Raw genomic sequence first — 139135 nt, 5'->3', positions numbered from 1 at the left:
GCTTCTCATACATCCCAGACAGGGCTTCCATTAGTCTTGCAGTGGATCTTTCTTTTGTAACATTGTGAGCAACTCTTCTTGATAAAGATAACCGGATAATACCCAAAACTTGTCTATCAAGAAGCAACCAATCTTCTTCTGGCATATTTTCTGGTTTGCTCCCCAACAGAGGAAGATGAAGTTTCTTCCCATATAAATAGTCTTCAATTTGCATTTTCCAATATCCAAAATCTGATCCATCAAATTTTTCAATTCCCGCAGCCTTTATTTCATCTGCCATTTTTACTGTTTCTCCGATTCGAATTTGTCAAATCTGACCTTACAGATGTGTCCGGAACGGCCAAAACTATTGGAAACGACACTGAGATCACCCCAATCGGACTTCGGATGGCTCCGATTTTAACAATCAAAGTTTTGGATCAACGGACGGTGCAGATGAAGCCGCGTGCCAGGCCAGAATAGTGTCTGCGAAGCACTGGATCAAAACTCACTGTTGCTGACGTGTCAAGATGACGTGTCATCCACGTAGGCCAACTGGGACCCACGTTTGCTGACGTGGCAAAAGCACGCGTAATTTCGGCTGACGTGGCAGTTGATGACGTGTCTGCTGACTGGACGGATGACGTGGCTGATGACTGTGCAGGGTTGCTGCGTGGCTGCTGACTGGCTACTTGCGTGGCGGGTCAACCCGGTTCAGTTGCAGACAATCGGGTGAAGACGACGCGTGGAGAGCGTGGCGCGAGTGGTCGCGCGTGGGCAGTGCTGTCGTCGACGCGTGTTGGCGCGTGCGGGCATGCAGGACGTCGATTCTTCGCCGGGTTCTCACCAGTGAATTCGTCTCTTCTTCCTCTACGCTATGGTAATGTCAAAAACACGTTTTGAGAACTTTGATTTTTGAGTTTGGATCAAACACCCTCTTTTTCAAGAACAAGCTCTGATACCAGTTGTTGGGAAATTCCAGAACTCAAACACACATCAATTTACATGGTTCGGCAACTTGCCTACTCCACGGAGCTACTGGTTTGTATTAATCACTTCAAAGAAACAATACAAACAAAGGAGGAGGAGAAAAAACTCTTCTTAACTCAACTCTACTCACTCAAGCTCTCTCTGCTGTTCTCACTTTTCTTCTGTTCTCTCTGTATTTTTCACACACACACACAGCTCTTCACTGAGCTTATATATATATACAAGATGGGAGTGAAGGGGCATAAATCATGCCTTGATTTATGCCCACCGTTTGTGTCCTCCACCATGTGCCAAGTGGGAGATTAGGTATTCCCACTTGCATATGGTGGGACATTGTTTGTCTTCCACTTGCTAACAATAGTAACAAATATTCACCAGTAAGTCAGCTACGGGGAGAGCTGAGTTAGAACATTCAGCGACAATTTTTTGTGAAGATAATAGAGTGGAGAGGAGTGTGGCATAAGAAATGGAACTTTACTGTGAGAATAACCGAGACTACAATCAGGAGAAGAATAAAGCATACGAGACATGGGCAGAGAGCTACCACACGTTTGCTCTCCCCGCCCTCGTTTCCCACTTTCTCCTCATCTTCCTTGTCTTTGATCCACTGCGAGTAGCTCCGTGGCAAAGCATCACTACCATTAAGACTTGCCCATTGAAAATGGGTGTGATCTGATTGAATTCAAGCGGCGACTAACAAAATAAGATCTAAATTTTAGCTGACGAAGCCAGTAGTGGTGTGGTGGCTAGCTAGATTGGTGGCTGTCTTTTGAGTAAAGAAATCGCAATAAATGGCAAGGCTACAGGTTTGTCTGTTTAACGAAAGGATGGACCCTTTCTCCGGGCCTGATCAACTAGCGACTTTGCTTTATTTTTTGCTTTGCATAGAATATTGTCTGACTGTAATGAAAAGAAAATATCATTCATGTGGATTTAATCAAAGTGATTAGGCATTTAAATAGCTAGAAATAAATCTATTAATCAATAACTCATTTTTTCTTTATTTTTCCATTTCTAAACATCATTATTAACATGCATGGTTGAGAACTAATTAGTGGTGAGACTAGAGTAAAGGCTTGATATTACTATAAATAATAGTAAGATAAGAGAGAGAATGTTGGCCATAATTTCTATTTCTGTTTTTTAAAAATATTTTTAATTTAAAAAGGCATTAAATAAATATTTTTTAGTATTTTCTAATAATTTTAATATACTAATTTTAAAAATATATTTTCAAATAAAAATCTATTTTAAAAAATATTCTCAGTGCAGGGAACAGAGTAAGTCAATGATCTCCCAAATTCCCGCCAATTAACGAAGATCGAGAACACTTGCCGGGAATTTTATTAAGTTCCCGCCAGCGACATTCCAAATTATTATTATTGTAGTAATATCTGGAAGTCTAAGTTAAAAAACCATCTCCACTCTCCACCTTTTTCATTCTTCATCTTCCCAATCCCTCTCATTTATTTTGCTCGCTCTCTGTGTTCAGTCTCTATCTCTCTCGAAGCCGCAAAAAATAAAATAAAGATTGAAAAAATGGCACCGTCGCGTAAACAGAGCAACGGTAGATCACCAATAGTAAATCCACAGCGCCAAATAACTGCCTTCTTCTCCAAGACGACGACTCCTTCTCCATCTCCTTCTCCCACGCTCTCTAAAAAACAAATCCCTAAATCCCATACTAAACCTAACCCTAACCCTAGCTCTCGAACCCAAAGCCCTAGTTCTAGCCCAACTACTCCTTCGCCAGTCCAATCTAAGCCTAAAAAACCCCTACTAGTTATTGGACAAACTCCTTCACCGTCTCCTTCAAAAGTTGGAGTGTATGGCAAAGAGGCGGTGGAGAGGAGGGTTAGGGTTTACTGGCCCCTGGATAAGAGCTGGTACGAGGGTCTTGTCAAATCTTACGATGATGAGTCGAAGAAGCATTTGATACAATATGATGATTCTGAAGAGGAATTGTTGGATTTGAGCAATGAGAAGATTGAGTGGGTTGAGCCATGTGTTAAGAAATTTAAGAGGTTGCGCAGGGGTTCTTTGGGTTTTAGGAAGATTGTGCTTGAAGATGATGAGATGGAGAATGTCGAGGGCGATAATGGCGGTGCTGGTGGTGGTAGTGGTGGTAGTGGTGGTGACGACTCGAGTGATGAAGATTGGGGAAAGAATGCGGAGAAGGATGTTAGCGAGGAGGAGGACGTTGATTTGATGGATGAGGAAGAAGCGGAGGATGGCAAGAAAGGAAAGAGAGGTGGGAAGGATTCGAGGAAAAGGAAAGCGAGTGGAGAAGGTGGAAAGTTGGATTTGGGAAAGAAGGGAAAGAGTGGTGGGGATGCGAGTACGGGAGGAGTCAGGGTTTCAGTTGTGGAGCCTGTAAAGAACAAGGAGAGTAAGTAATGTTTTTCCTTCTCTATTTGTTTGGGATAAGGAGGGTTGTTGGAAGAGATTTATGACATGGATTCATCACATTTTGTTTAGAAAAGCCTAAAAAGACATACTGAAGTCAATAACAAAATGGGTATTGTTGGACAGGCTGGAAATACTGACTTGTTAGACATTACATGAGAGTTTCTTTATGATTCAAAGGGCTTCCTTTTATTTGTAGTTTCTATCTGGAAATGTTTGTCTCTGCAATAGCATCTTCATTTATGCTATGATCACGGTTACTGCCCCAGGATAATTATTTGGCCACAGTAAATGTATGCTTCTATAAAATTTTTGAATAAAAGGAGCTAGAACAAGGTTTTACATTCCCATAAAAAGGGAAAAAATAACAATTAGGTCACGTATCACTGTTGTTGAATTTGTGCATGTTTTACTGCAGATGGGGTTTTTAATGGCTTTGATAATGCCTTGATGACTGATGCATCAGAAAGATTTAGCACGCGTGAAGCTGAAAAGTTTCCATTTCTTGGACGGTAAGTTCTTAGTGCAACAATGTGGTCCATATGCTCTAGTCTTCATTCATACCTATGATCGTACATCATTTTGAAGAGAATGGAGAAACCATTCACTTTTCTCAGTACATTGTCTGCCTGCGTTATTTTCATTTTTAACCCTTCTCACGCATGTGAATCTCATGTTTTAGGCCCACTGATGTACATGATGTAGTGAGGTCAACCCAGCAAAATAATTAAGTAAATAAATAAAGAACACAGTAAATAGTTGATGAAGCTTCAACTGTTTGTTGTTTTGAATGAAGCATCACCCTTGATTGCTACTTGCCTTGATTCTGAAACAGAGAACGCAGGGATGCAAAGAGAAGGCGTCCTGGAGATGTAGATTATGATCCCAGGACTCTATACTTGCCCGCTGAGTTTGCAAAGAGTTTAACAGGGGGCCAGGTAGGGGCTTTCATGCACTGATTGGTTTGAAACTATTTAAGGAGTTGTCTTCTTGAATTTCATTGTTTGTTATGTGCAGAGACAATGGTGGGAGTTTAAGTCAAAGCACATGGATAAGGTTTTGTTTTTCAAGGTATGTATACAAGTCAGATGGATTTCATACATTCATCAAATCTCTCTTTACTGGGTTCTGCCAAATAATAATTATATCATTCATGCTGGTGCAGATGGGCAAATTTTATGAGCTCTTTGAAATGGATGCCCATGTAGGAGCTAAAGAACTAGATTTGCAATACATGAAGGTAGGATTCATTAAGTGCTAACGATCATGAATACTATCTTTTGGACTCTGCTGTCTTTTTTTACTCTTTCTCAATGCAATCATTTAATCAAAAGGCATCAAAATTCCCCTGAGGGATTTGTCTTCTATTCTTGGTTACATACGTTGGAATTTATTTGTTTCTTTGGATTTTGACTCAAGTTATTATATGATTCCTTCTTGGATGCTTAGGGAGAACAACCTCACTGTGGCTTTCCAGAGAAGAACTTCTCTTTGAATGTGGAGAAATTGGCTAGAAAGGTTGGCCTGTACTTATTTTCTCCTTTTTTTTAGTTAGCCTCATTTTTTTCTCCAATGAAATTTAACAAGCTGCCTTGAAGAGCAGGGTTATCGAGTTCTTGTTGTAGAGCAGACAGAAACACCTGGACAGTTAGAGCTTCGTCGCAAAGAGAAAGGTTCTAAAGACAAGGTCTGAATTTATTTCACGTCCCTGAAATGATTTTAATTTTTACCTGCAGTCATTTTAGGACCATGTTTAAATCAGATTCAGAAATCACTTGAAACTTAGGATAGATGTTAACATTAATCACTTGTTGGATTACTTGTCTTAATAATTTTTTTATTATGTTCTAGGCATTCTCTTTGTTAGTTTCTTTCATCTCAAGTTTTGGCAATTATTTCCCATTTGTTTAGGTTGTAAAACGTGAAATATGTGCGGTGATTACAAAAGGAACACTAACTGAGGGGGAGTTTCTTTCTGCAAATCCTGATGCTTCTTATTTAATGGCACTGACTGAAAGTAGCCAGAGTTTGGCAAACCAAGGTCTTGAGCGGATTTTTGGTGTTTGTGTTGTTGATGTCACTACTAGCAGAATCATTCTTGGACAGGTTTGTTGATTTTTATCAGATTCTATTGTGTATTAGTTGATGAGATTGTTTTTTGAGGCTTTGTTGATCATTCCATTGAGTGTCATCTGTTTTGCTAAAATCTTTTATTGTCAATTCCCTTTTCAAGTTTGGAGATGATGCTGAATGCAGTTCATTGTGCTGTCTATTATCTGAGCTGAGGCCGGTAGAAATTGTAAAACCTGCTAAAATGCTTAGCTCCGAAACTGAGAGAGTAATGCTGAGACATACTAGAAATCCCTTGGTCAATGAGTTGGCTCCCCTCTCAGAATTCTGGGATGCGGAGAGAACTGTTCAGGAAGTCAAAACTATCTACAAGCGTATTGGTGATCTTTCAGCTTCTGGACCCTTAAATAAAACAGATTTGGATACAACTAACCTTAATGTTGGAGAATATAGGCCAAGCTGCCTGCCCAGCATTTTGTCAGAGTTTGTCAATAAAGGAGAAAATGGAAGCCTTGCTCTCTCAGCTCTTGGAGGCGCTCTCTATTATCTAAAACAGGCATTTTTGGATGAGACATTGCTTAGATTTGCAAAATTTGAATCCCTTCCTTGCTCTGATTTCTGTGAGGTTGCTAAGAAACCATACATGATTCTCGATGCTGCTGCCCTGGAGAACCTTGAGATTTTTGAGAACAGCAGAAATGGAGACACTTCAGGGTAAGGGTGTCATATGCTCTTAAATATGCCAATCTGTTTTTTTTCTCCTGATAATTGTTTGAGGTATTTTGTTATCTATGAAGGACACTGTATGCGCAATTGAATCATTGTGTGACAGCATTTGGAAAGAGGTTGCTGAAAACATGGCTAGCAAGACCATTATACCATTTGGAATCAATTAAAGAACGCCAGGATGCTGTAGCAGGTCTGCGGGTAAGTTTCCAGTAGGTATTCATTTTCTAGCATGAGATGTTTTGCTGGGTGAACTTTATATATATATAATTGGAATTTTAGACCTTGGTGAAAAATTCCAAAGCCTCTAATGCTTGAACTAAAAGTTACAGTTTATGGATTGATGATTTATTTTGGGAAAAGTGTCAATTAGCTATCACATGCCAGTTTTTCCATTTAAAAAATCAACGGGCTGTGTATTAATGTAAAACCTAAAACAGTATTACTGTTTTGATTCCCAAATAAATATGGGGCTCCTATCATTGGTATGGTTCATTGCCTTTTCTCTTTCCATTTTCCTGTTCCAAGTTTTTCAAAAAATTGGATTTCTTAAGGCTTTTTTTGTTGTTTGCAAAACTTTAAATCTTGGGCTTGCAGCTATGATGTTGCAGGTTCAAGGCTTGAGAGCAGCCACTTCTAGCAAAATTGCTGAAGGGCAGGACTATTTCCAAAAGGTCCCTTCAAAGTTTAAACTTTGATGGGACCATAAATATCTTTTGGTTTTCAAAGTCCAAGTATAGATTCTGCTTTTCTCCATATGATTAAGTGCTCTCATAATTTTTCAAGTTTAATTTTTGAGCTGAATTTTTGATATCTTCAATTTTCTGCCTGATAGTTGCATTTCTTTTATATTTTTCGTTCTCTAACCAGCCAATTGCTGTTTGAGTTTGCATTCTGATATCATAGCTAACTTTCAGGGGGTAAATCAACCCATGATGCTTGAATTTCAAAAGGTGTTGTCCGGGCTTCCAGACATTGAGCGGCTGCTTGCACGCATATTGTCTACCAGGTAAGGATAAGAAGGAAGTAAGCATGCATCAATGTATTTTTCTAGCATTATGCAAGTACTGAGCTTCATGTAAATTTGTTTCTTGTGCATTATTTTTATTGAAAAACAGCGAAGCCAATGGAAGAAATGCAAATAAAGTAGTTTTATATGAGGATGCAGCGAAGAAGCAGCTTCAGGAGTTTATATCCACTCTACGCAGCTGTGAATTAGTGGCCCAAGCATGTTCTTCGCTTGCTGTCATTTTGGAAAATGTGGAGTCCGGACGGTTGCATCATTTATTAACACCTGGTACTTTTCAGTTTGTTGTTCTTTTAATGTTTTTATTAGATTGTAGTTTGGCATCTTATTTTGTTATGTTATTGTAGGTAAAGGTCTTCCTGACATCCTTCCAATTCTTAAACATTTTAAGAGTGCCTTTGATTGGGTAGAAGCCAACAATTCTGGACGTATAATACCTCATGAAGGTGTCGATGTGGAGTATGACTCTGCTTGTGAAAAAGTTAAAGAGGTTGAATCTAGGTTGGCTAGACACCTGAAGGAACAACAGAAATTACTAGGGGACAAATCAGTAAGATCCTGTCCAGAAATATTAGTCTTCTCTTAATTTGTTTAAGTAAATAACATGTACTCTCATTACATGACCTATTTTACAGATTACTTATGTCACAGTTGGAAAAGAGGCATACCTGTTAGAAGTTCCTGAACATCTGCGTGGTAGTATTCCTCAAGATTATGAGCTGCGTTCATCCAAAAAGGTAAGTGATGCATATTGAATGTTTGGTCTCTGACACTTCCTTGAAAAAATAGCAAGTGTTTGGCCAATTAATCAATGTGACAGGTGTAACATCATCTAATTTGTTGATTCTATTGTTAAAAACATTTGAAAAGTTATCGCCATCTCTGTCATGTGGTGATGCAAATACTGTTGTGGTAGTATGCGTTAACAAACATTGTGAACACATAAGCAAATGAATTGTGTTTCTTGCTCGTTTAGCTTCCTTAAGAATTTCTTGTCATTGTGCCATGGAATTGCAACAAAAGTAACTTGGAATTTAAGTCATTTATACTGCTTTTGCCTAATTTTTACCATGGTCGTATGAAATATTTAAAGTAAAGGCCGTGTAAACATTTTTTTAGAATATAAATAGATAGGGTCAGTATCAGCTAGCATGCCCATAAAAGCTGGCAGGTTCCAAATATGTGATTAGGTGTCAAAGAGTGTGAATGAGAATGATGGTGTATGCATGTATAATAACGAACTGATTTTACATTTATTTATTACCAACTACAATCTATGTTAACTGGGTCCCTTTTTTGTCGGACAAGGAAACATTTTGGTTGGGATCTTAACTTTGGCCATAGCAAATAGCTTACTGGTCTTGGGAAATTTGGTTTTCCTTGTCGCTATCTTGTTTGAATTCTTTTCTACATGCTGCCTGGGACATGCAGGGCTTCTACAGGTATTGGACTCCAAGTATTAAGAAGTTCTTAAGAGAGCTCTCACAGGCTGAATCTGAAAAGGAGTCGGCGTTGAAGAGCATTTTGCAGAGGTTAATTGTGCGTTTTTGCAAGTACCATGACAAGTGGAGACAGTTAGTTTCTGCAACTGCAGGTTTGTGCACCAACTTTATTCATGTAGAATAGGATCTTGATTATGAATATGCATCTCTCTCTACACTAGCATTTCTGTAGAAAGCTAACAAGAACAAAATGTATTTCAAGTAGAATCCAAATTTTCTCTTTCGAACAGGCAGGGGCTCCCACTCCTTTTCGGGACAGAACCATGGTCATGGTATGATTTCAATTCATTTTTTTCGACTGAAACTGGTCACTCATAATGCAGAACTGGATGTTTTGATCAGTCTGGCAATTGCTAGTGACTTTTATGAAGGACCTGCATGTTGTCCAACCATCGTAGGTTCATCATTGTCAAGTGAAGTGCCATGCCTTTCTGCAAAAAAATTAGGACACCCTGTTCTCAGGAGCGATTCTTTGGGAAAGGGTGCATTTGTCCCAAATGACATTAGTATTGGGGGTTCTGATCGTGCCAGCTTTATCCTTCTCACTGGTCCTAACATGGGTGGAAAATCTACTCTTCTTCGGCAAGTTTGTTTGGCTGTGATTCTGGCCCAGGTAAATTATCTATCCTTCAAAATATATGTTTTGCCTGGTAACCATCCACATTTTCCATCTTTGATTTTTTTTTTCCCACAGATTGGAGCTGATGTCCCTGCTGAAAGCTTTGAGTTGTCTCCTGTTGACCGCATCTTTGTCAGAATGGGTGCAAAAGATCATATTATGGCAGGCCAGAGTACATTTTTGACAGAGCTCTCAGAAACTGCATTGATGCTGGTGAGTTTTCTTGGTAATTTTGAAGCATTTCATTTAAGATAAAGGGCCATGGTCCCTATGACTGTCCCAGTTTATAGATGTGGCTGAAATGGTGATGTATAGGAGGATGTTTGTGATTGTGAGTAAAGTGCCAAAGTCTATGCAGCTTTTCCAGTCAAATTAAATTTCTGTAATGCAGAAGTTATTAATTCTTTTGATGTTTAGGTTCCAAATCCTTGCAAACTGTAACAGTAGCACAACTAGTACAGTTCTAATTGGTTTCAGGCTTTCAGCATTTTCTTGCCTAACCTTTTTATGGATGCTTATACAGTCATCGGCAACTAGTAATTCATTGGTGGCGTTGGATGAACTTGGACGTGGCACATCAACTTCAGATGGACAAGCAATAGCGTAAGAATATATCTGAGATTTTATTTTTCGATGTCATGGATTGTCTCTCAGAACTTTGCATGTTTTTTAAGGCTCTGTTTGACAGTATACTGGTTAGTCAATCTTGTTTCTTTTCTATGCTTTTCAGCGAATCAGTTCTTGAACATTTTGTCCACAAGGTACAGTGTCGAGGAATGTTTTCAACTCACTATCACCGATTAGCTGTAGATTATCAGAAAGATTCAAAGGTATGCTTATATTTCTGGAATTTGTTGATGTTTGTTTCAACTGAAGCCCTTTAAACTCAGACTAGGACAATTTGATTGATGTGCTAGTACTTCTGTGATGTGAAGCTCTAGGACAATTCACCTATATCGAGATATTGTAAGCTATTTAATTCGCTGGACCTTTTCATAACTATTTTTGAGTGAATTATTATTTTCTTGTGTCTACTACAGGTCTCACTGTACCATATGTCATGTCAAGTTGGAAATGGAGTTGGAGTGGAAGAAGTTACATTTCTTTATAGGTTGAGACCTGGTGCCTGCCCTAAGAGTTATGGTGTCAATGTTGCAAGACTGGCTGGTAATGCTTTTGCTACTTTACTGCCCTTTTTGTCTGGATTTTGGACAAGATTTACATGTGAGCAGAATAGATTGGGAGGCTGAAACTGAATAATTCATGACTAATTTCCAATGAATAGAACAATCATGTGTGTTGATCCTTATCAGAAAATTTAAAGATACATGTTGAGTGCACCTTTTTCTATCAATAGATTAGAACTTCTATGTTCGTCACTGGACCCCTTTGAACTTTCTGCCATATGGTGTTTGTCATTGTCGAGTGTAACTTTTGCTAACAGTATATTACATCTTTTATGTCCGTCACTGGACTGCATTGAACATTCTGCCATATGTCCCAATAAAACGTTTGAAATCATTAACCAATTTCTTGACCACCGTTTCCATTGAATCAGATAACAAATTCCAATCCTTTAATTATTTCAGGACTTCCAGACTCGATACTTCATAATGCTGCTGCCAAGTCTAGGGAATTTGAGGCTGTATATGATCGACACAGAAAGGGATCTGAAGGAAAGTTGGCCATTCAAAGTTGTGAGAAGATGGTAGTATTAATCCGAAGTCTGATCAATGCCACGACAAGCTTGAGTGGCCATAAGTCTGCTGGGATCGATATCAGCTCAGTGACCAAACTTCAGGATAAAGCTAGGATATTTTTGCAGTAAAATTGAAGTGACCGAATCTTCTGCTGTTGGACACTTCAGCATTTCGCCATCTACCAGACTAATTTTACACCAACCAAGATACTCAGGGAGCTTCTCTCCTTCAAGTCATTGGAGCATCTGGTATTTCTGTTGGCCTGTCCCTTCAAATTTTGTGATTTGACTGTACAGGATATAACTTATAGCTGTGATTGATAGATACTTGACAGAGCATGCGGTGTAAATTTAATTCAAAGTTGTGTCTCGGGTCAGATTGAATTTGTATCGGTCATTTTCTCTAAGATGCCTAATTTTTTGTATAGTGGTTGTATCGGTGATGGAATATTGAAGGAATGTTGTCCCTGTCTCTTATCCCCCCGTCTCTTATCCAGAAAGGGATAGTGCTCCCAGTGTGTGGTTGTAATGTCCAAGAGGTGGGTTCAACGAACAAAGGCAGAGGTTGTTCATAATGTGACTTGCTTTCGAAGCGATACATGTTTTGGTCAGGCTGGTGGCTCAACCCTACCGATTGGTGTTGCTATTGCATTTTTCAACTTTTTAGTTATTGGGTGGGGTTTTAGTAATGTGAAATTTCACACTAACCCTGGATGTGACAGATTTCTAAAACCTGTTCGTGTAACTTGTGCCCTCAAAATGTGGAAGAATGTTGTCGACAATATGAGCATTGATGGAATGCTCTCATACAAAATACAAAAAAATAAAAAAATCATAAATTATTTTAGGATCATGCCTATACTAAATGATGGTGCTCATCTTCTTGATCCTCGCCCTCATCTCCGTCAGAGTTTGAGGTGTAGTCTTCGTCATCCTCAGAATCCTGACACGCAAAGAATGAAAACACTCTTGTTAGCTTGCAAATAAATCAATTGAACTGTGCTGCGCTCTTTGCAGCGGCAATCTTGTGATCAGCATGATCAGGTGTGCTCACCTGATATTGAGACCGGATGCTTTTATGAACTGCTGCAATTGTCCGAAAAACTATGTACATTGGGAATAAAATTCCACAAGCTCTTAAGATGAGCAACTGCAAAATATAACAAGAGGAGAATCAATAAAATGACACAGAAACTGATTCAATTTAGAAAGGACAAAGTTAGGTTGAATTGTGAGCACTGTACGGAAATCAAACGCTTACAGTAACAAGTGTAAATGGGTAATCTTCTGTTCCACCGGTGAGAGTGGCAAAAAGATGTCTCAAGAGCATAAGGACCGTAAACTGCAAAAACGAACAAAACAGGCTACATTGTAAAATATCCCCTGAATTTTTCAATCCCCTTCTCTAAGTTTTCAATGAAAGTTTGGGTAAAAAAAAATCCCTAAAAATCCTGCCCTCCCCTCCCCCTCCCCCTCCCCCTCGCTCTTGCTCCGCTGTAATGAATAAAAATACGAGAAAAACATGAGAAAGGAGACAGAGAGGGATGGGGGTAGAGAGTGTAGGTGGGACAGAATAGATGCTTTTAATTATTTTTTGTATACTTTTCTTTTTCTTTTTTTTTTAAAAAAAAATAATACACTAAAAATAAATTATTTGAAACAAAACTAGAATAACAAATCTCCTCTCTGTTTTTTTTTTACCCGAGCATCGTCACCAACAACCACGGTCTAGATCAAATTTCATGCCAAACCAACAATCAAACAGGAAAATTGATCCTTAAATCACAACCCCGTAAACATAATCATCATTCAAACAAAAACCCAAAAGAAAAAAACACAGAACAATCATTCTTACAAATTGTAATCATATCACCTAGAAAAAACCACTAAGCATTTACCCAGAAAACACCAATGGATTTATCCATTTCCATTTCCAATTCGAATTCAAATTGGAAATGATAGCTAATTGTAATCATATTTACAATAAATAGTTGTTCAATCCGTGAATACTAATTATTATTCCTAGATAAATAGTTGTTTTTTTAGAGTTTTTTTTTATCATTATCATCATTGTAAAGTGAGGATTTTTTTAGAAAGTTTTTCATCAATTTTCTAATCCAATAAATACTCAAATTGATATATATCTTAATTTAATAAATCATAAATAAGGTATAAATTGAGTGTTAACTTCGATATCAATTATCATCCTTAAATATTATTTTTATAGCTTTTTTTAACTATTATTATTATTGCAAAATGTGGATTTGTAGGGATTTTCATCGATTTTCTAATAAAACTTTAATTAAGGGCAGTAATAAAAAATTAAAAAAAACATATTGTTCAGGGAAGAAAAATAGAAGATTTTAATTAGTTGAAGGATATTTATTTTTTCCGTCAAAATTCAGAGAGTGTTTTACAATTTAGCGAAAGAGGAACTGCCATCAATATTAAACTCCAGCTTCTTTATTTATGAATGAATTTACTTGATTTTTTTTTTCTTCAAATAATTAGAGACGTGTATTGCTTGTGGGACGGCAACAATAGGGGCAACTCGTCCACGTTTTCCTCACATGACCTAACCGTGGGATTCTAGCCCGCATGATGGTTCCCAAACGACTGTTCTTCACCTTCAATTTGACTCCCTCCTGGTCCTGGGTAGTTTTGAATGCTAAGCAATCCCACCGAATTTTTAAATGTTAAAGTTCCAGTTCAACTCACTCGGTCAACCAAAGCACACAATACAATAGTAATTCCCCATCAATACACCGAGTCAATAGCTAAGCTACCGTTCTCTTTTGTTTTTTTTTTTTTTATCACAATCCTCTTAAACTAAGTGTTAAGATTATGAATTACGTTCAAGCATCGTATGATGAACAGGAACTTACCGTTAGAGCCAAAAACCGGCAGCAAGAGGCGCTTCTGTCCGCGGCAGATGAGCAATGTGAGTACTCCTCAGCACCAGCGGTGGCTCTTTCAGCTATGCCTCCTAATTCTTGGTTTTCCGGATCATGTTCTCTTCTTGGGATTTCCAAACTATCTCTGCCATGACCATTCATGATTTCAGTACATTACAGTTTTGATACAATCGTAATCATAATAGCAAGATAATCTATTTGTATGTAATAAAAAAAAAAACCCCAAGAGACTGAAAAGACTTGAAAATGACAGAGTAGTCGACGTTCATGGACCCAGCAAGTAGCAAACAATTGTTCAGCGTCAGCTGTGACATTTTCGGTATTGTATAAAGCAGCTTTCAATTCGATTAGTATATTTTATATATTACTTATCTGAGGAAGTTTGCAAATCAAGGGAAGGGAACGCCAATATTCTAAAACGCGCATGAACAGTTGGAGGATAATGCCACGCGTTCTCTTCTTATCTATAATTTTTTGAAGGGAATAAGAATGTACCTAATCGTCATTGGCTCGATCATCTCACACTTTCTTGAAGGTGCCGAGTATCCTGGTTCATAATTCTGCAAGATAAATAAATCAAATTTCATTCTAATTACTCACCTGACATCCTTGAATTTAAAAGAAGACTAAACCCATGTAGGATCAAATTATGAGTTTCCTCGAAAAAAAATCTTCGGAAAGTTTTTTAATACAGAAATTTAAGTTCGGTGTTGTTGGGGAGAAACAAAAGTACAGTAGGTATCAATAGAATAGGTCAGTGTTCATCAAGACAAGATCGCAGACTCCAAAATTCAAAACCGAAAACAAAACTGAAAACGGGTCATGTGAGAAATATGAAATTAAACTCAAATTCGAAGTAAAACAGGAACAAATATTTGATTCATAGAACCAAAAGTCTACTAGCAGAGAAGGGGGGGAAAGAAAAAAGACAAATCAGGAAAAGGAAACAAGGAAGCATAGAACCCAGAAAAGAAAATCAAGATTTTAATATATAAATCGTAAGAGTCTCAAACCTGGAGACATATTTCACACGTTGTGTTTCCCTTCTCGTTACACCATCTCTGTATGCAATCTCTGTGCGCAAACTGAAACAGATTCCATTTTTTTTAAAAGAAAAAATCATAAACAGAAGATGAAAATCAAAACTACAAGGTAGCAGCCAGAAGAGCATGAGGTTTATTGATTCTGTTAGTTTACCTTGACAGTTCCAGAGCAAGCACAAGGAGCTTCCAAGCTCTTGCAGCTTTCAAATTCTGCTTCATGGCAAATCCTACAGTGTGGTATTGCACAACTTGTCTGCAAATCATCCACGAGCAATACAATATCTCCCATTTTTGTGTTATTTTCCCTTCCTTCCTTCCTTTCTATCTTGCTAGTTTTCAAAAATACTTCTCTCTGGTCTCCTCTCTGTTTTTCGAAACGAACTTTTCCTCCCTGTCTTCTTGTACTCACCCGGCTTTAAAAAGAACAGGAAGTGGCTTCAAATCCCAAAACTACCCTTATTAAAATAGATAACTTGAAACATAACCGTAACTCCATTCCCTTTTGTTTCACTCTTGCATATCAATAACTTACGACGAGTTTTTTATTCTGAAAAAAAAAACTTTATTTCAGAAGAAAATACTAAAGTATTGTATAAGAATGGAAAATATTAAAGAATTTCTCGAAAAAACAAAAGAAAGTACCTAGCGAGTAAGAATGAAAACCTGCAGGTGTTCGTTCCTTAAAAAAAACAAAAAGAATGAATGATTAATTTTAAAAAAAAGTGTGCATTATCATATATCCATTCACGTTCGTTTATTTTAATACTCAAGTTGACAACAATTGGGAATATTCTCCGAGTTTTTTCTTTTTGTTAAATCCAGTTTAAAATAAAATAAAATTAGAAGAACATGAACCACGAAAGTGTTTCATATGATAGTAGTTTCTGTTTTTATCCAATTACAAAGAAAAAACAGTTTAATTAGTCAAATAATTTCTATTTTTTTCACCTAACCTCACATGTAATTGCATTTTAAATCTTAATTTTATAAAATTTAAAATATTATATTTTTTTACATATAAAATTCTCATGACAATTTTAACTACGTGTATCTTTTAAATCTATTTTCTTCAACGCAGCATTAAACACCCACTACGGCAAGAGACGCGGTTGAGTAGAGCTGGAACGTGAAGCTTCGTTTCTTGACTTGCACAGGGAGATGCGAAACCTCTGTTTCTTTGTCAAACAGCCTGCGAATTGTAATATACGTACAGAAAAGCAGCAAGATACTTTTCCTTGGGTTCTAGAGCGTGTACTTTGGGACCATACAATTTTATTCTGCCCGTGAAATTCTTTGCTTGTCTGTCTGTGTCTGTAGGTTTCTTTCCTTCCAGCTAAACAAAACATTTTGTGTTTCCATTAGTTAAATAATGGTGATTGGATTGCAAAATCAAGGGTAGAAGAATTTTTTATATATAATATATTGGATGTTAATTATCCATTTAAATTCCTGCTTATTGCGGTTTAGTTTAAATGCATCAAAACTATATAAAAACACTTAAAAAATGAAATTATATGTTCATTTTTTCTTTTCAAAACCATTTTAAAAAAAAATTAATTTTTGTTTAAAAACGTTTCTAAACGCAGATCAACGAGCTCATGGTTTTATTCGACTTTCTATTTAAATGGTTTCAAAAGTAGATGGTTTTTTTACTGTGGATAAAAAATTAAAAAAAATAAATCTTGTTACGGTAGGTATGCCTGCAGAGATTTTTTATCTATTAAAATGATTGTGAAAAGACAGAGGGGCAGTCCCGTAATCTACTTATTCCACGAGAGACAATCCGAAATAAGAGTACTGATGAATAAAAACAGAAAAAAGACCGATTGCAAGACACACTTTGTTTCTATTTAGGAGGTTTGAATGTAAAGCCTTGGATCTGCTATTAACTAACGGCTCTCTGGCTACCTGAAATTTAAAAATACTGGCCCCCACCTCATCCCACCTTTGAAATTTAAGAAGCAAAAATTACGAAATTCCAAACGCGCTTTACGAGAAAACACCAAAATTTATAGCTGTGATTCACTGGGCCCTCACTCCGCTCTCCATGAAAATATTCGATCACCTATCTACCTGGGAAATGAGGAATAGTGGGTGGCATCTTTTATTTTAAGTTCTTCGTCTTTATTAATAATTTTTGCCCTACTGGAGTATAATTGTTGGTAAGTGTTGTTTTTTAAAATATTTTTTATTTGAAAATAATTTAAAAACATTAATTTTTTTTATTTTAAAGCATGAAAAAAATTTAGATTCTTGCCAAAGAAGTTTCGGACAGCAAAAACAAATATAGGGTACTGGGATGCTGACATCTGTGCTTATCCCCTCATCGATCTTATCTCTTTCTCTTTCTCGCTTACAATTTGGATGTTTCTAATTAATTGGCTAAGAAGAGACTTTGCAAGATTTTTCAAAACATTTGAGCAAATGCAGCAAGTCGGCAAGTTGTGCCTTGTGGGGACATGTGGGCAAAGGACATTACTTGCTCACCATATTACGTTGATCTTGCACCTCCATCCGTGTAGGAAGGTGATGCTGTCCACGTCTTGTGTAATGAGTTAAGATAGGGTTCGTCGCGTATATTTCTATAGGCTATGTTAAGTATCTCCATTCAATCCTTCTCTGATTCATGCTCTTGACAAATTTACATTTTGTGTTCGTTGAACCAATGATTTTTCTTCCTAGGAGGGAAATCGGTGTTTAAATTCGATTGGCCATGGCATATTGGAGATGATAGCATTCATTTGTTAGGGTTCTCATTTATGGGTTTAGGCGGACCTAACTCTAAGTAGCTAGGAGACTTAACTTGACAAATACCCAATCAGGACTTAGGAGGCCAATTTGGCTAGGTGACGGGCAAAGTGCAAAAAGGCCATACGTATTCGAATTGAGCAAGTTTGTCAAGATCAATCACGACAGGATGCTAAATTGTGCAGTCAAGATCAGCCAAAACAATTCATCATGTGATTAGGAGAGGATGGCTGTTGAAGCAATCTTTGCCTTGAAGTTCCTTTTTTAAAAAAAAATTGGTGTGGGTGTCCGGATCAGCTTGTGTGTACCTCGACTGATTCCACGGATCATGAAAATCTCCAGTAATTCTGAGATTTATAAAATAAAAAGTGATAATTTTTTAAAAATAAATTTAATATCTAAGAGTTAAAATAATCTTTTTACCTTTAAATTCTTGGGACAATGGTGGTCTCGAAATGAGTTGGGTTTAGATTACTTGCACAAGGACTCAGCCCATATTCAGCAAATATTCACCGACAGGGCCAAGCCACCTGCCAGACCAAGTGAAAGGGCGAGAACTGAGTCTTGTCTGCCGCATAAGGCCCAGGCAACCTAGGCCTTGGTTTTATACTCTAGCTTAGCTACAGAAGCTACGGTGAAAAGTTTCACCCATGCGACATTTCTTTTTAACCTCGAGCCCAAGGGCACTGATTTAATGAGAGATTTTGGTGAATTGAAGTTTCTTTTAAGCTACATGAGCATTCTGTTCATGAAAGGTTGAGGATTATTGGAAACCATGCATTCTGATCATTTCAACATGAATTAAAATGAATTTCAAAGTTAAAAAAATCATTCTCTTCTATCAGCCGCATGTACTGGAAATCCATTTTTATATCTTATGAACTTGTAGATTGTTTTTTTGGACAGAAATCATTCGTGATATAAAATTGAATTTTAAATATTTAATTTGATTATTTGCAGTTAGATTTGATGTCTGGTGAGACTTGCTGGTGGATTGAATTTTGAAGTCCCCATATCCCAATCCAATTTGCAACATGATAATCTACTTTTTTTTGTTTTTTTCCCCAACAGTAGATCTTTTCATTGATAAGACTGAATTCAAAACCATGAAAAATTCAAAACCCAATTACGAATCATAAAGAGACTGTCTGATATCATTTCCATTTTCTACCTTCTGTTTTTAAAGATTAAATTTGAAAATAGAAACAGAAAACTTGCTTTACTTTTCAAAATCCACCAACCAATTTTTAAAAATCTTTAAAACCAAACAAAATGGTTTTAAATTTTCTATACATTTCAAAGACGAAAACCCCAAGCATACCGAACCTCACCGGAATAATTGAAGAAACAATTTGAAATGCCCCAACCCCCCAACCACCCCCGTCCAGCATGTGCATCGCATTAAAAGCATATTAATCTGGGAAGATAAACCTCTAACGAATGAAAAGATAGAGGTTGCTAATTGGCTACTGAAGCAACCCCACAGGATGCCAGGTGGTCTCCAACTTGCTCAAGCAATAGCTACAGATTTGGACTGAAAACAAGACCTGGGCAAAGGAATCTTTCGTGGGGTTTGGGATTTTGCTGGAATATTAGTTTGATGGAACTTCATGAAGCAGCCTTTTTGGATCATTGGTGAACTCATCGATCAACCAAAGCAAGCCTTTCTACGTAATGCTGATAAATATCTTCGTGGTTTGTGGATAGCTTTTGATTGCAACGCTTTTGGTGTTCTGGGGCTCCCTGCTTATTCGGCTGTTAGATAATTTTAGGTCTGTGATTGCAGTCATAATCAATTATTGTCCTCGATTTATTATGAAAAACAAAATATAAAAAGGGTATTTGGTATGGGGATCGGCTGTGACGAGAACCATGCATGTCCATGGAAGGTGACAAGCAGGGGGGAGCTGGAATTATATAATAAAGCAAGCCAAAACTCAAAATATAATTTATTATTAGAAAATTTATCTATTTAAAATAAAAATATATTATATTATCCTATATTTAAACACTAAAAATTTAAAATATTTTGCAGGGCCAGAGCCCTGCCCGCCTCCTCCTGGTTCCATCCCTGGTGCCAAGCAGAGGTCAACCGTTGAGATTGGCAGACCTTATTTTTCACAGTCTTCAAATGCCAGTGTTACCAGACCGATTTATATATTAATTTAATTTAATTTTTTTTAATACAATCTCAAATATGTATTTTTGATTGATCATTAAAAATTAATAAATTTTAATTGATAATGTTAAAAAGAAACTTTAAAAATACACAAAGATCATAAAATAAGTAAAACTCATAAACCTCACATTAAAATACAAATTAATGAATCACAATTTAATTTTTTTTTCCTTGTAGTCTAAAGTGTCACTTTTCATTCTTTCTATATATATATATATATAAATATCATGCAAAGTAACTGAAAAGTCAAAGTGATATTGCCGCTTCCTCTTTAATATCAATACTTTATTCGGAAGCAGTCCCTTTTCATTTCGAAAGCCTCATTCAATTATCTATACACAGATAGAATTAATCCAGTAAGCTCAAAACCAGCGCAGAAAAACCATTACCGCCTATAAATAGAACTACCGATTAGGCTTTTTTCGTTATCAACATTTTGAGGCCAGCATTTCTCTTAGAGCTGTGTACGAAAATCAATTACGAGTAAGAAAAGAAAACAGATCATCAAGCTTAGAATTATGGAAGGAATGAGTGTGGAGAACATGCACAAGATAGTGGTGGCAGTGGATGAGAGTGAGGAGAGTATGCATGCTCTTTCATGGTGTCTCAGCAACCTTATTTCTCACAACTCCACCGCCACGTTAGTCCTCCTCTATGTTAAGCCCCCGCCAGCCATGTACTCTTCCTTTGACGTTGCAGGTTTCTAATAATTTCTTGCTCTTTTTTAGAGCTTTACTTCCTTGTTTAACTAGAATCTATAGTAATCTCTGAAGAAAAATATTTGATTGTAGTGCAAATGTTCTCGACTGATGTGATTACTGCTGTGGAAAAATATGGAACCGACTTGGTGAACTCAGTTATGCAACGAGCAGAAACCGTCTACAGGAACTTCAACAAAAGAGTAAAGTACCAAACTCTCTCCTTTCGTGCGTTTGATCTGTTTGCTAGCTTTCTTCCCTTTATGTCTGCTTAACGACGGAAGCCCTGCGCAGGTAAACGTGGAGAGAGTTATTGGGAGTGGAGAGGCAAAGGATGTGATCTGTAATACAGTAGAGAAACTTAAACCTGACACTTTGGTCATGGGAAGCCACGGCTATGGTTTCTTGAGAAAGTAATGAGTGACTTTCACTGGCTTATTAAATTGTTTTAACTAAATCACAAAGATAATTCATCTGCTATGGACATAAGGATCTTATTCTCTAATTCATTGTTACAGGGCTCTCCTCGGAAGTGTGAGTGAACATTGTGCCAAGCGTGTCAAGTGTCCGGTTGTTATCGTGAAGCATCCTCATGACAAATGAATACGTTTCCCGACCAATTAACTCTTTCCTAAAGCATATATGATGAAGGATTCTGGCTTTCTTCCGGCAACCCTCTAATAGTACATGTTACCACCAAGAAGGGGAAGAAGGCTTGTAGAAATGATAAATCTACATTACATGTCGACCTAGTGTTCGCTTGCATCATTTCATGTAATCACCATGTGTTCGCTTGCATCATTTCATGTAATCACCATGTGTTCATCACCGTGTGTTCGCTTGCATCATTTCATGTAGTCACGAGTTTGAAATATATGGGACCGTCGACCGGGTTAGCTTATTAGGTTCTTTTTACAATTGATTTTTGATGATATTTTTCTTTCTGTATGCCTAATTAACCTAATTTTATCTGTCAGGTTAAATATTTTATGAGTTAACTCAACTTTATAATATTTTTTTAATTTATTTTTTGTTGTTGTTACTTTATTTTTTATTATATTCTCAAATTAATCAAGGTTTATCTCAATTATCAAAATTTCTCTTACTTTTTAAAAACATAGACATCTTCTAAATTTTTTTTAATTGAAAAAAAACTTAGTTTGACCCGCAGCGTTGGGGGCTACCAATCTAGTTTTATCTATTTATTTTATTAGTAAGATTCTTCTATCTACCTACTTAACGAAACCAATGGTAAGTGGTTTTTAATTTTATAGACTTTAATTTTTCCTATTGATAATGAAGAATGTATATATTGAATTATTTTGTTCTTTTATTTATTTAAGTTATAGTATATACTATGTATAGGCCCACACTAAGTTGCGTGTTGAATAAATTTGTTTTTAATATAACAAAAAATGTTCATGTTTGAGATAATTATTTGATACTATTATTAAACCTAACCTAACAGATCAATTTTGAAATCTCCTAACTTGATTTTTTATGTTGTTTAAATTTAAAATTAAATTGTGTGAGAATTTTTTTTACAGGACCCAATTAATTTGACATATTTAAAGGCAACTTGGACATCAGATAAGAAAAAAATTAAGAAAAAAATGACTAGATTGAATGAAAAAAAAACCTTTTGACTTAACTTATTGTGTAACCCACAAATTCCCATCTAGATGTTGTTGGTTCTTCTTATGGAAATGAGTACAATAAAGTGGTTTGAGCCTTGAATAATGTTGAAGAAGTACATTGAAATATAGAAAGTTGAAATATAAAAAGAGTGCTTCAATTCGATTTTAAGTTTTTAGACTAATTATGTGTTCTGAGTTTGGCAATGGGATTATGGAGATTTTTAGAATGTATTTTTTTGTGTTTTTAGATAAAATCAAATAAAAAAATTAAATTTCTTATGTAAAAAACTTGGCTCCTGAATCCCTAATCATTGGAGGCAACCAAAAACCATTGGGTCAAAACATTGTTTATTGGATGATATGTCATCCATTAATTTTATTTTTTTTTTCAGGTAAGAGGCACAAGCCTAACCTTTCAAGGAGAGGCATACCTTGTGTTTTTTTTTAAAAAAAAAAATCAGAGTTGGAGGCCTAGCCTTCAAGGCCATGTCTGCCTTATCTTTTATTTAAAGGCTAGGCACACGGGTGACCATCGAAGCGCAGGCACATGCTTAGCCTATCTTTTGAAGCCCAGCGTGGCAAAGCTTGACTTTCTTGATCTTTTCTCGGTCTTTTAATTATTTTATTTTTATATTATAAAATAGTTTTTTAAAAAATAATTAAATTGATATTTTAAGAATCACACAATTATACCATATTTTTCATATAGCATTACAACTTTGTTATGGTAGTGTTAGTAATTACTTTATTAATAATTATATATGAATAAAAAATTTCTCATGAATATTAAATGAGAATAAATATTTATTTATAATTATTTTTTTAATTATAAAAATTTTATAAAATTCTCTCAAATTAATTATTTTTTTATTTTCACATACAATCACATAAAAAACTTAATATCAATATATAATTGTTTGCTTTTTCTTAAAACTTATTCTTCAAGTCATGATCATAAGCTTCTATTCAAAACAATAAGGAGGGAAATGCAAAAAAAAACCCTGAACATTAGTTAAAAAAGTTTAAAATTTAATAGTAATTAAATTATTTTATTATGTTTGAAACCATGAAAAATTGAAGCTAGTTTAATATTTTTGTTACTTCTAAGAATAAGAAGTTAATTATTTTACTATAAAAAAATCTATCATCCCATTGTCTTTGTTGATTAGGAAAAAATCATTATTTTACCATTACAATCCCAAATAAAAACACAAAGTCAATCATCTAATGGTCTAGTGGTAAAGCTTGAAATTAAAAAATTTACTTTTAATGTGGTCTCATGTTCGAGTTATATGATTGATCGATAATATGATGGCCACTAGAAATTTACATGATCATTAATTTTCGAGGCCATGGAATTAGTTGAGGTATGCACAAATTAACCTAAACACCCCAAATACTTGCGTTAATTAAAAAAAAATACATAGCTACAGTATTTTACACTGTTTAAAACCACCATTCCGTTTTAGTGTTTTCTTTTTTATCTTATTAAGCTTAATAACATTGGGGCTCACAATGGGTTCAAAGAGTCCAGAAGAAAGCCGAAGAAATTTATTGGAGCGATGTAATCCTCTTCTGGTCCTTCAACTGCTTTAATTTGTCTCTTTTTCTTATCTTTTCTTTTCTTTATTACAATTAATTAGTCCTATTTTTTACTGTTTAATTTATTTCTTTCCCCCAACTTCTCCCACCGTACGTATTACAAAACACAGAAATTTGGTTGTTGACTAGTCACCGGTCATGACTATGACATTGGTTAATATTATTCTATATCAGTTTTGTCAGTCTCCCTTTATTTCATCCTCTCCCCAAATTGAATCCATCGGTTTACATATACTAATAAACAGAAACCACTGAAAGGGCTTCTCCTAACCGAAGGGTTGGTGAAAGAAAACAACGTGTTCAACCAATTCAATAACAGACTAATCATCATCTATCCATCTCCCTCCCCCTGTAATTGGCGTTGAATGCTTTCTCTCGGCACTCAAAACGCTCACTGAATTATAATTCTCAGCCAAATGTCCTTAATTACCTGGTGTTCTGGTGTGTTTTCTTGGATCGAAATATGGGAGGCTTGTACAGTGTTACAGTGATTATCATATGGAAAAGAAGGAATGAAGGAAAGGAATTGAAAAAAAAAAACAAGTAATGTTGATGTTTAGTTAAACAAAAATTATTAATTCTTAATTAATTAACAAGAGGATATAAATTTATTTTGCGTTAATAGACACAAACATGCACATCTCATCATCCCTTCATTGCGTTTCAACAATTGAAATTAAAATACTAACAGCACAAATCTCAAATTAATTATATATAGAACCTAAATTGATTAAATTAATTAGCCCTTCTTTCACTAGAAGAAGATCAACCCTTCAAAACAACCAGCGAGGGATCTTTTTCTCTACCCTTTTCTCATTGATAGTGCCCAAGCTAGGCTTCCACGTCCCTTTACCTGAAAGCTGCCTACTCAGATATTCAGGCCTACTCTCAAAAATCTCTGTTAGCTCAGAATCATATTTCTGATCCGCAGCTGGCTTCTCCTCTACATAACATTCCTTCTTTCGCATAACAAGCTTTTGTTCCTCTCCAACTCCAGCAGGGCACATCATAGCAAATAAAGGGAGAAACCTCGATGATGATAAAGAAGACCGTGATCTTAAAACCGAGTTCGCACTCAAAAGAACACGTCTCGCTTCTTCTGATGATAATGATGCTGGTTTCCCTGGCTTCATAGGCAGCATTAGGTACAACTTCATTTCTAGCTTCTTGTCAGCGGGCAATGGTGGTGGCCTCTTTTCAGTCAAATATGAGTGAAACTCGACCACAACTTGTTGTGGGTATTCTAGCATCAGCTCAGCCACCGTTAGCGGTTTATCAAACTCACAAACCCTACCATCCGATAGAATCACTCTCCCAGCAGAATTTGATGAATTGTGGTATGTGATGCAGTTTCCCATTTCAGAAAAAAGAAGGAAAAAAACTTCATGCAAATCAATTAGCTAGCTAGGAAGGGTTAGTTTTGAGGGATTTTATAGAGGTGCGTATGGCGAATGTGAGAGGTGTTTGTTAAACCGCTCCATCTCGTGACGGATGCAGGGGTGGGCTCGCTAGCAAACAAAAGATTAGTTCTAGGTGGTGTTCGAGGTCTGTTTAGTCCAAATTGTTTGACCTGAGCACGTATGTTAGGCTCGATCCAATCCTGGTGGATTTTATTAGACGTCGACCTGTCTGTGGGGTCACGTTAAAGTTTTTGTACCAAACGGGTAGAGGAAGTCAAAGGAACGGTTCAACTATAACTACATTAACTAATGTCTTTGAATTTAGATGATGTTACTGGCTATGTATACAGTGCTACGTTTTAGATCAAGTAAAAAAGAAATGTCCACGTAATGATAGTGTTTCTGAATGAGTAAGAACAATCTTTAACCGAATTATTCGTTCGAAAGAATTTAATAAGATATGTTAATTTAATAATATAATTATATATAAAAAAATTACAATTTAATAAGTTATTTTAATTTAATAATATGACTATAAAAAAATTATAATGACTAATAAAAAATAATTTTTTATAGTGTAAGGATACTCTTTAAATATATTTAAAATATCTAGACAATCTTATTTGATAATAAAGTAAGAACTGAATGAAAACGGAATAATTTCATAAATAAAAAAATAAAAAAAATTTGAAACTCAATTAACAGCAAATAAAAAGCTGAATGATGAACTGCAAAAAATAATTTTAAAAAAGGGCAAACAATCCTGACTTGAGTCAACATGTCAAATTTACGAACCGGTCATGAGACCATGATAATTTCATACAAAAGATATTGAATAAAACAATAGATGTCAACTTTCAAGCAAATTAAATAATAAAAGGTGAAAATAAAAAAAATCATAAACAACCCAAGTCAACCTCGGTTAACTCAGCTAACCCAAGATATAGAACATGAGATTAGGATAACCCAATAAAAAGAAGTGGAAAAAATAATGAAGTTTAAGGTCCAATAATCTAGTGTCGAATAATGAAATTTTTTAAAAAATCAATTTAAAAAAGAGATCTGAAAAAATAATTAAAGTCAAATCGGGCTAATCTTTGAAACATGTTACCCCGATTAGGAGACTGAAATTACCCCATGGAATAAAAACAAGGTAAAATCACAAGGTAAAATTGCCAATCATCCAAATATTGATTGATGAAATTGAAGAAAAAAATCAATCAAGAAAATAATTAAAAAATAGCAATAAACAAATAATGACCAAATCTGGTATAAAAACTAAATAAAATAAAATAATGAGATGAAATTGAAAAATAAAAAAATCAAGAAAAGATTAAAAAAATAGCGATAAAAAAAATAAGAATCAAATTGGATACAAATATTAAACAAAATCAAATGTTAATGAACAAAATTGAAAAATAAAATCAACTTAAAAAAGTATTAAAAACAAAACAAATAACAATAAAAAAATAAAGATCAAAATCAATACAAATACTAACAGGACACATTTAATTTTTGGAATGACACATCAGAATATGAAAACATGAGACAAGGAGAGGGAAGAGGGAAAGAATATGAAAAATAATCCATCAGAATCACACCGTTAGTCATTTGCCGACACACGCCCCACCACCTGGAAGAGCTTGGTGTGCCGCTCCCAACACCATTGCAAAAAGCTGATGTTTGGCTGTTAAGAGGCGCCTCATGCACCATCCAAAGACGGTAAAAGCTCTCTACACATTGGCACATGTGTTGTTGTATTCGTCAACTACTTTTGATTTTTTAATTATTTTTATACTTATTAAAATACTAAATCGTCTCTTAGTCAACTTGACTACCAGTAAAAATACCTTGATGAAAAAAAACACCTTGAATGATAACTTTAAAAATTTTATTTTTAAGAATAATTTAATTATTTCAATGTATTTAAAAAAAAGTAAAAAACCATTTATGTTTACAATCAATCTAATAATAATTAATAAATCTTTTAAAAAACTCATGCACCGTATTAACCCATTATATTTTAAATATGTATATAGCATGAAACACTAAACTCTTTTAATTTTAGCTATATACCTTCTCAAAGTTATCAATGCCTGTGATGTGATTTCTATCCTGCAAATGCTGTACTGCACAATTTAGCCCCGAGTTGCACAAATATAATGTAACAATTGGTTTGCTTTAAATCTGCGTGCTCTACTCCTTTGGGTTTGCTTGAAATCTTGGATTTTCATTGATGTGAGATATTTATGCAATTAATTATACTTGCTTTAGGAACTTGATGTTAGGTCCATTGCTTTATTTGTCAAAGCCCTTCCACTTTTCCGAGTCCACAAAATAATCTATAAATAGCTGCTATGTTATTGTTTCTGTACCAAATTAATTTTCGAATTAAAAGAAAAATAATTAATATTGTTAATTCAATCTTTTTTCATATGTATTCTAAACAATATAATTGAATTCAATGATATAATTTGGTATTTTATTTCAAGTATAAAAATTATAATAGGTTATTGATTGAATTTAAATTATATGTTGAATTGAACTTAATTTTATATGTGATTTGATTCTAAATATACTGGAAGGAGAAACTCGTATGAAATTTCTTTCTTAACCGAAGAAAAAATAGAGCATTAAATTTCCTTGATAAGGCGGTTTGTTCTTGACTTGTGACTTGTGACTTGTGAGCGCCAACAAAACAACGTTCCGTTTCCATTTCCACCTACAGTTTGGTCCTCGATGGTTTTTTTAGCAGAAGAAAGGTTAATTTTGTGATGGTCCAATCTGGTATATCCGCACTGGAAAATGGCAACTGGCAACTTGACCACCCAGGCCAGCGCGGTGGCTGTTTCGGCCACTGGCTCCACACTCTTAGTTCGGTCTTGGCCCATTTCATACCGGGCTGGACTCTCGAGCATTTCAGTTTTAGCCATAGCCCACGTGTCTGGTTATCCACCGATCGCTGAACCATCTCCGAAAATCGGGCCTCTTTGCCGACCATTTCTTCTCGTTTATTTATTTTCTCTAAGGTCATGGACGTCGTAAAACTAATTTATGTATAAATTGAAATTAAATTATTTTTTCACATGATTTTAAGGATGTAAAGTTTTGTATTGATTTGATATGTTTAAAGAAATAAATTTCTCTAATATTGATGAATTCAAGCAAGTGAATAAATATTTTTTATCATCAGATTTATTCTTAGAGTTTACCGGCAACTTATAAACTCATTGTTTTGCACTTCTTTCTCGAAGAAAAAGCCTTAAAATCATTTTTTATTCGCAAAACACATCTCGACCTCATTTTATTCCGATTCACGCTGAGACAACAAGTAGTTTTATAATTTTACATTTGGATTGAAGGGATCTAGAAAAGTCAACCCTTAACAATGACACGAACTTCTTTCGAGTGGCTTCATAACCTATAACCGATGATCCACTTTATCATCCTCGTTTTTTTTGTCATTTATTTTGTTTTGAAAAATAGTATACGAGAAATTTTGGTATTGTGCTATTCTCGAATTAAAAGCATTATTGATAGGTCATGATTTCTATAAGTCAATCCTATTTAAAATCCAACACATGAAAATTACAATCCAAGATGAAATTATATTTTCTCTGCACCCAACTCTAAATTGGGTAGGAGCATGAATGCGTCAAATTCCATGTTGAGAAAGGGCATGTTCGCTCCCAACCCCACGTTGGACCTGGACGCGTCCGCGCCCAACCCCACGTTGGGTCAGGGTGCGTCAGCGTCCAATTCCATGTTGAGCCTAGACATGTCAGCCTCGAACCCCATGTTGGGTTAAGGATGCGACCATACCCAACTCCATATTAGGCTATGGCACGACCATCCCTGACCATTCTTGGGTACAGTCACATGTTGAACCCGACTCCTCCTAGGCTCAGGGTGTGAGTTGAACCCAACGTCCCTCAGTTTGAGTACACGACTGAAGGGTCACTCTACATTGAGCCTCCTATACCTTCAGTTTGAGTTAATAATTATGATGCCCATCATAATCCTATTAAATACGAACAAGCAGTCCATACTTACATTAATTAGATGCAATGGTACGAGCAATAAGATAATAATATCTTACTCATACGAGATTATTTTTCTATCCCTCCTACATTGCATGAGGCAGTTTAAATCAGGTAATATATATAAAAGAAAATATAAATATATAGAAGAAAGAGAGATATACTCGGAGACATAAACATATTCTCAGCTTCTTCCCCCACGCATCTACATCTTCTTCCCCAACTTTTTCTCTACTTTCATAAAAGCTCATAAATATCTTCATTAAAATTGTTTTTACATAAATATTCCTAGTCCTGACTTGATCTTCAAAGAACCCCCATCAATATTCCCATGAGATTTTGTGCAGGCATTTATTTTAGAAGAATTTCATACCCCCGGAAAAGATTTGTCAAAGGAGAAGTCAGCGTGGTCTTGAAGTGGGGGTTATATAATTCACCGTAAATGTTGTATAAAAATTTCAAGAAATAATTCATCCTAGAATATTCCCTGTAATTTTTGCAGCCTTATCAATTATAATTCATGGAATTAAATTACATCAAACTATTAATTTGAGATATATAGTTATTGAATGTTACTATTTCTGATAAACTCTTGTAACTAAATCATAATAGAATGTATTTTTTTCATCATTCATCTATTTTAGTTTTTTCCCGAGAACGGTTTCCCTTACTTTATTTTGATGGATAAATCTGAAATTCGGGGCAACGACCAAATGGATAATATAAAACAATAGAATTACTCTGGTGTCAATGAAAAGATAAATGAAATATGATGGTGATATAACCGCTTATCCATCATCTATTTAGACCCCACGTTCATGATACTACAAATGAAGCACCTTCCTTCTTTCTCAACTTCCCTGGAGTGTTTTCCAACGCCTTTAATGATTCCGTTTGGTACAGCATCTGGTACAGCTTGGCTTTGTTATTGCCCTAGCACCTCATCATCGTCCTAACCACCGTTGCCTCCCTCTCTCTTTCTCCAGCTGTGGGCGAGTTTCAAAGGGTTTTATTTAAAAATATATTCAAATATTTTATTTTTAGAAACTTATTTTCGATATGAATACTTTAAAAAATACTCCTGCACCGAAAAAATAAACAGTGCCCAGCACCTGCCAGGTAATCTTAACATGTTTAAAAATCTGAAAGTTTTGCTGTTTCTCATGAGAAAATCTGGAATTTTTCTTAACCTCTAGACAGACGACTTCGATCGTAAGCGCCACGTTAGATCATATAAAACAAGAAGGCCCGCATCATTCTGGACGAAGGTGGGTTCCGTGGGGGGCAAAGGGGTTGGTTACAAGCAAATTGTCAAAGGTTTATATAAAGGGTTCGGCTGCTCTTTAATACTCTTGTAGGTTGGTTATAAAGAGAGACGATGAAACATGAATGTTTTGGATGAAGATGTCTCCAAGAAAGGTCCACATGATGCGCTGTACTTGATGGGTTGTGAGCTGGGTAGCAAATCCTCCCCCGTCTTAATTAATTAGCATTATAATAATAATAATAATAATTGCGACTGAATCATGTTCCTTCCGTAATTTAGATGGCTCTTACTATCGAGTTGTCCTCGAGGAAACAGTTTTACAGATTGATGAGCTGCTTTATGAAGTTTTACGTCATTTTTGCTGGTTTTTCCTTGATTTCCCTCGTCCTTCTTATAAGTCATGTGGAATTTAAAAAGAAAAAAGGAAAAGGAATGAGATTATGAATGACTGGATGTAGTTAGTGTAGTTGGAACAGGGAATATGAGATAATCTTGGTAATTTTCTCTTGCCATTTTTATCTTGGTAAGATTTCTCTTTGCATCTTTGTCTTGGAAACTTTCTTGTTATAGCTAGGTAATGACATCCCATTGTCATTTCTTTAATCATTGTCCACTGATGAAAATGATAGATCTTTCACACATTGCTTAAGAAAGGAATATTAAAGAAATGACAATGAGCTTAAAACATGATTAAGGATTTCTTAAGCAATTATGTAAAAGATTTATCATCTCATTTTCATCTCGTTATAGCTTAAACATGGCTAATCTAAGCCATTTTTTTTGTCTAGTAGTTGCTGCCACATTCTTCATCATAACTCTTTAGTCATTATCCATCTTCTCTTTACGAAGATCTCTTTTTTCTCTTTCCATATTTGAACTTTCTCCCGTGCAAAGAGTTGTTAGCTTGCACCAAGCCTTTCTTAATTAAGCATCTTCTATTATTTTCTTGTTGGGATCTATCATCTTGCATCTTTATATATTTATGTATTGATTATACTTGATGAAACAGATGTATGACATCTGAGTTATTCGAAGATTTTGCTAGCTTATTTTTAAAAGATGGTAGATGTAATAAGGGTAATACTAAAAATATTAGTTAACAATATTAAGCGCAAAATTAATTTTTCAAATTAATAAAAAAAATTGTCAATGAAGCAATAGATTAAGGATGTTTTTTGTACTAGTTAATATCTATATTTCAATTAACATGTTCATTGAATTGGAAAAGTAGGTTTCCCAAGTCATAATATTTTGGATTTCAATTTACAATTTGTACTCTCAATCTACCGCTCATTCTCTTAGCATATCCCTTCTCTTCAATTTTAATTTGTTGGGCGTAAAAGACTTTTCATTCCGTCCTAGCTTGTTCCCAGAAATTAACATGCATCATGTGTATCGAGGCGGGATGGGTTACAAAAGGGTGTATGCATTGTGCACACAAGGTCGAGCTAGGGAGTTACAAATATATTAATTCCTTAACATTTAATCATTTTTTATGCAAACCCAACTTGTAATAAGTTTCGGTTTAAATTATATATAGTTGACTCGCACTAAGTTGTGAATTAAATTATTTTTTTTTAATGTAAAAAACAAAATATTGAGGTGTTGCTAATACTTTTTTAACAAAAAAATTAAACAATTTAGGGTTAACTTGATCAATTTGATAAGTCCAAAAATAACTTGGACAATACAATATTTAAAACTCAATTCTCAATCAATCTAAAAAAATTATTATAAAATGACTTAAGTCTATCCAATTTCACCTGAAAAAATAGTAACTCGTATTATTAGACTAAGATAACCTCATATAAAATAATATAAAGCTAATCATAAAGTCTAATTCTTAATCAACTCAACGTTAAAAAATAAAATTAAAAAGAATATAAATTAAAAAAACTTGAGACCGGGTTAACCTGCGACCCAAGTCATGAGATTGAAATAATCATATAAAAAAATAAACTAGAACAAATAATAAAATCTAATTTTCAATAAACCAAATATCTTTTAAAAAAATATAGAAATGAATTGTGTTTTGTGAGTTGGTGCATGATAAAAACACCATTAATTCTTTTAGTGTTTTTTTTTTTGGTTAATCTTTATCCATAATTAATACTTGATTCTTCAATTTTTAACTTTACACAGCCTAAATTGATAATAAATGAGATTGGAAAACTAGACAGAAAAAAAAAACAATTAAACAGTGGTCAAGAACTCATGAAAAACAAAGTTATATAGAATACCTGAATTCAATATTGGAAATCTTAAACTAAATTAATTAACTATATATATGTGTGTGTGTGGATTAAATAATAAGCTTTATTCTACCAAAAGCTAACAAATACGAAAAGAAAGGAAAGCAGGAAAAAAAAAAGACAAAACTTCTGCTACACAACTTGAATTAGGGGTGAGAAAAAAAATCAAAAAATTAATTAAATTGGAAAAACTAAAAAAAATAACTAAAAAAACAAACTATGAAAAAAACTCGATTAAATCGATTAGAATTTTAAAAAAATCAACCAGTTCGATTTTGATTTTACAAGTCTGAAATTAAAAAAACTGAACCGAACGAACCCGAACTGAAAAAACCAAGCCAAACCGGTTTAAACTGATTTTTGTTCTAAAAACCAAACCAAAATTGGTCAGTTTAAACCGATTTCAGTTCAATTTTAAATTTTTTAAAAAATCATTCAGTTTAAATAAAAATCAAATCAAACTGAAAATAATAATATTGTTTACGGGATTCAGCATTCCCAATAATGCAATAACAGAAACAGACCATAAAGAAATGGGCACTGGCCCCTTTTTTATTATTATTATTTATATAACCACCCAATCCACAGCATTCTTGCAAACTCGAAATAAGCATGGTGCTATATTAAAGATAACATTTTTTAAACGAAGTCGTTTTCTAGATACCTTTGTCGATAACCCCAACCGCCCAACTGAACCAATCGGTTGCTTTCATGGAGAAAATTGAAAAATCAGATTGATGATTTAAGATTTATAAATAAAATAATGCACTGCTCAAACGTGAAATAGATTCTCAGTGGATGATCATGGTTTCAAAAATCAGCTATGGAAATCTGTGCTTAGATTTTCTCAGATCTCCAATCTCTTATCTCAGTTGAATATCCCATCGTCATTTAATTAGTTGAAAGGAGATTTTCCTTGGTGAGCCAAGCTAGCTGAATACATAGAACTAGTCATGGGTGGGATAATTTTCTTGGAAAAAAAAATGCAAGTTTTTAAAATGTATGTTTTTTAAAATTTAAATATAAATCAAAAGTTCTTTGTATGTATTGAATTAAATATATAAAAAAAATATTTGTTTTAATAAATACAAAAAACAAAGTGTTAAAATGTTTATTCAACTCGCCTCGCTGTAGGTCGAATAATTTTCTTTTTAACTTAAAAAAATTAATATGTAGATGTTATTAATGAGTTTTTTAATATTGAGTAAAAAATATAACCGTGAATCAAAAAGTCAATACTTATATATAATAAAATATCATAAAGATCATATGCGTTAATGAAAGATGAAAGATTTCAAACTAATTTTTTAACGTAGCAGAAGAATGAAACAATGTTGCAATTGCTACAGTTCAACACTATTTCCTTAATCTTTGTATAATAATTTTTCAAAAAAAATGTAAAGAAAAAAATAAATTACAAAAGAATAAGATAAGAACAAATTAAAAGAATGGTATAAATAGGCCAAGGGTAGAATGATAAATATTTAAAGTGTAAGAAATAAAAAATAATATTTTTTTCCAAAACAAAATTTAAAGAAAAGAAGGAAAAACTAAAAAAATTGCAAAAAATAAAGATAAAAAAAGTGATAAATAAACTAATTATAAAATGATAAAAATATCAAATATAAGAAAAATATATTTTTTATTAAAAATTTATAATTTTGTCACTGCTACTATAGGAAATTGATAAAATTTATAATTATGTGATTTTTTCATGAAAACAATATGTATAATAATTTTAAGTTTCATATTTAATTAGTTTTAGGTTTGTTGGATGAAAAGGTTGTTTTAGTTCTTATGTGATTGGTTGGTTTAAAAGGGAATAATTTAAATTATTTCGTATCCAAGAAAATAAAGAAAGTGTAATGCTTTTTATTCCATCTGGCAATGCAATAATTTGAGTTCACCGTCCAGTAAGGGTTAAGCTGATTAGTTCCTGAGTTCTCTTCCAAGCGAAGCTAGAGCTGCCAGCAACCTGCAACTGACCGACCAAGTTGAACGTGGTGACAGCCCTCTGATTATTAACTGCCCTGCTCTAGATGTTAATACAGTGTGTGCGCGTTTGTGTAGTCTTTGCAAGGATGATTTCTGCTCAAGAAATATCAATTTGCATTCGAATCTTTTACTATGATTTTGACAATTTTATATTTTTAAAATAATATTTTTTAAAAAATATTATTTTTAATATTAGAAATTCAAAACAACTTAAAAACATTAAAAATTTTAATTTATATATATATATATATATATATATATAAAGACATAATTGGACCACACTCCCATGTATACCATTAAACGTCAATTGGATGATCCAACTCCCACCTGATCAGCTCATTCTAATGATGCCCAAATTTTGGACCAAAAATTCATGGATTCCGAACCACCAATACAAACAAGCCACGTGTAATCTTACACAAAATACCCCACTCCAAGCTTCAAAATGGCAGGTAAATTCACTTATGATTTGTGTTTGCAACCACCTTGTACTGTCCGGCGCACCACAAAAAAAGAAATAAATTAAAAGCCTCACTTAGTCTTTAAAACAGTTAAAAGTACTCTTATCGTCGAAGTAGTTCTCCTACGTCATCACTCCCCTTCCTATCACGAACTTGTAATTCACCTCAGCTATATATATACTCTACACATTCACTTCCCTTGCTCTCCATCCCCATTGAAAAACGTTTCCATATCTCTCCAAAGTGGATTACACCGCCATGCCCACATCCTTCATAATTACTCTCTCGGTTCTTTTCTTGGGTGTTTCTTTGCAAACCAGCAAAGCCCTGGACCCTTTTGCTTGCGACCCAAAAGATGGAACCAAGAGAGATTTGCCGTTTTGCCAAGTGAAGTTGCCAATACAAACGAGAGTTAATGACCTTATTGGAAGAATGACATTGCAGGAGAAGGTTGGGTTGCTAGTGAACAATGCTGCGGCAGTTCCACGGCTGGGGATTAAAGGGTATGAGTGGTGGTCTGAGGCTCTTCATGGAGTTTCCAATGTGGGTCCAGGGACCAAGTTTGGTGGAGCCTTCCCTGTGGCCACTAGCTTCCCTCAAGTCATCACTACCGCTGCTTCTTTCAATGCAACTTTGTGGGAGGCTATTGGACAGGTGAGATTTTTTAATCTTGATTAGATTTTATTAAATCATTAATTAGACTATATATATATCAAAGTAAGACGGATACTTAAAGCCATAACAGGGATTCTATCCATAGAGAGAACCTTCTGTTTCTTTTTGTTTACCTTGCACATATGAGCTGAATAGAACAGTCCTATGGAAAGGCAGCCCATATAGCATGCAAACCTCACCAAGATTTGCAACCATGCACATCATGTGTCAGCTCTGCTATACAATTTGCTCGGGAGCCCATACAAATAATGCAGGGACGCGTCTTACATGAACCAATGTACACAAACTGCTTTTATATGTGTCTCTCTCTGAGCGTGTGTTAGTTGAAAAAAATAAAAACTCTCCACAAAATTCAATGATGTAGCCACCTCTCTTTATTGCATCTCGTCAATAGCTACTGTGCCGCATTAAAGATTAACAAAAGCAAAGATACTTTTTTTCCTTTTCTCTTTCTTTTTTTTATCGAACAAAAACAAAGATATATAATATTACTGTCTTTTAAAAAAGTAGTAGCAAAAAATTATTAATTTTAATTATCTTAATTTGTGGATTCATTCTTTACCAAATGCGTATAATGCCAGGCAAGTTGCCCCCCCCCCCCCTTTTTTTTTTGAAGAAAAAACCACAGCCAATATAGTACTGTATAAATTTTATAAATATAAAAACAAACCCGTTTACCGTGCAGGTTGTGTCTGATGAAGCAAGAGCAATGTTCAATGGAGGGGTAGCTGGGCTCACCTATTGGAGTCCAAACGTGAACATATTCAGAGACCCGAGGTGGGGTCGTGGACAGGAGACTCCCGGTGAAGATCCGGTTGTAGTTGGTAAATATGCTGCAAGCTACGTTAGAGGTTTACAGGGAAGTGACGGTAACCGGCTAAAGGTCGCTGCTTGTTGTAAGCACTTCACGGCTTACGACCTCGATAACTGGAACGGGGTTGATCGGTTCCACTTTAACGCTGAGGTACAGTAAATTAATGTTTGATCTCTACGTGTATTTGCTGCTGCTATCCATCATGAGTCCTTACACGCGATATGATTGTTCATCCATTTTCTTGACTTTAATGGCAGTGATTGTTTTCACGGTTGTACCGTGTTTTAAAAAACAATGTTTTTTTTTAATTTATTATTCATTATTAAAAGAAGAAGTAGGAAATACCACCGAAGTATTGGGTAAGACATTGATTTACTGTAACAGTCGGTAGCAATAATGGAGAGGTGAGGATCAGCCTGGTTTGGCTGTCTACTTCTGCATAATTTGGGATAGGAGGGTGGTGCCGTGGTATCATCACCGGGGGATCATCAACTTGTTGATTTTGCTAATTTATTGAAGAATAAATAGTTTTAGCTTAAGGTTTCTACAATGTTGAGATAATATATATATAATCTTGAGATTGTATAATTTACAATGTTGATCATCGCTTGGAAAGCGGAAGGTGAAGTTTTTTTTTTTTTTTTTTTTTTTACACACTTGAATAAATAAATAGTTTCGTATATATATTAAATAAATTGAATTAGAATATATCTGAACCAAATTGGCCAGCACGAGCTGCAAGGCTGCAAATCCAGACCCTATGGTAATTGCTCGTCCCAATGTTACGTATTCTGTACTTTTTCCTCAAGTTATTCTCTTTGCTTAAGACAACATTGAAGAAGTCGAGCAAAGGCAGTGGAGAGAAGTTATTCCAACTTTTCAGTTTGTCTTTGTTCATTTGTCATCCTGATCATTGCTTTGGTCTCCAACATGTTTGATATTGTATAAGTTTTTGAGATTATGATTTTAATAAATAAATAAATAAATAAATGTAGTTTTTTATAACTAAAGTTTTAAGAAAAAAAATAGTGTAACATATGCAAAACTATAACGTGTATTAATTGGCTAAATTAAATATAGTTTCGTCGTCCATATTTTATCACACTACTTAATAGATCATTAATCATACACGGAGCGGAAAAAATACCACCGGTAATTCTCGCTGCTGATCACGTGCTATATGCTACCTTTCTTCATCTCACGTGGGGGAGGGGTTAATTATCAGGTAAGCAAGCAAGACATGGAGGATACATTTGATGTGCCATTCAGGATGTGTGTGAAGGAAGGCAAAGTGGCAAGTGTTATGTGCTCTTACAATCAGGTGAATGGGATCCCCACGTGTGCTGACCCAAATCTGCTAAAGAAAACTGTACGTGGTCAGTGGAGACTTGATGGGTATGATCAAATTCAAAATGCCATGCTGTTTATATATATATATATATTGATGACTTTAATCACATGATCATGTAATATACAATTAACTCTTGCAATCTACCTGCAATTACCATCCACAGGTACATTGTTTCAGACTGTGACTCTGTTGGAGTTTATTATGGGCAGCAACACTATACTTCAACCCCGGAAGAAGCAGCCTCGGATGCTATTAAAGCAGGCAAGTAGCCTTTGTTTCGTTACTCGAGTCCAATATGAACATGGAAATACCAAAAAAAAAAAAAAACCCTTTGTCAAAGAAAATATGTTGGACTTAGTGATTAAGCTCGGGCTTAGATTAATTAGTAGTAATGTGTAAACATTAGTGTTCTGGTGAAAAAAACTATAGTTACAAGTCAATGTTAATATATATCTTGCAGGTTTAGATTTGGACTGTGGACCATTCCTGGGTCAACACACGGAGGATGCTGTAAAAAAGGGCTTGCTGAATGAGGCTGAAATAAATAACGCATTGCTTAATACACTAACTGTCCAGATGAGGCTGGGGATGTTCGATGGTGAGGCATCATCACAGCTATATGGGAACCTAGGTCCGAACGATGTGTGCACCCCAGCTCACCAAGAGCTTGCCCTTGAAGCGGCTAGACAAGGCATTGTTCTTCTCAAGAATCATGGTCCTTCATTGCCTTTATCTACTCGCCGGCATCTCTCCGTTGCCATCGTTGGCCCTAATTCGAATGTCACTACTACTATGATTGGCAATTATGCTGGTAAGCGTTATTGAGCCTGGTTGAGAGAATTATTTAGACCATCTACATGCATTGATAATTAACACTTTTACTCCTGGTGTATACACTAGGTTTGGCGTGTGGATACACAACACCCCTACAAGGGATACAGAGATATGCCCAGACAATTCACCGGCAAGGTTGTGCAGATGTTGCCTGTGTTGGTGACCAGCAATTCAGCGCTGCAATTGACGCAGCCCGGCAAGCGGATGCAACGGTTCTAGTAATGGGGGTTGACCAATCTATTGAGGCAGAATTCAGAGATAGGACTGGGCTTCTTCTACCTGGACGCCAGCAAGAGCTCGTATCCAAGGTCGCCGCAGCCTCGAAGGGCCCGACTATATTGGTCTTAATGTCTGGTGGGCCTATTGATGTGTCTTTCGCTGAGAATGATCCAAAAATTGGGAGCATCGTATGGGCTGGCTATCCAGGCCAAGCTGGAGGAGCAGCCATTTCTGATGTCTTGTTTGGAATTACAAACCCAGGTTTGCTTTTAGTACAGCTTCTGCGGATTTCATATGGGGTTCATTTCATCGGGAACGTAACAGAGAATTTTTTTTTTTTTTTTTTCAGGAGGCAAGCTTCCTATGACATGGTACCCACAAGATTATATCACAAATCTGCCAATGACAAACATGGCCATGCGATCAAGCAAATCAAAGGGCTATCCTGGAAGAACCTATAGATTCTACAAAGGTAAAGTGGTGTACCCATTTGGTCATGGAATAAGCTACACAAATTTTGTTCATACCATAGCAAGTGCACCGACGATGGTTTCGGTACCCCTGGATGGCCACCGCCATGGCTCCGGAAACGCAACCATTTCAGGGAAGGCAATCAGAGTTACACGTGCTAGATGTAATAGGCTCTCTTTAGGAATGCAAGTAGATGTGAAAAACATTGGCTCCATGGATGGGACTCACACATTGCTAGTCTACTCTAGACCACCAGCAAGACATTGGGCTCCTCACAAACAGTTAGTGGCCTTCGAAAAAGTGCATGTTGCAGCAGGGACACAGCAAAGAGTGGGAATTAACATTCATGTTTGCAAATCCCTGAGTGTTGTCGACGGATCTGGAATTCGAAGAATTCCAATGGGAGAACATAGTCTTCATATTGGTGATGTTAAGCACTCGGTGTCACTTCAAGCCTCTATTCTGGGGGTGGTCGAGTCTTAAAATGTCTTGTTTCTGGTAATTATCAGTTGTACGTGGCATATTCTTCTGCATGAAAATCGCAGGCTTATGGCAATATTTTATACATTATTGTTATCCGTTGATGACGGTCCACATTAAGGGACATCTGTAGTGGGATTTTTCTGAAAGAAATGAAGGTGTGGAAACAGAACATGCCTTTCTTTTCTTTTATTTCGATGAATGACGAAGATAATATATGTCTTTTCATGGTTGGGAGTCGTAAAGAAAAGAGTATACACCAATGTACCCTCACATTTTTTTTATTTTTTTATTACTGTTAATTTAATATGTTTAAAAATATTTGAAATTATGGAAGCGTACTTTTTAAAAAGTTTTTTGTTTGAAAATGTATTAAAATAATATTTATTTATTTATTAAAATAATTTTTAATATCAACGTATCAAATAATTTAAAAATATTTAAAAAAAATCAGAACTTAGAAAAACACCATTTATGGGTTTACTGGACTTTTCTATTTATGAATCAGGTGGCTCCTTGGGCCTCATGGACTTTTCTTCGATGTAGCTAGCGACATTTTTTTTCTTCCTTGGTGATAAATTGTAGTCTGGAGAAACTTCTTCGGTTTTTTTATCGACCCGACCCGCCCATGCAAGCCCCTAGTATTTTTATTTTTTTTTCAAAGGCGAGCTACTTTTGACCCGACACAACGTCCAGGACTTCCTTTTTCCCTGGTGTACTGCTAAAAAAAATAATCAGAATGAGTCATTTCTATCAGATCCAGCAAGAACTAATCCACAACGAGGACCTAGAAAACTTCCAGACCAGGGGACTGGCCTTTCTTATTTGACCATGCAGCGGTATGGTTAGATCAGGTATAAGTTGGAGTTTGTTTTTGCATTCAAAAAGAGTTTATGAGAATATTTTTAATTTTCTCTTTTGTTTTAAATTCAATTATTTTATAATTTTATATTGTTTTGAGAGGTGTATTAAAAATAAATTTTAAAATATACAAACAATATTATTTTAATAAATTTACAATTAAATATAATTTAAAACTATTACTGACTAGCGTCCCATGTTGTTTTTCTAGCTAGGATGACATGTACAAAAACAAATAAATCATGCGTGGAAAACTATACCGAAGGCAATCTATGATGTCATTTTTTTTTTTGGCTTGTTAGAATATAAAAATAATTATTTTTTAAAGTATTTTTTATTTGAAAATACATTAAAATAATTTTAAAATATAAAAAAAAATAATTTTAAATTTGTTTTCTAAATTCACCAAACCCTGTTTACAGGGCAATATCATACATGACGAAGAACATGGGCTGTGCATTTATTAAACACAGGTGTCATTCTATACGAGTTGTGCATCAGCCATTAAACAAAAGCTTCGATTTTTCGTGCACGCGGGAAAATCCCAGCATTCGCAAATTATTAATCAACATTTTCTAAATGGGTAGCAGTGACAAGAGAGGAAGGAGTCAATTGTATACATCCTGGCTGGGCTCTTCCTGTGGGATTTACATTCATGTTCCATGTGCCTCTCTGCCTTGTCCACACAACGACCACAATCTAATAACCGAGCCTGGCATGTGCAAGGGACAGGAAGGAAAAAGAAAAGGACATTCCAGAAGCAGTATGGCGCTGGTTTTGACATGTAAATATGTGACGCAATGTGATGGTTGCTGGCTTCCTTCCAAGAACTCTGCCAGATATCAGGATCCAGTTTCTAAAGCCTCTCATCTTTAGTGACCATGCCCAAAGTACCACTTGCTAGAACATACATCCACGTGTCAGGTTGACTCATCTTCTTTCTACATCTGACACGAAGCTTTCAGGCCTATCATGGTATCATCTCATGCAATTCCATTAAAAAAAAAGTCTAGCTTCCGTATTCCATGCATAGAAAGAAGATGACCTGCATTACCTGAAAACACTACAGAACCGTGTGGCATAGAATATAGCTATAATATTTTGCTTTGATGGAAGTTTGCTTTAAATTTCTCAATTTTAAGTCTCAATTTTATTTTTATTTTTAATTATATTTATTCGGACCAGTTTACACGTATCTTAACTAAACTCTTAATATCATTAAATTAACGACTAGATAAATCTCTAATAATTTTAAAATTTATAACAATCAAATTAGTGATTTTCAAAAATAAATTCAAGATCCGACTAGTTGAGTTGCACCCTAAAGAGGCCAAGTAGCTAAAGATCTCTTGGATAGCCAAGGAAATGAACGAGGTAAACTGTCTCTCGAACAAGCCCTGTGGAAATCAATCATCACTTTGTTTTTCACCTCAAAAGATTAGCAGATCAAGATTGCATTTCAGGGACTAAAACAAAACATCGACAGATTGGCTGGATGAAAACTAGAAAAGCAACAGTGCAAGAAGGACGCTCCTTGCAACTCTCAATATGTTAAATTAAATTAAAAAATGACTATACCTGGAAAGAATTTTCTGTTCCTTTTTTTCACTTTAATCTGATTGATATCATATATGGATAAAGCCTTAACAAAGGCTGACTTCAGTGGGGATGGCTCGAAAAGATTCTCAAGACTCGGAGAGTACCCAAGGAGCCCATGGCTTCTCAAAGCTCCATGAACACCTTTTCACATTCTTCCAGGTCTCCATAATTGCAAAAGTCTGTACTTTTACCTTTAGATTTGTTTTCACTTTATCGGTCAAGGCCTAATATTGAGTGCATTTATGAAATGGTACTATTATGTGTTTTTTTTTTTTTGTCCAGAAACGGTCAACTCTAAGCCATTGTAAAAAATTTCTTGCTCGAGAAAAAATATAAGTTGGCAAGCCAAATTAATGAAAAATTAAAGTTGACACTTCGAGATTTTGAATGCAATATTGATCAAAGATGTTGAATAGTGTTGCTATTGCATGCGCATGCCGCCGCGGTACAAAAGTTTTGTCAATGGCTCAAGAGTCAGAGTTGGCTACGGACAAACTAAGGAGCCTTGACCTTGAGCGTAGCGAGGAGGCTGGTGAATGTTCTGCAACTTCGTTAAAGTTTTCAACTCATCTAGGAGATCATTTGATCGGTTTTTTTATCAAATTAGGGAATGAATTTTTTTTGAAAAGGAATTGATAAAATGGTATAATTTAACCTTGTTATACTTTAAAAACACGATATGAAGATAATTTTAATTGATGTTATGATTTTGTAACAAGATATTTATTTAAATGTTGTGATTGTGAAACATAATATAATATTTTAATTGATGTCGTGGTTCATGTCCTTAATATTAATTAAATTTTAAAATAATTTTATATTTTATTGTCTGAAACCTAGTTGTATAGAAAATAAAAAGTCGAGCTATCTCATGAAGTTAAGGATTTTAAAATAATTTCATCCTTCGATGTTAAGAATAATAACTTAATCTGAACTTGATAGATATCAATCTGAATGAGTCAATATTTTTGTATTTTTAACTTATCCACTTTTTGCCCAAAAAAAAAGGGAAAGTGTGTGGGGGTTTGCAAGAATAGTCTTGTGTGCTTAGCTCCTTTTTTTTATGTTAAAAGATATCAAGCGATATATTGTTTGCTGGTTTAAATTTTACCACCGGTTATGGCTTAAAAGTCAGGTTTTCATTTGTCACCGATTAAAAAACTCATTTTAATTTTTTTTTATTTGAAAACTCCTGAAAAACATTTTAAATACCTCAATAAATCCATTTTCAATCCCAAATCATCATTTAATCAACTAAAAACTAAAAAATCAACATGTACAAAAAAATTTATTGAGACTCGACCTATGTTTTCTAACAATAAAACAGCGAAAAAAACCTCAGTGAAATTTTTTTCATCAAATGAAACATGTCGATACCAAAATTGTTTTTTTTATTGTTGGAATATGAAAAACAAATAAATTTTCTCTCTCTTCTCTAGTTTTCCGAAGACCTTCTCTCTCAAACCATGTAATAAAAAATTTAAAAAAGAATGAAATTTGGATGTAAACTGAGAAGAGAATCAAAAGAAAGTAGGTGGACCAAAATGTATTTTTTTCTGCCACGTTGTAATTAGCCACATGGTTGTCCTTTTTTATTTAATTGCATCTCACAGCTAGAAAATTTAAAATCTATCTCCTTAAATTTGCCTCCAATCAATGTTAAAATCTGGAAAAAACAGCCAGATACAAAACACATAAAATATCAAACAAAATGATGCAATCGAGGAGGAAAAAAGTTTGATAAAAAAATAAATCATTGCTTAAATCTATAATGACAGGTGGCATAGCGCACAGGCAGATGTGATATGCAAAAACCTTAATTTATTTTGTTATTTCTTATAACTTATAATATAATTTAACATGGACATAATTAAGTACGCGGATATATTCTCCCACGATACAATATGATTAGCCGTATTTGCTTTTCAAGGGTTCTGAATGCTGTTTTTTGTCAAACGTACAAATCGCCGCCCAGAGTTTCTGTTGTCTAATTGCGTTGTCCTAATTTCGCAACGAGGGGTTTGTAATTTATTTATTTATTGTTTTAAATTATTTTTTTTAAGTATTTTAAATACAATGATATTAAAAATAAATTTAAAAAAATAAAATAAAAATCATTTTAATCATTTAAAAAAACCATTTTCAAAAACAATTTATTTGTGGTTTAATTCTCTTCAGCCACACACAGCCAAAATCAATTAGGGGGAGACAGGTTGTTTGGCCGTTAGATGCATGCATTAATTATATGCAATTTGATATTAAATATCGGAATGCCCACAATATGTATTTTTAATTTAACCACGTTTTTATTCTGTCCTTACGAGATATTTTCAGACACTTGATTCTTCGAACCAAGCAGTTATGCTAATTAATTTCAACTGTACTGCCATTGTACCATTCTTTTTTCTTTTGTTTTTTCACAAAGGTTCCCACCAATGGTAGAACGTTATTGTAATAGAATTATTAGAAGATTTTCATCATTTGGGCAATCAACATGTAGTGTCATAAACAAATGGAAGATATTTCAAAAAAAAACTGAGCCTGAAAATTGAGATAAATATACTATTAAAACATATGGTCAGAACTCTTCAAATTTTCTATATTTAATTTTAAAAATAATTAAATTATGTCTAGTAATTTTATAATTTAACAGAGTTGTACATGACACTTACGACTCGCGAATCATAAATGTCATTTGTGATTTTCTAAGCTTTATTATTTTTCTAATTATTTTTTACATTGTATTATTTTATTAATTTTTTAACTATGTTAGAGTCCTAAAAAAAACTCCATAATTCTATGCCAATAAATTTTGAGCAAGGTAGAAGCAGGACACCCCGGCTAGGCTGGCTTTGTTGGCCATTTTAAGGCTCACAAACTCACCACTAATGATTAAACTAATCACCCCCGGCCATGATCACATGGGTCACCATCTCCACGTAAAATTTGATCCACAGACGCGAGCCACCCCACGGAGCTTTTCTCTGAGTTCTGCAGAGAGAAGCATGTTCACAAGCTTTTGAAAAGAGTGTCGCTGCGCGCGCATTGGTTGAATCATCAGCTCAACGAACATGATTGGTAAAAAACACAATATACAATAAGCCAAAATTATGCCGTCAAATTAAAAAGAGAAGCTTATGTATATGCTCAGATGTCAATATTAATTATTCAAGAACCTTATCTTAGCGTGTGTTCTTTCTTTTATCAAGAATCTTTAGGAATTCCCGTAAAAATTTTGCCTCCTTGCATGCAAACATGTCTAGAGAATGGGAGCGTCTCCCACAATTAAGAATAATTTTTAATCAATAAATTTTTAATTATTATTAGTTTACATAGACTAAGATTGGCACAGGGGAGAATCCCACGATGCTGATTCCTCACCCTTTAAAAAAGGACCTTGCTGTAAGCATTAGTTATTCTTGCAATTAATTGGGTAGGTAATGGGTATACTTGCATGATTTCCATTTTTATTTCTTAAGTCGCCACGTTCTTTACCTATCCCTTAATTATTGAGCTATTCCCTTTTTGTTTATTCCGGTGGGACTTGGAGTTTTGATTCTGAATTTGATTGGATTTCAAGAGACTAGGTTGTTAGGAATTGATATAATTGTGATGGCAAATAGCTTGTTTGTGTTAAAAAAAACCAATTTAATTCAAAAGTATAAATTATTAAGTGAGGTCTAAAGATATGATTTATATTATTCTTTAATATATCTTCTCAAGTGAAAGCTTTTTAAACTTGAAACTTACACAGAATCATATTACATTATACTTAATTTTTATCAAATAAATAAGGGTGATGAAATTTGAACTTGTGACCACTTGATCATTAAAATTTTGATATCATATTAAAATATAAATTTAACTTAAAAATTTATATTATTAAATAAAATTTTATAATTTATATTATTATTTATTGATATTTCATAATGATAGCAACTGCTAAGAGAATGACTTGACTTATTTTTATTTTTTGAGAAAAAGAAACACGAGAGAGGCACCTAATTAAATTGCTGATGATTGTACGTAGAACTGTTAGATTATCCAGGTGAGTGCCCATGATTGTCATAGCTGTGAGTCCCAGTCTTGAAATCAAGGCTTTGCCGCATTATTTATCCGATATTTATAAATAAAAATGACAGGACAAAAAATTAGGTCAGGTGTTATAAGAACTCGCTAGGAAAAAAAAATTAAAACCTTGATCAACAACTAATTTCTAGATGTCTTGAATTATTAATCTCATAAACTCTGCTGAATTCTGTTCAACTCGCCTAATACGTGTGGCACAACCAGAACATTATTCAGGTATATTTAATCAATGCTTGTAGAATAACATCACAAAAAAATATTAACATTTAAATGTTAAAAAATAATATAAATTATATCTTGAGATTTTACCTAATAGTTTAAGCTATTGAGTTGATATGACTCTTCGATATAGTATCAGAGCCTTAATGATCAAGCGGTCATGAGTTCGAATCTCATTATCATTATTTATTTAATAAAAAAAATAATTACGCACAAGGTAATGTGAGTCTATACAAGTTTCAAGTCCAAATGACTTTCACTTAAGGGGATGCTTTAGAGAATAATATAAATCATATTTTGGGATCTTACCTAACCGCTTAAGCTATTGGTTGGGATGATTGTTTGATAGTAAAAATATATTTTTGATGTTTTTATATCGTTTTAATATGTTGATATCAAAAATCAATTTTTAAAAATAAAAAAATTATTTTAACATATTTCTAAATAAAAAATAATTCAAAAAATAATTGCTACTAGAATACCAAACCAGCTCTTAATTGGTGGGAAGGTGCTCAACTCTCCCTTGGCAATAACCCTTCTAATTAATTAGTTTGGTTAGCAGTGACCAAAAGAAGAAGAAGGTTTAAACCAAGTGATGGATTCTTTCAATTAATCGAACCTCCCAATTATACGAAGAAAATAAATATAAACATAATAAGAACTATGATCTGTTAGTTGTTGATACTGTTTTCGCTATCTAAACATTAACAACTATTATATGCAAATAAATTAATAACTGCCAATTATAAGGAATGACAGCCTGTGGTGGTTATGCGTGGTGGAGTCGAAAGAATTTAGAGAAGAAAACAGGACCAGCAGTTATACAAGTAAGTTTAATGCCCTATATATGTACGGACCCATATAATTTATACGTGGCAGTTCCATTTTGAATGATGATGGAGACACAGCATGTGTTCACGTGCTTTACACGTATGCTCTTCAAGTTGAATCTGTAGCGGACAGCCAATCCCATCAGTTTTAGCTATTCCTGGCCCCTTTTCTTTCAAAATAAAAACAAGCATGGACTCCAGTCCTCAGAAGACACCTGCCCTGGCCGGGAAAAATAATAAATAATAAAAAGAAATGATCGGAAGAAAATGAGTTTAGATGGAATGGAATTGATCCTGAACTGGACTGGCGGCTAAATTGTTTTTTTTAAAAAAAAAATTAATTTGTTTTTTTTTAATTATTCTTTTTAATATTTTCACATTGTTTTAAAATGATGATATTAAAAATAATTTTTTTAAAAAATATTTTTTATATATATTTACAAATAAAAAAACATTTTTAAACACGTATTTTTTTGCCACCTTATTGATTATCTCCTCCACCTAGAATTTGGATAATCTTCATTCAGAATAATAAGTTCCCCAAGCTCTCCAACCTGGAATCCTTAGCTGTATAAGAGCTGCAATATCAACGTTGATGGAAAAAACCAAGCCTTGTAGACCCCGACAGAACACCGGGTGTCCCCATTAACGTTTGTAGGTCCTAAATGACACGAGAGGAGAATAGCATTTCTTTTTTCGGCTGTTGTTCTTACATAGATTATTAGAATGTTTTTGATAGACATTAAAATTGTATATTTTGAGTTTTTTTTTTTTTGGTACTTTGATATACACATAAATAGCAAGTGACGTGTTACTTGTCCTGACTAGAGATTGATAAAAGGCAAGCTGTAATGTTTTAGATGAAGAACAAATGCATTTTTTAATTATATTTTTATCCAATAAACTAAAAAAAATATAAAAACCTTATAAAATATATTTATGATCTCAGACCATTAATAAATTGACCCAAAAACTCAGAATCAAAACTATTGTTAGGCTCAGGTCTACTAAATTGGGAAAGGTCAAGGAAAAAATACATAGGATAAACTCTATCTATTAAAATGAACTTATTGATATCAAAATTATTTTTTTTTGTTATTAAAATAAGTGTAAACAACTATTTTCTCTCTCTACTACCATAATTAAAAAAAAATATTTACCCCATTTTCTTGTAGTTGGTTATTAGAAACGAATAAATTATATTAAAAGGCTCGGAGTGTTACAAAATTTTTCCGGTCCTTTTTTTTTAACTTTGTCTCTCCTTCACAAATGTTGACAAGTGTATCATGAAATTAGGTATAGAATGCTGCCATTGAAAAAAGAAAATAAATTGGGGTAAAAGAATTAATTATCATGAATTGCTACAGGGAAATACCTAGCGATTTAGTATATGTTATAGTGTAATGTAATTATAATCATATTTAGAGGCTTGTATGTCTTTTATTATTTTTAGTTAGATAGGGTTTTTTTTTCTAACATGTTTAAAAGTTTATATAGCCTCAAATACACCTCAAATAAGTTTCCTTGCAAAAACATAAAGTTGTTAAAATAAAATTGAATAAAAAAACCAATCAACAAATAACAAGTAATCAAACGGACTTGCTAGTAGAAATCAACAAATTAGAAAAAAAAAACTAATATAGATGGGAAAAAAAAACAATAAACATGAGCACAAAATTATGTTGAAAAAAAGATTTCTTGGAAACCCCAATTCAAAACTTTTCTATTGAATATTTTCTTTTTAGGTGGTTTACCTCTACACAAGGGTCACAATCTTTTAACATGTTATCTAAACCAATTCTTTATTGTAATTAAATTTAATTATAATATTTAATTTGAATTCAATTAATAAATAAATTAAATTTAAATATTTAAAAACAATAAAATTCAATTCATTTTTATTTTATATTACCATCATCACACTAATCAATTAATTTAGTTTATTTGGTTTTGTGCCTTCAACACTAGTTACACGCTCTAATTTTATGAAAAACTTCGTTAAAAAAATTTAACCATTAAATTTATGGACTCGGGAGGGAGACTCTGTCATATGGATGATTTCTCGTAAAAATAAACCCAAGTATAATAATTCTTGTCACTAGCTATTACGGGTGAGAAAAAAAATAAAAAATCGAGAAAATTAGAAAAAAATAATTAAAAAAATTGAACAATAAAAAAAATTAATTAAAATTTTAAAAAAACTGGTCAGTTGGGTTCGGGTTTGGTTTTATAAGCCTAAAACCAAACCGAACCAAACTAAATTCAAATTGAAAAAAATCGAGTCAAACCAGAAAAAACAAAGCCAAACCGGTTTGAACTGGTTTTTATTCTAAAAAACCGAACTAAACCGAAACTAATTGGTTTGAATAAATTTTATTTTTAATTTAATTAATTTTTTTAATAAAAATCAAATCAAACTAAAAATATCCAGCTGCAATAGTCTCGTACTTGGCAAGGACCCCTCTTTCTATATATATATATATATATATATATATATATATATATATATATATAAAAGCTCTCGTGTTACGGCCTGCGAGTCAGCTAGATTGGAAGCAGATTCTCAAATTTATTAGATTGAGGTTGCAAAGCATGTTCTTCTTGAAAATCATCATAACTCAACTGACTCCAAGGTTTATGGCGAATCCCCCCCTATGCTTTACCATCTCTCTCTCTCTCTCTCTAACATTGAAGATAGGAATTGGAGGGCTGTCCTATGAAACTTGATTGAAAGATTATGATGATGGAAGTAAAATATAATTTTAATTCTATTCTATAATAGATTTCTAAACAATCAAGGGACGGCTCAACGTTGGATCCATTTTTTCTTGCCTTTTGTTTTATTTTTTTGGTATTGATCTTTGAAAACAAAAAAAGCTGATATATCAAGTGCACCTTAGGGCACGGGCCCTCAAGTCTCCATTGGTTCGAATTGACACAACTAATATAAATTTTCACTCAAACTCTGTCCTCTGGGTAAATAAAGTGCGTTTTTCTGTTTAAATTTGTTGGTGTTTCAACAAGAGTTTCACCAAAATTTGATTTTTTATATATTTTAAAATTGTTTTAATATGTTTATATTAAAAATAATATTTTTAAATAAAAACACAAAAAATAATTTTTATTGATATCCGTATATTCCATGATTTTGAATAATTCGAGGTCTCGAAAGCAAAAGTGCAGGACAATGTCATTTGTCTGCAACATCTAGCTGAATCTGGAAAATGAAGGCGTCCACTTGCTAGGTGGGACCTGACATCAAGGCAAGCCACGTGGAGACAGGCGGCGAATCATGGTGACGTGGCACGAGAATTGGGGTAGGCGCCAAGCTTGTAGGAACTGTCCTCCACCAGGAGGGATTGCGGGCCTGATGCGGCGGGGTCCAAGGGAAGGAGCCTTTAGGACAAACCCATCTGGCTGCTATCCATATTCATGTGCATTCATTAATCAATGTGAGTGAAATAAAAAGCAAAGCGAAGCCCCTCAAGAAAAGCATTATTCCCGTGCCTTGCGAGAGAAGAGTCAGTCACCTTCTCCTCCTTACAAGGACGCTTCAGCAGCACCACTAGTTCCTCCTCGCTCTTCAAATAATTGCCATCAAACACCTGCCATCTTTCTAATCCCCCCTCAGTTAGTGCGATCCCGTTTGCAAACAAGACAGATTATTTATTTTTTTAACTTCAGTAAATTAAAACTATTTAAAAACATAAAATATTTATAAAATATAATTTAAACTGAGTTTCCAAACACAACAGAGAATAAAGTTAATAAAACCAATAAAAATGTTTGGTGGCGAGAAAAATGTAAGTGGCTTCCTCATATTCAATTAAACATGGCTGAAAACTATCATAAATATGATGGATTGATGTCGCGGAGAGGGGAATTGCCTAATAAGTGCAGCAACGAACTAGTGCTCTGATCATTATTTTTGCATTGCAAAAACAAGAAACGAACCAAATACAGAGCATTGAGAGTGCTAATATGAGCATGGAGGACACAGTAAAATACAGATTGGAAGAGCCAGGAAGCTCCGGCATGGTCGATCTTGCCGATTGCCTGTAACTACTGCAATCGACCACTTTCTCAGGCATTAGTTAAAAGAATCCGCTGGTAAATCTGCAATACGGTACCGCTGTAGAAACTGTGAAGGCCAACACCTATTTGGTCCATTTTTGGTAGGTATATAATAAATTCATTGAACGAAAAAAAATAATAAAAAAAGAGCTCTCCCTGAGGTTTCTTCAGGACAAGAGGGCAAATGGGTACATCGAAGGAGAACAAAAATAAATAACTGTAGAGATTTTACACCATCTTTACTTGCTTACCTTTTGGGGCAATTTGTTGGCTTCTCATCCTTTCTTTCAACCCCCCTGTAGTCGAACCCGAGGACGGAGGACCCGTGATGGGTGACCGTCTATACCCTGTAACAATCATGAACATCACCGTTTACACCCAGTTGACAATTTTTCTTTATAGGATTATGGTGTGAATTATAATTTTACACAGTAATCTTTTTTAAATATATTAAAATATTTTTATTTTTAATATAATACATCAATATTATATAAAATCACCATTTGATATCAATTTAATATTTTAATTAAACTAAACACAATTTTAAAATACATTCAAATATAACAACAACGAATATAATACTTAATAAACATTCATAATATATTGTAATAATGATTGTTTTTAAAATTATTATTTTTTTATAAATGGAAATACATTAAAAATAATTTTTTTGCATTATCATATTAAAATAATTTAAAAATAAAAAAATAATTTTTAAAAAATAAAAGATAAAATAATTTTGAAAAAAAAACTGTTAAAGGAGAGGAAGAAGGTGTGGTAGGCTGTGATCTCTTTCTATATTGAATTTAAATAAATTCAATGTTTATAATTTTATTAAAAATTAAATCTATGATTTCTTTGATAATATTAAAAAAACAACAACTATTTAAGTTAAAAATACATTGAAGTGGAATTAATGGTTGACAAATTTTAGATTAAAAATTCGTTATAAAATTGCTTTGTTTTTTTTTTAAAAAAAATATATAGGGTAATGCATATAGTGTTATAGGTCACATAGCCATAATGAAGAGAGAGAGAATCTCTTGGTGGGGTGCCAGCTATGAAGTTGAAGGATCAAAGCTTTCTCTGAGGTCAAAGCTGGCAAAATATTTTTTTCTTTTCCTTGAAGGCCAGGCCAGGGCCTCTCTCTCTCTCTCTCTCTCTCGTAGCTATAAACCAGCCGAGCTTCTCTATCTTATTTTACAATACGCTTGAAACACAAAAAAGATTTTAAATCCAAAGATCAACCCTCCCTCTCCCTCCCTCTCTCCACTCTGTTCCCATTTTCCCTCTCTCTATTTCATTCCCTTGCTATATATATCTCTTCTCCTTTATATTTTACAACCAAAAAAAATATATGTGCTTTGAGAGAGATAGAGAGAGCCTGACTTAGAAAGAGAGAGGGAGTTGTTGATGGTTGATTCTTCTTCTTCAACTAGTAAAATAACAACCATGACCACCTCTACTTCTCCTTGTCTTAGTGGGAATGAAAAGAAGCACTGGTGGCTTAGCAACCGAAAGGTAATGGTTAACACCCTGACTCTTGATCAAGAGGATCTCTGTTTGACATTGTAATTGGCTTTACATTTCATTTATTACGCTTGATTTGATCTCTTTCTCAAATGGGTTCTTCTCATTTGAGGTCTTTTTTCCCCCTTCATCATATATATTCCTCGTGTGAAAGTTAATGTTGTAATGCGTGTACTTTGGTGTGATAATACAGATTGTGGACAAGTACATTAAGGATGCAAGAAACCTGATTGCAAGCCAAGAAAAGAGCGAGATTGCGTCCGCTCTTAACCTTCTAGACGCGGCACTTGCACTATCTCCTCGCTTTGAAGTGGCTCTAGAGCTCAAAGCAAGATCTTTGCTTTATCTTAGGCGATTCAAGGACGTGGCTGATATGCTTCAGGACTACATTCCTAGCCTTAAAATGGCAAACGACGATTCGGGCTCAATTTCTGCTTCTGATAGCTCTTCCCAACAGCTTTCAAGAGAGCGAGTTAACTTGTTGCCTTCTGAGAAAACTGATCCAAGTTTCAAGTGTTTTTCTGTTTCCGACCTGAAGAAGAAAGTGATGGCCGGACTCTGTAAAAACTGCGATAAAGAAGGGCAATGGAGGTAAATTCCTCGGTCTCTGTTTCGTTTTTAACATTGTAGTGTCCGGTTTAACTCTCAATGACGTTATTTATTGTCTAGATCGGTGAATATGTTTCTATTTGGTTTGAGTAAATGCACAGGCAGCCATGTTTTTTTCTTCCCTATCTTTTTTTTTCTTCTAGGACACGGAGGTGGTAGCCATAAGTGAATTTGTTTTAACTTTTAACCTCCTTAACAAAGGTGTTTTCTTTTTCTCGGAACTTGACTGATTCTCCCAAAGAAAATGTTATCTTTTCTCATAAAGGCTAATCTAATGAATGGCACACGGCTTGCCATGTTTTAACATGATTTGGTCATCTTTTGAGGTCAAAAGTAGAAAAAAACCACGATGGCTAGCTGTGCATTTGCCTAAATCATTATAGTATTTATTCTATTCTATTTTACTAGGTTGTAATCGATTGCAATTAATTAGTATTTTCTTTTATAATTGACTGATTAAAAAACCGGAGTTGAATTATAACTTGAGGTCTTGATTAGTTTGGTAAAACACTCCAAAATCTACCAGTCAAACAGGTTAATAACTTGAAAATGAAAAAAAATTACTAACTCGATCATTATCCAATATTGTTACAGGTACTTGGTTTTAGGTCAAGCTTGTTGCCATCTAGGTCTAATGGAGGATGCCATGGTGCTTCTCCAGACCGGAAAACGCCTGACAACTGCTGCATTCCGCCGTGAAAGCATTTCTTGGTCAGAGGACAGCTTCTCTTTCTCCAACTTTCCAGTCTCTAGTGATATATCCACATCGACAGCCCCACCGACCCCACCGAGAAATTTAACCGAATCCGAAAGCATCCCACAACTCCTTGCCCACATCAAGCTCCTTCTTCGCCGCCGCACAGCCGCTTTGGCAGCCCTGCACGCTGGCCTTTTCTCTGAGGCCATCCGCCACTTCACCAAGATCGTGGAAGGCCGACGTGGGGCTCCACAGGGATTCCTTGCTGAATGCTATATGCATAGAGCTTTTGCATATAAAGCATCAGGAAGAATTGCAGAGTCCATTGCTGATTGCAACAAGACTTTAGCTTTAGACCCCACCTGCATTCAGGCACTTGATACAAGAGCTTCTCTTCTAGAAACAATACGCTGCTTGCCTGATTGTTTACATGATCTGGAGCACTTGAAACTATTGTATAATTCAATCCTGCGGGACAGGAAGCTACCAGGTCCTGCTTGGAAGCGGCATAATGTTGGGTACAGGGAGATTCCAGGTAAACTTTGTGCATTGTCTACCAAGATTCAAGAATTGAAGCAGAGAGTTGCTTCTGGGGAGACTGGAAATGTTGATTATTATGCTTTGATTGGATTGAGGCGTGGGTGTTCGAGATCCGAATTAGAGAGAGCTCATTTATTATTGAGTTTGAGGCACAAGCCTGACAAATCTATAAATTTTATTGAGAGGTGCGAGTTTGCAGATGATAGGGATCTTGATTCAGTAAAAGACCGTGCAAAAATGTCTGCCTTGTTGCTCTATAGATTGCTTCAAAAGGGTTATTCTAACGTGATGTCAACAATCATGGATGAAGAGGTTGGAGAGAAGCAAAGAAAGAAAGCTGCAGCTGCTTTGCAAGCAGCTCAAGCAGCAGCAATTCAAGCACAACAAACAACACAAAATGCCAAAATGCAATCGAACCCATCTGCTGTGGAGATTTCTGGTTCTGATAGGATCAATTGGAATGACAATAAAGTGTCATCTGCATCTGCAGGGAGCACCGCTGCACCTGTCTTTCAAGGGGTGTTTTGCCGCGACCTTGCTGCAGTCGGGAATTTGCTATCACAAGGTGGGTTTAGCCGTCCAATCCCAATGAAATTCGAGGCATTGAGCTGCTAAATAATTGGTTGCTATAAACAAGTTTCTTGAGATGTTACCGGTAGTGGAAATCTCTGGTTCGTTTTGTACAAACAGACATAAATTTAGGCAGCCGGAAAATTTTGTCCCCCTTGTGTTCTTTCTTAATTGCGCTTCTACTACTACTACTTGTACAGAATTTCCAGTACCGAATTTTCTATTTATGGATCTATATGCTTTACTGCTTAGGTTAAGTTTGGAATTGCATTAGTACTGGTGTTTTCTCATTCACTCTTGTTTCAACTCTTTTGGATGCGGAAAAGATGGGTTTTGGTACCCACGTGTAGCCTTGGATGCTGAGAAGCTGGCTTTGGCTTCTCTCTGGTGTCTGATCTGTTGCATTTAATTTTCCCTTGTTAGTTTATCCATAAACTGACACATCTGACATTGCACTAGATTTCATTAACTTGGCAATGCCACATAAGGTTTTCCTTTATCCATTGGGTTGGTGAAAAAAAACCCTGTAACCAAGGAGTGTGTGCAATAATCCTATTGGTTTTGGAGCACCCTTTGTGAGTTTTATGGCTTTGAATGCAACTTATTATAAAGTCATGGCCCTATCCTGATGGTGGAAACTGCAGCAGAAAAGGGACCATGTCAAGTATCTCCCAACGGAAAAGGGACAGTCAGGTTTTTTTCAGGACTGGCTGATACAACGAAAGAGAGGGGTCATCAACACTCAAGGTAAGAAAAATAAGTTGGCTTGGAAAGGATATGTCAATTCAACGTACACTTTGCATAATTCCTGCTTTGGGCTCTGGTTTCCACACATTTGTATCCAAAGTGTACAAATAATGACTGGCTGAAGCGAAGTGTGGAGCGATGATGGTGATTGGCCTTTTATGTCTCTGCGAGGAGTGGACTCTTAAGATGGTTGCTGTCAGTTAAATTTAGGGCATGTTTGGCTAACCTCTTTTCAATTATGAAAATATCAAATTAATAATTTTTATGTTTCGATTATATATAAATAAACCTTGGATCATATCAGGAGTAACTTGTTGATTTGTTGAAATGGTTTGAGATTTATGTTACATTAAAAGGTGGCATCATTATGTTTGGATTCCTATTTCATCCAAAGAAATACAGTAATTTCTCGCCATACCAGCACAATAATTTTTTTTTTACTAAACTAGCACACGGGGGTAGAAAATTCCCAAAGAAATACTGGGTTAAAACATTTCTCGTAGCTGTTACTGCCATTCAAGTACTTGCCACTACTATAGGGTGTTCTTACTGTGGGAAATATTTAAGATTAAGAAAACAGATTAGCAATATTATTATTTGAACTGAAAACTAAATAATCAAATATCTTTCTAATCTCGTTCATACCTAAGATGAGTGAAGTTTACGATTAAGAAAGACTGTCTGCTCTAAATTTGAACGACGATTACCCTCAATTATTGACGAAAAAATATTTCTAATTAGCTTCATATATAGTGCATGCATGGTCTTAATTTCCATGCAAATCATGACCAAGAAAAAGAGAGGAATAAAATTAAACATGATATTAGCTGGATGACCATATTAATATAATGTGTGCCTTGTTAACCATGAACACAAATGGCAGAAGTCGGCACATTATATCTGTGATATTCCCTCTGTTCACTTTTAAGCAGAAGAAAAAAAGAGCTCCCAAACCTACCAAAGCACTCAAATAGTCAAAAGTGCTCTCTCTGTCTTTCCTTGCAAGTGATCTGAGAGCTTCTTTTATCCTGATAAAATGGCTTTTCCCCTTCGTCCTTCCACGCTACTCAACAACTTTAATCTTTCCACCCTTACAACCCCTCGTCCAAAATGATCGCTATGATTTCGAGCACTGCAATATGTAATTAATTAGTCAAAATACGATTTAAATCCAGCACTACTGGCTAATATTTCTCTCTCACTCGTTAACTCTTAATGAAGTCTCAATTATTTCATGCATGGTATTGCATGGGATGTGTAGAACTTGCTCTGAACCTGTACAGTACTATGATGTATCCGATGAATTTTATGACACTTCTTCTATCTGTAATTAAAATGGATGATAGCAAAAAGGGTGTGATTATTCAGTATCAGTACAGCTCCTTCGCGTGACTTACACATAAACAACTGCTCGTTAATTATAAATTAATTAGAGACAATGCCATGTATACAAATTGTGCCTAGAACGTACTATGAAGGTAGCTAGGGCAGCCAAGGCAGGGAAATAGCCATTAATTGGCAGTTTTTTTAAAAAAAATTGAATTTATTGAGTTTATAATTCTTTCTGAAACATTAAAGTATACAATCTAACGGTATCTAAAAATCATCATATTTCTTGGACAAGCTTGGAGAGCACTCGTAGACAAAACCCTAACTCATTCAACTTAAAAACAGGTATGTAATGCCTATGTAAAGATCAGCATCAAAAATAAATGAGCTTGAGCTTGTAGATGAGCCTAAAATGCTCATGGACGAGCCTGTCTCCCTAACTTCATGTTTCGGAAACATTTAGTATAAGTGATCTCATCTTCTGTTAAGGTTGTTTATAGACGCTCGATCTCCTAACCTCCTGAAGCTTAGTACGACACGAATCAAGTATATTAATAGCCAGGACATGTGCTATCTCATTGACACCTTTACAAGATATAAATATTGCTCCCCGAGCCTCTCGTAATAAAAAAATAAATCTAACAAATTTTCATCAGCACTCATCATTTATAATAAAGCAATAATCATTTAATAAGTGTTATATATTAAGAAACATTGAGTAGCATTCTATTCTACCTCGAGGCTTGTAATTCATTTTTTAAAAAAGAAACTTTTAGTAAACCATGCTGTTTTTTTTTTAATTAAAAGGTCCTTGTAATTCTCGGATGCTCCTCTGACATGTTCTCTGCAATATTCAATTTTTGTTTCTATCATGCAAAATATACTCCTTTCAAACATTATTTATTTTCTTATGGCGGAAGAAAGGGGTTCTGCCCGAATCCTCACAGCACAGGGTGCCCATCCGATCATTTTCTTAATGTATTTTAATGATTAAATAATTAAAGTCGTCAGAGACCTCACAGGGTGCATCTCTCTAGCTAGTCTCTAGCATGAGATGTTTTTTTAAACCTTAACCCCCCTCAAGCTGTACAGATTAAACTCATGATATTCTGTACAAAGACCACAGCACCCTCTGATGTCGGGTGTATTTGGGGGCAGAGGAGGGGAATGTCCTGAGGGTAAAAGGGAGAGTGTGAAGAGTGAGTGGGTTGAATATGGGATTAGCCTGGAAAAAGAAGGGTTTAGTTAGAATAAACACGTGATGTTTGAATGTTGGGGACATCGGAAAGAGGAGAGGTCGTGGCCAGATATGATGATGTCAGGGGCACCATGTGATGCTATCATGTCTTTTCCTTTTCTTTTTCTTTCCCTGTCAGAATGGGAAACCAAGGCTTCTTTGTTTATAGATATTTAGTTAGAGTGTTGCTTTTTAAATTTGAATTTTTATTTTATTTTAAATTAAACTTTTTATTGTTTTTTGGATTGTTTTGATGCTTTAAAAGTAAAAATAAATTTTAAAAGATAAAAAATATTTTAATATATTTTCAAGAAAGAACAACTTATATTATATTCTTGATTATAAAAACTATAAATATAAATTAAGATCCAATGTTTTTGTTCGTGTGCTCTGCCTTTCTTACTTTTACTTGTATATTTTTTTGTTTGATTGAGATATTTGGTAATACATTTTATTATATTAAATAAATCTTAAATTCTCAAGAATTTTATTTTATAAATTTAGTCTTTTGTTTTTTTTTATAATAATCTTATTTTCTTTGGATTTAAAGAAAATAGTCCACAAATCTTTTTATTTTTTGAAAGAAGTTATCTAAAGGAGCACTAACTAGTGATAGTCATGATATGGGCTTCATGAAACAAGCAAAGTAGCCACGTTTTATGAATATGCGTTCATGTAGCAACTTTTTCAATGCATAGGACCATGGCACGAGGCCTGAAATAAGAGTTTGTTTTACTCAAAAGTGTTGTTTAGAATTTTGATAATAATTATTTTTTAAAATAATTTTTACAAGTAAAAATAATATGTTTTTTATTTTTTTTAAATTTATTTTTTATATTACTACATCAAAATAATATAAAAACATTAAACAAATTAATTTAAAACATAAAAAATTATTTTTAAAAAAAACTCTTTTTAATTTTTCTTTTCTTTCCATTATTATTTTTAGCGTGGTATTAAATGTCTGATCATCTGCAACAAATTCTATTCTAATCATGATTTCAGGTTATAGAATCAATCAACTTCCATACAACACATTGTGTAAAGAAACTAGCGTTTGACCTACACTACAAAAACGCCTTTACGATAGAGTGTGTTTTAAGCCAAGTATAAAACTTTTGTTTGATTTTATTTTTTTTAATACTATTTTTCTCTTCGTAGCGTGGGGTTCCAAAAATTAGCAAAGCTTGAAGTCACAGCAAAGGTTTATGGCTAAATATTACTCTGCTTTTCAAATGACATGTCCCCAATTATGCGCAGACGATGACTGCTTGAAGGCCCAAATCCCAATCCCCCCCCTGTCAAGGTGCAGTGTCTTCTAATTCTCAGTTTTCCCTTTTCCCACTTTTTTAAGAAGAATTTTGCAAGGGATTTAACTCTCCAAGCATTACCGGCAAACTTCCCTAGATGGGCCAGATATGTGGCTAAATTTAGATTACAGTAAGACCCAAGCCCATCAAAATAATGCTTGAGAGTTGATTCGTGGAGTTCAAAGATTGACATGGAAAAGAACTTGAACAAAAAAAGGGGCAGAGCTTGAAACAGGCCTCCTGTCATGGTGAAATCGAGAAAGAAGAACGTGCAACCCTCAAGTTCATGTACGAAGACTGTCATTTGGCAGTTCAACAAGATGAGAAAAACTCAGAAATCAAAATGCATATCAATTGAAAGAGAAGATACAGGATCATGGTGATGCGTCCATCAATAGCGAATGATGCGTATCTCCGCGCAGTTTGCAATGCCCTGCCCCACTCCTATAACAATTACAGGATCAATCTTGTAGAAGATATCCCGATCACCAACAGGATTACTCATGAAATTTGCTTGCATCAAGAATAATATCTAAACGAATATAAAATAAAACATGTCTTGCGACCTACAAAGAATCAATTTCTGAATAAATACATCAGGTCTTGAACAGAAGTTCGATATGTCCTATAATCACCTTGCCATTCTAACAAGGTTGTTATACAAATCTACTACATAGACATGAGAATAATATAGTAAATTCTACACGTTTGGTCGCAGCAAACTATGTTAAATGCAGACATCTTCTATGTTAAGAAACAATTGGCCTTTAGTGAAGTGTCTTTTTTATCCTTTTCTTCCTGGGGCTGGTTCTCTTACTGCTTCCGCTACACTTCGGACAAAACCAATCCTCCTCTGGTATACTTTCAAGTGGAGGATCGCAGCAGTCTATATGCATCCCAACCCCACATCCAACAGAACCACTTTCATCGCTGCATATCAGCATCACTTCCCCTCTATCTCGAGAACCACAAACTTCACAGGCTATATCATCACCACTATCACAATCCTCAACAATCTCTTCCGCCTTGCTCAAAAGGTTGGAAAATGACTTCTCTGCCCAGTCATTGGTATTGTACAGTACATGTCTCTCAAGAGAGTACCCAGGCTTGCAGACATACTCCACCAAGTAATCAGCAACAATGCAGGGTATCTTATGTCTTAAGAACTCTTGAACCCACATATCTACACGTGTTATGCCAGGGCTGACAATAGCATAGTCAACTCCAGATGTAAGAAAGCGGGTGTAAGGAGGAGAGGTTGCTAAGATGGTACCATCCCCCGCCTTCACTACTCGTTTCAGAGTATCCTGTTTGTTGAGCAGGAAGATGCAAACCGTGTCAAATCATGGATATTAGATAATTGATCAATTAAAAATAATAAACAGCCGATAAGTATCGTTCAGGGAAATCCAAGACCCTAAGAAAGAAAGCTTATGCAGCATGTGTTGGAAAAAGAGCAGTTAAGAAAACATACCAAAGGTGGTGTAATGCATTCTCCATAAATGATAATATGCATTCCATAGAAGGCTCCGTGACCTGTTCTCTCCCTTAACAGCCGCCACTTCCTTGGAGCTTCTAAATTAATTGTTCCATCTTCACTAAGGCTATTCTTGTGCCATTCATAAGATTCCTCTGCCAAGAACCTCCCTGCCTGACCACAAGCAGTTAGATAATCCGACCTAAGAATCCACCTGCATTAAATGGATATCTATCAGTTTGGACAGATGGCTCATAGAATTATAGATAGTCCATAACAAAACTCATTCAGCGACTTTTCATCTTAACAGGAAAAAACAAACACGCATATATAAAAAAATTTCTCAGGAGAAAAAAGAGGAATTACATAGTTTAGCACCAGCAAAATGAAAAATGGATCGCATCGCGATGTCAGAGATAAGAATCTTGATAGAGGTTTTCTTAAATATTAGTTTCAAAACTCAAACTTCAGACATTAAGCACAATGAACTGCACCTTCCAGATGCTGCAGCAGCAAAAAACTTCTCTGTCCTGCGAATTGGGTCTGGAGCTATGAAGTGTGTTGCCTGATATGACCATTGATGAGAATCTCTGCAGAATTTTCCTTTCAAACGCCTAATAACTTGCTGATGCTCCTTTCTTTGCATCCTATTCCCACTCAATATAAACCATAGCGGTTCAGTTTTCAGTTGCTTTGTAACTTCTCTTCCTGGTGTAGAACCAGGATTACTTTTACTAACCTTTTGATTAAACTTCGTTGGTGTTTTACTTGCATTAGCAGCTGTTTCCCCAACATGCTTATCATCTAGACTTGCATATTTATCTCCATCAACAGCAGGCTTATTCTCCTTTTCAGCTTCCACGGGGTTCTTGGACTTTTTCCTAGATACAGTTTTACTTTTAGCTTGACCTGCAGGACATGGCTCAGTGCTTTCCTTTTCTGCAGCATTCTCCTCAATGTTCTTTCCATTAAGATTCTCTTCCTCGTCCAGAACTTTCTTAGACTCAGCTTTTTTAACAACCGAAGTAACAGTCTTGGTCTTCGTCTTACCAGAAGGCTGTTTCTTGCCTCTGCTTCCTTTTCCTTTTACAAAACCTTCTTTCAAGGTTGATCCGTCTCTCTTTTGTATTTCAATTGCATTATTTCCTTCTGCTGGACCATCACACATGTTAGCTGCAGAATTATCTGCTTCCAATTTCATTCCTGTCTTATTATCTGCTTTATTTGACAAATCAATCACATCAATCTGCTCGTCATTGTGCAAAATTTCACATTCATCTTCCTCCTCTGGAGCCTCAGTTTCATCATCCGCAAAGCCAATCTTATCCACAGCGTTACCTCCCAACTTATCCCCCAATTTTGTGGCACGTTCTGTCTCCATCACTTGTGCTTCTGCAGCATTGACAGTTGCAGGGGATATCTCTAGCTCAGTGGCATCAGTGGAACTCCTATTCTCCACTCTCCCTTTTCCCTTAGCCATACCAACTGTACGATCATTTTGAGCATCAGTTACATTTAAGTATATGGAACCTTTCTGGCTCACATTACTCGTCAGTTTTGGTCTAGAACCCAAAGTCTTCTTGGCAATCATCTTCTTCCTAGCTGGCTTGGTAATGGAGTTATCATTTCCTGCCTGAGGCACGTTCAAATTAGAAAGCATGTCAGATTTATCTGTCTCTAATCCCTTATTATGTGTAAACGGACCCCCTCCATCCTGTTGCCAATTTTGTGGCTCCCCTGCTTCTGCAATCACCTGTTCAGATCTTTCGACAACTAAACCTCCACTATCATGCCCGCTGACCAAGATGTCCTTTGTCAAGTCCCTGAAGGATGGTTGTGGTGTATTCTTATTTGTGTTCTCATTTTCTCCAGTTTTCAAGATCATATTTTCAAGGAAAGCATCATCTTCTGTGAACGGGTTCCTTCTAAATTTTGATGACTTGGCTGTTGAAAAATTGGTATGTGGGTTCTGCTGAGCATTCATACCAATCATATCATGCACAGAGTGGCCATCATTGCTGAGGGGAGAGCGGTTATTAATCCTAGACGGACCATCCACCAAAGGTGTTGGTTCTAAACCTTGACTTGTGTAAGTAGCTGATGGACTCACTGTGACATATGCCTGTGCATCATGATTCATCTTCTGTGATTTAGAGCTAGAACACGAAACATCTGTCTTTTGCTTCTTACTTCCTGGTGCTTCTTCATAAAGTAATTCAATTCCTTTTCGAGGAATTTCAGCACAAGAAGGGCTTGTTATGTCCTTTGCATATTCTGCTTTGGCAGAAGACATATTGACGGATTCACCTAAGACAACTTTAGGAGAGCCTCTGATATTTCCCGAGTTCCCAGAGAAGATTGATGATGGGGATATTTGTGGAGTTCTCCTTGTGTAACTTGTAGTGCTATACTTCGCATCAGAGTGAGAAGGCCTTTCAACACTTATAGAAATAAACTCCAAGTCTTTACTCGTTCTTGTAGAAATAGGAGTTCTCCCTTGTGTACCAGGTAAGTCATTGGAAGTGGCACCTTTGAAGCCACCAACATCCAGATGGCCAGGCACCTCAGAAACGCAAATATTATCAAAGCCTGAAGCATGATCATTTCTGCTCCTTTTGCCAGGAGTTACTAAGATATCTTTAGCATTGACAACGCTTGATAGACCTTCAGGCTCACTCAAATTATGTGATATTTTCTGCACTTCCCCAGTTTTGGGCATTTCGCAAGCCTTAAACGTTCCAGCTTTTAAATTCTGAGGACTCTTATCCGCATTTTCATAACTTGGTTGCTTCACACTGGTGCCTTCAGCTTCATCCTCAGAGTCTTTTGCCTCAACTTCCAGCATTTCCAACTCATAGCCACTATTCAAATAGAGCAATGGTTAAGCAGGATGTACACTAGATCCAAGTGTTTGTATATGAAACGATAGTTAAGCAAACAATCAAAGATTAGAAAACCTCAGCTTCCTAATGAATGCATCATATATCTATTTCTTGCTTTCCTTCTTTCTTTTGGAAACGGAAAGGTAATAGATCTATTTGTTTCTACCAATGCAATTCGTTGAGATGCTTATTTTGTGCAAACATATAATGAGTGAAAGATCTCAACCGACAAATAGCCAGCCATTCAATATTGGAAACAATATAGTCACAAGGTACAAGCATTGATATGTGATAAGTAACTCCAAACTCAACATCTTGGGACTTAGTGAGCACATAAAGCTCAAGTAACAGTGTCCATAAAATGAAACAAAGAATCATGCCATCACTTTCTACTCATAATTCTGAAGTTAAGAAATATCTGATCAAAGAAACAAAGTACCTCAGACAATCTCAATGCATCATTCATATCACTCCTTAATAGAATTCAAACTCCATAAGATGGGCTAAAACAATGCAAGGTTTCTTCTCTCTCAATATGCAGTTATGCACCGGTTATTGTTAAGGAGTAAATAGTGATATTGAATTTATCACGTCGAATGCTACTAACCCGACAAGTTAGAATGCCTCACCTCTTGCTATAATTGTCTTCTGGAAGAAGCTCCCAATTTCTTAAGCTGCAGAAGGATATTCATTCAATATGTGAGATACTTATCTATTTCAAAGTGTAAAGAACTAAAAAACCAACTCAGAGGTCTATCCTTGAGAAAACATATATATATATAAAGAACACTCACCTTTCTTCCAACCAACGATGATTAACAAGCTTTATCTTCTTCATTTTATTGGCAAGCAGATACTTCTCACCTAGACAAAGTGAGAGCATCTAATTAAAAATCTAGTCTAGCTAGGCACTCGCACTATACCAGAACAAGGTATGAAAAGCTCCATAGGAGCAAATGATAAAATAACAGCAAGTAGTAGTAAGATTATTAAAACATGCTAAATGCTATGCAATGAGTATAGCAAGCTTGCCATGCTTGGTTTGCTTTTGGTATTAAACAAAAGCAGATTAAGACAAGTAAAAGAGGAACTGCTTATACACATGCAACAAGAACCGTAGTCCAAGTTCATTCATAATGGTGTTCACCGTGTGAAGATCAAAAACCACACCTTCAAATTTGTAGCAGATGAGATGAGTAACTTTGTTAGCCACCAGTGGCTTAGAAAACTGTGCCCCCATCAAACCAACCATAGTCTGAGAACGAAAAACAGGAAACCCTTAAGATTTCATTTCATTCCCAAATGCTCATGAAAGCTAACAAAATGAGCAACGCATACCATAATGTCATCTCGATCTTGGCGTTGGTACCCAGTCAAGCACATAATTAAATTCTTGGCACCCGGAATTCCATTCAAATCTCTAAGTGGTCGATACATAATCTATTGTGAAAAAAGTTAATCATTAATATCACAGGTGAAAAAAAAAGTACTAAGAAAATCGAAGACATACAGCTTAAATTTTGGGCCTTGATTAGAAACAAAATTATAGGAAAAAAAAAAAAACTCACAGAAGTGGCATCAACAGGCATCCCAATATCAAAACTATGATCAACCCATAATCCTGTCACAACTGTCTTTCCATCATTTCTTGCACCAACACATACAGGATCATCCTACGACACATTTAAACAAAATAAAAATAAATAAAGAAATACCATTTTTTTAAAAATGAAATAAAGAAAAGAGTGAAAATTTTCTTGGCTAGATAAAAATTCTAGTAACTAATTTAGCAGTTAAAAAAAATCGAAAATAACAATTAATTATTAAGGACTCACATAAACTATTTTATCGACAATGACGTGAGTGCAATTCTCGCTATACTGAACAGCATCGATGCCGCCGCCACCAACAAGCTTTGATTTAACCTGCACCGCATTTCAAATATTAAAATTTACTCTCTTCTATTTTCCTCTTAATCAATTAAAAGAAGTAACCATAATTTCAGAGAGAGAGAGAGAGAGAGAGGAAGAACCTTGGATTTGTTGACGGGATCAAAACCAACGAGAACGAAACGAACTCCGAGAAACGTTTTGGAAGGGGAATCTGTTTCCAGCATTGAATCGAGTTGAATTCGATTCGATTCGATTTTTATTTAATAAAATTAGGGGAAATGAAGATTTTATTATATAAGGAGAGAGGAAAGAAGAGTGTGTTATTATAAGACTAGGAAGTGACTCTCAAGTCAAAAGAGAAGAGAGGAAGATAGAGATACAGATAGAGACAGGTTTCTGCACTGTGCGAATTGTAGGCAAAGCTTGTGGAGGAAGAAGAGTGGAGAAATATTATCAAGTGGGGGGGGCTGTTTTAGGGAGGGAATTTTAGATTTCATTTTTTTGTTTAATTCTGGTGCCCTGGCGGGAGCGGGGGGATTTGTGGGAGCCTCCACGTGAGAGAACACGTGTTCGATGCCCTGACCGAGATTGGACCGTCTAGAGTATGGTTTTATTAATTTTATTAAAAGAAATCTTAAAATATATAGTTTTTTAACGAGGTGATGTGACTTCTACATGGTAATTCCATTGTAATTTGGATATAAACCAGTGCCCGGTGTCCGTGACTCGGTCATGTCAGATTTAATTTTAACGTTAAAAAAGAGAGTAGATGAGCGTTGTTAAGTATTCTTTTTTAATTATGAGAGATTTTAAATATAAATTGTAAACTTGACTCCTCTATTTAATAAAATTATTTGATAATTATATACACTAATATATATTAAAAATAGCCATTGATGATTATAAAAAAACTGAAATCAGTAAATTGAGAAATAAATATAAATTAAAAAAATATAATCATATTATTATTAACCAAAAAAATAAAAGGTATAGGTAAATAACTATAATCATACTTGTAAAATACTTTTTAATATAATAGTGTTTGTTTTAGTTTTTATTAAATTTATCCTACATAACCCAATTTTTATTTTATTTTTTTAATTTTATAGTTTGATATTAGATTATTTTATAAATTTTATTTTTGATATTTTTTATTGGGTTATATATTAATATCATGGGTTTAGTTTTTTTATTCTTCTTGATTTAACTTTCAACATTAGATTTGTTGAAAGTGAGATTTTGTATTTTTATTTTTATTTTTTTCTATGAATTATTTTAATATCACAATCCAAGTCGAGGTTTATCAAATTAACCAAGGTTGAATTGAATTATTTTTTATGTTATTTCTAATTGATTTTTTTATATATATTTCATCATTTAAATTTGATTGTTGGAAATTAGATTTCATATTTTTTTTTTACTTCCTATAAGGTTGTCCAAATTTTATGACCCAAGTTGCGAGTTGGCATATTTACTCAAGTTAACTTTATTTATTTATTTTTGTTTTTTTATATTTTTAAATTGAGCTTTATAAATTTTTTTAATTTTTTTTATAGAGTTATTATAATTTCATGATCTGGTTCATGTTTTTGACAGATTGACCCGGGTCAACTTGATTCATTTAACGAGATCCTTTTTTATATAGATTTCAATTATTCGAGTATTGTTTGTTATTTAATGTAAAATGAAATAATATTTATATATATTATAAATATTATGTGTATATTATATTGAAAATAATATATATATATATATATATATATATTATCAAATTTCAGATAAAATTTGATAACATCTATACCATACTCAATATTCAATGTCCATCGAATAAACTACCCCTAAAAAAACCCATTCATACGGTTCGAATGGATATAAATCTGGTTGGTAATAAACTGCCATCCCTAGTGTATGATAATTCTTATCGTCTCTCCTTTTCTCCTTTCTGGCTCCACACTTGGTCAGCAGCTGTTGTCTCAGACCCAAAAATCTCTCCCTATTAATCTTGTTTTTCTCGAGAGGGTTTCTTTTAAGATCTTTGAAAATCCCATTTTGTTGAGGTATATTTTCTTCATTAAATAATAATTAATAAGTTTAATCTTGTGTTATCCTAGTTTGATATTTGGGGTTTATGTGTAGTGTTTGATTGAGGCTGTTCTAAGTTTAAAATAAATTTAATTAGCCTGATTCATATTTCTGCGAATGGATGGATGGGTCACTCTTTTCTACCTTAACTATTGTTGCTCAGTTTCGATCTTTGTTTTCGATTTTTTCTAATAGGGTTGCAATGCAATATGGTTTTAAGCCTTGCTTCTTAAAAAGCCCTTTAAGTGTTCGATCATATGCTTAAACCAGTTCACGAGGGGAGATTCTGCAGCTGGAGGTGAAAGTTTGCTGCTCTTTGTATTTTCACTGGTTCTACAAGTTTTTGAAGCAATCACTAAGATTTCACTATTCAAAAATGGAACAAAAAAAAGGCCACTACAACTGGGTTTTGAGCGTTGCAAGCTGGTTCCCAGTGAAATTGTTGTCGATGTGTTTTATTCTTAAAGCGAGTGATACTAGCGGTTGTCCCAATCACTGCCACTAGCATTCCTCTTTCAACAATGTTAAATTAGGTTATGTTATGTTAGACGCGACATGTCTCTCGTGTGCCTATGCCTTATTGTTTTTGCATATTTGCAGCATAAATCTGATTGGTCATTGAAGATAAACTGTGAGACATTTGATAGGAAATTACTTGGAATAGAAGATGAACAACTCCTCTACAGGATCCTCATCGAAATCGAAAGCTGGGTCTTCTTCACAGCCTTCGGAAACTTCATTTAAGCGAAAGCGGGGGATGTTTCAGAAAGACTGTAAGCGAGTGAAATGACTTCCTTTATGCAAGTTTTCTCGTGGATTTTTTGTTAATTTTCTACTTTTTTTTTTCTCACAGTGCAGCACATGATGTATGGTTTTGGCGATGATCCAAATGTAAGTGTTGCTATCTTATCACCATAATATAGTTTTCATTGATGGAATGAGGTTTTCTCCAGGTAACAACAGAGCGATAACTGTTTGGTATTGCTATGCATTTTGCTAAAATTGTTTAGTGATGATCTACTGGCTATATAACTTGCAATGCACTCTCCTGAATCTAACGTGAAAAGTTTGTAAAATTACTTTCCATCCTCTCTCAAATTACCGTATGGTAGCGCACAACATTTTGGAAGAAAAGTGTTTTAAACCAACCTGGACCTTTGAAGGCAATATACTCGAACGTATGAGTTGCAGCATAATCAATCTGTCACCTTAAAGGAGTGGGGGATCTGGTTAAAATAACTTTCTTAGAGGCCTTTTCTAATTGCTTGATAGGCTCATGAATCCATTGCATTAAATAGTAATAACTTAAAATTACCATTTTCAAGAGATTATTTATTATGGGCAGACCTTTTCCGTACTTGCTGCAAGTAGATAACAGTCTCATCAATAATAGTGGGATAACTGCTGAGGAACTCTCTTGTCATTGATATCAAACATCTCTGAGAAAAAATCAGTTAGTTTGGTCTGCAATTGAATATACTTACATATCTTCTGCTGCTTAAGCAGCCTCTCCCAGAGACAGTGGCACTTGTGGAGGATATTGTTGTGGAATATGTTACGGATATGGTAAGCATCTGTTTAGGTTAGTAATTTTGTCCCCCTTTAGCAAGATGCTATCTTAATATCATGTCCATATGCAACTTCTTTTTTTGCAGGCACATAAAGCCCAAGAAATCGGATCAAAGAGGGGAAAGCTTTCAGTTGAGGATTTTTTGTTTCTAATTCGCAAGGTACTTTCAGCAAAGAATTTTGCTTCTGTCATGTTTTAGGAAAGTCTGTGAATCAAATTTTTCATTGTTCTTTTGCCTGTCAAGAGTTAACTGGGCGCATGTTGTTAACTGGTGCACACCAAGAGTTACCTAGTTCCATGTCACTGAAATAAAAAGGGAAAACCATGCTATATATATATATATATATATATATATATATATATATAGCAGGATGGGCAATGGCGGAGGAGAACACCTCCCATAATTAAACCCTGCAGGACTTAGTGGATTTTAACTGTTATAACACATCTACATAATAGCACAACATACTGGTGATTTATCACTGCTTGTATGTAGTAGAATTTGAACTCTGCTATTCCTATTAACACCTGGCTTTCAAGAGCAACTTTATTGATCTCTCGGACAGCCATCTCTACCATGCTTTTCCTGCCTTACATGTCCTACAAACTTCATATGCAGTCATAATAGTTCTGGCTTTAATATGTTTGTACTTAGACCAAACCAAATCTTTGACCTGCAGGATCCTCCGAAGCTCAACCGTTGTACGGAGTTGCTGTCTATGCAAGAGGAGCTAAAGCAAGCAAGGAAGGCTTTTGAGGTAGACGAGGAGAAGCTAGCGTCAACGGAGTGACATGGGATAGGAATAGTTGACGGGTAGCTGTTTGTAAATAGTGGAACTGGATAAATCAATCTGAGTGTAAAAAGTTTCTGCGAGCAAATGTGGTGCAGACCCATTTGAAAGGATGGAATCCATCATTTCATGTTGTAACCATTGTCAAAGCATATGCGGGAAGGATTGCTGCAAACTTCAGGAATGCCTTCCCAAGTTTTAATAGTTGACACACGGAAGTGGACTTTGAGTAGTAAATTAGCCTTACGGCCGCATTCTTAATTATGGATCAAGAATCTTAACTATTGATCCATGCACATGGTTATGCAAGTGCATAGAACTGTGCTCCGCCCAGTTACTTAGGACAGAAAAACAGCATCTTGGATACTCTAGAGTTTTACTTTGTTCATTTCCCAGCGTATATGAATCTCCTTGAGTCTAGTATTCTTGGTTGACGTAGCCCATTATATTATCTTATATATGCGTTGAAGATTGAATGTCATTTGGTTGGTTTATATATGCCCACTTTAAAATCAATTTCACAATATATTCAGCAACAAGTAACTCCACGGGTTAAGAACTAGATGGTGGTAACGTCAATCTTCTCCAATTCATTTGTGTGAATCACCAACACGCGTACAGGCAAATGAAGTGGTTGCCGAAGAGTAGCTAAAACAGCGCCTGCTAATTTCATTTCCTAAGGCACCTCTCATATGCATGGTGAAAAAGGTCCACTGTTTTGTATGAGGCTGCTCAACAAGGGGTGCAAAGTTCGAAGAACCCGCAGGGGAATAAATGGTTTTCTGGTTTTCCATATATAATGCCTTGTTAGTTTCGACCCTAGCCAAGATCGCCATGGCCTTCAACTTCTGGCATGTCATCAATATATTCCTGTTCTCGGTGCTAGAATTCTTGCAAGGCGGTGAGAGCATAACAAGAACGAGAGCTTTGCCTTCATGCACTAGTCAGAAACTACGTCCTAAACTTTAAATATTACTCGTTCCTTTCCACACGGAAAAAACTAAAAAAGGGACTCTCTTAAATCCTCCGCAGTAATTATTACCCATTCCTTGCTGATTCTGGCTACGATTTGATTCGGAAAAATGCTTACTCCCTGTTGTTTTCTTTCTTTGGGCACAGAAAAAAAGTCATCTACGCTTCCATAAATCCATTTCGAGCCTTAAATTCATTTTAATTCGTATTTCAACATCTAAAATTCAAAGATTATTTTATACTCGATTAGTTTTTTGTTCATAATAACATTATTTGACAGAATCAAGGCTTAGGAAATACACGATTCAACTCCTGTCATAAACCAATTTCTATGCCTCGTTTGTTTATTGTAAATTAATTATTATTTTTAAATGATCGAGTTAGAAATTTATTTTATTGTTTGTCTATGTCATAAAAAGAAATAGAAAAATATTTTATTAATATTTATATTTTTTTCAAGTTTATTAAAAGATGGGGATGAAATCTTATAGATAAAAAAATTAGAGCATAAAATTAAAAAAAATATAATTTTATAAATTATTTCAAATATAATAAATAACAATTAAAATAATAAAAAACAAATTTAATAGATAAAAAAATTAAAAAATAGTGAAATGATTAGATGATGTATTGAAATTAAAAATAAATTTATTGACATTTTTAGATATTTTCAAGTTAAAACAAGTTTTAAAAATTAATTTTAGGTTTAACCTTAATTTTTCCATTGCCATAAGTTCGTTAAAAAAAAAACGAATTGGATGACGCATTGTCTGCTCTTCCAAAAAAATAATAAACCAATTGTGCTGCCATGGGCTATTCATTCTTGGCGAGGAGCGCGCGTCTAGCCTACCATGCCCTTTTTTTTAACCTTTCATTAATATTTTTATTTGATTCTTAATCAATATCTTCTCTCTTATTTTATTAAATTAAGTTGATATGTGCGTTTCATAAAATAAATTTAGCATTATATGTATAAATAATAAATTTTAAAAAAGTTGTTAATGCTAACTAAAAAATAAAAGAACTTAATATATTTAATCTCGTGGGGATATCTTCAATTTTTTTATATTAATTATATGGCAATAAATTTTATTTTTTTGATAAGATTAACACTTTAAATTCTATTGAAACAAAATAATGTTCCAGTATCATTCTCATTTTCTTATTAATATATTTTTATCTTTTTGAGCTACGTTGCTTATTCAATAAAAACAAAAAAGCAATTAGAATAAATCTAAAAAAAATAAATGGTTTGAAATAATAACATAAAAGATATATCTTTAATTAAAACTTCTTCAACTTAATAATGCATTCCTTTTTTTACAGAATAATTATTTTCTAATTAATAGCTTATCAGAACCATAAAATAAAGTTTTAACAAAAAAAAAATTATGTTTTCATAAATATCAAATTGAATGATATCTAATGAAATAATATCTTAAATATATTTTTACATATTTTATTACTATTTATTTTTATTAAAACAAAATAGCAGAATGCCATTCTTAGCAGTGCAGAATGAATTGTGTAAAATCGTAAATCACTCGCAATTAGCAAAATCAGGCAAATGAAGCAGTCATTTCCAATAGAAGGGGAACACATGAACACCTAGAGCAATTAATTCCTCTTTAATTTTAGCTTCTATTGCACTTCATCATTGACAGTTCATTAAGAAGCAAGGGGGATTTTAGCTTAGATGGGCAAAATCTTACTAATTTGTATGCTACTCCGCAACAAGGGGGTAAAAAACAAAATCCTTGGCAAGCTTTCAGATTTTCTATATAATGCCATGTTACAATTTGAAGAATTCAGGACGTGAAAGATATTAATTTCAACACCCTAGCCAAGAACTTCCTTGATCTTTTTCTTCTGGTCTTCAGTTAGTGATGTGGGGAAAAGAACCTCAAACGTGACATAAAGATCACCGTTCTTTGTGCTGAAATGCAAAGGCATTCCCTCCCCCTTGAACCTTCTTACTTCTTTGGGTTTGGTGATTCCCTGAACACAATTTACATGTCATTGTCGCTTCATAACCTTCTCGTGTACGGAATCAAATAAATAAACACTGAAAAAAGCCCTAGAGAATAAGTGAAACTTACCTTCGAGCTAATGTCCACCAAATGCTCATCAAGATGCTCAATTTTCTTCTCAAAACCAACAAGCGCTTGAACCTGGTGAAATAAAGGATGAAAAAAATCAACTCCACATTGAAAGCAGAACTTGTGTCTCATAACCTTTAACGCGAATGAGAAAAAGGGCGGAAAATTTACCAGTGTTATGGTGACAGTCGTATGCAAGTCATTGCCTTCTCTTCTGAAGATGTCATGGGGTGCAGTACGAATTCGGAACTGCCCAAAGCATGAAAAATTATTTATTTTTTGTTTTTCTCTCAAAAACAATAATAGCAGTAGTAATAAAACCGTATAACAAGTGTAGTTAAAACTAACCTTCAAATCTCCAGGTTCTCCATCAATTATAGGCTCACCATCTTCATAGAAAACCACCTCCTGTGACATGCACAGTAACATTACGCTAAAAATGCAAGACAATACTACAAAAAAGGATGCCACACAGCCATACCAAATAATAAATGCTATCTCTGCTGTAAATATTTTTGGCAAAACCAAAAGGCTACACGATTTATAATATAAATTCCATAGGGTCAAATCCAAACATCTGATACTAGATTTTAATAATTAAGAAAAAATATGGCAAGAAACATAATTGCAGATCTAACAACGAAAATTGTAGTTTGCCAACCAAATCATGAGAGTATAATTTTCCATAGATTTTGAAATTGCATAACATATGACATGTAGATAAACAGTTCCAGGCACCATGATAAATCTGCAGATTGTTCACACGTGAAGTGCATTTTCATATGGCAAGTAGGACAACGGCACATGGTCCCACCATTCCATGTTTGATCACATTCCAAACAACAGTTGAGAGTTCTAATTGCTTATCATTGTCATCCAAATAGGCAAAGCATTTAAGGAAGTTAAAAAACTGCAGATGCGAAAGCACACAAACAAGAAGCCTTTTTTAAAATCTAACTAAAACAGAATATGAAAAGCCAAAACAAAGGACCGATTAAAGGCTCATTGCATGCATGCAGCTTGTAGCTAAGACTTCCATTAGTATTTTCAAGTGAAGGACCCTTTACTATCACCATATACACAGCTTTCATAAGTGATAGGCAAAAAACATTTGCAAAAGGAAAGAGAAGAAGTCTATGACAACTTTCATATGGATGCGGCAAAGGAAACAAAAAAGTACATCCAAAAGTAATCTTCAAAAATCTTAAACATAATGGTGCAAAGAGCTTACTTGTCCATCTTGCATGCCTTTCTCAATATCAACTGTGAGAAAATATCCCTCCCTTTCATATTTGACATTTTGACATTGCTCACAGACCTGGAAAAAAAAAATAGAAAATGTAATACAGATAAGGAGTAACCTTATAGTACTGGAGTTGGCACAATGATGGACATTTGAACTTACAAGGAGTCAATATACTCTCACTACTACATAACTTATAAATAATTGAGAGCAAGATTCACTGGAACTTCCACAACAGGATTGTTAAGCCATATTATACCTGCTCTGTCATCTGCTGAAACATCCCTGGACCAATTTGCTTGTGGTAAACTTCATTTCTGCAGTTACAGCGTCTTTTGCCAGGGGCTGGCTTTATAACATTTTTTTCCCTCCAGACCTGACGAGTAAAAAAACAGTCAGGCTCAATAGCAAACCAAACCAAAACCTTATTTCAATAAATCCCTATTTTCTTCAAATGTTATTGAACATGGAATGTTGGGTACCATGTACATATGTACACATGCATGTTTGACCCATTATATCATATTTTACCTGCTAGCTTCTGAGAAAAACACAGGACACCAACAAGATTATACAACTGCCACAACTTAAAGTTAATTTTGGCTCCTCCTAACTATGTTTGTACAACAACATTCCCATGTCACAAATTCATTAAGAGAAATGCTAGCATCAGCCGGGACTGTCGCACTTAAACTGTGCATACAATATAGACTACTCACATCAGCATGTTAAACTAGCCATATTTGTATTGCAGGAAAGGTCCAGAACATGCATCAATCACCACTAATGCTAACAATCCCCGTACACTAAAAAAACAAACAAACAAAAAAACAACTAAGTTTGGCAGCATGATTTGTAATGTAAGAAAGACTCCGGTGCTTTTCTTCTGCCACTACATTTTATTATGTTTTACCAAACATATCATAAAATCCTAAGTTTGGTAACACATAATGTAATGTAAAGCATCCTTCTTTGACTACATTTGATTACATAGCATATTGACAATGTTCTGAGAATGGGTAGAGAGTATGGAATTTATCTCAAAGACTGCTGCTTAAATTTGTAATTTGATAGTTATTAGCTCAACTCAACGCAACTAAGCCTTATCCCATTGAAATAACAGTGCATCACATACGGTTTACAGGAATCCAAAAGGAAGTGTTCATCCTGCACCAACTGAATTCAATTTCTACAACAAGAATGGTCAGTTACAGATTTGAATTTAAATGTCCTCACCTTCAGTGAACCACCCATATACAGGTCTTCCAGTGTTGCATCCAATTCTACAATTACATCATCACCCCTCGCGATTTTCTCTTCCTCTTCCATCGAACCTCCACCAAAAAATCTTAAAGAACCATTTGGTCAGCAACATGAGGTTTTGAAATTAGGATTTAAAAGGGGAAAAAATGATGGCTAGGCACATACAAATGTTCAGCACAACCAAATTCTTACATTAGCAGTAATGTTGTTATCCATTAAAGGTCAAGTGAAATGCAATTTATGTATGCATAACAGACCCACTAACTTCAAAGAAAAACATTCAGTACTAATACACTCCACTTGTGCGCGAGTCTGCCGGTAGCCCTTGGATCTGGGACAGCAATAGCTGATCAGCACAGGTAAATAGCAGTCTATGCAGGCATTAAGGGGGAGCGAGCAAGAGAGAGCATGCTACAAATTTGGGGTGTATTAAGACTAGACCAAAACGGAATCATTAAATCTGAGGATAACAGAGATCCTAAAATGCAACAAAATGTCTATTGAGTTGGTTTAAGCTGCACGAAATGCATAAGCTTCATACTTTTTCTAATTTGAATACTGCTTAAGAATAAACATTGAAGAAGAAATGAACAAGCAGAAATTGCATAATAAAAAAAAATAAGAAAAAAGGAGAACATACTGGCTAAAAATGTCTTGAAAATTCATTCCTCCTCCACCACCTCTGCCTCCACTAGCCATATGCTGCTTAAGTCCCTCCTCTCCATACCTATCGTAAATATTCCTCTTCTCACTATCCGATAACACCTCATACGCTGAGTATTTCGTTTACCCACCCAAAAAGCAATCAATTAATCGAAAAGCATAAAACATTAGTTCGCAAATTAATTAAAACAAGAAGAAGAAAGACACCATTGTTAATCTCGGCAAAACGCAAATTAGCCTCTTCATTTCCCTGATTCTTATCAGGATGATACTTCAAAGCTAGCTTTCTATACGCTCTTTTGATCTGCTCGTCTGATGCACCTTTAGGCACTTGCAAAACTTCGTAATAGCTCTTCCTGCATCACCATTATTTATTAGCTAAATTAACTCTGTAAAATAATATTTATGCGTCAAGGAGTGAAAGATTGAGAGAGGCGCACCCTGCAATGGAGATGATAGCGTAGTATGATAGAGCCACGCATAATAACAATAAGAGCTTTGATCTTCGATGCTGATGCTCCATTGTTTAGATTACAAAATATCAGGAGGAGAGAACTGGTGGATCTCTCCGAAACTAATGAGCTCTAGGGTTTGTAATTGCCAACCTGTTAATGATTAATTCCAATGCTGAATGACTAGTCGTCTCTGAAACCCTCTCTCTCTCAAATTGTTAAAAGAAAGATCTCTTGCTATAACGTTTGTGTTCCAAACTTCCAGGGAGAGTCTGAAACCCAGGCTGTCTAGAGTTATGGAAGTATAACCAAGAACACAAGGCAGCGATGACTTGAAATTTATTGTTTTTTTTGGAACAAAACGATGACTTGACTTTGCGACGTGTTATTTCTTCAAGCTAACCAATGAGAGGGGACTCTAAGTTATTCCGATCAATCATGTTCTGCCACGTAGTTATTTTGCTTTTCGTTATGTTCCTTTGGTCATGGTGCAGCAACAGCAAGGACAACAAACGCTTGGTGAGAGCTGATTGAAGGTTTAATATAAACGACGTCGCAATTCTAGTTAAGAAATGCGTCACGGAAGTGGTGCCCAGATCCATAGTGGCTTCAAGCCTTGGCCTGTTAACTATTGGACTAACCATTATGGAACGAAAAGATAAGAGAAAAAAAGCAAGAATAAAACAGATTGGCGTCGCTGAACTTGCTGCCCTGTCTATTATTTATAGGTTTAGGTTCATTTGTTTGGTGTAAAATATTTAGAAAATCTTTTTATGTTTGTTTTTCACAAAACATTTTATAAAAAAATTAGTTAATAAAAAATACTTTAATTTTAATTTTTAAACTTAATTTATTTACTTGAAAATATTTTTAACTCGTAAAATTCTAAAAAATATTTTATAAATAATAATCAACTTATAATATCATTTAATTATTTCAATTTCTATCTCCATCTCCTCCTTTTTCTACTACCTCTTTTTTCACTGCAACCTTACCATCAATACAAATTTAATGAATTATAGTAAATAATAGATAATAAAGTGGAATTATCTCAAACTTTTTCTAGAGCCCTAAAGAGATTGTATTAGTTTACACATGCAATTTACAAATTTAATAAATTATAAAAAAAATAGATAATAAGATGGAATTATCTCAAAAATTTCGAGAGCCTAGAGAGGTCGAATTAATTTACATGTGTAATTTTAAAGTGGTTTTCAAAATTTTTGCATTTGTGGTTTCCAAAATTAACATATTTTAAGTTTGGTTAGGTGTTACGTGTTCAACCATGCAGATACTTTAAGAATCATGCTAAGACTACCACAAATAAATTTATACGATTTTTTTGGGCTTCAAGAAATAATTGGATCACTCCAAATTATTATTTTTTCAATTTTACTAATGTTTAATATTTTAAAAAATAAAAATACTCCTTGGTCTTAAAAAAATTAAATTATTTTCAAGAATAAATTAAATATTTATTACCATATGTAATTTTTTTTGACTCAGGATAACAAAAAATTAATTATTTTTTAATAGATTTGTCGCCAATAATAAAAGTTTAATAAAAGAGATAAGTATGATTTGATAGAAATATGATAATGCAAAATAAAATTGATTAAATAAAAAATATATGCCTCATTTTATCACAACTCACCTAACTTACAGGGGAAATATCATTGAATTATTATCTATCCATTACAGTCTCGAGGCATGAACCCATGAACCACTCTCTGCCAATTTCACAGATCTAATATTTATAAGTTGCCAGTTCATGAAAAAGGCAGTGACAATTTACAGTCATCATTGAATAAACACAATTCTTAAACTAGAAATTATTCAATAGACTCTCATTTATGTTCTTCTATTTCTCATCAAAGTAATATCTATTAATATTTTTATAGTGAGTCTTGCATTTATATGAGATAAAAATATAATTTCCAAGTGTTTTTAATTATAAAATTTAAATAATAAGTTATGTTAATTATACATATGTCCTTTTGTGTATTAATCCAACGAGACTAATGATGAATCTCCTTTTTATTTTTAATTATGATTATTTACTATATTTTTCAATCATTAAATAAATAACCAAAACTATTGTTTTGTTTTCCAATAGAATATTACACAAACAAGATATGATGACTGTATAAGAGCAGATCAAGCTTTTTGGTGGATAGAGATAGTAGTAACTCACCGGCCCCTCAAGACAAGAATGGAGTCCATCTTGGATGTTGTGCAGACTCAAAAACAAAAACTAAATTGTTTGGAGTAAACAATAAAAACAATATCATGTAATTTGGAACGTCTTGCTAAGCTGAGAGGCACGAACAAGGGTAATTATCTAGCTAGTTTAATACTAAAAGTTTAAAATTAAAAGATTTATATTTTTTATGGTTTCAGATTCGAGCTATGAAATTATTAATATTGATAGTTGTTGGAAGCTTATCAAATCATTAATGTCAATATTTGTAAGGATTAATCAAGGTAGATGGAAGTTAGATCGAATAACTCACGTGAATTAAAAAAAAATATTACTAAGGAGATAGAAATATGTCTAGAGTCTAATGAAAAAAATCTCATGCAAGCACTTTAACAAAAACCACAAAGGAGAGCATTTGTTTCTCAGGCATAGGCATAGCCCCAATAACATTCTCTTGCAATCATTACTATGATGGTAATTTTTTATACAATAAGTATTTTTTTTCCTCGATTTTTTCTATTAAAGTAGAAGCTTTCACAAACTAAGCCTTGCACAAACTTTCTTGGCCCCAATAACTCAATCTTAGGCACTAACATCGACTGATAACAAATATGGCATACAAAACAAAAACTCAATTTTTTTTAAAAAAGCAGATATTCCTTTTTATTTTTCTCTCTTCTCCGGAGGACATGCGAGTGTATTTGTTTTAAAAATAGTTTTTGTAGTTATAATTTTAAAAAAGTACGGTAAGATATGGTTAGTTAGATTTAAATACGTGTTTAGTAAAAATTATAGTTGAGTTTTATGTGCAGTAAAAAAATATATATAAAATATTTGGTTGTGGTTGCTTTTCATAAGTGTTTTTTACTTAGAAATGCATCAAATATTTTTTTTATTTTTTAAAAATTATTTTTAATATCAGCGCATCAAAATGATCTGAAAATATATAAAAGATTAATTTGAAGTAAATAAAAAAAATTAAATTTTGAAAAAAATACTTTTGAAACACAAAAACAAACAGAGTTTTACGAAACTCGGTTAAAAACACATGTAAAAACTGCTTCACAAAAACTATATTTCAAACTTAATTTTTTAATGGATCTCATAATATAAAACACAATTTAATATATTATCAAATACCTAAGTATATTTTTTACACCACAAACACAAAAACTAAAGCTAATAAAACGCACCCTTAGACATGCTGAGGCATGCTTGGCTAACATTATTCACATGTCCTGCAGATACTCACTCTCTTGTTCCACATCTTTTCTCTTTACATACATTTGACCCTTTCAATATTTACTAATTTAATCATTGGAGACCCCTCCCCTGTTCCAGTAAAAAAAATTGTTTTCAGGTAAAAATCCACTGAAAAATATCAAAACAAGTTGCTTTAGGCTATGTTTATTTTCTAGAATTTATTTTTTGAGAATTTATTTTTTGAACTTTTATGTGTTTATTTGATATTAGGAAAGTTGGTCAACGGAAAACACTTTCCAGTCAAAGAAAATTTGGATTGGTTTTCAGAAAAATATTTTCCTAGAAAATTTGAGCGGAAAACACTTTCTGAAAATTATGAAAAATTTAGAAATGTCTTTTTATTTGCTGATTATATCAAATTTGATCCTCAAACTTTTGATTGCTATATATATTTTGTTTTGAATATTTATTTTTCAATTTCATCTCTTAAAATTTAATTTTTATATTAACTTTGGTCCTCATTTTTATAATTGTTATTTGCTTTTTCCTTATCATTTTTTTATTGAAAATTTGTATCTATCAAATTTGATTCTCATTCTTTTGATTGTTACTTATTTTTTTTGAAATAATTTATAAAATATTAATTATTATTATTTTAATTTCTTCATCTTTTATTTTTTTTTAGATTTGATCTCTATTATTTTGTTTATTATTTATTTTATTTGAGATAATTTACGAAATTATATTTTTTTTCAATTTCATTTTCATTCAACTTTTTAATTTAGAAGATTTGTTTCTCATTTTTTTAATAAACTTGAGAAAAATAAAATATTAATAAGTTATTTTCCAGCTTATTTTCCATGACATAACCAAAAATACTGGAAAGTGTTTTCTAATTTATTTTTTATTACACTATCAAATATCAGAAAATAATTTATTTTTTCAGAATTTATTTTTAAAAATAAATTACTTTTCAGTAAATAAACGGGGATTAATATTAGTATAGAATTCAACTGAGAAAAGTCTAAAAAGTTTTTCACGAATTCATCAAGACTAAAAAATTAAAACAGGGTATTGGTGGACTTTTAATCAAGGGTCACGGTGGACTAGCTATTGGCGGTTCTACGGATGCAACGCGGGGCATCAACGTGGAGATGCATGCCTCGTCACGAGGCTCTAGACGGTGGAGATGCCACGACTGTGTTGTTGTTTTTTGTCTCGTGGCACAAATAAATACCACAGATCTATGTTCATCACTAGGCCCACGCACGCTGTCCCACTTCTAGAAAGGGCCGCTATAAATTTTACATTTTACACTCAAGCAGACAATCCACACAGTCACCCTTTGCTCCCCTGGCTACAATCCAAAGTTTTACTTTTTCTTCCGGCCAGTTCAAAAGTACTTTACTGTCTAGCAAGTAGCAGCGTCGGTTTCTCACTGGAGACAAATGGGAAGGGCACCTTGTTGTGAAAAGGTGGGCTTGAAGAAAGGGAGATGGACTGCAGAAGAGGATGAGAAATTGACAAAGTATATTCAAGCTAACGGAGAAGGGTCTTGGCGGTCATTGCCCAAGAATGCAGGTACTTGTTTCTTTCTTTCCTTGTTTTTTTTTTTTTTTTGTAAAGACACTCATTACGGGTTGCTCATGGAGCATGTTATTGACTTTTTTATTTTTATTTTTTGCATTTTGAAGGGTTGCTTAGGTGTGGAAAGAGTTGCAGATTGAGATGGATTAACTATTTGGCAGCTGACTTGAAGAGGGGAAACATATCTGCTGAGGAGGAAGAGATCATCATAAATTTACATGCTTCTTTGGGCAATAGGTAAGTGCATCGGAGCAGCATTTTCATCCGTTGGTTGGTTACTCCTACCCCTCCCTGTTTTCTTTTCAGTCCCTCCTCTCCTGACATTTTTGAATTATTCCTTCATAATATTGTTTGAGTAAATTAATTGGTAAAGAACTTGAATGGCGACCGCTAAGACAACATCATTTTTTCAACAATCACGATTATGTGATTGCATGTGAAGTGGGAGAAACTCTAAAATTGTTCGGCTGAAAACAAAAGGAAAAAACTTCTTCGGGAAAAAGTCATATATTCTTTGTCTGTCCGGCTACAGAGAAATGGCTGCGCTGGCCTTGATGCAGCGAACTAGAAAAACCATGTTCTAGATCCCTAATTAGGAGACTCGAATCACCACAGCCTTTCTACGAATATTTTTTTTAAGTTTTCGACTCTGTGAAATATGTTTCCACGATGTTTATTTTACTCAAGGATTTAAGATTTTTTTATATATACGTTTAATTACTGTTTCATAGTTCTTCGAGTGTTACAGTCATGACCATAGCTTTATATCCATTGGTTAAAAAAATTCAAGATCAAAATTCGCCAACATGAACGACTGGGTGGATATAACTTGGTGTTATCTTAAAAATTATAATTTCTTTCGACGGTAGGAGGTTTTCTAAAACCTTTCTCCGTGTTAATTAAAATATTTAATTTTTTCATGATCGATCTTAAAGAAACACCTTTATATTAATCTTCTAAGGATATTCAAGTTAAAACCGAAACGACTGAAGGAGAGAACAACGGATCGGAGACTAAACTGTAGGCTACTAAATTAGTTACTGGTTTACCGGTGCTTAGTTCGGATTCAAAGGGGTGATTTCATTAACCTCATCTGCCCAATCCAATCACATGTTCGTTGTTAATCTTGTCCCTAGAAGTGTACGGAAATCTCAGTTTTCTCCTTGGTAATGAACAAGGGCACGGGGGTGGTCTGGATGGATAATAAATTACCTCTCGGCTCCCAATACCCCACAGGAAAGGAAGTAATGAGTCGCCGACTATAACTAGCTTTGTGGGGAGGGTTTGTTATGGCTTTTTAATTAATTAAACTTCAAATCTCTTCTGGTTTAACTTGTTCTGCGCTTACTGACTAGCCGATGTTCTTTACGGGTCATAGTCTCATAGTTGTCTTTAATTGGTTAGGAACCTTCCAGCTGGGGCGTGATGTGAAAAAACCACTATGCTTTAGGTATATTTCGAGAAATTGATATATATATTGATCTGCTAACTGGTTCATATGGGGAGAGATACCGGTCAATCGAGTCATGGAGATGACTTGCTTTTAGGTTTCTTAGGAGGAGATGGCCAGCGTAACTAGGGACGTTTCTTATCTTCTCTGGTTACAATATAGATTTGAGTTCCCAGCTATAACTTTTGGATGTTCCCTTATCACACAGTTCGATACTTTGATAACGTTGTATTCATTTCACTCCCACCATAAAGATGCAAAAGTAAAGATAAGTTGTCACTTTTGGCCATGCATAATTTTTTATCAGTTCAATTCTATTTTATTTTTGGCATGGCATGCATTAAAAGTTCATTGTTTTTTGATGGCTCAGGTGGTCTTTGATAGCCAGTCACTTACCAGGAAGAACAGACAATGAGATAAAGAACTACTGGAACTCTCATTTGAGCAGAAGAATTTACAGCTTTAGAAGACCTGTAAATGAAAGACTACCATTGATCATCGAAACAGCCAAGGAGGGCATGTTAGCCAAAAGTGGAGCAGGTAGATTTGCAATAAAGAAAAAAAAAATTAGCCACCCTCAAAAAGATGCCATCAGGGTGCCAACAAAGAGACCACGAAAGGAAAATAATACTGGTGATTTCTCTAATTCAAATATTGAAGGCATCCAATTGCCACAGACACCAGCAACAGAAAAAAATACCTTGTCAAGTACAATCAATGATACGGTGATTTGGGATCCATGTGCAGAGGACAAGGAGCTAATGGACCTTGTCGTGACAACTCCCTGTCCAGAAACTGGAAGAGTAATGTTGGGTTCAAGTGGGGAGAAAGCAAAAATGGTCATATGCCCTGGTGAAGAGAGAAGAAGACCGAATTCAATTTTGCACCCTAGTGGAGGTGAGAAAGAAAATGATAGCTTCGGACAATTCTGTGAAGGCATCGAAAATGAGATGCTGAGTTTTAATGAGGTGATGGACAAGGAGTTGCTGGATCTAGATGGTGATTCGAGTTTAAATGATGAGGGACAAAATAGTCTCTTGGTGCACAGTGGGGCGAGGCAGAGTGGGGTCTTGAGTCCAAATAAAACAGTAGACGTTTTTGAGTCCATTGGTGATTTGAGCTCGAATGGAGAGAGTGGTGACTGGCACTCGTTTTCTTCGATAAGCACGTCAGGTTTTGACGATTGTGGCGTTGATTGGAGCTGGGATGATGTGATGGGAGGACACCTTGAGATAGGAGATGAGACCAAAGAAGAGAATATGCTATCTTGGTTGTGGGAGAACGAGAAGGGGGAAGAGGAAACTCAGAGACTAGAAGATGTAGTGAACTATGAGCAGCAAAATGCCATGCTGCTTGGCTTCTTTCTTGATTTGCCTCAATAAATAGCCTCTTCTTGTCGAGTGTTCTACCAAAAAGTTAGTGTTATAGCTAGAAGATAACATCAAGAAGTTTATGGTTGACTTGATTTCCTCCTCCCTTTCCTGTTCGTAGAAATTCAAGATGCGAAAGCAGTATTAGTAAATTAAGCTCTTGTTCTATTAGCTATTAGCTAGACTTTAATGCATTTGATTGATAGTTAGAAGGCTTCTTTCAATTCTGACGTCAGTTTTTTCATCTACGCCCTCATTTTAAAAGGATAGAAGATGAAGAAATAAAATAACAGCTGTATAAACAAAAAACACCATTAATGTGGTGACTCAGTGATAAGAGATTGGAATTAAAAGGTTTGTTTTTTCTGTGATTTTAGATTCAAGCCTCATGGTTACTCATATGATTGCTACTGGAGGCTTATATAGTCGTTAATTTCAGAGTTCGTGAGATTAGTCGAGATATGCGCAAGCTGACCCGGATACCCATATTAAACTAAAAAAAAAAACCATTCAATAAAAAAATAACTAAGCTGTTTGACGCATGTTCTGCAAGCAAGTTGTATATTGTTTTTTCAACAAAACAATTAACTATGCAGATTTTTTAGAAATGTTTTATTATATAAAAAATGTTAAGAGTAAATAGAAATTATAGACACATCTAATTAAACAAATTAAGAATTATAAGTATTAATAAATGAAAAAAAAAATTATTAACGATAATTAAATATATATTTTTAAAAATCAAGAAACAGTTGTAGATTAAAATATTTGATTGTAATATGGGTCATTTATCCTATTATTTTCAATGACTTTGCTTATTAAAATAAATTTTTTATTTTATCAAATAATAGTAGAAATTAATACACCCATAAAGTTAATTGAATAAAATCAAAGGAAAAAATATCCTCAAAGTAACTTATTAGAAATATTATTCAAAAATAAATATTTTTTTAAATAAGTGAAAATTATATAAAACACAAAAAAATATAAATGAATTAAAATAATCTCTTTAAAAATAAATAGATATAAAATGATTAAAAAAACAGCCATAAATTTTTAAAAAAGAAACCTAAATAGAAAAAATAATAAATTAAAGTGAAATAATATTAATTTAAATATAAAAAATATTTTTTAAAAAAAAACATTACAAGAAAAACAAAATAAAATAGAAAAAAATACAAAGTCAGTCATCATTAGATCTAACAAGTCAAGCCACATCTAATCCATTTAAAAAGAGTATGCAAGCCCTCTTTTTAAAAGAAATAAAATTGGGGTGTACAATATATTATTTGTTGAAGAACAAAATTCACAAGATATTTTTTTTAGATTTTGACCATCATGGTGATTAAAAGAAAGGTGTGTATATATATATATATATTAACTTATTTTTTACACAGAACACATAGAAAAAAAATCTAAATATCTTGACAAATTTATAATTGGCTTTAAAAAAACTACATAAAAACTCAAAATTAACCTAAAATTAAAAATTATTAAATTGTTGCGGGTCAATTCATCATTATTTCGAACAAGCTTTTTTTCTTCGCTCAGTCAATTTACTACTTGCGCAATCAAATTTTTTTTAAAAAAAAAAGGGGGTAGGGAATTTATTGTGCAGTATACATATAAGGGTAGCTTTTTTATGCGAACATGGATCATATGTAGCTTGATGACTAGTGACCGATGCACCAACCTACATTGCATGCACAACGACAGGGTAACGGAGCAAATATCAAATAAAAGAAAATGATATAAAAGTATTGCGGGTACAAAACTAATATTAACCCAAAATCTTGATGATATATAAAAATATATAATTAGATATTTTTTCTTATGTGTTGTGTTGAGAAAATCTCCTCCTCTCTTGCTAAAACCTGGGATTTATATATGAAAACATAAAACAAATCTAAACAATAACTAAAAAACTATTGCAGTTGATAAGGTGTCAGCTTTATTTGTTTTTTTTTAAAAAATAATATTGAAATCTTATTTAACAATTTAAACTATTGAATTGAGATATTTTTTACATGGAATCGGTACCTTGATGACCAAGCGGTCACGAGTTCGAATCTCACCATCTCTATTTATTTGATAAAATAAAACACAAGGTAGTTTGAGTCCGTACAAGTTTAAAATCCAAATGGCTTTTATTTGTGAGGATATATTAAATACTACTATAAATCATATCTTAAGACATCACCCAACAACTTAAGTTATTGGGTTGAGATGATTGTTTTACATTATTTTTTAATATTATGATAGCTTGAAATAAATAAATAAATAAATATTAGGGGGTTGTTTACAAGAAAAACAAATTAAATGAACTTAAATTATATATTTGAAGAAAATGATTTAAAGTATCATTTTTTAAGGATGAGTTAGAATACAAATAATATAAGTTAAAAAAAATTATTAGTTTTGTTTTTTATGAGGTTATCATAGTCTTGAAAACAAGTCTTAGTATTGGTTTGACGCTCGATTTTGTGATCGTCTATTTTTTTTTATTATATAGTTAAATAAAAAATAGTTTAGAAAAAAAATAAGTCATTAATCCCAATGGAGTCCGTTACCCGATTTGCAAATTTGACGTATTGACTCGAGTTATCCAATTTCACGGGTTTAGTGAGTCTACCAATCAAACCTGATATGCTTTTTTTAGTTTCCGGTCCTTTAATTTTTCTAATTTTTTTTTTTATTTTACTCTTATTCAATATTGAATTGGTTAAGAAATGAAATTTATAATTTATTTTTTTATACTTTCAATAAGGTTATCATGATCTCAAATCAATGTTTTTTTTAGGGTTGATGCTCAATTTTAAAAACATCTAATGTTATCATAAAATTAAATAAAAATAATTTACAAAAACAATAAAATTATAGTTCATAACTCAAGTCACATGGTGATCAAGGTCGATTCAATCTAGTATCATCTCAATATATATAAAAAACTGTTGTCTTAAAGTTTTTTCTTAAAAATTATGTTATATTTTTATTGGTTATTCAAGTTGTCTTTGAACCCATTAAATTGAACAATTCATTTTAGATCAGCTCCCATACAGTTTAATTTTAAACTCGAGTTAGGTAAGGAGTCGGGTTGATATGTTTTAAAATCAAACTACTTAATTGAATTTAGTGATATTATCAAAAAAAAAAAAAAACAAATCTTCATAATCTTAATATTTTTTAAAATTTTTAAAAAATAATTCAATCTATTGCGTATAAATATACTAATTAAACTATAACTAAAAAGAGTCAGTGTTTTACTGTGGACTGCACTGTGCAGTTCTTATGCCTTTTTTTTTAATAGATTATCTAAGTTTTTTTAGCAGTTTTTTTATGCTTTTTAGGATTTTTTTTTGCCTTTTGCTTTATTTTTTTAATTAATTTTTTTCGTTTAGTTTAGTTTGTTAATATTAAATTTCTTTCTATTTAGTTATTAGACTTTCATGACACATATCTCGAGTTTCACGGGTTAACCTGGTTTCACGGGTGAACCTAGTTAATTCCGGGTTGACCTGTTAATTTTTTATTATTATTATTTTCATAAATATATTTTTTTAATATAGTTTGTTAATGTTAAATTTTTTTTATTTAGTTATCAGACTTTCATGACACAAATACTGGGTTTAACAGATTAACATGGTTTGACGAGTTAACCCGGATTTTTTTCTTTTTAATTAATTTTTTTTGTTTAGTTCAGTTTGTTAATATTCACTTTTTTTTTATTTAGTTACCAGACATTCAAGACACAGATCCCGGGTTTAACGGGTTAACTTGGTTTGACGAGTTAACATGAATTTTATTTTATTTTTTGCTTTTTTTTAATTATTTTTTTCGTTTCGTTTCGTTTAGTTTGTTAATGTTAAATTTCTTTCTATTTAGTTTTTTTTCTTCTTAGAGGTTTTTTTTCTTTTATTTTTTCTTTTTAATTAATTTTATTTAATTAATTTAGTTTATTAATATTTAATTTTTTTCTAAGTAGTTCTCGACTGATGCCTTTAGTTTTTTTTATGCTTTTGACTGTGAACTGCACAGTGCAGTCCACTGTGAAAAGGCTGATGTTTTTTTTAATTATTATTTTTTGTTTAATTTAAATTGTTAATGTTAATTTTTTTCTATTTAGTTATCAAACTTTCATTACACGGATTCTGGGTTTGACAGGTTAACCTGGTTTGACGAGTTAGCCCAGTTAATTCTGGGTTAACCCATTAATTTGTTTTTTTCTTTTTAACTATCAAGCTTTCACGATGCAAATTCAAGGTATGACGGGTTAACCTGGTTTGAAGGGTTAACCCAATTAATTCATATTTTTTTTCTTTTTTTTCATTAGTTTTTTTCTTCTTGTTGGTTTTTTTTTAACTAATTTATTAAATTATCACACTTTTATGATACAACTTTGCAGCCAGACTCATGTCCAATGTTATTGGGTCTGGTATTGCAATCCAGACACTTTTATGCTAAGGGTTAACCCAAGTTTAATGTTATTATTAATATTATAAATATTACTCTTGAATCAGGCGTTGCTACCAAACCTGAGACTCTTGGGTATAACTTTGTAAAAAAACCTAATACTTTTAAATCTTAACTATTTTTAAAATGTAAAAAATAATTGACTCGCAGCAACGCGCGGAACATGCAACTAGTAGACTCTAAGCATGGTAAGTTGAAGCCGAAAAAATATCAATCAAAAAATCTGAAAGGAAGATCCTGTACTAAAAGCCTCCAGAGACATGGCCCATCTCTCGACGTTTATTAAATTCATTGAAGCCAAAAAAAATAAGATCAGGGAAGATCCGCATATAACGGTCCATATACTAAGCCGAGCCACCAGAGGCATGCTCCATCTCTCGACATTTATTGAATTCGTTGGGTACAGATGTCCAGTTCTAATTCCACCAAGCATGCTCGCAGATGCTGCTCTTGTATTTTTATCTTTATAGCGTGGACCCGTCGAAAGTGTTGTCACTTGCCCCGCCTACATGGCTACGGTGTTTGGCCCAATCATATTACTGGCAAGTTGTTCTTGACTGTTTTATAAAAGTTAAATTTTTTTTAATTAATTTTTTATTTTTTTCATATGTTAATATAAAAAATATTTTTTAAAAAATAAAAATAATATCATTTTAATATATTTTTAAAAAATATATATATATTGAAAAGTAACTGTTGTCATGCTCTTAAATACTCTCTAAATACGAGAACACATAAATTATTACCAAAATTATGAGATAACGTCTGATTACTATTTCAGAACAGAAAAACATAAACAATTGAGACAAGGAAAACAAGACATAAAAAAATGAAATTTTATTTGGTAGTGATGTATAAGATAAAAATGACTTTCTTTGTATCTTATTTAGTTATGGTGAACAAGATAAAATAAAATATAAAAAATTTATTTTATCCACAATATGCATTACTATCAAACTTATATATTTAAAAAGTAATTAGATATTATTTTTTTACTTTAATTTATATTGAGTGTTAAAATTATTAATAATATAATAATTCTAATTACAAAACTATTACTAACCTGAGAGGTTGACATGAAACTCGGCTTACACGAGACTTGGATTGATCCAACTTTTGTTAAAAAAAATAAAGGAAGGATTAACTCGACTTGACGCGGGCAAAAAACTGAGTTGACTTATGATAAAACACAAGTTAAAAACCCTTTGATTTTTTTGAAAAAAAAAGTGTCAAAACAAGTTTGCTTTGATATTTTTTTTTAAAAAAATTGGGTTAACTAGGTTGGCTCTCTCCACCTGTAATCTGAACCTTGCCTTGAGTTGACTCTTGAATTGAGTTTTAAAATTATAATAATAATCACTTTTATTTTTATGTTCATCGGGGTCCATCCCTGGGTTGACCTTCCATATATATGATCGGGTCTTATCCTAGGTTGACCCCTAAGTTCGATTTTAAAACTATGATAATAATCTTTTTTCAATCCCAACTCACTCGTAACTCAAGCCTTGCTTCGGGTAAACCCCTAAATTGAGTTTTAAAAATATGATAATATCTATTTTTTTCTTATGTTTACTCGGGTCAACCTGACTCATGACCTAGACTTTGCCTTAGAACGACCATCGAGTTGCGTTTTGAAATTACAATAATAACCATTTTTATCATTACATGTCATAATTTGTCAATTTTGAAAATGAGAGTTTATCAAAATGATATTTTAGAAATAAAAAATAATAAATATTATCTCCGGAGACATATTCTCTTTGTACCTTCTATTTTGAAAGTACAAAAACTTACTCTCTTTTTTAACCAAATATATATTTGTCTCTATTGTCTTTGTGCCTTCTGTCCCAGGACAGTAATTAAGCGCTACTAAAAATTAATTTGACCTAGTAAAGTCCATAACTCGGATTGTTTTCTGTATCTTTTATTTAATTGATTTTTTTTTTAATTTTATCATTCAACACTGAGTCGGTTTAGAATTGAGTTTTCTAATCTATTTTGATTTACTTTTTATGAAAATATCTTGGTCTTAAGATCAAGATCACGAGTTTTAGTATTTTAACCCTAGTTAAATCATGTCATTTTTTTATTTTTTTTAAGAGGTTATATTGATCTCATTATTATTTAACATTGTGTCGGTTGAGAACTGAGTTTCATAATTATTTGTAACCTAATTGACTCATTCTCTCTCTCTCTCTCTCTCTCTTTAATTGACTTTTTTTTTCTAACTTCATCAATTAATATTGTGTGTAATTGAAAATTAGACTTGATGATTTCTTTTAGTTTATCTTTCATTAGGTTATCATAGTCTCATGACTCGATAACATTGATTAACGGTTAACTTGGCTTATTTTATATGTCATTTTTTTAATTAAGATTTTTACAATTTTCATCGTTCGACATTAGATCCGACAGGGACGATTGACAATCGAGCTTTGTAATTTATTTTGACTTTTTCTATATGGGGTTATCTCAGTTTCAGGACTAAAGTTACGAATTTGACAAGTTAAACCAGGTTAAATCATGATAGTTTTTTTTATATATTTTTTCTATAAAGTTATCTCAATCTGATGACCCGGGTCTAGTTTGGTGGATTGACTCAGGTTATTTTGTGTTATTTTTTAATTGGTTTTTTTTTTAATCTCATTCTTCAATATTGGGTTGGTTAGGGATTGAAATTTGTAATTTGTTTTAATTTTCTTTTCATGGGGTTATCTCGGTTTTATGACTCGGGTTACAAGTTTGACATGTTAACTCGAGTTGTTTTTTTAGGTCCTTTTTAATTAATTAATTTTCAATTTCATCCTTCAATATTGGGTTGATTGAGAATTAGGCTTAATAATTTATTTTGATTTGCTTTCTATAGGGTTATCATAGTCACATAACATGGGTCGTGAATTTGACACGTTAACCCGGGTTGTCTAATGTCAATCTAATATGTTGTTATTTTAATATTAAGAAAAGATATCATCTTGAAATTTTGTTTAGTCAAAATTTGTGTTTACATGTTGAATGAGTTGTTTTTGGATTAGTAAAGTCAATTAGGTTATATCGGGTAAACCCTCACACGATTTAATTTTTTTCGTTAGAAAAAAAATATTAGCAATATTTAAATATTTTTTTAACGTTTAAGAAAAATTTGACTCGATCCGCAGTGTAGCATGGGTCAATCATCTAGTAATAACCATTCCATAAAAAAAATTCAACAATCGATCAACCAATTCAATATTTTATTAAGCCATTCATAATTAAACCCTCAATCAAGTGGAAAGAAAAAGAGAAAATGAGAAGAAGTGGGTTGGACAATATAACCTAACCTCTCTTGGCTAAGCTCAGTCGAAGGTATAAAATAAATGACCAGGGGAGAAAATTCAAGCAAGACTAAATTGAAGCCTTCAAATTCAAGCCTTTTAGGACAAGCCTAACTAAACCCTTTCTAATATTGGGGTAACCAAATCTTGCACCTAGGCTTCTTTCGCTAACCTTTATATCAAAAGTCATCCCTAAGCATGACTTAGTCATCCTTTTCATCAATGACTACATATTTCACACCAACTTTTTTGGTCTGCCATCCTCAATAAAAATAACTTATTCTCAAGTACCAACCTATCTATTAATTAAAAGTGTGGCACGTCAACCAATGACCTAACTTATTAGAAAAACATATATTCCTCATTATTTTTTCCCTCTCCACTAAGTAAGTTTATATGACTTATGGTATATATAAATACTATAGATCACAAGGTAAAAATAGAGGTTATGAGAGCCTCACTCAAGCTCACACTACACATTACTCTCTCTACTACAAACACATTATCTTCACATGTTATAATAACAATTAAGAGTTTAAATCTAATTGTAAAGACAATATGAGTTTTGTAGGGTGTAATTGAATGAATTGAAAATTTTTATTGAAAAGAGATTTTGACTTTAAGGACTGAATTGAGTTGAAAATAATTAGTTTGGTGACCAATTTAAGGTAACCGGGCCTCCCAAGATCCAAGCTCAATTTCTAAGAAATTCCATAGTCTTATAAGTTATCCGCTAAATAATTTATAGAGTTCATAAACCAAATTCCAAATTTAAACTGAAACTAAAATAAGATCTTTTAGGAAATTGTAAATTGAATCAAAGAAAACCAATTCTCCCTTTTATACACTATTGTTGTTTTTTTACTTTTAATTATAGATTGTAGTTTTACCTTATATGAAAATGTTTCCAAGGCTTTTAGAATATCTAGTTTATACGGTAAATAATCTTGACATGTGGAATTGCAATCGTTGATAGAGATTGATAAGACCAAAGTTGCATCATAATCATATTTGTTGCCATCCCTTTTCTTTTCAATTAATTTCTAAGACAATGATCATTTGCCTTAAGGAAAAAAGGATGAGAGAGATAGAAAATGAAAGCCATAGAAGATAGATCTTCTCTATTAAAGGCAGATCCATTATATATCTTATTACAATTCCACCTCCTTTAAAACACCTTGCCATCAAGATGAGGGTAAGCCTTCTTAAACCATAAATCCTCCACCCATAACATGTCGTCTTAACCTTGACCCTCTCATATAACTAAAATTTCTTTCTTAGTTTTCATTTATATCTTTGTTTTTTTTTCTTCCCAATACCTCAATAGGCTTTAGGTTGGGTTTTTCTTCCTAATAAAAAAAGACAACTTTGGTTTTAGTTCTTCCTTTAAACTGATTTTCTTATTCAACAGTGATACATGGAAAGTGGGATGGGTTCGTGTCCCTTTAAGTAACTCTAATCGATAAGCTACTTGACCTATTTTTTATTGCATTTTGAATAGGCTATAATATCTAAACGCTACTTTCTAATTCTTTCTCTGATGCAAACCTAATTGTTGGTATGGTTGAAGCTTGAGATAAGCCCGATATCCTTTTTATAAGTTCTCTCCTTTCCTTTTCTTATCCACTTGAAGCTTCTGTTTTGCTTGTGCCTTGTGTAGATTTTCCTTGAGTGTTTGTATTATTTCTAATGTTTCTCAAATATGTATCCAATACTTTGTTATCTATAATCCTTGGAATACATTTTATTATTCATGGTGGGGTATAACCATAAAGTACCTCAAATAAAGTAGATTTTAGAGATGTGTGATAACTGGTGTTGTGCCATCATTCGACCATTATAAGCCATTTTGATCACTCCTTAGGGTTTTCAATTGTAAAACACTAAGATAACTTTCTAGGGTTTTATTAGTCACTTTTGTTTGGCCATTATTTTTTGGGTGTTAAGCCAAAGATAGGTGTATTGGACTCTTTAAACCCTAAATAACTCTCCCTAAAATTTACTAGTGATTGTGGGATCTCTATCTATGACAATACTTTCTGGTAGCCCATATAACTTCATAACATACTATGAGAATAATTTGGCTATTTTAGTGACATTGTATGGGTGAGTTACAAGAATAAAATGGTCATATTTGGACAACATGTCCATAACCACTAAAATTATAGAATAATGATTGAATTTAAGTGGACATTAAATAAAATCCATAAAAATTAAGATCCAAGGTTTTTATAGTATGGGTAAAGGTTATAGTAGCATAAAAGGTTTAATGTTGTTTATTTTAGCTCTTTGACAGATGTTACACTACTTTATATAATTTTTTATATTAGCATTCATCCCCTTAAAAAAAAATCCTTTTTAGCTCATTATAGGGTGTTTTCATACCCTGAATGACCAACAACTGGACTATCATGTATATATTACAAAATAAAGGATTTGAAGGAAAACTTATTGCTTAGAAACATTTTTCCCTTGTATAATAGAAGCATATCCTTAAAATGATACCCATGGGAACCAACTGTCTCTTTTTCAATATGTTGAGACATCTGTTGAATTTCTTTATCCACGAAGCAACTTGTCTTTAGCTCTTCAACTATGCTGACCAAAAGAGTTGTAATGGCCCACAATTCTTTTTTATCTTCAACCTTTCTGGATATGGCATTGGCTATTAGATTTTGATTTCTAGATTTATATTCCACACATAAGTCATAACCAATGATTTTAGACAACCATTTTTGTTAAGTTGAAGTTCCAATCTTCTATTCTAAAAGGAACTTAAGGCTCTGTTGATTTATCTTAATTTTAAATGGTTGCCCTAATAGGTAGGGCCTCCATTTATGTATAGCTAGTACTAGGGCTAAGAATTAATTTTTATAAGTGAAGAGATATAACGTTTTTCCCCTGAGTCTTTTTCTCAAATAAGATATTAATTTTTCCTATTGCATTAAAACAATCCCAACTCTTTTCACCGAGGCATCACACTCAACTAAAAAGGCTAAGTGAAATCTAGTAGTGCAAGAACTAGTGGTCTAGAAATTACTACTTTTAAATTATTAAAAGCCAATTATCCTGACTCATCCTATAAAAAAACTCCCTTATTTAGAAGTTCGGTTAAGGTTTTGTGGTTTCTAATAAATCTTTTATAGCACATTATCAATCTTAAAAACTCTCTAAGTGATTTTAGATTAGTGGGTCTTGGCCATTTTAGCATGGATTATTGGTAAGCCCAAAGGGCATTACTAGAAACAAATAATGTCTTTCATAGGTTCTAAAGGCAGTCTTGTAGATGTTTTTAGTCTTTATTATAATCTTGTAGAATCCAGATCTCAGGTCTAATTTTGAGAAAAAATCTTATCCATATAACTCATCCAGGAGTTCTTCAACCATAAGAATCAGAAACCTGTCTTGAATAATTTTGTTATTTAGAGTTTTATAATCAATACACATCCGCCAAGATCCAATGATGTTTTTACCAATAATATTGGTGAAGAGAAAGGACATTGATTGGGTTTAAGGATATCTAGTTGAAATAATTGCTTGACAATCTTTTTTCACTTCATCTTTATGGTAACATAGATACTTGTATGGCTTTAGGCTAATCGGTGAAGTGCCTTCTTTAAGTATAATTAAATGATTATGAAACCTTTATGGAGATAACCCTTTAGGTTCTTAAAATACAGCTACAAACTCTTTAAATAACCTTTTGAATAAATTTATGAATCTCTTCACTTTACTGAATTTTCTAAATCTATGCTTTATATCTATAAAATCAATCATTTAAGTGTTCTTTTAAATTCCTTTAAAAACTTTGGTCCACAATTTACCTAACCCTTTCACCTATTATATTCCTAAAACCATGTCATGCTCACCCATCTTTAGGACAAGGGTTTGAGTCTAGAACTACTTTTCCTGAATAAAGAGTTTAAAATCCGGGCAATATCTCTCGCTGGTGATTCTTATACCATTTATAATCCTAACCTTAATTTATTTATCAAGTGGACACAACTTAAATTCTCTCACAACATTAAATTTATTTTCAAACAAAAAATTAGTAATTATTTTATTTGTTTTTAAAAAATTTAATAGCAGCAAAGAATATAAGTTCTTGTTTGAGAGTGTGAAGACTTTTATTTTTATATACTTTTTAAAAGTTATATTTTTCTAATATTTTTTTATTATTTTAATATATTGATATAAAAAGTAAAAAATCTAAAAAATTATTTTTAAAAAATATTTTACATTACAGCATGCAGCAAACATTTATTAATCTAATCCAAAGTTTATTTACTAGCTTCTCGGTTCAATGCGGCATTATCTCTTGAGAGAGAGAGAAAAAACTCCTTTTGTGGGTGTCTTTGAACTTTGAACGTAACTTGAAGCAAAGCCATTTTCAGTATTTCACAGGTTTCACCTCTCATATCCTGCCACGTAATCACAAAAACGTCACCAGACTAGAAAAAACAAACACAGCTCATCATTTGAACAAATCAAATCACTCCACCTCAGACAGAACACAATGCAAATAAAGCAGGGCCCTTTCCTCTGACAACTTCTCATTTTACATTATTGCTGTCGTGGTTGTTTATTTTTATTAAGAAAATATATTTAATATTAAAATATTTTAAAAATATATATAAAAAAATTTAAACAAAAAAAATAAATTCTAACTATAGATACAAATAGAGATTAATAACTTATTTGGAGTTGCCATAACTTGCTAATTTTATTTTTTTAATTTAAAATTATATTTTTATGTTTTTGAATAGTATGTATTAATATAAAAAATAATTTTTTTAAATAAAAAAAATATTATTTTAATATATTTTTAAATAAAAATAATTTAAAAAAACGATATCCGAAACACCTTGAAACTTTACTGCAGGTCGTGGCATATAAATACGACTCAATCTTCTAATTCATTTTTGATTATTTAGAAAGCAGAGAAAAAAGGAAAAGAAAAGAAGAAAATGGAGAAGTATCATCAGATCTGGTTGGCCTTTGGTACCTTGGCTTTGTTAGCTGTATCAGCTGCAGGAGACGATGTCGTCGTGTTAACAGAAGATAACTTCGAGAAGGAAGTCGGTCAAGACAGAGGCGCTCTCGTTGAGTTCTACGCTCCTTGGTGACTGCTCTTTACATACTCTTTTCAATCATCCTAATTTTGATTGAGCTAAGATTAATCGTTTTTTTCTTTTACGCCTATCGTGATTCGTTGATCCATAAATCTATTATGATTTCCTAATTTTGATTAATTCGTAGATTTTTTTAATGTGATTAACCGTTAGTTAAACTCAAAATAGTGTATTTAAGATCCATAGATATGAGTTATTAATAAATTTTATCGGGATCATAGAGGACATAATTGTAATTCTGAACGTGACAGGTGTGGGCACTGTAAGAAGCTTGCTCCTGAATATGAGAAGCTCGGAAGTAGCTTTAGGAAGGCAAAGACTGTTTTGATTGGAAAGGTCAGCCTTATTATTATTGCTATTATTTGGTTCGTGTTTTTTATTTTTTTGTAAATTGTTTCCACGCTCATGCTAATATCCATTATTTTATATATCATTTTCCCTTCATTTCAACCCAAATAAGTATTTTGATCCTTGCTGGAAAACCGAAGCTGCCGTTTTTGTTAGAGATTTATTGACACCTCACCTTACCTCGTTGACGGTGAATTGTTGATGATGTGGTGCAGGTGGACTGTGATGAGCATAAGGGTGTATGCAGCAAATATGGGGTTTCTGGATACCCAACTCTTCAATGGTTTCCTAAAGGATCGCTCGAACCTAAAAAGTGAGGATATTGTTAAACTCCACCACTATCTGATAGAATGTCCAAGTTTATTGCCTTACCTGAAATGCGATTTTGTGCTATATATATAATAGGTATGAAGGACCACGTACTGCAGAAGCCCTTACTGAGTATGTCAATACTGAAGGAGGTAGTACTTCTGTCTTTCTCTTAAAGTTGTTTCCTGTTGGTCAACCCAGTGAAAAATTCTTTTTACAAGTTTCTTGCTGTTACTTTGACTGGTAAATATGCTCGACCTGCATATGCTGTTGTTTTGTTTGAAAAATTAATTCCCCCTTCTCACCTAAGCATGCGTCTGCAAAAACTGGTCTATGTGCTATAACGTTTGTCTTATTGCATTTTAAGGATTTGTTTTCGAAAGCAACTCTTCTGTTAAAAACCGCCAGAGGTTCCTGACTGGCTATGTTATTTACAGGGACTAATGTGAAGATAGCTGCAGTGCCATCCAATGTAGCGGTGCTAACTGCTGATAATTTTAATGATATTGTCTTGGATGAAACCAAGGATGTTTTGGTTGAGTTTTATGCACCATGGTGAGCTATGTCCTTCTGTATGCTGACTACTGCTATGTTACCTACACTGGCTTTGTGCTTTTTTTTTTTTGTTAAATCTCCTTTTATCTCAGTCATATGTTATTGATCTACAAACTCTACTTCTTGCAGGTGTGGCCATTGCAAAAACCTAGCTCCTGTATGTATAGCTCCTTCTTCTTCCCATTTCCTTTATAATTTGTGTGTGTAGGAACATGTGATTTGCTAAGCTGCTTATTATTCAGGCAGGTTAGCATTGTTCCCGTTTTTGTTGGACACAAGTTATCGCTTAAGTCATTTTTAAGGATGCAAGTTGACAAAAAGAAATTCAAAACCAACCCTCTCCTTTCCACCTATCTTCTCTCTCGCCTCTCCCCACTGTGTTACTTGTGTCTATTTCTCTAATTCTTTCTCATATTGAAAGGCTTTCGATTTTCTCTAAGGTTGTATGTGAAAGCTATAATGTAAGATAGACAATCAACAGAAGGATGTGGTGAAGAAAGAGAGATGATATGAGTGAACACTGTACATCTAGGAGAGAGTCATCAAATTTTTTAGCATTTAATCATATGACACATATACCTTTAAAGATTTTTAAATTAGAGGATGATTTACATCCAACCAAAAGTGGGCACAATGTTAACTTGCCCAGATACTAGGCAGGTTTGTAAATCACGAGCGCTTGTGTGTGTCTTCCTGTAACCATTGGTGTGTCACTGTTCTATCTGGGTCTTTCCTGCACAAGTAATGATCTGGAGTTTGCTTGGTTTGTTCCTTCAGACCTATGAAAAGGTAGCTACCGCGTTTAAATCTGAGGAAGATGTCGTGGTCGCCAATCTAGATGCTGACAAACATAAGGATCTAGCTGAAAAGTAAGGGGAAACTTTACCAGTTACCTAATTATTTTGATGAAAAGGGCTCTCAACATTTGGAGCTGTCAATATTAATGGCCTATGCTAAATTCAGGTATGGAGTAAGTGGATACCCTACGTTGAAGTTCTTTCCAAAAGGCAACAAAGCTGGGGAAGAGTATGAGGGCGGGAGAGATTTGGATGACTTTGTTGCTTTCATTAATGAAAAGTCTGGATCCAGTCGTGATGGAAAAGGACAACTAACCTCAAAGGTTAGTTACTACATATAAAACGGAAAGTTTAAACCTTTCATTTTTGTTGACTGAGTCATTTGATCATACTATATTTTTATACACGATAGGCTGGTATTGTTGAAAGTTTGGATGCCTTGGTAAAAGAGTTCGTAGCTGCTGGAGATGACGAGAAGAAAGCAGTCTTTTCCCAAATTGAAGAGGAAGTTGAGAAACTCAAGGGTTCTGCAGCAAGGTACTTCATGGCATGAATGCTAGTGTTTAAATTTCATGTTGGCTTGTTTTGATATCTTTACAATATTGCTCAAAGCTGTATGTCTTTTGAAGACTTCTCTATTCTTGTTAAATCTCTATTGAATCAAAGATATAACCTTACAATATTCCATGTTTATAGGTATGGAAAGATTTATTCAAAGGCTGCCAAGAATTGTATGGCTAAAGGTGCTGATTATGCCAAGAATGAGATTGAGCGGCTACAGCGCATGCTTCAAAAGGTAAGATTGATAGATTTTTTCTCTTAGTTGAAGTGTGCCATGTGTAATAGGAGCCAGACAGCTGTATTTTGAAATTTTGAGATAGCAACGAGTTGGAACAAGATTCACATTAAGTTCATATTGTGATGTTTTTTAGAATAGATGCGCATCTGATATTGATGTTTGGATGATAGATCATGAGAACTTTAAATGAGTAGAAAATAAGTTGAGTAAGTATGTGAAAGTTGTGATGACTGTTAACTGTTAATTGATCTTATCTTTTTCCATGGTTGATTCGTGCAGACAATCAGCCCAGCAAAGGCAGATGAATTCACCCTGAAGAAGAACATTCTATCTACCTTTGCTTGATCTTCTGATCTTTTGTTTCCTCATCAATATTTTGGAGGCAAACATCATCCAGTTTTTGGGGAATCGTTTTTGCCATCACCACTGTTTACTTTGACGGTATCCGGGCAAGGCTTCTCCTGACAGTGAAAATCGGTATCCCATGGACATCGACTGAGCGAGTTCCCTAATACGAAATGATTTTGAGAACCTCAACTAGCTAGTGCAGTATATTTATATGCCTTATTTTTCCGTCTGTGCTATTGTTTACAGTGGAAAGACGCTTTTAATTTTTGAATGAAACGTGCATTAGACAAATGAATATCCTCTACTTTTGCTTCATCTTCTGATCTCTTAATGATTGAATGTATTTTGTTATGTTGAGATACCAAATTCGTAGCAGCCCATAATTTGTATGTGTGTGTGTGTGTGTGTGTCTATATATATATATATATATATATATATATAAAACTAGGGCTCTTAACTTTGTTAAAACTGAGAGATGATAACACATGCAACTCTCCCATCCCTTTTCCTTCCCCATCATTTTTGCCGAGACTGTCTCCAAATCTGACCCGCTGGAAGTTTATTCATGTCCTCCCTTTGAAGATTAATATGGATGGATCGTTCTCATTTGCTATATGAATTGTGACTGTTCTGGAATAATCGGAAGCCCTATCGTATTGTTTGTTTACACCTAAAATTACCCGCAACAAATATAAGTGACCAAACAAGACTAGCCAATTGCCGAGAGATGGTCATGAAATGGAAGAAAATGGTTGCGATCATTACCATGAAACGTTATTTCCTATTAGCTTAATTAGAATTCTAGTTTACCAAGAAAACACGCTTTAACTTCCAGCAAAGCTTTCTCAGATCAATCAAAACACTTGCTAGCACCATGAGTTATGCTTTGGCCAGGTTTTCCCACTAGCAGATATGTGTACACCAGTGATTATGCAGCAGTGTATAGTTAAATCAGAGACCACCCACTGGGAGAGGAGAGATGCGGAGGGTAGTGAAACAGCCAGCTGTGAAACCACTAGTGCTATTCAGCATAGTACCTCGTATGAACTCAAATGCAAACCCTGATGATGTTATTAAAAAAAATCTGTCATGGCCAGCCACTCACTGATAAGTTACTCTAAGCCACTTCAGTACAGGTGCACAAGATATGGTCAGAGTTGGTTGGTTCTGCAACACTTCCATTAGTACTCAAACTCCAGAACCATCCCCTTTTATATTCATATTCAAAACCCGGCATGCCTTCTCTTCATTAAATCCAGGTTCTGAGATGTTCATTGAAGAACACTCTTCGAGTGGATACTCCCTCTCTTCAACCAGGGACTTCATATACGAGCATGGCCGCTCTTCAGCTTCTATGTTAGATCCAGGCTCGTGTCCTGAACCAAATGGCAATTCAAAAGATGATGAACCAAGTGGTTGTGTTCTCATCTGCACAGAACGCAGGAGTGCAGCCCTCCTCAGGTCAGCTGAGTGGCATATATCACTAGGTGATGACGGGAACCGGCCCTCAGAATCTGAACCTCGTTGACGAGGCTGTGAATAAGTGACGCTGGTGACAGCGCAGCCATGTGAAAGGAATGAGCTGCTATAAGGAGCAGAAGAGAACCCACCAAGTGGCCTTTGGTACCTACATGGAGAAACTGGACTGCTGGGTAGACTTTCAGATTGAGGTGAGCAAGCATTTGTAGGTGTCTCGCAAAATCTAGAGTCATCAAAGTCTTCTGACATTGGTGAATATTGCAAGGACATTTCATCCCTGAAATAATACACGAGGAAACAAAATGAATGAGAACTAAAAATAGAAAATAAAAATAAAAATGATGGTTTTCCTCTTAATCAGCCAGAGCAAAAAATGATGAGAAGCATCCTCATGACAGACCTGAAAGCCAGGATGAAGGGTAATGTCCCTCTTGCAATCATATAGATTGAATAGTGCATACCCGAGCACCTGATCCCTGGGATTTGGTTTTGAATGGGCAAATTAGCGCATAATGTGCTGGCAAATCCCTAGGCAAACTGCAACTTTCAATTACCGAAAATTTCCTACTGATATTTACTTAAAATCACTGTTATAAACCACGGTCATAGAACATCTCTCAGTATAATGATTTGGGGATATAAAAACCCCAGTCTGAGCCCATCACTGATTATGCCACCATCCATAATTCCAAATGGGTAACTATAATTGAACTCCAAACTATGAAGCTATAAAATGACAACTTCCCATTTTAGGAAATATGATCGGATTAAGTTTCTAGTATTTTCAGTACAATTCTTTAGAGATTTCATCGACTAATATCCGATGAGCAGCACAGAAGTTCCAAAACCAAAATAGTAGTATTTACGAGGTAAAAAAAAATCAGCTGGCAAAAATCATGGTGTCAGACCTGGCAGGAGATTCCATAAGATTGTCCTGGAGTGGGTCTCCAACTGTTAATCCATTCAAACTAGATGCCATTATCTGCAGAAAACGTTAACAATTTTTGAGCTCTTAGTAAAATCTAAAAGAAATGATGAGTATAACAGGAATTAAAGAACAGAAAAAAGGGACAAACCTCACTGAGGTATCGCTTATGAGAATTGAGATTGTCAAGGTAGACCTCATCTTCAGGATCTCTACTTCGCTTCCCGTTTGGTGTTGACGGTGTTGACGTTGATGTCGATGCTGATGATGAAGCTGGGTTCGAATCCAACTTCATTAGTTACTGCAATTTTTTTAAAACTCTTAATCTCTAATCTCATTTAAGATCGAAATGTTCCATCCTGTTTTACGTTACCGTTGGGGTTAATGATCAAAAAGAGAAATGAGGAAAGTGAAAAGGTTGGGCGAGGAGAGAACGAAAACCAAGAACAACGTATGGAGCATGGACTGTGCTGAGATGGGCTCTGAGGATGTGGGCAACCCAACAGGTGAGAGTTTTAATAAGATCGCTGATGTAGTAGGATACGTGTAATTAGAGTCAAATCAGGTCTAGACACCTGTCGCTGTTGCCATATTTCTGTTAACTAAGAAAATAAATACAGGACCAAATTAAATTTGCTTTTTTATTATATAGATTACATAAAAGTGCATCCAATGAGAAATGTTATATTAAAAATTTAAATCAATAAAATAGTTTTTTAAATAATGTAAATATAATTTTTTTATTTATGTGTATTTTAATGATAAAAAAATATTTATAAGAATCAATTATATTTTAATATATTTTATGTTAAATTAATTTTAATATAATAATACTGTGTTGGTCAATGGATATAAAACAAATGAAAAAACATAGGAAAAACATATTTATTTTTATTTTTATTTTTTTTATAGAGAAATATAGAAATAGTATTTTATGTTTTAAATATTTATTTTAACTATTTATTTGACTGACCGGTTAAAATATTTAAAAGCAAAAATAAAAACTAAAAATATAATTTTTTTATTTTGTTTATTTTTTTAGCTCTTCTGTCAGATACGCTCTAAAGATTTTACAGGTTTAACAAGCTATTCAAATATATTTAATAAAATAATTTATGCAATTATCTGTATTTATAAATATATTTTTTAGATCTTCAAAGAATAAAAGATTTCATATATTCAACTGGTAAATATATATGACATTCTTAAAAAGAAATTTAGCCAAAATTAATATATCCAATCTGCTCGAAAATTAAATGGATTGGATTGATAATTAGTAAAATATAAAAAGTTAAAATTGATTATAACCATGTACACAAACCCGACTCGCTATACCGTCACTTACCCAGTTACCCCAGATTATTAAGGGGGGGAAAAAGAAGCGAATAAACAAACCAAAATCTGAAAAGCCTTATCATAACCTCTGCTTTCCTAATTCCCGCGCCTCCTGCACTTCACATAGCTCCGCCAAATTCAGGCGAGCCTCATCCTTCCCGAGCTTAAGTTCTCAATTATCACTCCCCAATTGCTATGGCTACTACTATCATAGCATCAAACACTGAGCTATCGCGTGTTGTTGCAGTTTCCATCAGACCCTCTTCCAATAAACCCCTGGTCACTCATCAATACATCGGAAGATACTCCTTTAGTCGCTTTTCTAATATATTTCCTCTTCTATCAGCGAGAGCTACAAGCAATAGTTCGATGTCCAAGGAAAATAGCAGCAAAAGCGGTGACGGGGCTGGTGGAAGACTTACATATAAGGATGCTGGTGTGGATATAGATGCTGGGTCTGAGCTTATTAGGCGAATTGCAAAGATGGCTCCTGGAATTGGTGGATTTGGTGGTCTTTTCCCTCTTGGTATGCTTTTCGTTGGATTTTTTTTGCTTCATTTCTTGCTCTCCGTTATTGGTTGTGAACACAATTGAATTATTAAAAATCTTTTGAGCTGCACATTGTTTTCATGCTGTCTGCTATAGTTCGAATTATAATTTTTCTCTCTCCTTAATTATGCTAGGCCTATGCGGATGGGAACTTGGGGAATAGTGAAACGCGAAGTTCTTTTGTCGCTGTGTTTGTTAATGTATTTTGTTTTGTTATTGTGCTTATTAAAGTTCTCGCACACAGGTGATTCGTACCTTGTTGCAGGTACGGATGGTGTAGGGACTAAGCTAAAGCTTGCATTTGAAACCGGAATCCATGAAACTATTGGGATTGATCTGGTCAATTCTGGATAAATCTTGTTATATGCATTTTGCTGCTGTAGATTTGCTTCCTAGCTCACTTCTCCTGCTGCAGGTTGCTATGAGTGTGAACGATATCGTTACTTCCGGTGCAAAGCCCTTATTTTTCCTTGATTACTATGCTACAAGCCGCCTTAATGTTGACCTTGCTGAAAAGGTATATTAATGTGCATGGTTTACTGAGTTTATATATTATTTGAACAGAAAAACTGCAGCTAAATGATATTTTCCTGTTCTTCTTATTTAGGTCATTAAAGGCATAGTTGGTGGTTGTCAACAATCGGACTGCACTCTTTTAGGGGGAGAGGTAGTCTTTTTCTTTCTTTACATTCTACTGGTGAATGTCTACCATTCAGTGCATCGTGTGGTGCTGGATCTGAAGGTTGATGTTGTAATCACCATAGCTTTTATTTTTGCAACGACAAGGTTATTGCAGCCATGTTACCCTGCATGGTGGCAATTACCAATGATGGTGTTGCAGGATTTGGTCTTGAACTATCACAGGTGTCTGCCTCATGTGAAATGGTTGTGCTCTAGAGAGTTCTTGAAATGGTCATGTGCTAGATTTTAGAACGGGTAGACTTTCATGGACGGTTATTGGGATAATTTTTATTTGAGGATGGGAGAGAAAAATAAGACGCTGTTAGGCTATGAATGCTTGTAGATTAGATGTATGTGTGCATTGCATTATGTGAGAGGGATATGACATGTTATCTTATAGAAGTAGATAATTACGGAAATTCTCTATCCATCTCACTTAATGATCCTCTTATGGGCATACAACATGGGGAATAGACCCACCCAATGCATGATGTGGTCAAATTTGCTGACATTAAAAGTTGCTGTGGTCTCTTATTCCTCCCTTTCTACGCTTGATCATGATTTCACCAAAACTGACAACTCTCTGTTGACCACAATGTTTTTGTTAAATTCCTTCCAGACTGCAGAGATGCCAGATTTCTATGCAGAAGGTGAGTATGACCTTAGCGGGTTTGCTGTTGGCATTGTTAAAAAGGACTCGGTGATTGATGGGAAAAACATTGTGGCTGGGGATGTTCTCATTGGTTTGCCATCAAGTGGAGTCCATTCCAATGGTTTCTCTCTTGTAAGAAGGTTGGTGTTGATTTGAGGGATTCTTATTTTTTCTCCATGCATTAAAACATCATTGATGCTGGAAGAATTTTTGCAGCCCTATGATGTTTTAGTTCTTTACATTTATTCTTATTAATGGATGAATGCTTGTATATCTTTATAGGGTTCTAGCTCGAAGTGGCCTATCTTTGAATGACCAACTTCCTGGTGGAAGTGTTTCATTGGGCGAAGCTCTAATGGCTCCAACTGTTATCTATGTCAAGCAGGTTTCCTTTCAAGTTTTGTTTCCGTTTCGCATTATTGTGATTAACACTGTCGATTTGACTAGATTTTTCTTACTAAAAAACCCTTCCTTTTCAAACAGGTGCTTGACTTGATTAGCAAGGGTGGTGTAAAGGGCATAGCTCACATCACTGGAGGTGGTTTTACAGATAACATACCAAGAGTTTTCCCAAAAGGCCTTGGAGCTTCTATATACAAGGAGTCATGGGAAGTCCCAACCCTTTTCAAATGGATCCAAGAGGTAAATTGTGTTTTACACAGCAATGCTGGATTATGATGTTAGATTGAGCCGTCTTTCAATTGCCATATTGTACTCACCCCAATTGCCATTTTGAAGGTTATGTTTGTTATAAATAAAGATAGACAAATGGATCATGTCATATGGTATTTATTCCCTTCTCTGTTGTTTTCTTATATCAGGCTGGAAGAATAGAAGATGCTGAGATGAGTCGGACTTTTAACATGGGCATTGGGATGGTTCTGGTCGTGACTGAGGGAGCATCCCGCAAAATTCTTGAGGAGGGACAACACAAGGCATATCGCATTGGCGAGGTTGTATGTGGTGAAGGAGTGAGATATTGCTAAAATACTACCACATGTTTAAACATACAAGTGCTTGCAGAGATGAGTGATATAGAGAGTTGCGGCCTTTTCTTTATTCCTGTAACATGAGCTGCCAAAATTATTATTTTTTTATGAAAGAGCTGCCAAAGAATCTTAGTGTCAAGACGGTGAGACAATTCTTTACAGAATTCCCTCCCTTTGTAGCCTAAATGTAATTCATGGTTTGATAATCAATTCTTCACTTGACAATGCCTGTAACGCCATATGTGCTTGTTTATTTTCTGAGAAGTTGGTGGTGGGTATTCTCAAAAAATGTGAAAATTCTAGATTACTTTGTCAAGATCGTAAAATTTAGACGAGTTGACCTGTTCATTGAATACTGTTGCAGATAGATGAAGTAGTTGAGTCCAAAGCAATGATGGATTTGTAATGCTATGCTAGGCAGAATAAAATTTGTATTGCTTTTGTTATTGGAACGATTGTTTTATTACTGAAAGCAAAATTGTGGCAACAATTGAGTTTTCCCCTGCCTTTCATATTCGTTTCTCACTGCCTAGTTCCCCTTCATCTCGCCGCCTTTTATTTTTTTTACTACTAGACTTTGGTTCCATGCCTCTCCTGCCATCAAACTGAATTCTGTGCCACTTGATCTCTTGGCAACAGATCTTTCCAGGCCATTCTTCTGTTTGATGCTTGTACCTCCAGCACATGAGTGGTCTGAATGCTGTATTCTACTAGCTGCTGTTTTCCTCAAGTTCTTCCCATTAACAACTGATTGCCCCAGTTTGAAATTTTCGTAATTCTCCTTAAACTGGCTCCCTTGCTCAGCTTGCAATATTTGCCGATGACAGTGAAGAAGAATGTGGCTTCCACGATTATTTTGAGAGCAATGAACCCTATGGGACCCTTGCTGATGAAATGCATTCTCTTTCTCGGGATTCAGGGGCTTCTTTTTTTTTAAATCTTGCTGCCCATCGCTCAATTCATGTAGATAATAATGAAAGCCAGACTCAGACAAACTAGGAATGACATTTTTAGGTGGATATCTTAGAGGAGGTACGAATGGTACAGGATTCTGGTTCTGCATAGCCAAAGGTACCCGCAAAATTTCACCTCTTTTCAAGTCCGAATTGGCATCTTCCATTTCATGTTTTAGGCACTTGCTAGGGGTAAATGAATGTATCCTGTCGATACCTGGAGCAGCAGAGGCAGGGATTTCTTCCTTACGTAGCTTCGGATCATCTAGCTGCCTGTATAATAATTGTGATTGCAATGAATGGTTACCAAGCAACAACCATTGAAGCAGGCAGAAAGAGAATTAAAATATTTAAGCCATTGCAATCCTCATATGGCCATATGTTATCTTACAGGTTTCAAAACTAGTTGGCTCAGCACTAATCTCCAAATTAGAGAAAAAATATAACAAGAAAAGGAATCTTCCGGTCTTTAATTTGGGTTTTCATACTTAATCAACCATAAAGCATAGAAAATTTGAGCACCAGTAAACAGGAAGAGATCAGTACCTTATGTGAGAAGGTAGTTGAAGATGGAAGTCGAGTTTTCTCCAATCAATTCCTTTTTCCTGGAGAACAACTTCTCTGGGCCCGGCAGAGCCAAAAGGGTTTGGTTTCTGCTTCTGGTGCTCCTGAAACCGAGCTTGTTCTTCCTCTTCTTTCTCAACCTCATCTGCCCACGAAAAAGCTGCAGAGCCGTTTTTTATTTCTCTATCCACCATTTTATTTTCTCTCTGAGTGTGTTTTTTCTCAACTCCAACGGCTCTTTAGCTGTTTCAAATTCAAAAGTTGGAGGCTTTGCAACTCAATCTCTGCCCCAAGATGTCATTTATGTAAACTACAAGGCCAAGGGGTCATTTATTAGAAATTTCCAGCTAACGCGTGGGTGTTTTTTGGTCAACAGTAAGGGTAACTTTGTAATTTTATTGTGTTCTCTATTTTGAATTTTTGATTGTCAATTTTGAGGGTTTTTTTTCTTGAGATCTGAATTCTCTCCTAGTATTAGAAAAAAAAAATATTCATTTGAATTTAATAATTTATAATTAACAAGTATGGTTAAGCATAAAAAGAAAAGGAAATAAAAGATTCAAATCCCACGAATATTTTTTCTTAATTTACCAGTACTTCATTTCTAGATTGACATCACTTGTGAGAAAACCGGCATTGAAAACGTTTGTGGTGTTTTAATGGATAAATCTAATGTACTGCTTCAAAAAGAGAGAAGCACTTTTTTATTTCCTTTTGAACCACACCCGACTAGGTGGCACGCAGTGTAATTTTTCTAATGTAAAAAAAAGGATATTCATAAGTTAATGCTGTTTTCACAAAAAAAAAAAAGAGAAAGATATGAATAATTGATTTAACTGATTTTAATAAGTTTGATTAATTTAATAATATAATTAAAAAATATTAGTAGTAAATAAAACAAAAAAAGTGGTAATAATAAACTATAAAAAATAGTTGTCAGTATCATACTTAGAAGGAAAAAAAATTGTTGGAGACTCACTATCGCTTCTTTATGAACACCACTTCATAACTAGAAAAAACTTTCGAAGATGGTTGCTTTGAAAATTTAGAGGGCTGAATATGAAAAAAAAAAGAAAAAAAAGTTGTCAACGTCAAACCGGATATTAGTAAGCCATTAGAGGGCCGAACAAGAAAATAAAAGAGAAAAAAGAAAAGGAAAGATTGTCAACGTAAAACAGGATGTTAGTAAGCCACACATGTGCACTTAGGGATGAAGGGGCTACTAAGACAATTCCAACATTGTTGTGAAAAGCAACGTTTGGATGCCATGAGACACCTCACATGTCATCCACCTGCTGGCACATGCTTTTACAAGCGTCAACTAGTTTTATTTTTTAATTTTATTTTATATTTATTGGAATACAAAATTCCTTCCCGGTCAAATTGATTATAAATAAAAAAAACCCAAGTGAAAATATAGCCAAAAAAACCATAAATATCAATTAAAAAAAGACATAAAAAACGACTTGCGTCAATCTATCAAACCTATAATCTGAGTCATCAGATCAATATAAACGTATAGAAAGAAAACAAAAAAAATAACTTGATTTAACCCTAATTAACCTATTAAATCCACGACTTTGATCATGAGACTGAAATAAACACATAGATAGCAAATCAAAATAAAATTATGACGCTTAATTTTCAGTTGTTCATGTTGGACCTAGTGTTGAATGATTAAATTTTTAAAAATTTTAATTAAAAAAATAACATGAAAAATAAGCCAAGTTAATTGGGTTAAGTTATTAAACATTATTTCTCGATCATAAAGCCAAGATAACCTAATAAAAATAAAATGAAAAACAAATGATGAAATTGAAAAGAAAATGTGAATTAAAAAAACCTAAGTCAACTTGGTTAACCGACCAAACTTGTAATTCAGGTCATGAGACGAGAAAACCCAATACAAAGAAAATCCAAAGCTCCTTATGACTTGGGTCATGATACCGAGATAATCTCTTTGAAAAAAAAATAAAAAAACAACTCAATTTAACCGTTATTAAAATGCCAAAATTGACGACTTTGATCATAAGATCAAAATATTCCTATGGAAAGCAAATTAAAACATGTTATGAAGCTCAATTCCTCATCGATCCAACGTTGAGTAATGAGATTGAAAAAAAATTCTATTAAAAATGAGATACAAAAACATCTCGAGTCTACTCGAGTAAACCATTTAAATATTATTCCTAAATCATGAGATTAAATTAACATAATATAAAATAAATAAAATAAATTATGAAGTTTAATTATTAATTAATTTAATATTAAATGATAAAATTAAAAAAAAATTAAGTCAACTAGGTTAACCTATTAAATTTGTGATTTATGTAACGAGAATATAATAAATTATTAAAAAATAAAATAAAAAAATCATTGATTAAAAAAAAAAAAGGCACCACTCCAGCGAATAATACTTTTATGAGTAGTAGGATAGTAAAATCTCTTTATCTTTTACTTTATATTTAATTAATAATTTCACGAAGAAATGTATGCAAGTGCTGAAATTAAATTAAAATAAACCTTGGTGCTCGTGCCGTGCCAACTGGCAAAACCTTTACTTGGATAATAGAGATTAGGGACGACTTTTATTTTCAACATGATCATAGGTTATAAACATGGAAAAACATTTGTTTTTACCAAAAAATAATGAAAAAACTTTAAACGTAGTTTTCTTGTTTACTTTCCATTTCATGCACCTCTCCGTTAAAACCTTTTTTTTTCCCCCAAAATAAAATTATTTTTTTTTCATAAGAAATTCTAATCAACAAGTGTTATACTTTAAAAAATAAAAAATATTTTTAAATAAAAAATATTTAAAAAAACGATCCTTTTACCATTCCCAGATACTCCCACTAACTTTCAATTTCTACCTTTTACAAAGAAAAAGAAAAGAAAAAATCTTTCAAACTTTTGAACAAACACAAGAAGTCAGCAAAGTTTCAAAGTGAAAAAAAGAACACAGAGAGAAAATAGAATGTATAAATACGCATTGCTTAGCAGGTCCCTAAGCGCCGTCCGCTCACCCCTCGCAGGTTTGTTGAGATTCGAAAGCATCTCCACGAAAGTTAAGCTACGCAACTGCAGCTTTCCCGTTCGGACATTAACTCAAACACTTTGTCTACACACAAATACTCAGAATTTATCCAGTTACCACCCAACCCAAAGCCAACAGAGAGAAATGAAGTATGTCCTAGTCACCGGAGGAGTTGTCAGTGGGCTCGGCAAGGGCGTCACCGCTAGCAGCATCGGCGTTGTCCTTAAAGCTTGCGGCCTCCGCGTCACCTCCATCAAAATAGGTTCTCTGTTATAGTTTTTATGCATATTTGTGTTTTGATTTGGGTGCATAATCATATTAACTTTTGATAATCTGATGTGTTGCAGATCCTTACTTGAATACTGATGCTGGCACCATGTCTCCTTTTGAGCATGGGGAGGTTTTTGTTCTTGACGATGGCGGAGAGGTTTAGTCCCTCTAGTTTTTTTTCTTTCAATTCTTGAAAGATGGTGAAATTTGGTATAAGGGCATAATGGATTAATGGATATATTAACAGGTTAATTATTCCTTGGTTTCTGTTGAAAGGTTGATTTAGACTTGGGTAACTACGAGCGTTTTCTGGACGTGACACTAACCAAAGATAATAACATTACCACTGGGAAGATATTTCAGGTGACGGGATGAATATGTACGCAAATTCATTAAGTTCTAAGTTCTATAAGATAATCGGTGACTGATTATTGATATTCTCGCTGTTTGGTGTCTGATCAGTCTGTCATCGAGAAGGAAAGAAGAGGCGATTATCTTGGAAAAACTGTTCAGGTGATGGCTTGCAGCTAGCTAGATATGCTTCTTAACATGTTTAAATAACTGCTAACTGAATTGTTGCTATGTTTGAGGAAATTCCAGGTCGTTCCACATATCACTGATGCAATTAAGGATTGGATCGAGTCTGTTTCTGCCATTCCTGTGGATGGAAAGGATGGCCCTGCTGATGTGTGTGTTATAGAATTGGGAGGCACAGTGGGTAAGAGCGATATGTGCAAGAAGGATGCAGCTTTCACTGATAATTTTTTTGGTCTTGCAATTTCATGTGGAAGTAATTATTCCTTTTTCTCCTTCAGGTGACATTGAATCTATGCCATTTATTGAGGCTTTGCGACAGTTGTCATTTTCAGTTGGTGGGTTATGGTGTTTTCTGTATATTGGAGGAGCATTGCTCTCTTCCTTAAGTTCCTTTCATTCAAGGACGAAGGATCCTTTTTCTCTAACTGGACTAGCAGTACTTGTGAAGCCATGGTGTGGTGCATATTTTGATATATTTGACCACTCAAAAAGATTGTAGGAAATTTTATGAACGATATAACTGTTTTGTCAGAAACTTTACAAGCTACAGAAGCAAATTCATTTGAATTGTTCATAGTGTTGTACGTGTCTTATTTGTCTGACTATATGCTGCGTGAACAATTAGATGAATGCTGCAAAAAAATTAGCATTATGGTTCCATTTTTAAGCTACTATACACTCGTATTACAGGGCTTTTCTCCCATGTTCACATCTGTTGAGTTAATTCATTCATGAGTTATTGCAATAACCACTCATGTTAATTTCCATATCTCTATGTAGGACAAGATAACTTTTGTCTCGTTCATGTGAGCCTGATACCTGTTCTAGGCGTTGTTGGAGAACAAGTAATACGCCATATAATTTGTTTGAAGTTTTTTTTCCCCTCCATTTTGAATGTATTCACTTGGAGGCCAAGTTGATCATATTAACTTGAATGATCATAACAATACCTGTTTTATGTGTGTTTGCAGAAAACTAAGCCTACACAACATAGTGTCCGTGAATTGAGAGCATTAGGCTTGACTCCTCATCTGCTGGCATGTCGCTCTGCTCAGGTACATTCATCCTACCTGACATCTTTATACTTTCAAGAGGACTATTGACTGGAACAATTTTGGTTGGAGATCTGTGGTAGATTCCACTGAAAGTTGCTTACAAACTTCATTTCAGAGAAATTATCTGCTTTCTCTTGCTGTTCTTGTTTGTGATCTTTACTACTAAACTTTTGGAAGGTTTCTGAAAGTACTAAAGGTTGATCACATTTTCCATGTGTGGCAGAGCTTCTCTTGATGATTGTATAGTAGCATCTGTTATTGTGTTGCCCAAATAAGTTGGACCCTCTCTTTCCAATATATTTACTTTGATTCCAGCAATGGACTTTGCGAATTCCCTGTTTTTTTCTTCTATTTTGACAGATAATTTCCATCAATTTCTTTTTTTTTTAGGATGAATTTTGAGGCATAGAGTGACTTTTAGTAATTTACATTGCAGCCTTTATTGGAAAATACAAAGGAGAAACTTTCACAGTTCTGCCATGTGCCGGTAACTTTTGATGAACTTTGCACTGTATCGCTTCTAATAACAGCTGTTTTAAATTTGGATATGTCTCCTTGTTTCTCGGCAGGCTGCTAATATTCTCAATATTCATGATGTTCCTAACATTTGGCACGTCCCTCTGTTACTTAGGGTGGGTTTCTCTGGATCTTGAAAATTTCATTTTTTTTTTGGCGTTGATATATATGTTGTAATTTGCTTTGACGGTTTGGCATGCTCTCCTTTCACAGAACCAAAATGCTCATGATGCAATTTTAAAACAGCTAAACTTACTCAGGTTAGTTTAATTCAAGTTTCTCCACATTGAAGGCTTAATTAATGGACCCACAGTACCCATCTATCTCAACCCTGAACATTTTCATGAATCTACTTGAACGAAAAAACTTAAAAAGTTGATTATATCAAGTTCAAATTGTTTTAGTTGATTATTTCTTTGTTTCTCCCCTTCTACTTACTGGGACTTGGGTCCAAGGGATTGGTTAAGTGTAATTATATTGAGCTTACTCTGCCAGAAACAAAATGCTTTGTGACTTTTGATCCAGACACCAAGTTCTTGAAGATTTATCATATTAGCTAACTTGTTGTATTTCTCTATTTCAGCATTGCGATGCCTCCTGCTTTACAAGATTGGACCATGATGGCTGAGACTTATGATAATCTCACCAATTCTGTCAGTATTATCATCAACAACTTCTAATTCTCTTTGATTATTTCTTTATTGTTCTTGAGGCGAGAAGATGCAATTGAATGCAGGTGAGGATTGCGATGGTGGGAAAGTATGTTGGCCTAACAGATTCATACCTGTCTGTTGTTAAGGTGCATCACATTTTTGGTTCTTTAGTTTAAGCAAGAAAGAAAAAGTGCAGTAACATATAGTCTGAAACTGTGCATGACCACTCCAAGGCTTAAAGGTTGTGTTAATCTGACAATAAAATGTTTACTAATCACAATATCTTCATAGATATGATGTTTTAGGTGCCAACACAGTGAAGACGTCTTCATATTTGAACATTCACTGGAAGTTATTTTGTTTATAATGGGTTTGCATTGTCTGGATGACTTTTTGCAGGCAATGAATGACACATTAGCACATTCAATGTTTGATGATAGTTAATTTGTTAGAAATTTTTTGTGTTTGTTTCTTGGCATGATTCACCAGTTACTGTTATGCTTTGTTTTGCTTGCAGGCCCTTCTACATGCTTGCATCGCATGTTCGTTGAAGCCATCGATTGATTGGATTGCAGCTTCTGATCTTGAAGAAGACAGTGCAGAATCGGTATTGAATCCATGCTATTTGCTAATGGCATTTTGCAGGTTCTGTTTTGTATCTTGGTGAAAACATTTCCCCTGATAAACATTTCTTTATCTTACAGACACCAGAAGCACATGCAGCTGCATGGGAGACTTTAAAGGTAAGACTACAATATCTATCTATTTATTTTCCTTTCTCCATTATTGTCTTTCTTTACCAAAAGCCAGCTATCTCTCCTTGAAGCCTTTTTGGTTTTCATCATCCTTCTTGTGTCAAGAACACTGGTAATTCACATTGAATAAAAACTGGTAGGCTTCTATTCATCTCCTTTTTGAACCTTTTTTTTTTTTTTTAAATCATGACTTGCAGAATGCATCATGCATCTTAATTCCTGGTGGATTTGGAGATCGTGGGGTGAGAGGAATGATATTGGCTTCCAAGTATGCTAGAGAGAACAATATTCCTTATCTTGGGATTTGCTTAGGCATGCAGATTGCTGTTATTGAGTTTGCTAGATCTGTAAGTGACTTCACTTTGAACTTACTCTCTTATGTTATCATTTTTCTTGATATGATGTATCCAATGACTTTATGTCCCATCCCCGACAATTATTTTAGGTTTTGGGGTTGGAAAGGGCGGATAGCAATGAGTTTGATACAAATACACCTGATCCTGTTGTAATTTTCATGCCTGAGGTATGCATTTACTGTAACCTTATTGATCTGTATTTACAGTTTTATCATGAATATGTTTCCTTTGTTTGTACTACATTACCATCTGAAACTAAATGCAGGGTTCAAGGACACATATGGGAAGCACAATGAGACTAGGATCACGAAGGACGCTATTCCAGACCCCTGATTGTATTACTGCAAAACTGTATGTGATTTGTTTATTAGTCTCCAGTTTCACAAGTAAATGGAGCCACCCTGTTAGTGAAGAATAAAGTTAATTTCTGATGGATATCATTAGCATAAAACCTGTGTTATGGATACTGGCGCCATATATGAAATTTCATTTAGCAGGATTATATCCATCCATTAGGCACAAGTCCATAGCGCCTCCAGCGTAATATTGTTACATTAGAGCTGGTTAGAGGTGATGGACTGTATGAACGTTTGTATGAACTACCTAAACCTTCCACCATCAGGATAGAAGGAAAAAGAAATCAATTGTATTTTGATGTTTGCGTCTACTTACATACCTATTTTAATCATCTGTAATTGCCAGGTATGGTAATACTCAGTATGTAGAGGAACGACACAGACATAGATATGAGGTAAGTTGCAAGGTTAATAACAGAAGTGTAAAAATAACTGTACAAAATAGTCATGATTATTTTGACATTGCATGATGCAGGTAAACCCAGAGGTTATTGAAGTTCTAGAGGAAAAGGGCTTAAAGTTTGTTGGGAAGGATGAAACAGGAAAACGGATGGAGGTCTTGTTTTCTATCCACTTGGTTTCTTTCTTTTAGTCCTGTGTTTCTGCTGTTATAGCCAATCCGTATCTGATGTGTTCAAGCTTACTGGGTTTGAGTGCTTGTTATGTGCCATTATTTCTGGTCAAGAGAGAGAGAGCTAAACTATGTGCTGATTTTGCAAGCTCATTTGTTTTTTCTTGTTCTGCAGATTTTAGAGCTTCCAACTCATCCTTTTTATGTAGGTGTGCAATTTCACCCAGAGTTCAAATCACGGCCTAGAAGGCCCTCTGCTCTTTTCTTAGGTATATATCAGTTGTCAGAACACTTGTGTTTATTATTACTTAAATTGTTCTCATTTAGAGGCTTTGAATATAACCAGTAGGCGTAAAGGGAATCCATATTTGGTGTATGCATATAGAACGGTAAAGGTGCAAAGGCTTTGATTTAGGAGATCATTTATTATTGTATAACTAATTCCCAAATGTTTGAGAGATGCATCAATGGGTTGTGTGGGTTATAGCTATAGTTATAGCGTGACTATTTTTCGGCTGTCTAACATAGAATGTTACCTATTTATTAAAACATATTTGGAAAAGTGTCCTCTAAGGTTCAAATGTTCTTGAATATTTATAGAAAATGTCCAGAATGTGCTTTCTGTAATTTTCATGTTCATTTAAATAATTTTTAACTTTTTTTTTCTCAACTAGTGTTTTAGCATTTAAACGATGGTGTTTGCGATGTAGGTTTTATATTGGCAGCAACAGGAAAGTTGGAAGCACGTCTCAAGAGTCATCAAAATGGAGTTTGATCTGGCTTGAAACTTCCAAGTCATGCTCACAAGGCAGACCATTTTTTTTTTTTGAAGATGAAAAAAAAAATCTCATCGTAGCTTATTAAATAGGAGTTCCTTAATGGCTTTGGATTTGCTCCCTCCGCTGGTTGCAGATAGGCATAGATTGTTGGCAGCACCAGATCTATTTTGATTAATTCAAGTAATACTCCACGCAGTTTCATGCATGTAACCCTATGATTTGTAGATGCAAATATAGTCGGGGCATCAAACAACTGTTTCTGCTCCTTTCTGTACTAGAATAGTATATTAATGGTATTGTATCTCATGCTTTTTCTTAATATTTCCTACGGTCTTCAAATTTCATAATTTCAGTGGAATAAAAACCCAACACAATGGGTTTTTTATATTCAATAAACTCAACGTGATGAGTCTAGTGTAAGATAATGCAGGGATATTGGGAGTAGCCAATGAGGCCTTGGCTGGTGTAAGATCACCTATAGTGTAACATGCCTTTGCCGGGCCTGTGCTATATGACATTGATTTCTATGCAGGAAGATTTAGCTAATCGAACAAGAAATGATTATGAACAAGAAAGCAGTAGTGGGTATGTAGCTAGTAGGGAGTGTTGGTTATTGCGACGTGTTTTTTTTTTAAAAAATTGATTATTATATTTTTAAATAATTTTTTTAGTATTTTTTTTTAAATATTAATACAATATATTTTCAAATAAAAAATATTTTAAAAAATAATTTTCCGTTAAAGTTTTCTTTCAGAATTTTATTGAACAGTTTTTGTCCTTGTATTCTCTTGGGAAAATCCAAAGTTATATATGCTAGTATATCATGAAGCATGGTGGAATAACTTGTGCTGTAGATGCCCATTTTTCTGCTGCCCAGGAAACTGACCACTATATTAAAGAGTATGAAAATGTTGCCTTATTCTCAGAACTTATAATTATGTCAATTATTAAACCAAAATCCTCTGGAAGCTTGTTTGCTGGATTCCAAGTTTCCAATTGTTAGATAACATTACAGCGGTGACGCTTTTCAATTTTCAACCTGATACTACCATCTCAAAAAGACGAGGGAGACGAGAAGAAGTTTCAACCTTCAATTGTTCTGATTTCACCTGCTAAAGAAAACTTAAAAATCTTGCATTTGTGGTTTCCAAGGATTAATTTGGCCTGTTGAACTCCGATAACAGATTACCATCGGAATCTCATTGGTGCATGTCAGGCTACTTCGGAGAGTTTGAAAAATTGACTGCCGGCCCTGAGCGCCGTCTGCACTCAACGATTTATTTTCCCCTGGTCAACATATGCCAGTGATGCTTTCGAATTTCGGAGTCACAGGAACCTCTTGATCTATTTTTTTTTCTTTCCAAAAATAAAGGTACCCACAATGATACAAGTATAAATTGCAATATTATTCAAACTCAATGATAGTTTCCGGTATTTACACAATGCCGCAAAGCCTCTTTTACAAAAAGAAAAATACATGAAACTGCAAAAAGCAGCTAACATCAAAGGTAGCCAAAAAAGAACAAATTATTTAGAAGACGGTTAATGCTCGAGATCATCAACTGGTGCCTTTTTTTGGAGTCTCATGATACTGTAGATACGAGATCTGCCTTTGAAGCCTCATTTGCTGACGGAACTTAGCTATGAACTCCTCAGCTCTCATGTCAATCCCTTCTTCCTCTGCTGGGATCTTTTCCTCACAGGTCTCGTACTCTTCTTCATCCTCTCCGCCTTTTAATAAGAAACTCCTCCTCGTCCCATCATAATATTCATAAACTGATCCATCTTGATGAATATCATTTTCACTCATCACCTCATCATGATCAGAATCGTAGTCGAAGTCAACCTGTGGGGTTATGCAAGGTATGTTGAATCTCATGGAGGACGGGCGGTGCATCTTGACGTGGAAAACGGGGGTCTTGTCGAAGGAGAGTTCATATTCTCCATAATGTAGTTGGCCGCGAGGAGAATTGCGTCCCATGCTTTTAAGAAACTTAGGCACAACACGTACATCCATCATAAAACGTCTCTTGAAAACAGCACCTTTTCTTGCCCACAACAATGCACGCAGGATGTTCCATGCTCTATGAGCAACATCATTAACGTTTTTCTTCGGCATTTTTCTAAATTGTTACAATAGCTTGCAACTAGTTCAGTAGCTTCAACAGAAGTAGAAGCTAGCACTGGAAGTAGCAAAAAGTAGCTGAATTTTGTGTGAAAAGAAATTGAGAAGTTTGTTGGGTAGTGAAGATTTAAACACTAGAAAGAAATGTTTCAGTTTGATACTTTCTGTTGCTGAGGGACAGTGGTGATGATGGCTTATATATATATATATAGATATGTGTGTGTGTGTGTGTGTGTGTGTTTGTGGATTTTTGATACGCGGTGTTGTGCTGAAAGCGAGAGAGAGAGAGACTTGTTTCCCTTTCTTCGGAAGCCAAATGAAGCTGGTGCGAATGTTAATTGTGGGCGGTGGAGACTTGCAGGGAACACAGTTGTACGCGGGGTATTCAAGCTGGAGGTTTAGTAAATTCCAAAAGTAACCCTTGACATTATCCTAACATACAACCACCTTCGTTTGCCCTATCAGTTTCGGGAACTTGGAATTTAAAATATTGATCGAAAAATGGTTACATTTTCTTTCATTTTTAGCAAATTGGGTGTTTGCAAGCTAACTTTCTCATATTGTGATATTTTCTAAAAGTTCTCTTTTTGTGAATATTGTAAAAGAATAAAAGAAAGTCATGAAAAGTATTAAATAACCATACCACTCTTAAGATATTTTTTCAAGTAAACACTTAATTTAATTTATATAATTTTTATTATTTTTAAAATATTTTTTAAACTTGAAACTTGCATGTGTTCACATTACTTTATGTTTAATTTTTATTTAAATAAATAGAGATAATGAGATTTAAACTCATGATCGCTTGATCATTACCATGTTAAAAAATTATCCTAACTTAAAAGTTTAAATTATTAACTAAAATTTGAAAATATAATTTATATTGTTTTAAAAAAATTCTCAATGAAAGGGATTAATTTTTAGTAAAAATATATGGTAAAGATGAAATGAATATTAAAGGGCCCCATGTAACATGAAATCAGCACATTTTCCGGCCGGGATGTTTTTGTCTTTCTTGTGAATTAAGAAAGGAATCTCTCGCAAAAAGCTAACGACTTCGTACAAGTAAACGCTTTGCTTATTGTTTTTGTTTCAGAAGAGTAGCGTGGGAGGGACAGGGAGCTGTTGATTTGTTTTTTTTGAATGGGACCTACCCTGCGGTTGAGTTTAAGTTATGCTGAACCGCGTTTTTTTGAGCTGTGCTAATCATTTGTTATCGCTTAATTTCTAATGTTTTTATATTTATTAATCGACCATGGAATCTATGGTTTAAATGCCCAACTATATTATATTATACTTTTCATACTATAAGACTTGGGGATTGACGAACGTATAAACAGTGAAAGAGTTATTTGAGTCTCCAACAAATATTTTAATATTTAATTTATTTTTAATTTTATAAATATTTATTTTTGTTATAGTATAATTAAGAAAGAAATAGTTTTAAAAAACGAAAATTTTAAATTTAATAAAGTTTATTACCAGAATTATAGATTTGATAGATTAAATCGTGAAATATATATTTAAAATATTACCGTTTCAATATTAAAAAAAAATCGTTAGTTTTCTTTTTACATCTAATTTTTTTTTTTATCTCCTACCAGCATACAAACTATTTCTTATTGAGTGCATAGCAATAATGAAAGTTTTTTTTATATTAAAAACAAATCTTGTAATAATCAACCGGACTTCCAAGTTAACGATTTGATCAGGTCAAAGAAATTAAGAAACTACGCATGTGGAGAGAATATATGGATTATGGTGCATGAACTGACTTGGATACCACTCAAATTCATGCTAGTCTCTTGCTTTGTGGGGGGCATTGAATGCGACTAATCCGAACCAATTTAGCTTAAACAGTCTTATTTCATTCATTGATTGAGCAAAAATACCAGATAATAAATAATTCATGCTACTTATACAACAGATCATCAGCAGTAACTTCTTCTGGGTTAGTATCTGGCAATTTGAACTAAATACTGGTTAAATACTAATTAATGGGCGAGGCACAGGGCTAGATGAAGTGCATTTTTGGAATGATCCTTGATCAAACTGTTGCATTAAACTATTTTCTAATGTTGTTTTTCATATTAATTGTCCGGAAGCCCAAACATTAGTTGTTGAGATTCTGGCAACAAGCCATCAACGCCGGTGTCCTGTTGCCTGTCGTTGAGGGCGCGTTTCATAGTTTAGAACTGCGTTTCGTATGTCAGGCACAAGGGTTTTTTTTTTTTGGGTCGAAATGAAAGAACGAGCCACAAGGGAAGTTGGGTTTGAAATTTGCACTTCATTGATAACAGCTATTGCAGTTCTGATAGCTGAAGCTGAACTCCTATATATCACACGGAATTGAAGCTGTAAATTCACAGGGGCTCACGATAATCACCCAGTTGGACTGCTAGAGAGAACAGGCTGGCTGGCGCCTGCAACATGGTGGATGGACCATCGTTTCCTTCCTCAAGGGTGATATGGACCCTACAAAAACTAACCCTAAACCTAAAAACAAAAGGAGATTAACTTGTAATTTGCAAAATAAGAGTGAAACCTGTTCTATCGATGCGTACGCAATTCCCACAATACTACAGCTTGTGATAGTTCATGCAGCAAAAGAAGCAAACAACTAGGCATGTTGAGACGGAAGTCCAAGAAATCAAGCTTCCAGCTTTTCTCTATGTGAAGAGAACAAACATCAAACATGCGCAAGTAAACAGCTTAGTATCATAAGCGAAGCAACCCAGCTGGCAGCTAGCTCTCTTCTATTCCTAGACAAAATTATGCGAAGACCTGACATTGATATGAAGACTTTTGAATACAAAGTTAATTAAATATTAAAATAAGTACACTCTAACATGCTTGCTAAAACCCTTAACCCCTCATTTATTAATATTTTCGGTATCTACAATTTTGACATCTTAGTTAACATGAAAACTCATCATAATATTTCTTTAAAATAATTTTTATAAATACATTGTACGTATGAGTAATGATGAAAGCTTCAAATCCAGCTAGAGAGATTTAATTAAAACCGGCTTATTATCGAAACCAGGAAGATGAAACATTCACGTGAATATACTTTAAATTATTGTGTTTATGAATGAGATGCTTTTTGACATGGTATATAACCTTGATGATCGAGTAATTAAGATACCCACGACATTTTAATTGGTGTGCTTAGCAATTCAAACCTCATGCAAATTGGTTTTGGCTTGCTCTAATTAATGACTACATGATGTTGATCATTATGGACCGATATTAAATACTGCCACACAGCGCACGTCGAGTGGCGTGGTGACCCGATCACCAACTTTCCAATATTAGTAAGTGAAACCAGCCATGAAAGGTGTTGCCAGTACTGTCATCTCTTCAACGTGCTGTGCTGCATCATTCATGGTCCCTTGCTTGTGTGCTAATTAAATCCTAGAAAGGGACTTCCCATGCATATATACAACTGTTTTTTGTACATTAACAGGCGATCGAACCCATACCTTCAGATGGAAATTACACCGTATAATCAACCAACCAATCATATAAGATGCTAGCTTAAAGAAGCAGATCAGGGCAGGCAACATTTACGAATAGCTTTCCCTGTTTCTTTCTTTTGTTTTTTCGGTGAAAATTAAACAGGACGGAAATGATCAAAACACGTACAGATATGGTAAAGCAGGGCTCATGGAAGATGAAGGTTTATTTACTGTAAAGGCAGCTCCTTCAAAATAATTGCTGATGAATGTAATGACTGCCGACTGGTGCCACTCCAGAAATCAAGCCTTTTGATTGGCATTGGTTAACTGCTGAGCACTACATGGTTTAAACTGAAAAACCAAATTGAATTGAAGATTTCCCTTCCATTTTTTCTTTCTGGTTTTTTGCAAATTTTTTTCTTAAAAAAAGGAACCAAATTTCATTTGGTTATTTAGTTTCAGTTCAGTTTTTAGATTTCTCGGTTTGGTTCTAACCGAGAACTTATTATTTTGATAAATTAATTTACATATATAATATAATAATTTTAATAATATTAGTGTGTGTATATACATCTATACGTACTTATATATAATCTAACATTAAGAAATCATAAAACTATATACTACTCTATCAGTTTCAAGCCTTTATTTATTTTTCATTGCTTTTTTTTTATATAGATTGCTAAGTAAATTATATATCTGCGATTTATAGGTTACATTACTCGACTTGGATGTTTAATACTATTTTGCAATTAATTGGGACTTTGAGATGATATTTATTACTTTTTTTCAAAATAACTTGATGAAGAAAAATCTAAAAATGGATATCTTTTAACATGTCAAATGAATATAGAATATCTAACTAAATGAAAAAAATGGTGTTCAAGGACCTAAGAATCATAACATTATTTTTCATATTAAAAAAAACTTGGTTTCTAATTCGGTTCCAAAACATGAAAATTGAATAATATTTTAAGTTGGGTTTGGTTTTAATTTTTGTAAGTTTGGTTATCAAAATCAAATAACCTCTACTCGGTGTAGTAAGAAAATCAAAAAAAATTTCTCGTGTGATCTCAGGTTCAAACACTTTAATTATCAATATTAATGGTCATCGGAGGCTTATCTGATCATTAGTTTCAAGATATGTGGGGATTAATCAAGGTACGCGCAAACTAGTCCAAACACCTCATATTAATAATAATAATAAAAAAATCAAATTTTTATGTTATGTGATATTTGTTCCTGCACACGTACGAGGTAGCCTTAATTTGAACTACAAGTAAAAATGATGATCCGCGTGTGAGATGACAGTCAATATACCAAACTAGGCATAAATCGTGGCTTCACGTAAATCGCTCTATCCCAGTTATGTGTATCAAGCAATCCCCTTCTAATTGTATGATGCAAAGGTAGCTGTTTAGTACGGAACATGGTCAGTAATTATATTCATACCCTGCAGATGATAAGTGTTATATATACATACATATATATATATATATAATATAATATAGAACTGATAATGTTGTCACGACATTATGTATATATGTAGGTCCAAGTATGAATTTAGGAATCACCGCCGGATTAATTATATAAAAGGTGGCTAACCATACCCTAAAATATAATAAGGGCTGCACTGATTTAAGGACCCATGTTTTAGGGCCACTAATTCACATAAAATGTACTAAATCTGTTTTGTTGATTTGACTGCATGTAAGGCAAATGGCCTTGCTTGTTGGGTATCAGAGTTGGAGAAGACCAGTTCAACCAAGGAGAGAAACATGCGGTGGCAAATGTATGGGAGCCGCTGGACTTGTTTGTTTTCTAGAAATAGAATCCAGCCATTTTTATTTTATTTTATTTTTTTGCCTAAAATACTGCCGCACGTCGCATCACACGTAAAGAAACGGAAAAACTTTCAAGTTTATAGATCTTATAACCATTCTGCCTGCCACCTCATTTGAATCTTCTTCGCATCTTTTTGCTCACCCAAGTTGACCGAACAGGATGCAAACTACAATTTTTAAAAATTTAATTTTTTTTATTAAAATTTAATATAATTTGTATTTTTTAAATTATTTTAATATGTTAATATCAAAAATAATTTTTTAAAAATAAAAAAAATTATTAACATATATTTCAATATAAAAAATTATTTTAAAAGCAACCACTATCATATTATCAATCACTATTTAAGCCACTGAACATGTTTTGTATATTAAAACAAAAAATAAAGTGTCAAAGCGTTATTTCCATGTTCATTTCAATTACTAACTCTATGTTTGTTTTGTTTTTTATTTAAAAATTATTTTTGAATATATTTTTATTTTAAATAAAAATATTTTTATGATTTTGTATTTTTTATGTATTATATTAAAAATATTTTTTAAAAAAATATATTTTTTTAATATATTTTAAAATAAAAAATACTTTAAAAAAATATTATTTCTACCATCTCATACACTAACGAGACAAGAGGATAAAAAAAATAATAATAATGCTAAAAACGTTACCTTGATTTCAAATTTCAATTATTAAATAGCAGTCATCACATGCAAGTTATTCCACCGCAAGCACTGCAATTTTATTTTATTTTTATATAGGACAGCAACTGGCAAGCTGGTTAGTGGTAGGAATTTCTACCGTGTATCATAATAATATTCCATTTACCCACCGCAAAACATCCGGTCAAAAACGCTGTTATGATTTATTTGAATTGATCAAAGTGTGTGTTTAAGAATATGATTGTGGTTGTGGTTGTTTTTTAATATATTTTTTATTTAAAAATATATTAAAATAATATTTTTTTTGTTTTTTAATATATTTTTTATTTGAAAATATATTAAAATAATATTTTTTTTTGTTTTTAAAAATTATTTTTAATATCAGCATATCAAAATAATATGAAAAAAGTTAAAAAATATTAATTTAAAATAAAAATAAATTTAATTTTTTTAAAAAATAATTTTAAAACTTTAAAATAAACAAATCTAAGATCGGTCGATAGCAACCATCCTCCTTTAAAGGGAAGTTTGTGGACCAGCTTTCTTCGAAACGTAGGGGACCTAAATCCATTCGTCGTGAAAGAGACTTGGTTAAGATAAGGAGGTAGAAACGTTCCTCTTGCCCTTCAATGGCGAAGTGTCTAATTAAGGAATATATATATATATATATATATATATATATATATATATATATATATATATATATATATATATTACAGGAATCACAAATATAATATTCTACTACGTACAATAACATTTTTAGAGCACATGAATTAAGGATCCAATATGTATAACATGCATGTCACTGGTAATTAAATACAAGAGATGATCGTAGAAATTAGGGAAATTTATATTTGTTTTCCGCAACTAATTAATTAATTTCAAAAATCAAGTTAATATGTATACAACCCATCAAATCTTTTTTTTTTTTTGCATATTAATTATACAATTCAAACAAACATTACGAATATTGCGCGTTTAACCTCCCTACATTCTTGGTTATATATATAAATGAGCTCTCCATGGTGCTTACTCCACATATAAATGTATACCTTCCATATTTGTTACTCCTTTCTTAAGGGTCATTTGTTCTCCCCCTGCTCTTTGCAGGGAAGAGCCCTTGATTAATTAAGGCAGGTCAGGGTGTTCCTTTCCCTTTCCTCCGATTAATTAATGGAACATCGATCAGGTGCTGTCATTGATATTTTCAGTACAGTTACCGACAACGGAGGCCATCGAGATGGCGTCGACCCAAAGCCGTCGACGAAGAAAAAGCGGAGTCCAATGCACATCCTTAGGGTGGCAAATTATATGCTCTCTCTAAAATCTGGCAAATCAAAAACTGCCCACACCGATGCTGTCTCAAAGTGGAAGAAACTCTTGTCTTCCATGCGCCCTTTGCACATTAACAGCAACCAATCAGCCCAACGTAGCATTGGGGACAGGGCACCGATGGCACCTTTAACATCCAAGGAGGTTGTTCAACAATCAAAGGTTTATGCACCTTCCGCGGCATCCGAGGATGTTGAACAATTTGAGCTTTTTACCCCACCTTGGTCACCGGCCCCAAAAAGCACAGGATCATCGTCTGGTCAAACTAGCCGATACGCATCGGCCCAAAATCTTCAAGAGCTCGATGATCAGAGCGATGAAGATGATGAGGATAGTTATTATGATGACAAATTCGGGGACGAAAAGATAGACATGAAGGCTGAGGAGTTCATTGCTAAATTTTATGGCCAAATGAAGCTTCAACATAAGAGTTGAAGAGATGTCAGAGGTCATTAAAGTTGAAACTAGGTCTGTTTGTTTACATATATGCATGTTTCGTCTAAGGCAAAGGGCCAAAAACAAGAATAGCATTGGGTTGGTTAACATTTGAAAAAATTTATCAGGTTTTAATAAATTTTTCTATCGTGTTTTTTTCAATCAATGAAGAGAAACAATATTGAGGAAATTAGCTATTTCATCATGAGCTGGGTGATGAAGATCTGGGATATATTAAGAATAATAATAATTATTATTATTATGAAGAAGAAGAAGAAGAGAGGATATTTATTTGTCTTTTTTTTTCCCGTTGTTCTGTAATTTGGGTATACGTATATTATTAAGAAGAAGGGAGGATATTTAACTGTTGTATTTTTGCTTGAAGTATAGGCATGAATCCAGATTTTTCTTTAATGAATAAACATAATATTGTTGTGAAGCAAAATCGCGCAAGAACATAATTTCTTGTCTTGTACGCATCGTGTTCAACATTTCTTTTTCCTTTTCTTTTCAGTGTGACACATCAGAATTCAATTCTGAAAAAAATTCTTATACATAAGAAGGTTTACGCTTGCAATTTCAGATGATAGAGCTGAAAATGCGTATTGCAGTCCAGAGTTTTCTTAAATAAAGTTATTTCAACATACTTAACAAAGGGCAATGAGCTTTTACTCGTATATATGTAAGTATTGGTTTTTTACTTTTAAAATTCATGAAAAAACATATATAATTTTAGGTTGATTTTTTTTTTTATTTTAAGTTAATTTAGGGTTTTAAGATCTTTTTTTGGGTTTTTTGAGGTTATATATAACTTTAGGTTGATTTTTTTTATTTTAAGTTAATTTAGGGTTTTAAGATCTTTTTTTGGGTTTTTTGAGGTTATAGATAGATTTATCATGATTACTAACGTTTTTTTATAGATGTTTTAGGTCAAAAAAGATTAAAAAATAAGTTTTTAAATAAAAAAATTTAAGTCTTGATTTTCCAACCACCACAATGATTGAAATTTAGGCATATCAAACGGCATATCATGTGACTGTTTTTCAAAAAAATTTGTCATTCGCTCCATTTACAAATAAAAAAAGACTCAGTCGTGCAAGCCTGCTAAGACAGGCAAGACCCAATAATGTCTAGCCTTTGCTTCTTCTTTTTTCTATTTTTTTAAATTAAAGATTTTTTGTATGGTTTTTTCTCTAATTTTTTTATATTTAGATTGGTACCGCTTTTCTCTTTTTTTTAGAGAATTTTTTAAATAACATTTATTTTTTTGGTTATGCATTTAAATTTGAAGATTTTTTTGTGTTTCATCTATAATTTGTTTTTATTTTTTGTATGGATGAATTTTATTTTTAAAATATTTTTTTATTTTTAGATAATATTTCTAACATGTACAACATTGCATCGTGTTTTTCTCTTTTTATTTTATTTAATCAATTTAATTTATGTTTTTATTTCTATTATTATTTGCTTGAATAAAAAAATATTTTAATAAATAAATTTATCAAACACAGTTGGATAAATGTCTTTTTTAAAAAAATTAAATATTTTAATTTGTATTTATCTCTTAATTTTTCAAGTTTTATTTTTAGATATTGTTAAATCTTATTTGATTTATTTAATTATATATATATATATAAATTTTTCAACTGCATAAATACGTTATAAATACGTTGAAAAAAACTTTATACCAGATCAAAAATCGTTGTAAAAGAAAGAAAAAAAAAGACTCTTCGATAAACAGTGGACTCTCGATTCAGGGAATGTGGGTTAGGTACATCGGCTCCTTAATTGGCCCACAAGACTGGAGAGAACCGGAGACAAATGTCGGATTCTTCTCTCGTGGCCCGATCGATGCTTATCCGGGTTTGAACGAGGGGGTTCTTGGTGTCTTATTATTGGGTTTGATTGATGACCTCATGATTTTAGAAGACTCGCCAATCCTTAGTGAGTATTTGCGTTAATAAATGCCTTGATAAAAAATAAAAATAATTCGAAGAATATGATTAAAAAAAAGCATATTGTTGAAAAGATAAAGAAAATCACTCTACTTTCATTTTTAGGACAAGGATGGAGATAAGGATAATTTTATAAAAATAAAATAAAAATATATAGATTTTAAAAAAATAAAAATTATTGGAATAAATAGTGTTTTAATATTTTTGCAAGATATTTAGAAATAATATTTTTATAAAAAAAATAGTAAAATAACATTTTATTTATCACTCCAAGCATATAAAATAAATCTGAAAAGCCAAAATAATATATATATTTTTTATTTTTAGCTTTCCATTTAGCATCTCTGGAGATGCTCTAATGGTCGATTGTTTCCACAATTGTTTGTTCATCTATCCAACTGCAGTATCCGTATAATAGAGAAGGCAATGCAATCGTTCTTCTACATGTTTGGTTTTCCCTTCCTTCATGTTTTATATATATATATATATATATATATATATATATATATATATATATATTCCCATACTTGAATAATTGAAACTAGAGAGAGCTGGAAGATTAATAATAAACTAATTTTTTTATTTTTTTTTTCTCACTCATCTTTTTGCTGAGCAAAAAGAACCTGTGTATTAATGAAGGACTGGTTCAGGAGCTTTGCAAGATTTCGTATTAATCTTTGATCGAAATTACAAATAAAAACGTAGAACAGTTGTGATCAACAAAAAGCAGCAATCTATGCCATTGCATACATACAAAAAGAAGAAGAAGAAGAAAACAGCAATCAAGTCTATTATCTATGAAAATCTCCCAACTTAAAGAATCCCGTAAATATTTGACCCACCAAAAACACCCAGAGATCCAGCGTTTAAGGTTTAGAAAAAATCGATGCCAGTGCTTACCAATTTCCAGCAACAATGCTGCCCGCCACATCACCAACAGGAACCACAAGACATGACAGTGCATCCGACGTGTAAGAATCAGAGCCGCCGGTATTTCCAACTAGTATCCATGTATGATCTTAGAGCACTTGTTCTTGATCCAGCAGATCCCTCTCCTCAAAGAAGCCTTGACTTTACCTTCCACCGTGTAAACCTTGTACTTGGCAATCCGTTTCTTTCTTTTCATCTCAGGATCAGTCAACCCCCCCCAGGGCTTTGACGAACTGCTCAGACTCCGCCGAGGCGGCATCGATGCCACATTGGGTGAGTGTGGCCGAGTCGCGAAGATCTGGTTGCTATTGCCAAACCCAAAACCCTTCCCGCTCACAATCTCCAGCCTTCTGTCACCCCTTTGACCCGACCCGTACCCGTACCCGTCCATGTTCACTAATTGGAGAGCTTTGATTGCACAGAAGAGAAGAGAGATGGACGATAGCTGGGGTTTTTGTTTATACTTGGGGCAAGGAAGCTGAAGTTGTGAGATGAAAGTGGTAAATAACTGGAGTCACTGAATAGAATAGACTCTGATTCTAAAGCAGAGGGAGCAGGGAGAACAGAACACCTCTATTTAATTGAGGCTTTTTTGCCCATTTTGGTATTTGTAGCCTTTTTGGGTTGAAATATTCTCAACTTTCTTGCTCATACATAACGGAGAAAGAAAGGGAGGAGAATATGTTAGAGAGATCAAATCATAAGTACGCTTTCCTTTAATTTTTCGATTCTTTAATCACTGTTGAGCTGTAAGGTTACGTTTTCGGGCAGTGGACTACCTCGGAATTGCCGATCTTTGATTGCAGGAAAGGTGAAGTCACGAAACCTCCTGTCTTCCTCCTAATCTTTCCTCTGATTCTGATGCATATTATATTCTAGCATAATTAAATTATTAGTTATTAACTTCACTCCGAGAGAGAAATTGTCTGCCATGAAGACCAACTGGCCACAAGGTATCCGGATTCTAAGGGGAAACAGTTTTCCTTGCAACAATCTGAGCTTTTAAATAACTATAATAATAGCAATTAATCACCTTGGAGCAACATATGTTATTGGAGGAGGCTGTTTGTCATTACATTTTTTATTTTGTTTTTTTTATGCCTTTTAAAAATACATTTTACGTAAAAATAAAATATCAAATTAATTTTTCCTTGTATTTTTTTATTGTTTTGATATGAAAAATAAAATAAATTTTTAAAAAATTATTTTAATATAGTTTCAAATAATTTGTTTTTTAAAATACCATATGTTACCATACCAAACATGCATACAATAGGTGGGTTGCATGTAAGGATTTAGGTGCTGGCAGCCCAAGGATGAAAATTTTGACTGATCCATGCACCTACTCCTCTCTTCTAAAATATAATAATATATTAGCTATTTGACTCTAGTCTCGTTTCTAATAAAAAAAAATTATATATACAAGTTTTTTTTACATGACAAAGTAATGAAATCTTTAAAAATTGTATTTTTTTATTGTTTGATGTGAAAAACAAAATAAATCTTTAAAAACTTGTTTTAATATATTTTTAAGTAATTTCTTTTAAAAAAAATCATAAATTACAATACCAAACATGCATAATAGGAAGGTTGCATGGAAGGATTTAGGTGCTGGTAGCCCCAAGGATGAAAATTTTGCGTGATCCACCTCTACGTCTCCTTTAAAATACAAAGCTACGTGACTCTCTTCTCGCCTCTAATCAAATTTTTTTCTATAAAAAAATTTGTATATACAAGCTGTTTTACATGGTTTTTTTTTTCAAGAAAAAACCCTAAGAGAAAATCAAAAGGCTTATGTATATTTCTAATCAAATAAATCAAAAATTGTATGTATTAGTAGATGAAAAAAAGTCATTAGTAATAAATAAAAATAAAAAATGAACAATTAAGAGGTAAATACCGACCAAGATATTTAACTTTGTAACTTGAGCCTTTGACTCAATTGTATTTAATGACTTTATTTACTAAGATCAATTTTTTATTTAATCAAGCTATATAAAAATAGACACATATAAAATTGATTGAATAAAATAAATAACAAAAAAAATATTATATATGATCACACATATCAAAAATATTATTCAAAAAAATATATTTTATTTCAAAAAATAAATTTCATTTGTAAAAAATATAAATAAATTAGAATAATCTCTTAAAAAATTAAATGCATATAAAATAACTAAAAAGTAACCACTTTTAAAATAGACTAAATAAACAAAACAAAATAGATAATCTTAAAAAAATACATTAAAAAAAGTATTAATTAAAAATATATTTTTTTTTTAAAAAAAGATCAAGCGTTACTGGACCTGACTCTTTTATTAAGAGGCCTCGTGCATGAGCTTTTTTTATTATTATTTAAGATGAGGTAGATGACATGTCACCTGCCACAATTGTTTTTGAAAAATATTAAGTTAGAAAATGCGTTGTCTGAACGATTGTGGTGACTAAAAAATCAAGAGAGAAGTATTTTCGACCCCAAAAGCTATTTTCAACTTATTTTTAACTCAAAACACGTAGAAAAACATCTTAAACAACCTGATAAACTTATTTATAGCCTAAAAACCTAAAAAATCATCCCAAAATTAAAAACCAAAAATCTTTCCAAGTTTAAATATATTGTTTCTAGGCAATTCTAAGGTAAAAGAAAAAACACATGATATAAACTCCCCTAATAAAATAGAACTATTTGGTGCCAATATCTACTGTTTTGTGGTTGAGATCGATGCCCATATAAATTATTTTTCTCTAGCATTGAATTTTGGCGACTTTCTCCCACTTTTCTCAAACAGGGGCAAAAAAAAAAAAGAAAAATAAAGTTTTGGTTCAAAATCAACTTTTCCCTTAAATTTTGAAAATTGTAAGGATCGAATATTTATAATTTGAAAATTCTAAGGACTACAATAAATATTTTTCTCAAACTTTGTTAAATCACTAATTCCTTCTGTGTTTTGCTCTTTGATCTCTTGGTTTTCAATCCCCTAAGTTCCCAACAAATTGGCCTATTCAATAAGGGCTAAATTAGAAAAAAAAATGAAAAAAATATATTGTAAATAACACATCCACAGTATCTTGTGAGTGGGTCATACTTGCAAGTTTTACACTGAAATATCCATTACTTTTAGATTTTTACACAAAAGAAAGAGAAGGAAAACAAAAGAAAAGAAAAACCAAATTGGGATCAAACCGGCATGAATAAACTCACACGTACTATGTAGCATGGTTGGCTCTGCTATGAGGAATTGAAAAACACCCTGGACGGTATTTTTTGCAACCGTGAGGCGCCGCACAAATACAACGGGGCACCTCACTTGCCTCCGTATGACTCGCACGTGTCTGCAACTTTTTTTTTTATCTATTGAAAGATCAAAATAACCCTTCTTAAACCTCAAATTAACGAAAAAAAAATACCAAGCACGAGGAGCTAAAAATATCCCCAAGAACATCCGACAATAATAGAAAAACATGTTCAAAAATACACAAAAAAAAACCCTAAAGCAAAGGTTTAAAAAATTTAAGTAAAAGATTAATTGAGCAATTACACCGTGGAAAGACATGACTTCTCTCTCATCACCCTTCACTAAGATTTTCATCTCTCCCTTTCCTCTTTTTTTTTTAACAAATTAAAAACTTTCAATTTAAATAAAAGAAATCCTTTAATTCATCAACAACCCACAAACACAGTCACACCATAACCATCGATCGCCACTAAAAAAAAAATCCAGCAATTCATGACACCAATGAAAAGGCAAAAAAAAATTTTTGTCGATCGCCTTTTCATCTCTTTCAACTATCATAATAATCACTAAAAACAACGATATCAAGGAAGTCAGGTCACATGAAAAGAAAACGAAAGAATTTGAGAAAACAATTCATCGCTTTATTTTTTTTTCATGTGATGTTAAGCAGATTTTGATTTATCAATTCATACTGAGTTTTTTACCTATAAACTTAGCGATGGAATCCGGTATTACCGACAAACGATAAGGCGACATCCATTTTATGTTAGTGATTTAGTCGGTAAAAAAATTGCCGATGAATTCTGAATCACATATCAAAAAAATAATTTTATCAATAAAATTATGAAATCTTGAAATGAATATTGTCCTTCACGATACAAAGGAAAAAAAAGTGAAATTTTTTAAAAACAAAAAAACTTTTTCCAGCCATTTGGGTTAACCTAAATTGCTGTAAATTTTAGCCTAAAGTTATATCTAAACCCGATTTCACTTATCCTACCTGACACGCTCTTTTATACTATCTTTTACTGCACAAACTTTTCATAAATTTTTCTATGTATACACACGGTTTTTTTTATATTTTTTTTTTACTCTGAGCATGTAATTTTTCTACAAAAATTACATATCATTACCAATATTTTTTACTAAAAGTATACAAGACACAACAATCATAGCATTGCATATCAATCAAGAGCTATCATGGCTGGTTAAACTCATCTTTTCACCATTAATACATGAAAAATTTCAAGTTTTAAATGTATAAATACACCGAACACTCACGCAAGAGGTAATTCTAGCCAACCATAACATTGCCATAAGCATAACTAGAGAGCAATTCATAACAAGAAAAGCTAGCCAAAGGGCATGAAAGCCAGCAAAGACCATGAGAGCAAGCACTGAAAATCAAACCAGATACACCCTCACTTTATTTTTTCTGTTTTTGTATTTTATTTCTTTATATACACACACTAATTCAAGTATTACAGAGTTTCGTGTTGTTCATGGAACTTGTTTTATTTAGACCAATCAAAATCATCAATCCAATCATAAAAACTCTAATTTCTTTTCAATTTGTAATTAAATGTACATATAAAAAGAGAGATTTCAGTTTAGTAATCTATATATTATCACTGAATCTCTTTTGTAGAATTTTTTTTTAACTTTTAATATTTTTCTTTTTACATTTTTTTAATCATGGACATCAGATCTATAAATTAATAATTATAAAATTTAATAATTATTAATTTTACATTTATTTGTGAAATTTTTCACGTGTTATTGGAAATATTTTTATTAAGACTAGTATAAAGTAAAATAAAAACTTAGTTTAGTTAAATTTATGCGATGGATTTTATTTTTTTAATGTTTAATACTATATTATAATGTTATTTAACGTAATTTCAAGGATGTGTAGTGTTATTTAAAAAAATATTTATCAGCGATGAAACTTCAATATAAAAGATTGCTAAAAAAATATATTAAAGAATAAAAAAGGAGTGGGGCCTTAGCGCGGCGTCAGGCCTGTGTACACGGGCGCCATTTAAAGGAAAAGATTAAAAAAAAGAAGAAGCATACGTACGACTGCTCTCTCTCTCTCTCTCTTTACAGATGAGTTCACTTTCAGAGCTGCATAAAAAAAAACATCAACAATGGATGGTTTAGTCTTGGACATTGTAGCGCTTGCTCTATATTTGTCCTTGTTGATTAGAAACGATGTCGTCAAGGAGAGATTTGACATTCCGAACTCCATTTCTTTCTACAACATACATCTTTAGAAAATTGAAATAATTCTGGTGGGTAATATCATAGTATTTTCAAGGATGTTTTGAAAAAACAATGAGAGATAAATAGAAATCCTCTTCTTCGATTTGAATAATTTCAGTGTTCTAACCGTTAACGATATTAGAAACAGATCAAGTTCATCAAAGCAATTTCTGTATACCTTCTTTATGTAATGGTTCAAATCTATATCAAGACGTTGTTCTTTGACAGCAGCATTGAGTTACTATTTTTGCTTGCTCATAGGATCAGCAGCAAACATAAACTAACTACCTTCCTTGTTGATTTGTTACGATGGCAGCTAGGCCAAAATGACACATGATATGCTTGATTAGGAGCAACTAAAATGGAGCAAAATTGCACATGCATATATAGAGCTTTCGCATCAAGAAATTTTCGAAGTTTAAACTCATAAACTAAAATGGAGCAAAATGGCACATGCATATATAGAGCTTTCGCATCAAGAAATTTTCGAAGTTTAAACTCATAAACATTAAAAATATTTCCATGGAAAGACAAAATTTCACAACATGCACAAACAGGCCCTCGATCTGATCATCTAACCAGAGGGAGTGAGTTTGAGACAGAGATCAACCCCTACATCGTCATCATTGGAACATAATTTACCAGGAACTTTAATAAAAGATGGCATCGTATCTGCATCATGTAATGGATGTGCGATATAAATTTGAGAAGGAGAGTGATGATCAGGAGGAGATGAAGGAAACAACAAGGGCTGAGATGGGTAATCACTTGCTATTTGGGGCCTAAATTCAGCAGCAGCAGCAGTACTATTGCTAGTGATCAATCCCCTTGGATAAATGAAGGGTGGTGATTTGACAGTATGTGAGCAAAGAACTTGTGCAGCTGCCGTGAGGCGTCGGTCACAAAGGTATTGGGCACGTCTTGCTCTTTGGCGCTCTCTTTTGTGAGCATTTTGATGGCCTCCTAGTGCTTGTGAGTTGGCAAAAGCTCGGTGGCAAAAATGGCACTCGAATTTCCTGTTTCCTAAAGTATTTTCTGTTTTTGATAGGATTTCATCTTGCTCAGTCAATGGAAAACCGAAAAGCTTTAGTTTTGATGTGGCCTTATGGTCAGATTCTTGGAACGGGGTTGAGCTCTCTGCCATGTGTGTCTAGAGGACTCGAATTTCATGTGCATATACGAGGGTATGTATGCACCCTATTTATAGGGAAATAGTGATTCCAATTTTCGCACATCCATTACATGATGCAGAAAAAAATGTTGTTTAATTTCATTTGTGTACACCCATAAATCTTCCAAATAATATATTTGAAAGACTTATCTATCAAGAGAAAAAGGGGAGAATATTTACTTATTTTGTACAAATATTACATGTACATTTGCATGAAAATATCTAAATGAAAGATGAATGATCGTGATTTTGTGGCTACGTCTATATGTTAATGTTTCGTGTATGAGATTTTTTAAAATAAATTTTGTCAAAAAATTTTTTCTAAGAGGATCCCTAATCTTCTTGGAGATAACTAGTCATGGAGACCTAAAGGGACCCGAAAATAAATGATCATGTAGACCTGCAGACAATTAATTATGGAGACCATAAAGATTTATGGAGACCATAAAGATTTTTCATAGAGATACATCTTGAGACATATTTGAAGACATGGAGATTTTTCATAGAGATACGTCTTGAGACATGAAGATTTTTTATAATGACATTTTTCTGGGGACATAGAGATATAGAGAAAAACAATTTTTTTATTGAAAACTTAAAAGATGGAGATACAATACATGGGTTAATATAGGGATTATTTGATCTCGAATAACTTAATAACTATGCAGATTTCTTTAATTTCTTGCTCTGGTTTTGTTTCTTTTATTATGAACTGTTGGAGGTATCCTATTACAATCAATATTTCTATATCCTCTAAGAGACATTAAGATATAGAGAAAAGTTACTATTTTTTTTATTAAAAATTCAAAAGATAGAAACACAATGCATGGAATAATCTATGGATAATTTGATCTTGGGTAACCCATCAAGTATGCAGACTTCTTATGTTTTTTGCTCTGATTTTGTTTTCTCTCCCAAACTATTAGAGATACCATTTTGCAATCAATATTTCTATATCCTTTTTAAGGCGTGACATTCCTCAATGTCATGCCCATGATCATGGTGAAAAAGATAGAAATTGTTAGGGTTTCTCATGTTCGTGCCACTTTTCATAGGGGATGGATATTGCATAAGTTCTTTCACTTTGATAGTAACTAACACCTT

General features: G+C 33.7%; 19 protein-coding genes across 22 annotated transcripts; 10 read left to right on the top strand and 9 right to left on the bottom strand.

The window, feature by feature from the left end:
* The first annotated feature begins 2293 nt into the window (after nt 1-2293).
* LOC133682175 (DNA mismatch repair protein MSH6) lies at nt 2294-11495 on the top strand. The gene is made up of 21 exons (XM_062105452.1): nt 2294-3358; nt 3794-3887; nt 4211-4313; nt 4393-4446; nt 4541-4615; nt 4825-4893; nt 4979-5062; nt 5287-5481; nt 5609-6159; nt 6243-6372; nt 7089-7180; nt 7290-7468; nt 7546-7748; nt 7834-7935; nt 8630-8792; nt 9024-9313; nt 9395-9532; nt 9843-9922; nt 10050-10149; nt 10360-10486; nt 10909-11495. The coding sequence occupies exons 1-21, from the start codon at nt 2509-2511 to the stop codon at nt 11145-11147; spliced, it is 3918 nt and encodes a 1305-aa protein (XP_061961436.1). The 5' UTR covers nt 2294-2508; the 3' UTR covers nt 11148-11495.
* Nucleotides 11496-11741: 246 nt separating this feature from the next.
* Nucleotides 11742-15384, bottom strand: LOC133682176 (uncharacterized). The gene is made up of 7 exons (XM_062105453.1): nt 15131-15384; nt 14947-15018; nt 14429-14493; nt 13904-14057; nt 12280-12360; nt 12073-12168; nt 11742-11961 (listed from the first exon to the last, which is right to left on the bottom strand). The coding sequence occupies exons 1-7, from the start codon at nt 15263-15265 to the stop codon at nt 11875-11877; spliced, it is 690 nt and encodes a 229-aa protein (XP_061961437.1). The 5' UTR covers nt 15266-15384; the 3' UTR covers nt 11742-11874.
* Nucleotides 15385-20211: 4827 nt separating this feature from the next.
* On the top strand, nt 20212-21502 carry LOC133681555 (universal stress protein A-like protein). The gene is made up of 4 exons (XM_062104631.1): nt 20212-20602; nt 20695-20804; nt 20896-21014; nt 21120-21502. The coding sequence occupies exons 1-4, from the start codon at nt 20422-20424 to the stop codon at nt 21202-21204; spliced, it is 495 nt and encodes a 164-aa protein (XP_061960615.1). The 5' UTR covers nt 20212-20421; the 3' UTR covers nt 21205-21502.
* A 3111-nt stretch (nt 21503-24613) lies between these two features.
* On the bottom strand, nt 24614-25198 carry LOC133682978 (uncharacterized). Its single transcript, XM_062106503.1, has one exon. It carries the CDS (start codon nt 25196-25198, stop codon nt 24614-24616), a length of 585 nt encoding a protein of 194 aa, XP_061962487.1.
* Nucleotides 25199-35448: 10250 nt separating this feature from the next.
* On the top strand, nt 35449-40327 carry LOC133681651 (probable beta-D-xylosidase 2). The gene is made up of 7 exons (XM_062104742.1): nt 35449-35909; nt 36616-36894; nt 37970-38139; nt 38259-38356; nt 38556-38906; nt 38996-39409; nt 39498-40327. The coding sequence occupies exons 1-7, from the start codon at nt 35514-35516 to the stop codon at nt 40100-40102; spliced, it is 2313 nt and encodes a 770-aa protein (XP_061960726.1). The 5' UTR covers nt 35449-35513; the 3' UTR covers nt 40103-40327.
* Nucleotides 40328-52920: 12593 nt separating this feature from the next.
* On the top strand, nt 52921-55974 carry LOC133681475 (uncharacterized). The gene is made up of 3 exons (XM_062104526.1): nt 52921-53292; nt 53495-53892; nt 54505-55974. Exons 1-3 carry the CDS (start codon nt 53185-53187, stop codon nt 55760-55762), a joined length of 1764 nt encoding a protein of 587 aa, XP_061960510.1. The 5' UTR covers nt 52921-53184; the 3' UTR covers nt 55763-55974.
* A 4875-nt stretch (nt 55975-60849) lies between these two features.
* On the bottom strand, nt 60850-67040 carry LOC133682134 (BRCT domain-containing protein At4g02110-like). Its single transcript, XM_062105400.1, has 10 exons — nt 66732-67040; nt 66535-66624; nt 66268-66372; nt 66038-66139; nt 65870-65954; nt 65494-65563; nt 65329-65373; nt 62312-64678; nt 61815-62031; nt 60850-61647 (listed from the first exon to the last, which is right to left on the bottom strand). Exons 1-10 carry the CDS (start codon nt 66813-66815, stop codon nt 61108-61110), a joined length of 3705 nt encoding a protein of 1234 aa, XP_061961384.1. The 5' UTR covers nt 66816-67040; the 3' UTR covers nt 60850-61107.
* A 1378-nt stretch (nt 67041-68418) lies between these two features.
* On the top strand, nt 68419-71271 carry LOC133681856 (transcription initiation factor TFIID subunit 13). 2 transcript variants are annotated; one of them, XM_062105026.1, is made up of 6 exons: nt 68419-68648; nt 69321-69446; nt 69527-69564; nt 70180-70239; nt 70329-70403; nt 70924-71271. In XM_062105026.1, the coding sequence occupies exons 2-6, from the start codon at nt 69341-69343 to the stop codon at nt 71032-71034; spliced, it is 390 nt and encodes a 129-aa protein (XP_061961010.1). In that variant the 5' UTR covers nt 68419-68648; nt 69321-69340; the 3' UTR covers nt 71035-71271. The 2 variants fall into 2 exon arrangements, with proteins under 2 accessions (XP_061961010.1, XP_061961009.1); XM_062105025.1 differs by having other exon boundaries at nt 68421-68648; nt 69274-69446.
* A 2344-nt stretch (nt 71272-73615) lies between these two features.
* Nucleotides 73616-78062, bottom strand: LOC133682865 (dnaJ protein ERDJ3B-like). The gene is made up of 10 exons (XM_062106408.1): nt 77715-78062; nt 77482-77630; nt 77252-77384; nt 76585-76696; nt 75608-75724; nt 75337-75423; nt 74454-74513; nt 74277-74354; nt 74106-74177; nt 73616-74004 (listed from the first exon to the last, which is right to left on the bottom strand). Exons 1-10 carry the CDS (start codon nt 77795-77797, stop codon nt 73846-73848), a joined length of 1050 nt encoding a protein of 349 aa, XP_061962392.1. The 5' UTR covers nt 77798-78062; the 3' UTR covers nt 73616-73845.
* A 4377-nt stretch (nt 78063-82439) lies between these two features.
* On the top strand, nt 82440-85688 carry LOC133681976 (MYB-like transcription factor ODO1). Its single transcript, XM_062105189.1, has 3 exons — nt 82440-82710; nt 82824-82953; nt 84537-85688. Exons 1-3 carry the CDS (start codon nt 82578-82580, stop codon nt 85546-85548), a joined length of 1275 nt encoding a protein of 424 aa, XP_061961173.1. The 5' UTR covers nt 82440-82577; the 3' UTR covers nt 85549-85688.
* A 12544-nt stretch (nt 85689-98232) lies between these two features.
* LOC133682468 (probable protein disulfide-isomerase A6) lies at nt 98233-101896 on the top strand. The gene is made up of 11 exons (XM_062105811.1): nt 98233-98439; nt 98701-98785; nt 99013-99110; nt 99203-99258; nt 99544-99661; nt 99791-99818; nt 100439-100530; nt 100625-100781; nt 100871-100995; nt 101155-101254; nt 101537-101896. The coding sequence occupies exons 1-11, from the start codon at nt 98285-98287 to the stop codon at nt 101600-101602; spliced, it is 1080 nt and encodes a 359-aa protein (XP_061961795.1). The 5' UTR covers nt 98233-98284; the 3' UTR covers nt 101603-101896.
* A 470-nt stretch (nt 101897-102366) lies between these two features.
* On the bottom strand, nt 102367-104502 carry LOC133682469 (uncharacterized). The gene is made up of 3 exons (XM_062105812.1): nt 104161-104502; nt 103993-104066; nt 102367-103361 (listed from the first exon to the last, which is right to left on the bottom strand). The coding sequence occupies exons 1-3, from the start codon at nt 104302-104304 to the stop codon at nt 102794-102796; spliced, it is 786 nt and encodes a 261-aa protein (XP_061961796.1). The 5' UTR covers nt 104305-104502; the 3' UTR covers nt 102367-102793.
* An 888-nt stretch (nt 104503-105390) lies between these two features.
* Nucleotides 105391-108440, top strand: LOC133682046 (phosphoribosylformylglycinamidine cyclo-ligase, chloroplastic-like). Of its 3 annotated transcripts, none has more exons than XM_062105286.1 (8): nt 105391-105870; nt 106159-106232; nt 106309-106410; nt 106501-106560; nt 107194-107366; nt 107509-107611; nt 107710-107868; nt 108048-108440. In XM_062105286.1, exons 1-8 carry the CDS (start codon nt 105540-105542, stop codon nt 108210-108212), a joined length of 1167 nt encoding a protein of 388 aa, XP_061961270.1. In that variant the 5' UTR covers nt 105391-105539; the 3' UTR covers nt 108213-108440. The 3 variants fall into 3 exon arrangements, with proteins under 3 accessions (XP_061961270.1, XP_061961269.1, XP_061961271.1); XM_062105285.1 differs by having other exon boundaries at nt 106138-106232; XM_062105287.1 differs by having other exon boundaries at nt 105730-105870; nt 106028-106232.
* A 188-nt stretch (nt 108441-108628) lies between these two features.
* On the bottom strand, nt 108629-110041 carry LOC133682048 (uncharacterized). The gene is made up of 2 exons (XM_062105288.1): nt 109715-110041; nt 108629-109441 (listed from the first exon to the last, which is right to left on the bottom strand). Exons 1-2 carry the CDS (start codon nt 109924-109926, stop codon nt 108745-108747), a joined length of 909 nt encoding a protein of 302 aa, XP_061961272.1. The 5' UTR covers nt 109927-110041; the 3' UTR covers nt 108629-108744.
* A 2569-nt stretch (nt 110042-112610) lies between these two features.
* LOC133681448 (uncharacterized) lies at nt 112611-118938 on the top strand. Its single transcript, XM_062104498.1, has 22 exons — nt 112611-113031; nt 113117-113196; nt 113316-113402; nt 113502-113552; nt 113640-113757; nt 113855-113911; nt 114357-114421; nt 114548-114631; nt 115068-115118; nt 115201-115263; nt 115361-115407; nt 115731-115800; nt 115884-115946; nt 116318-116407; nt 116505-116543; nt 116753-116902; nt 117001-117078; nt 117177-117262; nt 117614-117662; nt 117743-117823; nt 118014-118107; nt 118549-118938. Exons 1-22 carry the CDS (start codon nt 112710-112712, stop codon nt 118611-118613), a joined length of 1890 nt encoding a protein of 629 aa, XP_061960482.1. The 5' UTR covers nt 112611-112709; the 3' UTR covers nt 118614-118938.
* Nucleotides 118939-120002: 1064 nt separating this feature from the next.
* Nucleotides 120003-121079, bottom strand: LOC133683124 (uncharacterized). The gene has a single exon (XM_062106652.1). The coding sequence runs from the start codon at nt 120734-120736 to the stop codon at nt 120176-120178; it is 561 nt and encodes a 186-aa protein (XP_061962636.1). The 5' UTR covers nt 120737-121079; the 3' UTR covers nt 120003-120175.
* A 6798-nt stretch (nt 121080-127877) lies between these two features.
* Nucleotides 127878-128471, top strand: LOC133682977 (uncharacterized). The gene has a single exon (XM_062106502.1). It carries the CDS (start codon nt 127878-127880, stop codon nt 128469-128471), a length of 594 nt encoding a protein of 197 aa, XP_061962486.1.
* Nucleotides 128472-131068: 2597 nt separating this feature from the next.
* Nucleotides 131069-131870, bottom strand: LOC133682976 (uncharacterized; the record flags this gene model as incomplete). The annotated part of the gene is made up of 1 exon (XM_062106501.1): nt 131069-131870. A coding segment is annotated over one exon (444 nt), but the record flags the coding sequence as incomplete, so codon positions are not given.
* A 5422-nt stretch (nt 131871-137292) lies between these two features.
* LOC133681487 (zinc finger protein GIS3-like) lies at nt 137293-138019 on the bottom strand. Its single transcript, XM_062104537.1, has one exon. The coding sequence runs from the start codon at nt 138002-138004 to the stop codon at nt 137435-137437; it is 570 nt and encodes a 189-aa protein (XP_061960521.1). The 5' UTR covers nt 138005-138019; the 3' UTR covers nt 137293-137434.
* Between the last annotated feature and the right edge of the window lie 1116 nt (nt 138020-139135).

The sequence above is a fragment of the Populus nigra genome, chromosome 2, assembly GCF_951802175.1.
Source record: "Populus nigra chromosome 2, ddPopNigr1.1, whole genome shotgun sequence".
Taxonomy (NCBI): Eukaryota; Viridiplantae; Streptophyta; class Magnoliopsida; order Malpighiales; family Salicaceae; genus Populus; species Populus nigra.
Note: the sequence above shows the minus strand (reverse complement) of the source record. Positions and strands in the feature narration are given on the sequence as shown.

What these genes read in the sequence shown, in the direction of transcription:
- LOC133682046 (XM_062105285.1), top strand. Translation starts at nt 105,540, where the DNA reads ATGGCTACTACTATCATAGCATCAAACACTGAGCTATCGCGTGTTGTT. An exon ending in TGGTGGTCTTTTCCCTCTTG is followed by an intron (nt 105,871 to 106,137) that starts GTATGCTTTTCG and finishes TCTCGCACACAG; the next exon opens with GTGATTCGTACCTTGTTGCA. An exon ending in GCACTCTTTTAGGGGGAGAG is followed by an intron (nt 106,561 to 107,193) that starts GTAGTCTTTTTC and finishes AATTCCTTCCAG; the next exon opens with ACTGCAGAGATGCCAGATTT.
- LOC133682469 (XM_062105812.1), bottom strand. Translation starts at nt 104,304, where the DNA reads ATGAAGTTGGATTCGAACCCAGCTTCATCATCAGCATCGACATCAACG. An exon ending in ATAAGCGATACCTCAGTGAG is followed by an intron (nt 104,067 to 104,160) that starts GTTTGTCCCTTT and finishes CGTTTTCTGCAG; the next exon opens with ATAATGGCATCTAGTTTGAA. An exon ending in CTTATGGAATCTCCTGCCAG is followed by an intron (nt 103,362 to 103,992) that starts GTCTGACACCAT and finishes GTATTATTTCAG; the next exon opens with GGATGAAATGTCCTTGCAAT.
- LOC133682978 (XM_062106503.1), bottom strand. Translation starts at nt 25,198, where the DNA reads ATGGGAAACTGCATCACATACCACAATTCATCAAATTCTGCTGGGAGA.
- LOC133682048 (XM_062105288.1), bottom strand. Translation starts at nt 109,926, where the DNA reads ATGGTGGATAGAGAAATAAAAAACGGCTCTGCAGCTTTTTCGTGGGCA. An exon ending in CAACTACCTTCTCACATAAG is followed by an intron (nt 109,442 to 109,714) that starts GTACTGATCTCT and finishes ATTATTATACAG; the next exon opens with GCAGCTAGATGATCCGAAGC.
- LOC133682134 (XM_062105400.1), bottom strand. Translation starts at nt 66,815, where the DNA reads ATGCTGGAAACAGATTCCCCTTCCAAAACGTTTCTCGGAGTTCGTTTC. An exon ending in ATCCCGTCAACAAATCCAAG is followed by an intron (nt 66,625 to 66,731) that starts GTTCTTCCTCTC and finishes AATGCGGTGCAG; the next exon opens with GTTAAATCAAAGCTTGTTGG. An exon ending in CATCGTTGGTTGGAAGAAAG is followed by an intron (nt 65,374 to 65,493) that starts GTGAGTGTTCTT and finishes ATCCTTCTGCAG; the next exon opens with CTTAAGAAATTGGGAGCTTC.
- LOC133681651 (XM_062104742.1), top strand. Translation starts at nt 35,514, where the DNA reads ATGCCCACATCCTTCATAATTACTCTCTCGGTTCTTTTCTTGGGTGTT. An exon ending in TGTGGGAGGCTATTGGACAG is followed by an intron (nt 35,910 to 36,615) that starts GTGAGATTTTTT and finishes TTTACCGTGCAG; the next exon opens with GTTGTGTCTGATGAAGCAAG. An exon ending in CTCGGATGCTATTAAAGCAG is followed by an intron (nt 38,357 to 38,555) that starts GCAAGTAGCCTT and finishes TATATCTTGCAG; the next exon opens with GTTTAGATTTGGACTGTGGA.
- LOC133681448 (XM_062104498.1), top strand. Translation starts at nt 112,710, where the DNA reads ATGTATAAATACGCATTGCTTAGCAGGTCCCTAAGCGCCGTCCGCTCA. An exon ending in CCACTGGGAAGATATTTCAG is followed by an intron (nt 113,403 to 113,501) that starts GTGACGGGATGA and finishes GTGTCTGATCAG; the next exon opens with TCTGTCATCGAGAAGGAAAG. An exon ending in CTGCATGGGAGACTTTAAAG is followed by an intron (nt 116,544 to 116,752) that starts GTAAGACTACAA and finishes CATGACTTGCAG; the next exon opens with AATGCATCATGCATCTTAAT.
- LOC133681475 (XM_062104526.1), top strand. Translation starts at nt 53,185, where the DNA reads ATGGTTGATTCTTCTTCTTCAACTAGTAAAATAACAACCATGACCACC. An exon ending in GGTGGCTTAGCAACCGAAAG is followed by an intron (nt 53,293 to 53,494) that starts GTAATGGTTAAC and finishes GTGATAATACAG; the next exon opens with ATTGTGGACAAGTACATTAA. An exon ending in GATAAAGAAGGGCAATGGAG is followed by an intron (nt 53,893 to 54,504) that starts GTAAATTCCTCG and finishes ATATTGTTACAG; the next exon opens with GTACTTGGTTTTAGGTCAAG.
- LOC133682865 (XM_062106408.1), bottom strand. Translation starts at nt 77,797, where the DNA reads ATGGAGCATCAGCATCGAAGATCAAAGCTCTTATTGTTATTATGCGTG. An exon ending in TTTCAAGACATTTTTAGCCA is followed by an intron (nt 76,697 to 77,251) that starts GTATGTTCTCCT and finishes TGGTTCTTTAAG; the next exon opens with ATTTTTTGGTGGAGGTTCGA. An exon ending in CGACTGTCACCATAACACTG is followed by an intron (nt 74,178 to 74,276) that starts GTAAATTTTCCG and finishes TTATTTCACCAG; the next exon opens with GTTCAAGCGCTTGTTGGTTT.
- LOC133681487 (XM_062104537.1), bottom strand. Translation starts at nt 138,004, where the DNA reads ATGGCAGAGAGCTCAACCCCGTTCCAAGAATCTGACCATAAGGCCACA.
- LOC133681856 (XM_062105026.1), top strand. Translation starts at nt 69,341, where the DNA reads ATGAACAACTCCTCTACAGGATCCTCATCGAAATCGAAAGCTGGGTCT. An exon ending in GGGGATGTTTCAGAAAGACT is followed by an intron (nt 69,447 to 69,526) that starts GTAAGCGAGTGA and finishes TTTTTCTCACAG; the next exon opens with TGCAGCACATGATGTATGGT. An exon ending in TGGAATATGTTACGGATATG is followed by an intron (nt 70,240 to 70,328) that starts GTAAGCATCTGT and finishes CTTTTTTTGCAG; the next exon opens with GCACATAAAGCCCAAGAAAT.
- LOC133683124 (XM_062106652.1), bottom strand. Translation starts at nt 120,736, where the DNA reads ATGCCGAAGAAAAACGTTAATGATGTTGCTCATAGAGCATGGAACATC.
- LOC133682176 (XM_062105453.1), bottom strand. Translation starts at nt 15,265, where the DNA reads ATGGGAGATATTGTATTGCTCGTGGATGATTTGCAGACAAGTTGTGCA. An exon ending in CTTGCTCTGGAACTGTCAAG is followed by an intron (nt 15,019 to 15,130) that starts GTAAACTAACAG and finishes AATCTGTTTCAG; the next exon opens with TTTGCGCACAGAGATTGCAT. An exon ending in ATCGAGCCAATGACGATTAG is followed by an intron (nt 14,058 to 14,428) that starts GTACATTCTTAT and finishes TGGTCATGGCAG; the next exon opens with AGATAGTTTGGAAATCCCAA.
- LOC133681976 (XM_062105189.1), top strand. Translation starts at nt 82,578, where the DNA reads ATGGGAAGGGCACCTTGTTGTGAAAAGGTGGGCTTGAAGAAAGGGAGA. An exon ending in GTCATTGCCCAAGAATGCAG is followed by an intron (nt 82,711 to 82,823) that starts GTACTTGTTTCT and finishes TGCATTTTGAAG; the next exon opens with GGTTGCTTAGGTGTGGAAAG. An exon ending in CATGCTTCTTTGGGCAATAG is followed by an intron (nt 82,954 to 84,536) that starts GTAAGTGCATCG and finishes TTGATGGCTCAG; the next exon opens with GTGGTCTTTGATAGCCAGTC.
- LOC133682468 (XM_062105811.1), top strand. Translation starts at nt 98,285, where the DNA reads ATGGAGAAGTATCATCAGATCTGGTTGGCCTTTGGTACCTTGGCTTTG. An exon ending in GGATCGCTCGAACCTAAAAA is followed by an intron (nt 99,111 to 99,202) that starts GTGAGGATATTG and finishes TATATATAATAG; the next exon opens with GTATGAAGGACCACGTACTG. An exon ending in GTTGAGTTTTATGCACCATG is followed by an intron (nt 99,662 to 99,790) that starts GTGAGCTATGTC and finishes TACTTCTTGCAG; the next exon opens with GTGTGGCCATTGCAAAAACC.
- LOC133681555 (XM_062104631.1), top strand. Translation starts at nt 20,422, where the DNA reads ATGGAAGGAATGAGTGTGGAGAACATGCACAAGATAGTGGTGGCAGTG. An exon ending in CTCTTCCTTTGACGTTGCAG is followed by an intron (nt 20,603 to 20,694) that starts GTTTCTAATAAT and finishes ATTTGATTGTAG; the next exon opens with TGCAAATGTTCTCGACTGAT. An exon ending in ACAGGAACTTCAACAAAAGA is followed by an intron (nt 20,805 to 20,895) that starts GTAAAGTACCAA and finishes AGCCCTGCGCAG; the next exon opens with GTAAACGTGGAGAGAGTTAT.
- LOC133682977 (XM_062106502.1), top strand. Translation starts at nt 127,878, where the DNA reads ATGGAACATCGATCAGGTGCTGTCATTGATATTTTCAGTACAGTTACC.
- LOC133682175 (XM_062105452.1), top strand. Translation starts at nt 2,509, where the DNA reads ATGGCACCGTCGCGTAAACAGAGCAACGGTAGATCACCAATAGTAAAT. An exon ending in AATTACTAGGGGACAAATCA is followed by an intron (nt 7,749 to 7,833) that starts GTAAGATCCTGT and finishes CCTATTTTACAG; the next exon opens with ATTACTTATGTCACAGTTGG. An exon ending in CAGAAACTGCATTGATGCTG is followed by an intron (nt 9,533 to 9,842) that starts GTGAGTTTTCTT and finishes ATGCTTATACAG; the next exon opens with TCATCGGCAACTAGTAATTC.